This window comes from Oncorhynchus tshawytscha, linkage group LG04 (assembly GCF_018296145.1).
Source record: "Oncorhynchus tshawytscha isolate Ot180627B linkage group LG04, Otsh_v2.0, whole genome shotgun sequence".
Classification (NCBI taxonomy): domain Eukaryota; kingdom Metazoa; phylum Chordata; class Actinopteri; order Salmoniformes; family Salmonidae; genus Oncorhynchus; species Oncorhynchus tshawytscha.
The window spans coordinates 36,835,294-36,953,739 of NC_056432.1; the positions used below are offsets into that span (position 1 = coordinate 36,835,294).

The 118,446-nt window shown below is 41.6% G+C and overlaps 1 protein-coding gene across 1 annotated transcript; it reads right to left on the minus strand.

Annotated features, from left to right (window-relative positions):
* Positions 1 to 17,199: 17,199 nt before the first annotated feature.
* LOC112248649 (hexokinase-2-like) lies at positions 17,200 to 97,755 on the minus strand. The gene is made up of 18 exons (XM_024417853.2): positions 97,456 to 97,755; positions 81,851 to 82,013; positions 61,728 to 61,876; positions 60,343 to 60,462; positions 60,112 to 60,207; positions 55,797 to 55,896; positions 43,717 to 43,900; positions 32,037 to 32,198; positions 31,517 to 31,750; positions 29,177 to 29,481; positions 28,445 to 28,593; positions 28,235 to 28,354; positions 27,337 to 27,432; positions 27,000 to 27,099; positions 26,670 to 26,853; positions 22,126 to 22,281; positions 21,577 to 21,813; positions 17,200 to 19,802 (listed from the first exon to the last, which is right to left on the minus strand). Exons 1-18 carry the CDS (start codon positions 97,516 to 97,518, stop codon positions 19,658 to 19,660), a joined length of 2,763 nt encoding a protein of 920 aa, XP_024273621.2. The 5' UTR covers positions 97,519 to 97,755; the 3' UTR covers positions 17,200 to 19,657.
* Between the last annotated feature and the right edge of the window lie 20,691 nt (positions 97,756 to 118,446).

The window sequence follows — 118,446 nt, forward strand, 5'->3', positions numbered from 1 at the left end:
GGTCAAAAATGAGTTAAGTCATGCTTAATCATGTGGACAAGTATCCTGCCTTGTATTGTGTTTTGGAGAAAATGGGGGTCATGTTAGAAGTAACCGCATAAATGTACTGTGAAACCAAGGTAAATAAAAGTAATTTTTCTCAGTTCCACACTATGAGCAGTTGCTGCATTTTTGCTTGGTAGGGCAGTGTATCTTTCAAGGTCAATTTGCTCAAATGTTGTGTAGGCTTAAAGATGTTTAGTAGTATACTTTGTCAACTTCGTGTGAGCAATTGCAGTTTGAGACCTAGTTTCTTTGTCTGCTTTTGACTTTTTATGTACAAGTTGCTATGCCAAATAAAACAAATTGAACGTTAGATGTAATGTGATCGCTGCGGGAATTGAATCCATGGTGATGCATTGATGTTACCTGTGTTAAACTCGTACATACTGAGCAACACACCTCTGAAGTAATATTCCTTATCTATGGATACAGTTCTCAATGTAGGGAGGTCTTCAGAAATGTTAAATATATTCAGTGCAGGGAGGACAATATACAGGATATGCTGAAGGCTGCAGAACAAGCTGTTAAATGCGCCACAGGCTTACAGTTAGCTACCTGTAGGGACATTGCAATCCGCTGAGTGCTGTGTGGCTGAATTGTCTAACCCTTGGTTTTTAAAATGTTTGGAGGAACAGCATGGTATGACTTACCTTAACAGCATGGTATATGTGCAGTTGTTTATGCAGAGCTGGCTTTAATTGTACTTAGTGTATGCCAGCTGTGCTATGAATCATCTAAAACCACATGAACTAGAACCTAGTGGTTCCTCCTGTAAAAGTTGCGTCATACTGCAGCACACCTTGCGGGCTGCCGCAGAATTCTATGCCACGTTATTTAAATTGTCTGCCGTTGTTGCCATTAATGCTAGTTTGACCACCAGAGGGCATCTTTGAGAAGAATTTGATAGTCTTCAATATTGGCTATATCAGAATATGTACCTTTTTTTTTTTAGAAGAAGAACATAGTACGTGGGATTTATTTAAGAAATGTAGCTGAATTTGATTAATATTATGACGTTTCTATTCCAAGAAAAATAAAAAAACAAAACCCTCAGGGTTTTAATCAGGAAAATGTGACGGTCAGGAGTAGGCTACAGTACTAAGAACATAACATTTCCACACCCTAATTGCAATCTAACCAATACCCAAAAGGAGATTCAGTGAAACTAACAACCTCATTGATTTATCAAGACCAGTCCCAATGCTTATCTCAGAGCAGTGCGAAACAGTTCTGAAATAGTTGACCACAGCGGTAGGCAATTGTTTCAAATCCTATTGCTTCTAACTTAAATAAGACTTAGACCACTTTTAACAGCACATTACTCAGCACTAGTGACTCATGTCGCCTATGGTAGGCCTACAGTGTACAGCTGAAGTTGGAAGTTTACATACACCTTCGCCAAATACATTTAAACTCATTTTTTCACAATTCCTGACATTTAATCCTAGTAAAAATCAGCTGTCTTAGGTCAGTTAGGATCACCACTTTATTTTAAGAATGAAATGTCAGAATAATAGTAGAGAGAATGATTTAATTTCCTCTTTTACTTCTTTCATCACATTCCCAGTGGATCAGAATGTTTACATAAACCTGCCAAATACTAATTGAGTGTGGCTTTAAATTGTTTAACTTGGGTCAAATGTTTCAGGTAGCCTTCCACAAGCTTCCCACAATAAGTTGGGTGAATTTTGGCCCATTCCTCCTGAAGAGCTGGTGTAACAGCCAGGTTTGTAGGCCTCCTTGCTGGCACTCACTTTTTCAGTTCTGCCCACAAATGTTCTATAGGATTGAGGTCAGGGCTTTCATGGCCACTCCAATATCTTGACTTTGTTGTCCTTAAGCCATTTTGCCACAACTTTGGAAGTATGCTTGGGGGACATTGTCCATTTGGAAGACCCATTTGCAATCAAGCTTTAACTTCCTGACTGATGTCTTGAGATGTTGCTTCAATATATCCACAACATTTTTCTTCCTCATGATGCCATCTATTTTATGAAGTGCACCAGTCCCTCCTGCAGCAATGCACCCCCACAACATGATGCTGCCACTCCCATGCTTCAGTTGGGATGGTGTTTCTTCGTCTTGCAAGCCTCGCCCTTTATCCTCCAAACATAACGATGGACATTATGGCCAAACAGTTCTATTTTTGTTTCATCAGACCAGAGGACATTTCTCCAAAAAGTACAATCTTTGTCCCCATGTGCAGTTGCAAACCGTAGTCTGGCTTTTTTATGGCGGTTTTGGAGCAGTGGCTTCTTCCATGCTGAGCGGCCTTTCAAGTTATGTCGATATATGACTCGTTTTACTGTGGATATAGATACTTTGGTACCTGTTTCGTCCTGCATCTTCACAAGATCCGTTGCTGTTGTTCTGGGATTTATTTGCACTTTTCACACCAAAGTACGTTCATCTCTAGGAGACAGAACGCGTCTCCTTCCTGAGCGGTATGACGGCTGCATGGTCCCATGGTGTTTATAATTGCGTACTATTGTTTGTACAGATGAACGTGGTACCTTCAGGCATTTGGAAATTGCTCCCAAGGATGAGCCAGACCTGTGGAGGTCTACAATTTTTTTTTCTGAGGTCTTGGCAGATTTTCAAAAGATTTTCCCATGATGTCAAACAAAGTTTGAAGGTAGGCCTTGAAATACATCCACAGGTACACCTTCAATTGACTCAAATGATGTCAATTAGCCAATCAGAAGCTTCTAAAGCCATGACATTTTCTGGAATTTTCCAAGCTGTTTAAATGCACAGTGAACTTCTGACCCACTGGAAATCTGATAGTGAATTATAAGTGAAATAATCTGTCTGTAAACAATTGTTGGAAAAATGACTTGTCATGTACAAAGTAGATGTCTTAACCAACTTGCCAAAACTATAGTTTGTTAACAAGATATTTGTGGAGCGTATGTAAAAAATGTTTTTTTTGTGAATTTAGAGGATACTAAATTAATATCTAATGGGAATGTAAAGACCAGCTACACTACATGACAAAAAGTATGTGGACACCTGCTGGTTGAACATCATTCCAAAATCATGGGCAAGAATATGGAGTTGGTCTCTTCTGGGAAAGCTTTCCACTAGATGTTGGATCATTGCTGTGGGGACTTACTTCCATTCAGCCACAAGAGTTTTAGTGAGGTCGGGCACTGATGTTGGGCGATTAGGCATGGCTTGCAGTCGGCATTCCAATTCATCCCAAAGGTGTTCGATGGGGTTGAGGGCAGGGCTCTGTGCATGCCAGTCAAGTTCTTCCACACCGATCTCAACAAACCCTTTCTGTATGGACTTTGCTTTGTGCACGGGGGCATTGTCATGTTGAAACAGGAAAGGGCCTTCCCCAAACTGTTGCCACAAAGTTGGGAGTGCAGAATTGTCTAGAATGTCATTGTATGCTGTAGTGTTAAGATTTCTCGTCACTGGAACTAATAGGGGCCTAGCCCGAACTATGAAAAACCACCCTGGACCATTATTCCTCCTCCGCCAAATGTTACAGTTGGCACTATGTATTCGGGCAGGTAGCATTCTCTTGGCATCTCCCAAACCCAGATTTGTCCGTCAGACTGCCAGATGGTGAAGCGTGATTCATTACTCCAGAGACATTTTCAGCTTCCAGGAATTGTGTACAGATCCTTGCGAAATGAGGCTGTGAATTATCATGTTCTAACATGAGGTGATGGCGGCGAATGAATGGCACGACAATGGCCCTCAGGATCTTGTCACAGTATCTCTGGGGATTGAAATTGGGATTGATAAAATGCAATTGTGTTCGTTGTCCACTCACCCACACAACACCACACACAGTCTACCATCTGCCCGGTACAGTTGAAGCCAGGATTCATCCGTGAAGAGCACACTTCTCCAGCATGCAAGTGGCTATCGAAGGTGCGCATTTTCCCACTGAAGTCAGTTGCAACGCTGAAATGCAATCAGGTCAAGACCCTGGTGAGGACGAGGAGCACACAGATGCACTTCCCTGACACGGTTTCTGACAGTTCGTGCAGAAATTCTTCGGTTGTGCAAACCCACAGTTTCATCAGCTGTCCGGGTGGCTGGTCTGGGATGATTCCACTGGTGAAGAAGCCGGATGTTAAGTGTAATTTGTATAAACGTCGAAAAACATAATTCTGATTCTACTACATCTCAAGCAGCAGCGTAAAAACAAGCGGGGGGCGGATACCACTTGCCGTGCGGTAGCAGAGAGGACAGTCTATGACTTGGGTGACAAGTCATTGACAATTTTTTGGGCCTTCCGCTGACACCGTCTAATATATACATTTTCACAAAGTCTGCTCCCTCAGTTTGTATGATGGCAATTTGCATATACTCCAGAATGTTATGAAGAGTGATCAGATGAATTGCAAAGTCCCTCTTTGCCATGCAAATGAACTGAATCCCCCAAAAACATTTCCACTGCATTTCAGCCCTGCCACAAAAGGACCAACTGACATGTCAGTGATTCTCTCATTAACACAGGTGTGAGTGTTGATGAGGACAAGGCTGGAGATCACTCTGTCATGCTGATTGAGTTCCAATAACAGACTGGAAGCTTCAAAAGGAGGGTGGTGCTTTGAATCATTGTTCTTCCTCTGTCAAATATGGTTACCTGCAAGGAAACATGTGCGGTCATCATTGCTTTGCATAAAAAGGGCTTCACAGGCAAAGATATTGCTGCCAGTAAGACTGCACCTAAATCAACCATTTATCGGATCAAGAACTTCAAGGAGAGCGGTTCAATTGTTGTGAAGAAGGCTTCAGGGTGCCCAAGAAAGTCCAGCAAGCGCCAGGACCGTCTCCTAAAGTTGATTCAGCTGTGGGGATCAGGGCACCACCAGTACAGAACTTGCTCAGGATTGGCAGCAGGCAGGTGTGAGTGCATCTGCACCCACAGTGAGGCGAAGACTTTTGGAGGACGGCCTGGTGTCAAGAAGGGCAAAGAAGCCACTTCTCTCCAGGAAAAAACATCAGGGACAGACTGATATTCTGCAAAAGGTACAGGGATTGGACTGCTGACGGGGGTAAAGTCATTTTCTCTGATGAATCCCCTTTCCGATTGTTTAGGGCATCTGGAAAAAAGCTTGCCCGGAGAAGACAAGGAGAGCGCTACCATCAGTCCTGTGTCATGCCAACAGTAAAGCATCCTGAGACCATTCATGTGTGGGGTTGCTTCTCAGCCAAGGAGTGGGCTCACTCACAATTTTGCCTAAGAACACAGCCATGAATAAAGAATGGTACCAACACGTCCTCCGAGAGCAACTTCTCCCAACCATCCAGGAACAGTTTGGAGCACCTTGCCATAAGGCAAAAGTGATAAATAGGTGGCTCGGGGAACAAAACATCGATATTTTGGGTCCATGGCCAGGAAACTCTTAATTCTCAAGAGGCGGGTGGACAAACTGTAAACCCACTAATTCTGACAAACTCCAAGCATTGATTATGCAAGAATGGGCTGCCATCAGTCAGGATGTGGCCCAGAAGTTAATTGATAGCATGCCAGTGTGGATTGCATTAGTCTTGAAAAAAGAAGGGTCAACACTGCAAATATTGACTCTTTGCATTAACTTCATGTAATTATGCATTATGCATGCGCAACAGCTTGGAGCAGACATTTTCTCTCTCTCTCCTAATGAAGAAGCTACAGTCCGGTTGAAATATTATCGATTATATATTGTAAAAACAACCTGAGGATTGATTATAAAAAAATGTTTGACATGTTTCTACGAACTTTACGGATACCATTTGGAATTTTTGTCTGCCCGGTTGTGACCGCTCGAGCCGGTGGATTTCTGAACATAACGCGCCAACCAAATGGAGGTATTTTAGATATAAAAATAATCTTTATGGAACAAAAGGAACATTTATTGTGTAACTGGGAGTCTCGTGAGTGCAAACATCCGAAGATCATCAAAGGTAAGCGATTCATTTTATTGCTTTTCTCACTTTCGTGACCAATCTACTTGGCTGCTAGCTGTTTGTAATGTTTTGTCTGCTGAGAGAGATGTCCTTACATAAACACTTGGTATGCTTTCGTCAAAGCTTTTTTTTAAATCTGACACGCCAGGTGGATTAACAACAAGCTAAGCTGTGTTTGCTATATTGCACTTGTGATTTCATGAAAATGAAATCGGGATGGGTGCATCAAGAAGTTAAACAGGTCAACATACACAAAGCTGCAGGGCCAGACAGATTACCAGGACGTGTGCTCCGGGCATGTGCTGACCAACTGGCAGGTGTCTTCACTGACATTTTCAACATGTCCCTGGAGGAGTCTGTAATACCAACATGTTTCAAGCAGACCACTATAGTCCCTGTGCCCAAGAACACAAAGGCAACCAGCCTAAGTGGCTACAGACCCGTAGTACTCACACCCGTAGCCATGAAGTGCTTTGAAAGGTTGGTAATAGCTCACATCAACACCATTATCCCACAAACCCTAGACCCACTCCAATTTGCATACCACCCAAACAGATCCACAGATGATGCAATCTCTATTGCACTCCACACTGCCCTTTCCCACCTGGACAAAAGGAACACTTTTATATAAGAAGTCTATTCATTGACTACTCAAAGCTCATCACTAAGCTAAGGATCCTGGGACTAAATAGATACTATTTGGTGGTGAGGTGGTAGCATCACATCTGCCACGCAACACTGGAGTTCCACAGGGGTGGGTGCTCAGTCCCCTTCTGTACTCCCTGTTCACCCACAACTGCACGGCCAGGCACGAATCCAACACCATCATTAAGTTTGCAGCAGACACAACAGTGGTAGGCCTGATCACCGACAATGACGAGACAGCCTATAGGGAGGTCGTCAGTGACCTGGTCGGGTGGTGCCAGAATAACATCCTATCCCTCAATGTAACCAAGACTAAGTAGATGATTGTGGACTACAGGAAAAGGAGAACCGAACACTCCCCCCATTCTCATCGACGGAGCAGGTTGAGAGCTTCAAGTTCCTTGGTGTCCACATCAACAACAAACTAGAATGGTCCAAACACACCAAGACAGTCACAGAGGGCACGACAAAGCCTCAGGAAACTGAGGGGTACAGTTTCAGTACATCACTAAAGCAAAGCTGCTTGCCATCCAGGACCTCTACACCAGGCGTCAGAGGAAGGTGCTAAAAATTGTCAAAGACCCCAGCCACCCCAATCATAGAATGTTCTCTCTACTACCGCATGGCAAGCGCTACCGGAATGCCAAGTCTAGGACAAAAAGGCTTCTCAGTTTTTACCCCCATACCATAAGACTCCTGAACAGGTGATCAAATGGCTACCCAGACTATTTGCATTGTGTGCCCCCCCACCCCTCTTTTTACACTGCTGCTACTCTCTGTTTATCAAATATGCATAGTCACTTTAACTATACATTAATGTACATACTACCTCAATTGGGCCGACCAACCAGTGCTCCCACATATTGGCTATCCGGGCTATCTGCATTGTGTCCCGCCACCCACCAACCCCTCTTTTACGCTACTCTCTGTTCATCCTATATGCATAGTCACACTTTAACCATATCTACATATACATACCACCCCAATCAGCCTGACTAACCGGTGTCTGTATGTAGCCTTGTTACTTTTATGGCCTCGCTACTGTATATAGCTTGTCTTTTTACTGTCGTTTTATTTCTTTACCTACCCATTGTTCACCTAACACCTTTTTTGCACTATTGGTTAGAGCCTGTGGGTAAGCATTTCACTGTAAGGTCTACACCGGTTGTATTCGGCGCACGTGACAAACTCTGATTTGATTTGTGAAGATGCTGGAGGAAACAGGTATCCACAGTAAAAACGAGTCATATATCGACATAACATGAAAGGCCGCTCAGCAAGAAAGAAGCCACTGCTCCAAAACCGCCATAAAAAAAGCCAGACTACGGTTTGCAACTGCACACTGGGATAAGATCGTACTTTTTGGTGAAATGTCCTATGGTCTGATGAAACAAAAATAGAACTGTTTGGCCGTAATGACCATCGTTATGTTTGAAGGAAAAGGGGGAGGCTTGTAAGCCGAAGAACACCATCCCAACTGTGAAGCACGGGGGTGGCAGCATCATGTTGTGGGGGTGATTTATTGCAGGAGGGACTGGTGCACTTCACAAATCATGAGGGACAATTATGTGGATATATTGAAGCAACATCTCAAGACATCAGTCAGGAAGTTAAAGCTTGATTGCAAATGGGTCTTCCAAATGGACAATGACCCCAAGCATACTTCCAAAGTTGTGGCAAAGTGTCTTAAGGACAACAAAGTCCAGGTATTAGAGTGGCCATCAAAGCCCTGACCTCAATCCTATAGAACATTTGTGGGCAGAACTGACAAAGTGTGTGTGAGTAAGGAGGCTTACAAACCTGACTCAGTTACACCTGCTCCATCAGGAAGAATAGACCAAAATTCACCCCTTATTGTGGAAGGCTACCCGAAACAATTGACCAAAGTTAAACAATTATAAGGCAATGCTACCAAATACTAATTGAATGTATGTCAACTTCTGACCCACTGGGAATGTGATGAAATAAATAAAAGCTGAACTAAATCACTCTACTATTATTCTGACATTTCACATTCTTACAATAAAGTGGTGATCCTAACTGACCTAAAACAGAGAATTGTTACTAGGATTAAATGTCAGGAATTGTGAAAAACAGTTCAAATGTATTTGGCTAAGGTGTATATAAAACGTTTGACTTCAACTGTATGTCCTGGATGTCAGGAAGCTTGGCCCCAAGGATATACTGGGCCGTACGCACTACCCTCTGTAGCGCCTTACAGTCAGATGCCGAGCAGTTGCCATACCAGGTGGTGATGCAACCGGTCAGGATGCACTGTACGTGATAGACTGCAGTTGTTAATTTAATTGGGGTGTAAAAGGTCATGGACGCCAATAGGGATTCAAATGGATCCAAATTTCAAGACTGACATTAAAGTCAACACAAAAAATCATCACGGAACCAGTTGATACAATATCTTCATCCTGTATCCCTTACATCTCATATTTTTAAAGAATATTGTTCAACTGTTTGTACTTTCATTTACTGTAGATTTGGATAAAAATAGAGTAAAGCAAACACAATTGTAGTACTCTGGTCTCCCTCTGCAGTACACCTACACATGCTGCCAAACAAATAATACAAAAATAAATTGCAGTAGTCATTCCTCACCTTGTCCTCCATTGCAGTACATGGATGATAGCCTGGTTCCCTACAGAATACACTTGACAGAGGATTCACATGGTTTGATCATTTGAGCAAACCAAACTACTGGAAATCAGTCATTTTCAATGGATAGATTAGAGCAGCAGCAAAGACAATGGACTTGATGGATTAAGTCTCCTGTCAAGAACAAATGCCCCAATTACAATGATTGCACAAATCAAACCCGACTGATTAGATAATGACAGAAGAGCTTCTACTCATTGAATCTATTGTTTTGAGAGCCTCTTGGGGGTAGGGACATCTTCTCCTCAGCTACTTTAATAGGGTACACAGTTGTGGTGATGCATGGAATAACTGAGGCTACAATTGAGTGAATTCATTTATTCTATGCTTTTATAAATTGCTTACTGGAAATCAGTTTTGCCTAATTTTATATTTATTTATCCCTCTTAACACCTCTGTCAAAGCCTGTCCCCAGACCCTCCCAGAAAGTCCAGTCTGTCTGTTTAAAATCCTTTGCATTGGTTAAAATACCCCAGCCACTGCAACATACTGGGCACAGTATATCGCACTGTAATTATCCCTAATGGCTCCTAACTTGAACCGTTTACGAGAAAATTCATGTTAAGAGGGTCCTAATGTAGAGGTTGGGGACCCTAAATTGTTTAATGGTTTGTACTCTACTATTCCTGTATACAGTAATTACCTGTGAAGTACTTATAGGAGAAGGTGATTTGGCATATAGATGGATCCAGAGGGTGGTGTTTGACTGGCTTTTGCCCATGTCATGTGTGCCAAATTATTTGTCCAACTAATTTTGAATTTAAGAATAAGAAATAAAAGTAGTAAATGATGAAAGAGCGGCAGTAAAATAACAATAGCGGGGCTATCTATATACAGGGGGTACCGGTAGAGTCAATGTGCGGGGGCACCGGTTAGTCGAGGTAACTGAGGTAATATATACATGTGGGTAGAGTTATTAAAGCGACTTATGCATAAATAATAACAGAGTAGCAACAGCGTAAAAGGGGGGCAATGCAAATAGTCTGGGTAACCATTTGATTAGATATTCAGGAATCTTATGGCCTCTTGGACCAAGACTGGGCGCTCCGGTACCGCTTTCCATGCGGTAGCAGAAAGAACAGTCTGACTAGGGTGGCTGGAGTCTGACAATTTTTAGGGCCTTCCTCTGACACTACCTGGTAGAGGTCCTAGGTGGCAGGAAGCTTAGCCCCAGTCATGTACAGGGCCGTACGCACTACCCTCTGTAGTGCCTTGCGGTCGGAGGCCGAGCAGTTGCCATACCAGGCAGTGACGCAACCAGTCAGGATGCTCGATGGTGTAGCTGAGGAACCTTTTGAGAACCCATGCCAAAGTATAGCTGGTAATCAGTTTGCTTGACAGATTTGGATGGCTTTCTGCTGTAACAGCTGGAATAAAATAAGACTAAGATTTTTCAGATCACTAAAACGTTGAAATATTCACCTGTATAGTTATTCCTGTGTTTAAGAGACAGATGAGTGGTACACACAGAATTATCCAATAAGATTTATGCTTTTTGCCTTGTTGAATAAATTAAAATAGCTTCTTAGTATTGTTAAATATATATATATATTTTTTAAAGAGCTTTATCAGGGTGTATGTCTTTAACTACATTACATCTATTCTCTGCTTACAATGATACTAACTTGATCTACATTATGGAGAGACATCTTCGGTGAAAGATGAGTTTTTATAAATACTAAAAAAGGTCAATGGTAAGCAGCTTTTCTATAAAGGATTTAATAAGTTGCTACCGCAATCAGAAATATGCAAAAGCAGATCTGTACAAATGAACTCGTGTTGCCATAGGGCAGTCCATTAGCTGTACAATAAATGTTAGGTGTATACAGCAGTAAGCTATAACAGAAAATAATACATGTAAATATGCAGCAAAATATATTTCTGAATAATCTTCTCTAAAGACCGATGTAAAGGAGTAGGTGTCTTGATGACTCATGCAGAGTTTTAATGACGATACTATACAAAAATATAAATGCAACAATTAACTATTTTACTGAGTTCATAAGGAAATCAGTCAATTGAAAAGAATTAATTAGGCCTTAATCTATTGATTTCACACGACTGGGCACCAGACCTAGCCAATAATACATTTTTCCCCACGAAAGGGCTATATTAGACAGAAATACTCCTCAGTTTCATCAGCTGCCCAGGTGGCTGGACTACGATTCCACAGGTGAAGTTAGACGTGGTCTGCGGTTGTGAGGCCGTTTACATGTACTGCCAAATTCTGTAGAACGACATTGGAAGTTCCTTATGGTAGAGAAATGAACAATCAATTCTCTGGCAACAGCCCTGGTAGACATTCCTGCAGTCAGCGTGCCAATTGCACACTCCCTCAGAAGATAAGACATCTGTGGCTTATGTTGTGTGACAAATCTGCACATTTTAGAGTGGCCTTTTATTTTCCCCAGCACAAAGTAACCTGTGCAATAATCATGCTGTTTAATCCGCTTTTTGATATGCCACACCTGTTAGGTGAGTGTGGATTATCTAGACAAAGGAGAAATGCTCACTAACAGGGATGTGAATACATTCAACCCCCAAGCTCTACCCAACAGTGCAGTAATCAATATCAAAATATATACGAGACAAATGCTATAAACAGGGTCAGTGCCAATACCAAATGTACAATGGCAGATACTGGAGTGTGAGGTAGTTAGGACATTCGGAAAGCATTCAGACCCCTTCACTCTTTCCACATTTTGTTACCTCACAGCCTTATTCTAAAATTGACGAATTACAATTTTTTTTCCTCAATCTACACACAATACCCCATAATGATGAAACAAAAACAGGTTTTTCAAAATGTTGGGAAATGCATTAAAAATAAACATAACTTATGTAAATACGTATTCAATTGATTGGACATTTGGAAAGGCACACGCCTGTCTATATAAGGTCCCACAATAGACAATGCATGCCAGAGCAAAAACCAAGCCATGATGTCAAAGGAAACTCCCGACGAAGGATTGTGTCGAGGCACAGATCTGGTGAAGGGAACCAAAAAAGAATCTGCAGTATTGAAGTTCCCCAAGAACACAGTGGTCTTAAATGGAAGAAGTTTGGAACCACCAAGACTCTTCCTAGAGCTGTTCCTAAAGGACAACCATCTCTGCAGCACTCCACCAATCACACCTTTATGGTAGAGTGGCAAGACAGAAGCCCCGCATCAGTAAAAAAGCACATGACAACCCCTTTGGAGTTTGCCAAAAAGCACCTAAAGGAATCTGATTATGAGAAACAAGATGTTCTGGTCTGATGAAACAAATTTTGACTCTTTGGCCTGAATGCCAAGCGTTACGTCTGGAGGAAACCTGGTACCATCCCTACGGTGAAGCACTGTGGTGGCAGGATCATACTGTAGGGATGTTTTTCAGCGGCAGGGACTGCGAGACTAGTCAGGCTCGAGGGAAAGATGAACAGTGCAAAGTACAGAGTGATGCTTGATGAAAACCTGCTCCAGAGTGCTCAGACTGGGGCGAAGGTTCACCTTCCAACAGGACAACGACCCTAAACACACAGCTAAGACAACGTAGGAGTTGCTTTGTGACAAGTCTCAATGTCCTTGAGTGGCCCAGCCAGAGGCCGCATTTGAACCCGATTAAACATCTCTGTAGAGACCTGAAAATAGCTGTGCATCGACACTCCCCATCCAACTTGACAGAGCTTGATGGGATGGGAGGAAAAAACAACCTGTTTTGCCTTGTCATTACGGGGTACTGTGTGTAGATTGAGGGGGAATAAACTATTTAAATCCATTTTTATATAAGGCTGTAACGTAATAAAATGTAGAAAAAGTCAAGGGGTCTGAATAATATGTACCTGTAGGCGGGGATTAGGAGAAAGTGACTGGTTTCAGGATAAATAATAATAGTAAGCAGTACGGCAGCAACATAAGTGGTGGGTGGGTGTGTGTGTGGTGGTGAGTGTGCACGTAAGTGTTCATGTGAGTGCAAGAGTGTCAGTGTAGCCGTGATATGCTGATTCTTTAAACAGGGATGAAAAGTGACTGGTAGCAGGAATATATAAATACGAATGGTAATATTCTAGTGGTCATGTAAACAGGAGTAATATTGACCAGTAGCAGGATATATTGTTAGGTACTAATGGTAACGGCAAACAATGAACAGTAGAGTAGTAGTAGTAATAAATCAAATAAATAATTATTTTAGCAGTAGCGTAGGTAGTTGTAAGTCATGCCCAAAAAAACTAGCCAAGATGCAAGTTCTGTGCATCCGTGTCTTCACATTCTTCGAAGGAGCCAGATGCAGCCAGCAATAGCTGAATATGCTTGGCTGAAAGAAGAGCACAGATGTGATAGCTTTTTCATCTTAAAAGGTTTTCCTGCCAAAGGTTCAATGGGAATCTTTGTACAATTCATCCTGTAACAACGGTGTTTCAAACTGGGTGCATGTCACAAAAGATTTTATCGAAACATTTAGACAAGGACATACGTAGTCAAATCGTGAGCAGAAGGGAATTCATTCTCGTCAAGAATTAGATGAAACCATATTGTATAAGAAGACGGTTTGTAATATATGCACAAAACACAAACCTAGCCGAGGCTAAACAGCTCAAACCTACCAATGTTATATCATTATAAAACATGCTCTCTCTTGCAACTCACAAGCAATACATTTATTACAGTGCGACCCTCATTATATTTGAGTGTGGCCCTGAGGTTCTGTGCATATTGAGTGTGGCCATTGGTCTTCATTGAGTAAGTGACCATTAAAACATTCCCGGACTCCAGGGTAACAATCTACTCCACACAAATCTTCTAAAGATGTAATAATTAATGCCAGAGATCACAGTTGATTAGAAAACATATCATTCCAACCCCCAAAATGCCTGGTAGGGTAGTTCCTCTTAAATTAGGTATACTGCAAGTAGCTCATTTGTAAGAGGAAAACATGATTAAGTCCACTCTCAATATGGCACACAGTATAAAAGGTTGGTCATTTAACAATGTCAGGTTATACCACGATACTGCTTTGTATCGATTCCTTTCAGTTATCACTGAGTTTGGGACTCATACAGCCCTATCCATTGTCTACACTGTTTCCCAACACATCACAGTGAACTTGGGGATTGTATACCCTTCAGTCTTTTTTCCATTCTGTTGCAGAATGGAATCTATGGTATTGGTATACTGAATGGTAAACCTTTTGTTACGATGGTGTCTCATTTAACCCGGACCATCATACAATATTTACTATTCAGGATACCAATACCATAGATTCCATTCTGCAACAGAATAGAAAGGGTCGACCATTCATTCCGACTGTTGTCTCTTAAAAAGTTTGTTAAAAAGGTGAATTTGTAATGTTCTTTTAAGAATGTAATGTCCTAACAGTCAAGGACAATGCCAAGAGTATATTACTGCTCCAAATGGCATCTCTCCCACAATAGCATTACATTTGTATGCCCAAATTTTAAAACATACTCTACATGCCAGATGGTGCAAGCGCTCTTGAAAATTAAGTAGGCCTACCACTTTTAGGTGATAGCCTACCTACATTATATATACACAAAAGTATGTGGACACTCCTTCAAATTAGTGCATTCAGCCATTTCAGCCACACCAGTTGCTGACAGGTGTATCAAACCGAGCACACAGCCACGCAATCTCCATTTACAAACATTGGCAGTAGAATGGCCTTACTGAAGAGCTCAGTTACTTTCAACGTGGCACTGTCATCCAACAAGTCGGTTCTTCACATTTCTGTCCCGCTAGAGCTGTCCCAGTCAACTGTAAGTGTTGTTATTGTGAAGTGGAAACGTCTAGGAGTAACAACCACAACTGTGAACTGGTAGGCCAGACATGCTCAAAGAACATGACCGTGGAGTGCTGAAGCGCGTAAATAGTCTGTCCTCAGTTGCAACATTCACTACAGAGTTCCAACCTGCCTTCATCTTAAAATAAGATGAATCTGAGTTTGGCAGAAGCCAAGAGGACGCTACCTGCGTCCTCTTGCATAGTGCCAACTATAATGTTCGGTGGAAGAAAAGTAAGTGGCTAGGCCACTTAGTGCAAAAAGTATGTGTGAATTAGGGCCTAGAGAGCCACAGCTGTGGCAATACAAACAGTGGTAACTGCAGGACATACTGGCCCTGAACCGATCACGTATAACTAGAGAAAACCATGCACAAAAAAAACAATCCTTATACTTATCCTTGTATCTATAAAATGTCTCGCACAATTAGAGATTCATCCTCTAAACCAGTGGTTCCCAAACTTTTTGTAGTCCCGTACCCTTTCAAACATTTAACCTCCAGCTGCATACCCCCTCTAGCACCAGGGTCAGTGCACTCTCAAATGTTTTTTTTTTGCCATCATTGTAAGCCTGCCACACACACACTATACTATACACTCATTCTTATGTTTAATAAATGTAAGTTTATCACAACCCGGCTCGTTGGAAGGCAAGATACTCTGAGTGCAGCCCAATCCAGAAATCTGGCAGTGGCTTCTGATTAAATTCAATTTTCACTTCACAGAACCGCTTGCTGCAATTTCGATGAGGCTCTCTTGTTCAGATATCGGTAAGTGGACTGGAGGCAGGGCATGAAAGGGATAACGAATCCAGTTGTGTGTGTCGTCTGTTTTGGGAAAGTACCTGCTTAATTGCGCACCCAGCTCACTCAGGTGCTTCGCTATATCACATTTTACAATGTAAGCTAGAGTTCATTTGCACACAAAAAAATCATACAATGATGGAAAGACCCGTGGGTTGTCCTTGTTAATGCAGACAGAGAAGCTCCAACTTCTTAATCATAGCCTCAATTTTGAATATAGTTTAATATAGTTGCAGAGTCCTTGTAATCCTAGACTCAGATCATTCAGGCGAGAAAAAACAATCACCCAGACAGGCCAGTCGTGTGAGAAACTCGTCGTCAGACGTGAAAATGATGGTCAGTAAAAGAGAACTTTAAGCTAGTCTCTCAATTATTATTATTATTTGTTTTATAAAGTCAACACTTTACCCCTTGATAACCAGCACACTTCATTGCATAATGCAGAATACACACAAGAGTTCAGGGGCCTTGCTTTAACAAAGTTAACCATTTTCACAGTAGTATCCAAAACGTCTTTCAAGCTGTCAGGCATTCCCTTGGCAGCAAGAGCCTCGCGGTGGATGCTGCAGTATACCCAAGTGGCGTCAGGAGCAACTGCTTGCACGCGCGTTACAACTCCACTATGTCTCCCTGTCATGGCTTTTGCACCATCAGTACAGATACCAACACATCTTGACCACCAAAGCTGTCCAATACTTGAAAAATATCCCCTCATGTTGTGCTGGTTTTCCCTAATTGACACCCCATAAACATAACGGAGCTGTGCCAGGCCTGCCACGTCTGCAGATTCATCCAGCTGTAATACATATAATTCAATGGCTAGTATGAGAAGCAGTAATTGTTTTGTTTTATAACATCTCCTGCCATGTCACTGATGCATTGTGAAACAGTGCTGTTTGACGAAGTCATTACCTGTATAGTTTTTTTGGGCCTTTTATCCCAGCATTGTCCCAGCCATATCTGCGGCAGCAGAAAGAACTAAGTCCTCTACAATAGTATGGGGCTTGCCTGTCCTAAGACACTCGGTGGCTCACCATATAAGACACTTCTAGCCCCTTCTTATTCATGGTATCTGTTGCTTTTACTACTCGAAAGTCATCTTTATTCTCGCTCAAAACTCTCATGGCTTATTTTTGAAATTGTCATGTTTCGTTTTTAAATGCCTGCACAAGAATGGTTTCCCGCGAGAAACGGTTCATGTGACTGGATGTTAATTATTTGACTAGATGGTTTCATTTTATTTTTGGCTGAGGCTACTCAGGCGAGAAAATAAAAAAAATACTCACCCAAATGTATAGCCCCATTGGAAAATATAAATGTACTGTTTGAAAATGTGAAAAAAAAAGAAAAAAAAGTGAATCATTTTTATTTGGCGTACCCCTGACAGAATACCTGCTTGACACACTAGCAGAGAGGAGTCAATTCATACAAGCACATTTATTTCAAAGTTACCCTTTCTTACTTACCTTTGTCCTTTTTCAAAAGGAGGTGAGGAGGATGCGAGCAGTCGTTGAACCAATTGGAAATCTACCATGTGCACTTTCTCTATTCCTCTTTCCTCCGTTCCTCGCATCCTCTCTCGACTCCTTCTCAAAAAGTCAAAGGTCCCCTCAGGTCCATCTTCTCCTCCAATACAGTTGATAATATGGCAAGAAGATACTGTATAATGCTAGGAAAAGCAGAAAGAAATTTAGATTAGAGCCATGGACAATCATTATTTAATTTCTATTTCACCTGCAGACAAACCAGGACATACTCTAAAATAAGGTGTATTCCAATCGATTTGTCAGTGTTTCACAATTTAGCCTCACTTCTAGACTCCCACTTTTCATTAGTTAGACATTTTATGAAACACAACACATTTCTTAAATAAATGAATGTACCGTTCTAGTTCTAACAGAGTGTTCTAGGCATTAATGGACTTGGTACATATTCTGTTATGTTAATGGGTTGAAGTACTTTAGCTGTGCTTGACTGAGCTTGCCTGTTGCAGTGGACCCAATAGAAAAGTCCCAAAAGTCCCAACTTTATTCTACCTGGAGTGCCAGGCGGGTTGAGCAAATGCTCTAAAGTATTTGAAATATTTCAAATATCAGATTCTGAACCCAGGTGTGGTTTCATTCCTAGTACAGCAGTCACCATTCTGAAGACATGAGCTGTGTTCGAATACCCATACGAACATACTATATATTTAATGAGTATACACACACACACTACTAGTTCATTTTAGTATACTGTAAACAAACGGTATCCTTTCATTTGAGCGTACTAGTGCTTTGCCTGTCTACCTGAAGTTGATGCTGTTGCTATGCAACCTCTTGCTAGCATAGCAAATGACTAGCTAGACATTTTACGATTTTGGGTGTGTACGTAAATTCAATTTGTTGTCAGATTGTCCATTGTCTGTTTGTAAATTCTGAGCGTTTCGATCTCGGAGCATTCAAGGAGTAGGGTTGAGCCGAGCGTTCGGACCTCACAACGGCAATCAAGCACCCAAGCTAACTGGCTAACTACTTCCCGAACACAAATGAGACCACTTCACTGACCATTTTACTCATCCTAGCTGAGTTGGTTAGGCTGTTTTCATGTTATCTAGAGCATTGGTGACTCCAACTGTGCTGCTGGCAATAATTTAATTAGGCTTTTTTTTGCCGATGTTTACTGACACCGGCCATATTCAACGGGTGTTGAGCGTTCGTAAAATTAATCTGTTATTCTGTACTCTGGTACACTCAGAGGAGAGTGCTCTGAAATCAGAGTAGATAGCCAGAATTAACAATGACTATACTACTTAGCTAAGAATGATGTGAATAACCAAGTCAATAATGTTGGGTAGATAGCATATAGTTAATATACTGCCTGGCAAGTTCGATGTATTTGTAGCCAACTAATGTTAGGTAACTAGCTAACATACCGGTACTGCTGTAATGCTATGCGGTTTGTAAGGATAGCGTGGCTAACAAATTGTCAGCCAACATATAACTTATTTGAAAAGCCATGACTTTATTACATTGATCAACATTTTAACATTTGTCATCATTACTTAAAGCAATGAATTTGTATCTGCTCTCGTCCGTCTTTGGCTGCATATTTTCCACCATTCTCTTCAAATCTGAAAACGTTGTGAAGCCATTCACATTTTCTGAAGAATTGCATTATGGGACCCTAAAAGCAAGGAAATAGAGTTCACTGCTTGTATACTTTGTATTTTGGCGAATTTAGTACGACATCTGGGAACTTTTGGCATAATAACTCCATCCATACTATGACCAATAAGCATACTACATACTCAATTTGTCACAAAAAGTATGGTTAGTATGAGTAATCGAACACAGCTAAGGTCATCAATATCACATTTCACATAAGAAAACAGAATCTCTGCTTCTGTTAGGAAACAAACATATTCATAACAAAAATATTTAATTCTCTGCAAGTCCCTTTTCAATGTGGCCCACCGGCCAAGTACTTTCTATTACAAACACACACCAGAATCAAAAAACTGTAAAAAAACAACACAGGCTGTTGTGAACTTCACTACTTTTGATTAACAGATCCTTTTGATTAACAGATGCGATGAGGCACAGCAAATCTCTAAGTAAGAAGTCCGTTGTGCTCCTTTTCCAGTATCCCTTTGTCATCCTGTGCTGTCCCTGTTGTGACCCCGCCCATGATTGTGTCCCAAATGCCCCCCCCTATTCAGCACACTACTTTTGAGCATAGGGCACTGGTCAAAGGTAGTGCACTATTTAGGAAATAGGGTGCCAATTGGGACGTAACCCTTGTTCTCGGTGTCCCCAGAGCCCCTCGCTCAGCGCTGTCCGGCGTCTCGGATGCGACAGGCCACCGCCGTGATGAGAGCCGCCCCCTTTCCACTTCCATCCTCTGATTGGAGGAAAGTGACCTCGCACTGAGGCGCCAGGTCCCTGACCGTCTCATGCATGATGCTGGAGAAGCTGTGAAGAGGAGAGATAAGGAGAGAGATCAGAAGCAGGTTAGAATGTTCTTACTGAGAATAGACAATGTACCAGAATCTGCAGGGAATGAAGGGGAAGTGAGTTCATATGGCAAGGGACAAGAGAATGAGGGAAACTCATAGGCAGATGTACATGCAGGCACTGTAAAAAGGTGCTGTTAAAAAGGTATGAGGCTAGAATTATATATTTATATCATGTTACATCCTTATTCTTAAATTGATTAAATTGTATATATCAACATATACACACAATGACAAAGCAAAAACAGGTTATACATTTTTAGCAAAATGTTCAACTGAAATATCACATTTACATAAGTATTTAGACCCTTTTACTCAGTACTTTGTTGAATCACCTTTGACAGTGATTACAGCCTCGACTCTTCTTGGGTATGATGCTACAAGCTTGGCACACCTGTATTTGGGGAGTTTCTCCCATTCTTCTCTGAAGATCCTCTAAAGCTCTGTCAGGTTTGACGGGGAGCGTCGCTGCACAGCTATTTTCAGGTCTCTACAGAGATGTTTGATCGGGTTCAAGTCCGGGCTCTGGCTGGGCCACTCAAGGACATTGAGACTTGTCCCGAAGCCACTCCTACGTTGTCTTGGCTGTGTGCTTAGGGTCGTCGTCCTGTTGGAAGGTGAACCTTCGCTAAAAAGTTTGTGGTCCTGAACGCGTTATCAAGGATCTCTGTATTTTGCTCCATTCATCTTTCCCTCGATCCTGACTAGTCTCCCAGTCCCTGCCGCTGAAAAACATCCCCACAGCATGATGCTGCCACCCCCATGTTTCACCGTAGGGATGGTGCCAGGTTTCCTCCAGACGTGATGCTTGGCATTCAGGCCAAAGAGTTCAATCATGGTTTCATCAGACCAGAGAATCTTGTTTCTCATGGTCAGAGTCCTTTAGGTGCCTTTTGGCAAACTCCAAGGGGGCTGTCATGTGCCTTTTTACTGAAGAGTGGCTTCCATCTGGCCACTCTACCATAAAGGCCTGATTGGTAGAGTGCTGCAGAGATGGGAAAACCTTCCAGGACAACCATCTCCACAGAGGAACTACAGAGCTCTGTCAGAGTGACCATCGGGTTCTTGGTCAAATACCGGTTTTCGCTTTGTCATTATGGGGTATTGTGTGTAGATTGATGAGGTTATTTTGTATTTAAATCCATTTTAAAATAAGGCTGTAAAGTAACAAAATGTGGAAAAAGTCACAGGGTCCGAATATTTTCCGAATGCAGTGTGTGTGTGTGTATATCTCACACCAATTAAACTCAAATTCTTATCATTATTGAAAGGAGATTAGGTTTGTAAATGCATAAAGAAACCATGTGTAACATTTTAATGAACTAGATTGATGTTTGCATTTTACCTACGTAACCACGGAAACAGAGCCTCGAAGAAAAACTTATGTTAGAGTTTCTCACTGTTTATCCTTTTTGCACCCACAAATTTTATTCATAGATTCAGTAAGATAATAAAGGGAAAAGTAAGAGCAAAGTAAAGGCTATAAACTGAAACTACCAGCTGCCTACAGTTAAATGTGCAATTAACGTCTGCGCCCGTATTTAAAAAAGTGTACGAAAAACAGTGTTGATCTAGGAGTAGAGTACACCCAGTCCATATGTTTTTCATTGTCATCGAAAAGGCTAAATCCTAAATCAGCAATCGTACTCTGGGATGATTCATGAATGCAGCCCCCGGAGTATAGCTTTAACCGGACTCTCTTTTTGTGATAATACTATCTAATAACCACTCACTGTGGATGTAGTTTGTAGAGCGTTCCATCGACACCCACTGTGATTTTGAGCTCGGAGAGGTTGCGGTTCTGCCGGATCTTATCGACCACAGCGGCCAGGCCGGCACCACAGAGTTGGGCAGCGCGACGAGCCACCACGCTGCACACCTCCTTCACCAGGATACTGTCGTCACACGTAGAACTGGTCAGACCCAGGTGCTGCAGGATGGAGCGCACCTGCCTCAGGGCCAGACGGTCACTGACAAGGGGGGTGAGAGACAGGCAGGCACAGACAACAGTCAAATCATTTTTGTGAACATGAAGGGCACACAACATTGTTCTCCATCATACGCTCAACATTTTGGTGTCTAGGAAGGACATAGTATTGAAATCCAATAGCTTTGATACCCTGAAAAGGGGACGCACACGTTGCTCCCACCATGGCTGTTAACCTTTTTAGTGACACTTTTCCAAATTTTCCTTTGGCTCATCAGACATCAACACTAGATAGTGACTGAAAGCGTAATTCCCACAAACATTCCCAGACAAGCAAACTCTGACACCGACTCACCTCTCGATCTGGGAGAGGAACTTGGTTTCAAAGATACCTCTGGTCTTGAGCCTCTCAGAGAGTTTGCCTCGGAACAGAAGTCCCTTTGCAGTGAACTCCAGCAGTATGTTCCTCACGATCTCCCCAAGGTACATCCCACTGATCATCTTCTCATACCTGACAGAGAGACCGAGAGAGACTTGAATCCTGAGGCTTACTGCTACACAGTTTTGTTGACAGAATCCCACTGTGGAAAAACACACTTCAGGTTTTATGGATGAAAGCGTTATTGCACTGGAGCGTGTAGTTGTCCCAGCTAGGGTCGCAAAGCTACTGGTAAATTACAAAAAAATGACAGCAATTTTCTGCTATTTCGGGAATTAACATAATAAAGTATAAAATACCAACATATATTTTAACTATTTTGTTATATACACACACACACATTATCAGTCAAAAGTTTGGACACACCTAGCGGTTTTCTTTATTTTTGACTATTTTCTACATTGTGTGAAGACATCAAAACTATGAAATAACATGGAATCATGTAGTAACCAGAAAAGTGTGAAATCAAAAGATATACAAAGCTGTCATCAAGGCTACTTTGAAGAATCTAAAATAAACTCGCCCAAAAAAAAGAAACGTCCTCACTGTCAACTGCGTTTATTTTCATCAAACTTAACATGTGTAAATATTTGTATAAACATAAGATTCAACAACTGGGACAAACTGAACAAGTTCCACAGACATTATTCCATTTCTGTTAGTCACATGTGTCCCTGAACAAAAGGGGGGCAAAATCAAAAGTCAGTATCTGGTGTGGCCACGAGACACATTAAGTACTACAGTGCATCTCCTCCTCATGGACTATTTCTTGCTGTGAGATGTTACCCCACTCTTCCACCAAGGCACCTGCAAATGTCCGGACATTCCTGGGGGGAATGGCCCTAGCCCTCACCCTCCGATCCAACAGGTCCCAGGCGTGCTCAATGGGATTGAGATCCGGGCTCTTCGCTGGCCATGGCAGAACACTGACATTCCTGTCTTGCAGGAAATTACACAGAACGAGCAGTATGGCTGGTGGCATTGTCATGCTGGAGGGTCATGTCAGGATAGGCCTGCAAGAAGGGTACCACGAGGGAGGAGGATTTCTTCCCTGTAGCGCACAGCGTTGAGATTGCCTACAATGACAACAAGCTCAATCCGATGATGCTGTGACACACCACCCCAGACCATGATGGACCCTCCACCTACAAATCGATTCCGCTCCAGAGTACAGGCCTCGGTGTAACGCTCATTCCTTCGACGATAAACGCGAATCTGACCATCACCCCTGATGAGACAAAACCGCAACTCCTCAGTGAAGAGCACATTTAGCCAGTCCTGTCTCGTCCAGCGACGGAGGGTTTGTGCCCATAGGCAACATTGTTGCCGGTGATGTCTGGTGAGGACCTGCCTTACAACAGGCCTACAAGCCCTCAGTCCAGCCTCTCTGTCTATTGCGGACAGTCTGCGCACCGATGGAGGGATTGAACGTTCCTGTTGTATCTCGGGCAGTTGTTGTTGTCGTCCTGTACCTGTCCCGCAGGTGTGATGTTTGAATGTACCGATCCTGTGCATGTGTTGTTACACGTGGTCTGCCACTGCAAGGACGATCAGCTGTCCGCCCTGTCTCCCTGTAGCGCGGTCTTAGGCGTCTCACAGTACGGACATTGCAATGTATTGCCCTGGCCACATCTGCAGTCCTCATGCCTTCTTGCAACATGCCTAAGGCACATTCACACAGATGAGCAGAGACCCAGGGCATGTTTCTTTTGGTGTTTTTCCAGAGTCAGTAGAAAGGCCTCTTTAGTGTCCTAAGTTCTCATAACTGTGACCTTAATTGCCTACCGGCTGTAGCTGTTAGTGTCTTAATGACCATTCCACAGGTGAATGTTCATGAATTGTTTATGGTTCATTGAACAAGCATGGGAAACAATGTTTAAAACTTTACAATGAAGATCTGTGAAGTTATTTGGATTTTTACAAATTATCTTTGAAAGATAATCTCCTCTGTGGAGATGGGAGAACCTTCCAGAAGGACAACCATCTCTGCAGCACTCCACCAATCAGGCCTTTATGGTAGAGTGGCCAGACGGAAGCAACTCCTCAGTGAAAAGCAAATGACAGACCGCTTGGAGTTTGCCAAAAGGCCCTTAAAAGGACTCTGACCATGAGAAACATGATTCTCTGATCTGATGAAACCAAGATTGAACTCTTTGGCCTGAATGCCAAGCGTTATATCTGGAAGAAACCTGGCACCATCCCTACGGTGAAGCATGGTGGTAGCAGCACCATGCTGTGGGGATGTATTCCCATGGCAAGGACTGGGAGACTAGTCAGGATCGGGGGAAAGATGAACAGAGTAAAGTACAGAGAGATCCTTGATGAAAACCTACTCCAGAGCGCTAAGACTGGGGTGAAGGTTCACCTTCCAACAGGACAACGACCGTAAGCAAACAGCCAAGACAATTCAGGAGTGGCTTCGGGACAAGTCTCTGAATGTCCTTGAGTGGCCCAGCCAGAGCCCAGACTTGAACCCGATCTAACATCTCTGGAGAGACCTGAAAATAGCTGTGCAGTGCCCCATCCAACCTGACAGAGTTTGAGAGGATCTGCAGAGAATGGGAGAAACTCCACAAATACAGATGTGCCAAGCTTATAGCTTCATACCCAAGAAGATTTAAGGCTGTAATCACTGCCGAAGGTGCTTCAACAAAGTACTGAGTAAAGGGTCTGAATACTTATGTAAATGTGATAGTTCCGTTTTTTATTTTTAATAGATTTGCAAAAAATCTGAATACTTTCCGAACGCAAAAATGTATAACGCAACAATTTCAAAGATTTTACTGAGTTACAGTTCATATAAGGAAATCACTCAAATGAAATAAATTCAGTAGGCCCTAATCTATGGATTTCACAAGACTGGGAATACAGATACCTTTAAAAAAAGATAGTGGTGTGGATCAGAAAACCAGTCTGTATCTGGTGTGATCACCATTGCCTCATACAGAGCGACACATAACCTTCGCATAGTTCATCAGGATGTTGATTGTGGCCTGTGGAATGTTGTCTCACTCTTCAATAGCTGTGTGAAGTTGCTGGATATTGGCAGGAACTCGAGCACGCTGTACTACACTTCAATCCAGAGCATCCCAAACAAGCTCAATGGCAATGGGTAACATGTTTGGTGAGTATGCAGGCCATCGAAACAGACATTTTCAGCTTCCAGGAATTGTGTACAGATCCATGCGACACGGGGCCATGAATTATCATGCTGAAACATGAGGTGATGGCGACGGATGAATGGCACGACAATGGGCCTCAGGTTCATGTCACAGTCGCTGTGCATTCAAATTGTCAAAGGCAAAATGCCCGCAAGACGCAATACAAGTGGTCTGCGGTTCTGAGGCCAGTACTGCCAAATTCACTAAAACAACTTTGAAGTCTGCTTAAGGTAGAGAAATTAACATTACATTCTCTGGCAAGAGCTCTGGTGGACATTTCTGCAGTCAGCATGCCAATTGCACGCTCCTTCAAGACTGTTGTGTTGTGAAAAAACTGCACATTTTAGAGAGTCCTTGTACTGGTTCCGGTGCACCTTGTACTGGTCCCGGTGCACCTTGTACTGGTCCCGGTGCAAGGTACACCTGAGTAATGATCATGCCGTTTAAATCAGCTTCTTGACATGACACCTGGTCATGTGGATGGATTATCTTGGCAAAGGAGAAATGCTCACTAAAAGGGATGAAAATTTGAGAGAAATAAGCTTTGTGTGTGTATGGAATATTTCTGGGATCTTTAATTTCAACTCATGAAACATGGGACCAACACTTTACATGTTGCATTAATATTTTTTCAGTGTATTATTAATTTATTATCACAGTCTAGTCTTATATGTTCGAGAAAATAGCATAATAAATGAAAATCTAAAAACAATGTCTTTATTTTCTATTAACACCACAACTCTTCCAACCATTTACTTTTTTCACAACTGCCACCAGTTTAACTCCAAAACATTAACAAATACATTGACCTAGCAAAGTAAATAAATGAAGGATATTTCATGCTAAAACCCTCATATTAAACACCAATGGTATTCACTAAATTGGTTTATATGTAGAATCATTTTTTATAGCTTAGTCATTAGTATTATTATTTTTTTTTTTAAATAATCTAATTTAATATATTTCACATTGATAAAGCCACACAGAGGGCCAGAGATAATTACAGACACCTGTGATAATCTGAAGTACCCAAAATGGTCACTGGATGTTCTATGCTAGATTACACAAATTCTGGTAGTTTACTGGTCAATTTAGACAGTTTCCTTTAATATACCCTCCCTTTGCAAACCTAATCCCAGCCTCCAAAGACGCATAAATCAACTTGAACAAACAGTCCAATAAATCCACAGAAAGGAGATTTAATTTGTTTAATTGAGCCTCCGTAAATCAGCACCCCAACTAAAGGTGTACTCTTTCTTTTTCTTTCAACACCGTTGTAAACAAACAGTAATAGGCTACCTCTGTTTGCCAGGGTTGTTGGCACAGTCGTCGACGGCTCTGTCGAATTCTGTGCTGAAGTCGTCCAGCTCCCCGTGGTCCCCAAAGGCCCCCCACTCCATGTTAACACACATCCTCCCCTCGTCCCCCTCCACCAGCTCCACATTCTGCATTTCCTCCATGTAGCAGGCATTGGTGCCAGTACCTGGAGAGAGGGGAAATGTGTGTGTGTGTGTGTGTGAGAGAAAAAGAGAGCAACAGACACTCAAAGAAAAAGGAAGGCAGTTATTGATTTCTTACAGACTGTTCTTTGATCCAGAAGGAACATACAGTAGGCTATTGGAGACTCACCTACGATGAGGCCCACCTCACACAGTGGGTCTTCGTAGCCACAGGTCATCATGGTGCCCACAGTGTCATTCACCACAGCAACCACGTCCAGGTCAAACTCCTACAAAAACATCAACACATGGACTTATGGCTCACTAAAATGGAACCCTTTTTCATAACCAAAGGATTTCAGATTTGTATACTATAATATCAAAGTTACGGTTGGTGTACTTTCATGGTATCACATTCAATTTTAAATGAATTTGAGATCCTACAGGTACTGTAATGTGTAACAGCGTTTTGATTCTGGGCAGTATAGGATTGTGACTAAGCCCAGTGGGTGGGTGTGACCTCTAACCTCTCTGCGGTGGATAGCATCCTTAAGTAGAGACACAACATCCTCTCCCTCGCAGCCGGTAGCTTTGAAACCCTTGGTCCACTTTAGCAAGATACCCTGAGGAGGAGGAGGAAGAGGAATGGACATCACATTAGGAGGGCGGGGGATGGGCATCTTTACCTGGCCCTGAGCAGAGTGTTGGTTAGCCTATGTCAGGACGCATCATAATTCCTATAATAACTACAACCTAAAACTTCTTAACTGGGAATATTGAAGAACTGGGAATATTGAACCACCAGCTTTCATGTGTTCTGGGCAATGAATTTAAACTAGTTTTTTTTACATGACATATATTACACTTTTACTTTCTTCTGTGTTTTTACATTATTTAAACCAAATTGAGCATGTTTCATTATTTATTTGAGACTAAATAGACTTTATTAATGTATTATATTAAGTTAAAATAAAAAACAGTGGTCCTTGTTCATTCAGTATTGTTGTAATTATCATTATTACACACACACACACACACACACACATACATATATATATATATATATATATATATATATATATATATATATATAATATATATAAAATATGTAAAGGACGATTAAATCGGCATCAGCTTTTTTTTTTGGTCCTCCAATAAATCGGTATCAGAGTTGAAAAATCATAATTGGTCGACCTCTCCTACAGACGCCTATACAATGTGTGAATAGACCATGTGATGCACTTCGTCCACTCCTGTCAGCAATTGTCCTTCCAAGCCTTGCCATTTGAATGAACAGGTGCAGACAGAGCACCGACTGTTCTCAAGTGTTTTCAACGTTCTGTCTGTGAGAGGTTCAGCAGTGGTTCAAGCCATCCAAAAACAATGTTTAAAACGAGTTTTGCGTGTGTGTGTTTGCTTTGTTACCTGGTCCAGTTTATTCTGATGGCAGGGGAAGGAGAAGGTGAAGCCGAGGGGCAAGGAAGCTCCTTTCATACCCATGTACTCCAGGAAGTCAGCGATGCAGTGCACTATGTGGTCAAACAGCTGACAGAGAACAGACCGAGAGAGGTGTCAAATGACCAATGCAGTGGACTGGGACTGTGACAGACATTGAGACGGACATTTCCGGTTTACCTCCTCTCCAGTGCCCTGCATAGCCTCCTGGGGGATGGCGTAGATCTTGTTGTGCATCTCCACGCTGCGTCTCTTCCCGCCCCGCACGCGAACCAGCAGAACTCGGAAGTTGGTCCCACCAAGGTCAAGGGCCAAGAAGTCACCGTGCTCTGATAAGTTCAATGTGTCAGACAATAGGGAAGGTAGCTAAGCAAGAGCGATAACTTAACACTTACATTTTTGTTTATTTTTTACATTTAGCAGCTAGAGGGTTATGTGCCTTGTTTAATAACGGAAGTAGGTGTTCACATCCTGACAAACTTTGTCATCCAACAGGGAACCCGCTGATTGCTGGCTGACCACCCACCCAAACACACCCACCCACACATGCTAGGCACAGGTGGACTGTTCCTAAGTGAATTTGGTGTATTGATTTGGTAAATTCTTAACTACATGTAACAGCTTAAGGTTTCCTACTCCTCATGCTCCTGCTATAGTCCTTCCAAGGACATCTGTCTATTTTCCAGGATGTTCAATCAAGGGCTTTCTGAAATTCTAAATCTGAAGTATTTTCAAGGTCCATGGTGGGTACCCTTCAATTAACATCTTATGGCTCCATCTCCTCCCAGTCACACACATTCCTCCCATCTCCCTCCCCTCTGACCTTCTAATCCAATGTTTTTTGAGAATGAGCCGAGAGGACACGAGGAACTGCAATTGAGATTCTTCCGCAGATACCACCCCTTCTTATACCTGTTCCGTCGGGGGTGGAGCGGACGTAGGTGGGCAGCATCTTGACGGTGGCCTGGTCATGACTCTCCTTGGCCAGGCCCCTATTAATCTCCTCTCCCATCCTCCTCTTCACCTCCAGCAGCTGCTCCCGGCTCAGACGCAGGGCGTCCAGAACACGCTGCCGCTCAGCATGTTGGGTAGCCAGCCGGTAGGCCACCGCCGTCACCATGGCCGCCCCCTTCCCGCTGCCGTCCTCTGAGCGCAGGAAACGCACGTCGCAGTCCGGCACCAGACGCCGTACCATCTTGTGGAGCCGCCGCGCAAACCTGGGCGAGGAGCGGCACAACTTTACTTTTAAGCGTATTAAAATGTTAAAAAGGTTTAATTAGCTATTAGTAAACTGTTGGTAAATTAATTACAATTTGTTCATGTTTCTTATTAGTGAATACATGTGTATAAACCATTCCTTACTTAGTCTTGTAAATTTAATTGAGATTTAAGGTTAATTTCCATTGTAATTCCCGTCATCCGGTGTAATTTATACAGAACAAAAAATATAAAAACGCAACATGCAACAATTTCAAAGACTTTACTGGTGTTACAGTTCATATTAGAAAATCAGTCAGTCAATTGAAATCAATTCATTAGGTCCTAATATATGGATTCCACATGACTGGTAATACAGATATGCAGCTGTTGGCCACAGATAACTTTATCAAAAAAGAAGGGCTACACAATAGGCCTCAGGATTTCACCACTGCATTTCTGAGCATTCAAATAGCCAACGATAAAATGCAATTGTGTTCGCTGTCTGTATCTTATGCCGGCACATACCATAACCCCTCACCACCATGGGGCACTCTGTTCACAACGTTGACATCAGCAAACTGCTCGCGCACACGACGCCGGTTGAACATAGTGCAACATTTTCCTAAAATTATGTTGGAGGTGGCTTATGGTAGAGAAATACATTCATGGGGTCTTCAAACGGGCGGCGGTTCGTGTGCAAAGTATATGATTACTGTGAGAGTAGTTTCTAAATGTACCAAAGTATTCTCTCGTTCTCTCTCGTAACAAGCCACAATATTGTGTCAGTCTGCTAGGGACCTGTTTCTAATGTATTAAGTGTGTATATTTATCCTGTGTTATTATTTAGTTAGCTAGTAAACAAATAATTAAACCAATTTGTGTAGTACTGAATCATAAGGATGGGGTTTTGCAGATGCATGAGGTTACGAGTGTTCAGAATGATGATATTATGATTAATGAGTTCAATGTTTATGGATATAATATATATATAACCTTTAGAGTTTAATTCGGGAGATGGTTAAAGTTAAATAAACAAATAAAAATATACCGCTCATGATGCCCCAATTCCTAATGAGTGAATTGTTGCATGATTCATTTAAAAATCGGTAACAATTAAACATCTTTTGTTGATTAGATAAATAACAGTCAGATTAATGAAAGTAAAGTCACAATAATAGTTTATTATAGGATTCCTATACTTCACAGCGAGTCATGGCTCTGGTGTGAAACTCAGAGTTGTGGGTTGAGTGTCAAATTGAGCCTGAATACATTTGAATGAAATGGGATATTGTGCAATTGCATTTAATTTTTGATGTGGTGAAAGGACTGGAGTAGTAGTGTATTTTTAGCCTTGCACTGCTTGAGATCTACAATGTCCACAAGGGATAGAGGATATGAGGGAAATGGTAGCACTTGATTTGAAGGTCTTATTTTACATAGCGTAGAATCTTAAATTTGACCAGTTTCTCACAGCAGGAAAATAACCCTGCAGATACAGGAAATCTGAATTAGTGTGTGAATTATAATTAATAAACATTTTTGTTGGGATGGATAAATTTTTGTAAGGGCAAATCAAGTCAAGTGGAAATTACAAAGCCTTTTTAAACAAATACACTAAAAGTATGCTGCAGGAAATTTCCTGAAACAGAGTGATCAAATTCAAATCCAACATCTGTAGAGCAGGATGAACTGTAAGTCAACCAATTCATGACTGGCATTTGAGATGAGGGTCAGTTCCACTGTAATTACACTGTGCAGTCTAGTTTAGTTCATTCTAATGCCTTAGAAGTAAGAGCACTTCTTCTATACTTCAGTGAGTAGTAACACTGTGTGGTGTTTCACAGAGAAGATGTAGATTACCTGAGTATCTAGTAAAATACGTTGAGTGCCATTTCAAGTACAACACTTCATCGGTTCTATCCTGAATTGGCGGGAGCCACAATGACAATGTCATTGATCCCCACTCTGTTAGAGATAACCCCAGAGTACAGCATCTCAAAGCTCACACACACACACACTTGGGCTAAAACACACAAAGACTGCTCCACTCACTGTGGGTGGTTCTTGTAGACAGAGCCGTCCACTCCTATGGTTGTCCTCAGCCTCTCTGCAGCCTTGTTGTCTCTGATCTGTCTCAAAACAGAGACTAGCGTGGCAGCACACAGGTGGGCGGCCCGTGTCGACACCACCTGACACACCCTCTGAGTGGCCACGCAGTCCTCCCCAGAGGGGTCCAGGCCCAGCCCCCTCAGCACCTTCTCCGCACTCACCAGACCCTCCTGGTCTCTGTCAGAAAAAGAGCACCACCTCAGTTACATACTGGCTTAAAAAGTATAACATTAGGTTTGGTACTTGCTCATCATTATCATCATCACACTCATTATCATCATATTCATCATCAGCAGCATCATATTTATGATCATCATTAGCAGCAGCATCAAATTCATGATCATCAACCAAGTTATATCAAGATACAAGACAGAGTCAATGAAAGAGCCATGCCATCTATTATTTTATACCTTGATTAAATAGGCCCACAGTCTCACACATATTGTACACTCATACTACTGACTTGTCGTTTTCGATGGCAGAGACAAAGCTGGTCTGGAAGTGTCCTGTGGTGAGGAGGTCAGGAGTGGTGTGACCCTTGAACGCCAGGTCCTCCTTGGCCATCTTTACCAGGATCAGACGCACCAGCTCCCCCATGTACATCCCACTGATCATCTTCTCAAACCTACACACGCACGCACAGTCACGCAAATCCTGTCATGATTACACGGTTGGTACAGGCGAGCACAACAGAAGTTGAGCTCGAATGATTGCTCTTTGTCTCATGGAAATAGTTTGTGTTTATATAGTCAGCTTACTAGTTGGTTGTTCAATCTGGTTTCTACCGATGCAATTCATACGGAAAATAGCCCAAGCTGCTTGCTATAGCTTGCTAGTCTGTCTGGCCAGAAAAGTTGTTTGGTAGTAAATTTGGCCTGACTTGGTGTGTCAACTTCAGCTGTCACTTTCACTAGCTAGCCATGCAGACAACCAGCTAACTAGCTGCCAAAATGGAGATCAGAGTAATGTTGTTTATCTGTTAGGCGTAGGTTATGGTTTGTCATGTTTGCTAGGTACAGATATTCACTGTTATCCTCAAATTTGACACCATAGCTGTCGTGTTAGGGTATAAGCCCGCACAGTGGAGCTCATATGATATAGATTTGCAGTGATATTTGTTTGCAGAGCCAGCTAACAAGTTGCTTGTTTTGTACTGTTTCTACAGATGCTATTCATTTGGAAACTGTCCCAGCTTTGTAACTAATTTAATCTGTAAACAGTTCTACCACATTCTTTGATTTCTTACCATCTATGAAAAGTAATCTGACCATGGGTCTTGACGTGTGAGTACCCTATATAGCCTTTATGGTTGTAATCTAACCCCGCTGATCATCCATGAACATACTAAGTGTGTATGCTTAGTGGGACCATCATTTGTTTTTCAACAGGACAATGACCCAACTCCTCCAGGCTGTGTAAGGGCTATTTGACCAAGAAGGAGAGTGATGGAGTGCTGCAGCAGATGACCTGGCCTTCACAATCACCCAATCTCAACCCAATTGAGAGGGTTTGGGATGAGTTGGACCGCAGAGTGAAGGAAAAGCAGCCAACAAGTGCTCAGCATATGTGGGAACTCCTTCAAGATGGTTGGAAAAGCATTCCAGTTGAAGCTGGTTGAGAGAATTGCAAAGCTGTTATCAAGGCAAAGGATGGTTACTTTGAAGAATCTCAAATATATTTTGATTTGTTTAACACTTTTTTTTAGTTACTACATGATTCCATAATGTGTTATTTCATATTGTTGATGACTTAACTATTATTCTACAATGTATAAAATAGTCCAAATAAAGACAATCCCTTGAATGAGTAGGTGCCCAAACTTTTGACTGGTACTGTATGCACACCATGAACTGGGAAAATCTGGACACTAAGGTCTTCATGAAATCATTTTGATTGACTGAAAGCGCTGTATGACATCATGATGATACTGTTTACTGTGAGATGGGAATGGGAGGCGTGTAACTGTACCACATAAAATATTATGGAAACCCCTAACAGTTGATTATCAGGAAGAAAGTATGTGTATAGTTGAGGAAAAAAAGAGAGGAAGGGAGAGCAAGACAAGTGTGAGAGGGACAGAAAAAGATATTCCTGACCACAATAGTATCCTATTTGTTGCTGCCCCTCTCCTTCCTCCCTCCACCCATTACTCTAGGCTCATGACAGGAGTGAGGGAAGTGATTGGGAGAGACATGGCTCAGCACCAGGCAGGGAGGAGGAGTTGGAGATGATTGGAGGGATAGAGCGAGGTTAAAGAGGGGAAGAGGAGTGTGAAGAGGGGAATGGAAGGAGAGGGGAAGAGGAGTGTGAAGAGGAGAATGGAGGGCGAGGGGAAGAGGAGAATGGAGGGCGAGGGGAAGAGGAGTGTGAAGATGGATAGGGAGTCAAAGTCAGGACTATTATCAAAATACTGCAAGAGAATTTCCCCAAACTACTTCACCCATGGCAAGCCCTCTGAGTGGATGAAGCTATGATACAACTTGACAGTAGACTACTGTGGAAGCAGCATAGGCCCCCCCAAAAAAACAGTAAGTGGGGGGTAAAATATTGTGTCGCTGACTCCTTGACTGGCTACTGCCTAGCTTTCAGTGTGTACATAGGTCGGGGGGGGGGGTCAAGCAATTGAACCTGGCTTAGCCTGCAGAGTTGTCATGGAGCGCATGAGGAGCTCTCTCGTCACAACACTATGTCTATGCTGATGACAACTTTTCAGCCATACCTCTGGTGAGATATCTTCTTGATGTCGACATACTTTTGTGGCACAGCAAGGCCCAATAGAAAGAATTGACCCAAGGCCATAATGAAGGCAAGCTCCATACAGGTCAGAGTTTAAAATGGTCTGCAGATAATCTTAAAGCGTGCTACTGTAGGGACAAACGAGATGTGTACTTTCTATGTCCTAACAGCTCAGGGAATGACACCCTAAAACCAGTATCAAAACACGGGCAGAATGTACTCATGCGATCCAGAGCTGGTCCTGGATTACAATTTAAAAAATGGTCCGGGTTTATAAGGAATTCCATGTAGTATAAGAACTCCACCTCCCAGCTGCCCACTGCACTGAGGCTAGGAAACACTGTCATCACTGATAAATCTACGATAATCGAGAATTTCAATAAGCATTTTTTTTTTACGGCTGGCTATCCCTACCCTGGTCAACAGCCCTGCGCACCCCCATTTCTCCTTCACCCAAATCCAGATAGCTGACGTTCTAAAAGAGCTACAAAATCTGTACGCCTTCAAATCAGCTGGGCTAGACAATATGGACCCTCTCTTTCTAAAATTAGCTGCCACAATTGTTGCAACCCCTATTGCAACCCCTACTAGCCTGTTCAGCCTCTTTCGTATCGTCTGAGATCCCTAAAGATTGGAAAGCTGCCGCGGTCATCCCCTTCTTCAAAGGGGGAGACACTCTAGACCAAATAAATCAATAAAATATATCAATAAAAGACAATACTGTGCAGCCATCTTTATCGATCTGGCCAAGGCTTTCGACTGTCAATCACCGCATTCTTATCGGCAGACTCAACAGCCTTGGTTTCTCAAACGACTGCCTCGCCTGGTTCACCAACTACTTCTCAGATAGAGTGCAGTGTGTCAAATCGGAGGGCCTGTTGTCCGGACCTCTGGCAGTCTATGGGTGTGCCACATGGTTCAATTCTTGGGCTGACTATTTTCTCTGTATACATCAATGACGTCGCTCTTGCTGCTGGTGATTCTCTGATCCACCTCTCCGCAGACGACACCATTCTGTATACTTCTGGCTAGAGGGAGACCAATTATGATTTTTCATGATTTTTCGATACCGATTATTGAGGACCAAAAAAAAGCCGATGCCGATTAAATCGGCCAGTTTTTATATACATTTGTAATAATGACAATTACAACAATACTGAATGAACAATAAACCCTTTTCCTTTAACTTAATATAATACATAAATAAAATCTATTTAGTCTCAAATAAATAATGAAACATGCTCAATTTGGTTTAAATAGTTGCAAAAACACAGTGTTGGAGAAGAAAAGTAAAAGTGCAATATGTGCCATGTAAAAAAGCAACGTTCTAAGTTCCTTGCTCAGAACACATGAAAGCTGGTGGTTCAATATTCCCAGTTAAGAAGTTTTAGGTTGTAGTTATTATAGGAATTATGACACGTCGACTATTTAGCTCTAAACCATTTGTATTTCATATACCTTTGACTATTGGATATTCTAATAGGCACTATAGTATTGCCAGCCTAATCTCAGGAGTTCAAATCAAGCATTGCTAAGAGCTAGCCCAACCAACTACCTCTTTCCCTACTGTATTTATTTAGCTCCTTTGCACCCCATTATTTTCATTTCTACTTTGCACATTCTTCCACTGCAAATCTACCATTCCAGTGTTTTACTTGCTATATTGTATTTACTTTGCCACCATGGCCTTTTTTTTGCCTTTACCTCCCTTCTCATCTCATTAGCTCACATCGCATATAGACTTGTTTCTCCTGTATTATTGACTGTATGTTTGTTTTACTCCATGTGTAACTGTCGTTGTATGTGTCGAACTGCTTTGCTTTATCTTGGCCAGGTCGCAATTGTAAATGAGAACTTGTTCTCAACTTGCCTACCTGGTTAAATGGTGAAATAAATAAATAAAATAAAAGCTGCTGGCAAACGCAGTAAAGTTTGAATGCTTACGAGCCTGCTGCTGCCTACCACCGCTCAGTCAGACTGCTCTATGAAATTTCAAATCATAGACTTAATTTATAATATAATAAACGCAGAAATACGAGCCTTAGATCATTAATGTGGTCGAATCCGGAAACTATCACCTCAAACAAAACGTTTATTCTTTCAGTGAAATACGGAACCGTTCCGTATTTTATCGAAGGGGTGGCAACCAAGTCTACATATTGCTGTTACATTGCACAACCTTCAATGTTATGTCATAAATATGTCAAATTCTGGTAAATTACTTCGCAAAGACCCAGGCGGCCCAAACTGTTGCACATACTCTGACTCTGCATGCAATGAATGCAAGAGAACTGACAATTTCCCTAGTTAATATTGACTGCTAACATTAATTTATTTTAACTAAATATGCAGGTTAAAAAATATACTTCTGTGTATTGATTTTAAGAATGGCATTGATGTTGATGGTTGGGTACATTCGTGCAACGATTGCGCTTTTGTTAAATAATCCCCTGTTTGGCGAAGTAGGTTGTGATTCGATGATAAACCGGCACAGCACAGATTATATGCAACGCAGGACAAGCTAATTAAACTAGCAATATCATCAACCATGTGTAGTTAACGAATTACGTGATGATTGATTTTTCCCCCTATACGTTTAATGCTAGCTAGCAACTTACCGTGGCTCCTTGCTGCAGGTGGCCAGCCTGCCACGCAGTTTCCTCGTGGAATGCAATGTAAATCGGCCATAATTGGTGTCCAAAAATGCCGATTGGTGTGAAAACTTGAAATCTGCCCCAATTAAAATCGGCCATGCCGATTAATCGGTCGACCTCCACAGGTTTGTGTTAACAAACCTCCAGACGAGCTTCAATGCCATACAACACTCCTTCCGTGGCCTCCAACTGCTCTTCAATGCATGCAAAACTAAATGCATGCTCTTCAACTGATCGCTGCCCGCCCATCTACTACTCTGGACGGTTCTGACTTAGAATATGTGGACAACTACAAATACCTAGGTGTCTGGTTAGACTGTAAACTCTCTTTCCAGACTCAAATTAAACATCTCCAATCCAAAATAAAATCTAGAATCTGCTTCTTATTTCGCAACAAAGCCTCCTTCACTCATGCTGCCAAACGTACCCTCGTAAAACTGACTATCCTATCGATCCTGGACTTCGGCGATGTCATTTACAAAATAGCCTCCAACACTCTACTCAGCAAATTGCATGTAGTCTATCACAGTGCCATCCGTTTTGTCACCAAAGCCCCATATACTACCCACCACTGCGACCTGTATGCTCTTGTTGGCTGGCTTCATTCCCTTGCTTCATATTAATTGCCAAACCCACTCGCTCCAGGTCATCTATAAGTCTTTGCTAGGTAAAGCCCCACCTTAGCTCACTGGTCACCATAGCAGCACCCACCCGTAGCACACACTCCAGCAAGTATATTTCACTGGTCATTCCCAAAGCCAACTCCTCCATTGGCCACCTTCCCTTCCAGTTCTCTGCTGCCAATTACTTTTTTTTTTTAATCACTGAAGCTGGAGTCATATCTTCCTCTAACTTTAAGCATCAGCTGTCAGAGCAGCTTACCGATCATTGCACCTGTAAACAGCCATCCAAATACCTCATCACCATATTGTTATTTTTTTTGTTGCTCCTTTGCACCCCAGTATCTCTACTTGCACATTCATATTCTGCACATCTATCACTCCAGTGTGAAATAGCTCAATTGTAATTATTTCACCACTATGGCCTATTTATTGCCTTTACCTCCCTAATCTTACTACATTTGCACACACTGTATATATATATTTTTTTCTATTGTGTTATTGACTGTACATTTGTTTATCCCATGTGTAACTGATGTTTGTGTCGCGCTGCTTTGCTTCATCTTGGCCAGGTCGCAGTTGTAAAGAAGAACTTGTTCTCCAATGGCCTACCTGGTTAAATAAAAGGGTGAAATAAAAAAATAAAACATCAACCAGTTCAGGAGCTACTAGAATGTTGGATGGACAGGCAGGAAAATGGTGGAAGTATGTGTTGAGGGATGCTCAAAATTGCTATTATTAATGCTTACATTGTGTGGGGGCCCTGCAAAGACCCCTTCCCAGAAACCGCAGGCACCTGTCCCTGAAGGCATTCAAAATGCAAATTGCACATTGGCTTTGTGATGGATACAGTGGCAGGAAGCGAAGAGCCAAGAGTGTGGCACCAGGGGGTGTGGACCGATTTGTAACTCATAATTTGAAAGCAGGACAAAATTATGAGAGGGCACAGGAAAGGGTGTGTGGTGTGCATCCGGAGTGGATGCAGGGCAAAGAGTGGGAGAGTGGGTTTTGAAATCATTTCTAAATAGTGTCCTCCGGTCAACTTTTTGATACCAGGGTCCAAAGAGTTAACCTGTTGTTTGGGCTAGGGGGCAGCATTTTCACGTTTGGATGAAAAGCGTTCCCAGAGTAAACTGCCTGCTACTCAGTCCCAGTTGCTAATATATGCATATTATTAGTAGATTTGGATAGAAAACACTCTGAAGTTTCTAAAACTGTTTAAATGATGTCTGAGTATAACAGAACTCATATGGCAGGTGAAAACCATGAGAGAAAGATTGCCCACTTCCTGGTTGGATTTGAGGTTGGTCGTTTTTCAGCTCATTCCCTATTGAAGATACAGTGGGATATTGGTCACGTTGCACTTCCTAAGGCTTCCACTAGATGTCAACAGTCTTTAGAACCTTGTTTGATGCTTCTACTGTAAAGGATGGGGGAATGAGTCAGAGGTCTGGCAGAGATCCACGAGCTCGTGATGCGCGTTCATGCGAAAGTTACCTCGTGTTCATGTGAATGTTACCTCGCATTCCATTGCTTTTCTACAGACAAAGGAATTCTCCAGTTGGAACATTATTGAAGATTTAAGATAAAAACAACCTAAAGATCAAATCAAATTTTATTTGTCACATACACATGGTTAGCAGATGTTAATGCGAGTGTACGAAATGCTTGTGCTTCTAGTTCCGACAATGCAGTAATAACCAACGAGTAATCTAACTAACAATTCCAAAACTACTGTCTTATACACAGTGTAAGGGGATAAAGAATATGTACATAAGGATATATGAATGAGTGATGGTACAGAGCAGCATAGGCAAGATACAGTAGATGGTATCGAGTACAGTATATACATATGAGATGAGTATGTAAACAAAGTGGCATAGTTAAAGTGATACATGTATTACATAAGGATGCAGTCGATGATATAGAGTACAGTATATGCATATGAGATGAATAATGTAGGGTAAGTAACATTATAAGGTAGCATTGTTTAAAGTGGCTAGTGATATATTTACATAATTTCCCATCAATTCCCATTATTAAAGTGGCTGGAGTTGAGTCAGTGTCATTGTCAGTGTGTTGGCAGCAGCCACTCAATGTTAGTGGTGGCTGTTTAACAGTCTGATGGCCTTGAGATAGAAGCTGTTTTTCAGTCTCTCGGTCCCAGCTTTGATGCACATGTACTGACCTCGCCTTCTGGATGATAGCGGGTGAACAGGCAGTGGCTCGGGTGGTTGATGTCCTTGATGATCTTTATGGCCTTCCTGTAACATCGGGTGGTGTAGGTGTCCTGGAGGGCAGGTAGTTTGCCCCCGGTGATGCGTTGTGCAGACCTCACTACCCTCTGGAGAGCCTTACAGTTGAGGGCGGAGCAGTTGCCGTACCAGGCGGTGATACAGCCCGCCAGGATGCTCTCGATTGTGCATCTGTAGAAGTTGTGAGTGCTTTTGGTGACAAGCCGAATTTCTTCAGCCTCCTGAGGTTGAAGAGGCGCTGCTGCGCCTTCTTTACGATGCTGTCTGTGTGAGTGGACCAATTCAGTTTGTCTGTGATGTGTATGCCGAGGAACTTAAAACTTGCTACCCTCTCCACTACTGTTCCATCGATGTGAATAGGGGGGTGTTCCCTCTGCTGTTTCCTGAAGTCCACAATCATCTCCTTTGTTTTGACGTTGAGTGTGAGGTTATTTTCCTGACACCACACTCCGAGGGCCCTCACCTCCTCCCTGTAGGTCGTCTCGTCGTTGTTGGTAATCAAGCCTACCACTGTTGTGTCGTCCGCAAACTTGATGATTGAGTTGGAGGCGTGCGTGGCCACGCAGTCGTGGGTGAACAGGGAGTACAGGAGAGGGCTCAGAACGCACCCTTGTGGGGCCCCAGTGTTGAGGATCAGCGGGGAGGAGATGTTGTTGCCTACCCTCACCACCTGGGGCGGCCCGTCAGGAAGTCCAGTACCCAGTTGCACAGGGCGGGGTCGAGACCCAGGGTCTCGAGCTTGATGACGAGCTTGGAGGGTACTATGGTGTTGAATGCCGAGCTGTAGTCGATGAACAGCATTCTCACATAGGTATTCCTCTTGTCCAGATGGGTTAGGGCAGTGTGCAGTGTGGTTGAGATTGCATCGTCTGTGGACCTATTTGGGCGGCAAGCAAATTGGAGTGGGTCTAGGGTGTCAGGTAGGGTGGAGGTGATATGGTCCTTGACTAGTCTCTCAAAGCACTTCATGATGACGGAAGTGAGTGCTACGGGGCGGTAGTCGTTTAGCTCAGTTACCTTAGCTTTCTTGGAAACAGGAACAATGGTGGCCCTCTTGAAGCATGTGGGAACAGCAGACTGGTATAGGGATTGATTGAATATGTCCGTAAACACACCGGCCAGCTGGTCTGCGCATGCTCTGAGGGCGCGGCTGGGGATGCCGTCTGGGCCTGCAGCCTTGCGAGGGTTAACACGTTTAAATGTCTTACTCACCTCGGCTGCAGTGAAGGAGAGACCGCATGTTTTCGTTGCAGGCCGTGTCAGTGGCACTGTATTGTCCTCAAAGCGGGCCAAAAAGTTATTTAGTCTGCCTGGGAGCAAGACATCCTGGTCCGTGACTGGGCTGGATTTCTTCCTGTAGTCCGTGATTGACTGTAGACCTGCCACATGCCTCTTGTGTCTGAGCCGTTGAATTGAGATTCTACTTTGTCTCTGTACTGACGCTTAGCTTGTTTGATAGCCTTGCGGAGGGAATAGCTGCACTGTTTGTATTCGGTCATGTTACCAGACACCTTGCCCTGATTAAAAGCAGTGGTTCGCACTTTCAGTTTCACGCGAATGCTGCCATCAATCCACGGTTTCTGGTTAGGGAATGTTTTAATCGTTGCTATGGGAACGACATCTTCAACGCACGTTCTAATGAACTCGCACACCGAATCAGCGTATTCGTCAATATTGTTATCTGACGCAATACGAAACATATCCCAGTCCACGTGATGGAAGCAGTCTTGGACGGACAGCTTGGTCGGACCAGCGTTGGACAGACCTCAGCGTGGGAGCTTCTTGTTTAGTTTCTGTCTGTAGGCAGGGATCAACAAAATGGAGTCGTGGTCAGCTTTTCCGAAAGGGGGGCGGGGCAGGGCCTTATATGCGTCGCGGAAGTTAGAGTAACAATGATCCAAGGTCTTTCCACCCCTGGTTGCGCAATCGATATGCTGATAAAATTTAGGGAGTCTTGTTTTCAGATTAGCCTTGTTAAAATCCCCAGCTACAATGAATGCAGCCTCCGGATAAATAGTTTCCAGTTTGCAAAGAGTTAAATAAAGTTCGTTCAGAGCCATCGATGTGTCTGCTTGGGGGGATATATACGGCTGTGATTATAATCGAAGAGAATTCTCTTGGTAGATAATGCGGTCTACATTTGATTGTGAGGAATTCTAAATCAGGTGAACAGAAGGATTTGAGTTCCTGTATGTTTCTTTCATCACACCATGTCTCGTTAGCCATAAGGCATACGCCCCCGCCCCTCTTCTTACCAGAAAGATGTTTGTTTCTGTTGGCGCGATGCGTGGAGAAACCCGTTGGCTGCACCGCCTCGGATAGCGTCTCTCCAGTGAGCCATGTTTCCGTGAAGCAAAGAACGTTACAGTCTCTGATGTCCCTCTGGAATGCTACCCTTGCTCGGATTTCATCAACCTTGTTGTCAAGAGACTGGACATTGGCAAGAAGAATGCTAGGGAGTGGTGCACGGTGTGCCCGTCTCCGGAGTCTGACCAGAAGACCGCCTCGTTTCCCTCTTTTTCAGAGTCGTTTTTTTGGGTCGCTGCATGGGATCCACTCCGTTGTCCTGTTTGTAAGGCAGAACACAGGATCCGCGTCGCGAAAAACATATTCTTGGTCGTACTGATGGTGAGTTGACGCTGATCTTATATTCAGTAGTTCTTCTCGACTGTATGTAATGAAACCTAAGATGACCTGGGGTACTAATGTAAGAAATAACATGTAAAAAAAACAAAAAACTGCATAGTTTCCTAGGAACGCGAAGCGAGGCGGCCATCTCTGTCGGCGCCGGAAGTAAGATTGATTCTATACATCGTTTGACATGTTTCTATGAACTGTAATATGACTTTTTGTCTGAACATTTGCCTGGACCTGCCCGTGCGTCGTGAGTTTAGATTGTGTACTGAACGAGCAAATTAAATGGAGTTGTTTGGACATAAAATGGACTTTATGGAACAAATCAAACATTTATTGTGGAACTGGGATTCCTGGGAGTGCATTCTGATGAAGATCAAAAGGTATGTGAATATTTATAACGCTATTTTTGACTTCTGTTGACTTAAACATGGAGGATATCTTTTTGGGTTGTGTTGTTCTCTGAGCGCCGTACTCAGATTATTGCATGGTTTGCCTTTTCCGTAAAGTTTTTTTGAAATCTGACACAGCGGTTGCATGAAGGAGAAGTATATCTTTAATTCTGTGAAAAACACTTGTATCGTTTATCAATGTTTATTTTGAGTATTTCTGTAAATTGATGTGGCTCTGTGCAAATTCATGGGATGTTTGAGGCAAAGCCTCTAAACAGAGGTTTTTGGATATAAATATGAACTTGAGCGAACACAACATACATGTATTGCGTAACATGTTGTCCCAGGAGTGTCATCTGATGAAGAATATCAAAGGTTAGTGATGCATTTTTATCTCTATTTCTGCTTTTGCGACTCCTGTCTTTGGTTGGAAAAATCGCTGTATGCTTTCTGTGACTAGTTGCTGACCTAACATGATATGTTCTGCTTTTGCCGAAAAGCTTTTTTGAAATCGGACACTGTGGTTGGATTAACGAGAATGTTCTCTTTAAAATGGTGTCTAATACTTGTATGTTTGAGAAATTTGAATTATGATATTTCTGATGATTGAATTTGGCGCCCTGCAATTTCATTGACTGTTGGCGAGGGGTTCCGCTAGTGGAACGGAACACAGTTCCTAGACAGGTTAATTAACAAGGTGAAAATTACAGTTTCCACAACAAGCCAGATCTACATGGCAGCTGGTGGTTGATATCTTTTCCAGGTGGCCTTGGGCAATAGACAAAGAAGACTAGCGTAATAGACAGTATAGTAGAAGTAGAGAGTGGGCCATGCGTCTGCCCTCTCACTCACAGCTGTTTGCCGGGGTTGAGGGAGCCGGCGTCGATCTCCCGGTCGAAGTCTGTACGGAGGTCATCCAGAGCGCCGTCGTCACCAAATGCCCCCCACTCCATGTTGACACACATCCTCCCCTCGTCCCCCTCCACCAGCTCCAGGTGACGCATCTCCTCCATGTAGCAGGCGTTAGTGCCGGTACCTAAGGGGGCAGCGACAGACAAAAAGGTCATACTGTTGGCAACAGGGACATAAGGACTGACTAATCTGATGACAAAGAAAATCAACCTCTGGAGCAGATATGTGGAAATTGACTCATCAACAATCACGCTTCAGGGGGACAAAATGGCGCCGTAGAGAGAACACTGTGTTTCAGCGAGCTCTCGTGGCATTCGTAAATTTATATTCTTACATTAATCTCCTAGCTTGAAAAAGTGGTAGAATTGGCTAAATAAGTTACCATATAATGAGTCTTGACGACTATTTCGCAAAAATCTCCGACAACATGCCCAATAGAACTACTAAGAAGTCGACCAAAACCACCACCCCTGTGGATGTGCATGAGGAGCTAGCTAACGTTAGCGAAGCTAACACCATTGCGGATCCAGGCACAATGGACCTGATGATTCAAAAGATGACTGATAACATTACTAAAGTGATCGATGCTAAGATAAGAACGGTCTTGGAAGCAATAGCAGGCCATTCAGCTGAAATACAGAGCGTTGTGAAACGTGTTGTTGAGGCGGAAGGGAGAATTGCTGCAGTGGAAACTTCAACTACATCTATGGACGCTAAGATAAAAGCACTTGAGAAACAGGTGCGCGAAATGGCGGAGCACATTGACGACTTGGATAATCGAGGACGCAGATGCAATATTCGTGTTGTGGGACTCCCGGAAAATTCTGAAGGGACACGTTCAGTAAAATTCTTTGAGGAATGGATCCCTGGCTACCTACAAATGGACACTAAGGCTGGTCGTGTGAAGCTGGACAGAGCCCATCGCTCTCAAGCACCGATACCCGGTCCCAATCAGCGCCCACGGCCGGTGGTTATAAAGTTCCACAACTTCACCGACAAGCAGCGCGTCATGGATGCGGCTAGAAACATCGGCTCTGATGGTAGTCAACATAAAGGTCCAAAGGTCTCATTCTTCAATAATTATTCCACAGCGGTTGTACGAAGACGCAAAGCGTTTGATGAGGCGAAGGCTCGACTCAGGAGAATGAAGATGGACTACGCACTGTTGTACCCGGCCACATTGAAGATAATGGTCAACGGATCACCTAAAAAGCTCTACACACCTGAAGAGGCTGCTGCGTTTATTGACTCTCTCGGGTAAATAACTTTAAGCTGCACCTCCACAGCATTGAATAACTTTGTTTATTTTTGGTTGAATCTGATCATGAAACAGTGGTGTGAGTCCTCACGTACTCCGGCTCAGTAATATTCGTATCTTTATTATTTTTCTTGCTAAAGTAATAGCCGCTATAGCTCAGGCTGAGATATGTGTGAATCCATATTGGTGCCCAGGCTTGGTTTTAGGTGGAAGAGCCTCAATCTTCTTCTATTGATTTTCTTTTCCATATATATAAAGGATGAGGCTATTGAGCGGCAATGCGGACTTAAGAGTCTACATTGGAGAGTTGAAATCCCCTGCATGTTAGCTAGTGGGAAAACCCCCTTTTGGATTTTTACATGTTTAATTTTTGGGTTTAGTATAGTTCGAGTTCAGGGTTCATATTTTTTGTTTATGCTCAGTGAGATAGAGGAGAGTTCAACACATGGAAAAAGGTACCACCCCACTTTTACAGTAGGATCCAGTCTGGATATTGAATGGTCAAGATACAATGGCAGATAACAGACTGCGTGTATGTACGTGGAACATTAGAGGGAGCCATAACCCCATTAAAAGGAAGAAAGTACTGTTATGAAAAAAGAAAATATTGATATTGCCCTGTTGCAAGAAACTCATTTGGATGATAAGGAGCACCTGAAATTACAACAAGGAGGGTTTGGTCAAGTGTTTTTCTCATCATTTACATCCAGAAGTAGAGGTGTAGCAATTCTGGTGAAAAAGAACTTACCACTTAAGGTCTTGAATTGTGTGAAAGATAAATTTGGTCACTTTGTTATAATTAAATGGTACTTTACAAGGGCAGAACATTTCCATAATGAATATTTACTTCCCCCCCTGCTCACCCCCCTGATTTCCTCACTAAGGCATTTCTAGACTTTTCAGAATTAAACTCAGACACTGCAGTGGTTGGAGGAGATTTTAACTGCTTGTTGAACCCCCTTATTGATAAGTTTCCCAGCGGTATAGCTTCACTCTCTCCTCAAGCTAAGTCACTTAAAGCTATTTGTGATGATCTGAGGTATGCGGATGTCTGGAGAGCTTTCCATCCCTCCAACAGAGAGTTCACTTTTTTCTCTGCACCTCATGGATGTCAGACTAGAATAGATTTTTTTTTTATGCCCAAGATGTCTTTGCAGTCTGTTTTATCCGCTAGGATAGGAAGCATAGTCATATCTGATCATGCTGAGGTGATCCTGGACATAAAACTCAACGGGGCATTCAATCGGTCAAGACATTGGAGGTTGAACACAACCATTCTTAAAGACCATACATTCACATCATATTTTATAACAGAGTTTAAAACATTTTTCTCTAACTCTCAATCAACAGATAACCCCTCGCTCCTTTGGGAGACCTGTAAAGCGTATGCCAGGGGTCTGATTATGTCGTACACAGCTACTAAGAGACGGAAAAAGCGGGAAAAGCAAAAAATGTTAGAGGGTGAATTAGGAACTAAAGAGAAGGACTACATTAAAACGCCCACTCCTGCCCTATTAAAGGAAATATCAGTCATTAGATCAACGTTAGACTCTCTCCTAACACAGGACGCTGAAAAGAAAATGAGATTTGTCAGGCAAAAGCTATATGAACATGGCGATAAGCCAGGAAAGTACTTGGCATACCTATCTAAAAAGAGGGCTGACTCTCAGTCAATTGCTACTATTACTGATTCTGATGGTAATCATTTATATGAAAATAAATTGATAAGTGACTCATTTAAGAAATTTTATACAAACCTTTATGCCTCAGAACTGCCAAAGGATGCACCCAAATTAATGGAGAACTTCTTTTGTAAGATTGAGCTCCCTACTATCTCCGAAGAGCAGAGGTCCCTCCTTAATGCCCCTATTACCAAGGAAGAGATAATGTTCGCAATTAAGAATCTGCAAAATGGTAAGGCCCCAGGACCAGACGGGTTTTGTAGTGAGTTCTATAAAGAGTTCCATGGCCTGATCCTTGAGCCATTGCGTGATATGTTTAACCACTCATTTTCAAATGACCAACTCCCTCAAACGCTGAGAGAAGCCAACATTTCACTTATTCTCAAAAAGGGAAAATGTCCAGAGTCTTGTTACTCATACAGACCAATTTCCCTTCTGAATGTGGATAGAAAATTGCTTTCTAAAATTCTAGCCACAAGATTAGAGGACTCACTGCCACTAATTGTGAAAGGAGACCAAACTGGCTTCATTAGGGGCCGTAAGTCATGCAACAACGTCAGGCGGCTTCTTAATGTAATTCAAGCCTACCAACAAAGTGCTGTGGATGGTCTTGTGCTCTCCCTAGATGCTGAGAAAGCATTTGATCGTGTGGAGTGGTCTTACCTATTATTTGCTCTAAATAAATTTGGTCTGGGGGACAACTTTATAAAATGGGTGAAAGTTTTATATGATGATCCTCAGGCTGCTGTCCTTACTAATGGGCTACGGTCAAATAGCTTCTCTATACACAGAGGTACCAGACAGGGCTGTCCTTTATCCCCCCTCCTCTTTGCACTCGTTATGGAACCACTAGCCGAGGCCATCAGGGTAACGCCTGCTATACAGGGGCTGCTCATTGGTGATGTTCACCATAAAATAAGCTTGTATGCTGATGATGTCCTGATATTCATCTCTAGTCCCGAGACTTCAATTACATCTCTTATTAATATTATTGAATTATTCAGCGAATTCTCAGGCTACAAGATTAACCTTACTAAGTCAGAGGCTATGCCACTTGGTAGCCTACACTCTGTACCTAATACTTCTCCCCCTTCCCTTTTAAATGGTCTCCCTCAGGTTTCATGTATCTGGGTATATTTGTAACTCCTAAATTCCAGCTAATGTACAAAGCCAATTTTGTTCCCTTGTTTGATACAATAAGACAGGATCTGGATCGCTGGAACTCTCTCCCGATTTCTTGGTTGGGTAGAATATCCCTCTTGAAAATGAACATTTTACCTAGACTACTTTACCCAATCCAAATGATCCCAGTATTACTCTCCAATAAGGTAATAAAGGATGTAAATGGATGGCTAAGTTCCTTTATATGGAGTAAACGCAAGCCAAGACTTAAGATGGCAATATTGCAGCTGCCAAGTTCTATGGGCGGCTTGGACCTGCCCAATATCAGGTTCTATCAATGGTGTGCCCACCTTTGTTATATTTCTGACTGGATCACAAATGATGACTCCTCTATTTGGTTAGACATTGAGACTTCTCTTTCAAAATACCCCTTACAGGATCTTTTATTTTTCAGAAGTTTCAAGTCTGTAGAAGACCACTGCAATAATCCCGTTACACTTAACACACTCAAAGTATGGAGGTCAGTTCAACGCTTCCTGGGAAGGTCCAAACTAACCTCTGCTCTTACCCCAATTCTTAACAACCCAGATTTCAGTCCAGGATTGCTGGATGCTGGCTTTAACTTATGGCTTAATAAGGGCATACGCAGGCTAAATGACTTATTTGCTGATAAGATTTTGTCATTTGAGCAGATGGTTGAGAAATATCGACTCCCAAAGCAGGACTTTTTCCGCTTCCTACAAGTAAGACATTATATTCTGAAGAGCACCACCTTAATTGGTAACCCTGATGTGTCTGTCATTGAAAGAATGCTTTTTTTCCCACAAATGAAAATGTCTGTAAGTCTGTTTTATGATACTTTAAGGTCCTTTTCTGCTGTCAACACACGGAGGGTGAAACAAGTGTGGGAGAAAGAATTGTCTGTTACTATTGACGAAGAGATGTGGGAGGACATTTGGAGATATGCAAAAACAATATCTATATGTAACCGTACTAGAGCAATCCAATTAAGAATAATACACAGATTGCATATATCCCCAAATCGCAGACATGCTTTTAGCCCCACTTCCTCTTCCCCTCAGTGTCTTAAATGCAAAACTGATACAGGCACCCTAACACATTGTTTATGGTCATGTACCAAAATACAAAGATACTGGTCTGGTGTTCTGCAAGAAATTGAAAAGATCCTAGGGGTTGATCTAGAATTGGACCCAGTTTCTTTACTGTTAGGTCTCCCTAGTAGGCATGTTACTTCTGTCGGTAAAAGGAGGCTTTACAACATCCTTACCTTCGCAGCGAGGAAAAACATCCTTTTACAGTGGATTAGTGATAAGGTTCCTTCTATTAAAGATTGGCATAAGATACTATTTGAATGGGTGCCTCTGGAATATCTGACATGTACATTGCATTCTAAAACAGACCAGTTCTACAAAGTATGGGAACCTTATCTAAATTACCTAGAACCTGAGGTATCAGCTATTATGCTGCAAGGATTCTCTTAGAATGGCGGGGATCTATGTATTTCAGAACTACACTGTACGTTCCATGTGTGGAACCTAACCTCTTGGTTTAAACTGAGCTTTTTTGTTTAATTTCTGTTTGTAAGTTTGTTTAAAATGTATGTATTGAGAGACGCAATGATGGTGATGGGGTGAGAGAAGCACAGAGCGGGAAGAGGAAAATGGTGTACGTATGTATGGGTGTGTATATGTGTGTGTGTGCGTGCGTGTATGTATGTGTGTGTATATGCATGGGTATATGTATGTATGTATGTATGTATGTATGTATGTATGTATGTATGTATGTATGTATGTATGTATGTATGTATGTATGTATGTATGTATGTATGTATGTATGTATGTATGTGTATATAAATGCACGTAGATATGTGTAAGTGGGTGCTGTTTTTCTTGTTTTTGTTCTGTGTGCTTTGTCTCTGTTGTTGTATTTCTTAATATGGGTGAAAATTGTGAAATTCCAATAAAAATACTGTTACAAAACAATCACGCTTCAAAATCTAATTCAGGTTTAGACTTGTACAGAGGTTTCAATGCTAAGCCTGTCTTACACCAAAAGCACAATTGAATATGTCGCAATAAACCCACAGTAGGTGTATTATTTACATACTGATTATACTCCCCTCCATATGTATTTGAACAGTGGACATTTTGTTTCATAAAGTACCGAATGTCAGCTTTTATGTGAGGGTATTTTCATACATAAACAATATAAATGCAACATGTTGGTTTCATGAGATTAAATAAAAGATCCCAGAAATGTTCTATACACACAAAAATGTTCTATACACACAAAAAACTTCTCTCAAATTCTGTGGACAAATTTGGTTACATCCTTGTCAGTGAGCATTTCTCCTTTGCCAAGATAATCCATCCACCTGACAGGTGAGGCATATGAAGAAGCTGATTAACTTCTTGCATCGAGCCATCCCGGATCCGGGATCGTGAATACAGCCTCAAGCTCATTACCATAACGCAACGTTAACTATTCATGAAAATCGCAAATGAAATGAAATTAATATGCTAGCTCTTAAGCTTAGCCTTTTGTTAACAACACTGTCATCTCAGATTTTCAAAATATGCTTCTCAACCATAGCAAAACAAGCATTTGTGTAACAGTATTGATAGCTAGCGTAGCATTTAGCGTTAGCATCAGCAGGCAACATTTTCACAAAAAACAGAAAATCATTCAAATAAAATAATTTACCTTTGAAGAACTTCAGATGTTTTCAATGAGGAGACTCTCAGTTAGATAGCAAATGCTCAGTTTTTCCTGAAAGATTATTTGAAAGAGAAATCGCTCCGTTTGGTGCGTCAAGGTTTGGCTACCAAAAAAAAAACGAAAAATCAGTCCTCAAAACGCCAAACTTTTTTCCAAATTAACTCCATAATATCGACTGAAACATGGTAAACATTGTTCAGAATCAATCCTCAAGGTGTTTTTCACATATCTCTTCATCATATATCGTTCGTTGAAAGCCTCTCTCCTCTCAATCACTGGATGACTGCGTGCAGCTTGTAGATTACGCACCAATTTAGACAAAGGACACCGGGCGGACCCCTGGTAAATGTAGTCTCTTATGGCCAATCTTCCAATGATATGCCTACAAATACGTCACAATGCTGCAGACACCTTGGAGAAACGATAGAAAGGGCAGGCTCATTCCCGGCGCATTCACAGCCATATAAGGAAACAAAGGAAAACAGAGCCTCAAATTCTGCCCATTTCCTGGTTGAAGTTTCATCTTGGTTTCGACTGTAGCATGAGTTCTGTGGCACTCACAGATAATATCTTTGCAGTTTTGGAAACGTTAGAGTGTTTTCTTTCCAAAGCTGCCAATTATATGCATAGTCGAGCATCTTTTCGTGACAAAATATTGCGCATAAAACGGGCACGTTTTTTCATCCATAAATTAAAAGAGCGCCCCCTATATCCAAGAAGTTAAACAGCATAATCATTAAAGCCGCACCTTGTGCTTGGGACAATGAAAGGCCACTCTAAAATGTGTATTTTTGCCACGCAACACAATGCCACAGATGTTTTGAGGGCGCGTGCAATTGGCATGCTGACTGCAGGAATTTCCATCAGAGCCAGAGATAATGTTAATTTCTCTACCAGAAGCTGTGTAAAACATTTTAGAGAATTTGGCAGTATATACAACCGGCCTCAACCACAGACCACGTGTATGTGGTGGGCGAGCGGTTTGCGGATGTCATCGTTGTGTTGGTGGTGGGGTCATGGTATGGGCAGGGTTAAGCTATGGACAATGAACAAAATTGCATTTTAATCGATGACAATTATAATGCACAGATATACAGTGACAAGTTCACTGTTTACTGCTTTACTGTTTAGACATGAAAGCACTTTATCTAATCCCCCATGTGAAGAAGTCACTTTAGTGTATTAATGTAGTCAAAAGTTTAATATTTGGTCCCATATTCCTAGCATGCAATGACAACATCAAGCTTATGAGACTACAAACTCATTGGATGCTTTTGCTGTTTGTTTTGGTTGTGTTTCAGATGTTTTGTCCAATAGGAAAGTCAATAATGAATTGTGTCATTTTGGAGTCACTTTTATTGTAAGAATAGAATATGTTTCTGAACACTTCTACATTCATATGGATGCTATCATGATCATACCCCCCCCAAAATGCTAACCTCCCCTGTTATGTATAATGGTAAGAGGTTAGCATGTTTTATTGCAGCCTCTCGCCCTCCTTACTCATCATTATTCATGATTTTCCTAATCATGGCAGTATCAGGATTAATTTAGACGTGTTCAGAAACATCGTATCTACTCATTTAGAAAGTCAGACAATTACTTCAGTCGCCATTCAGTTACTATTGGGAAAACCCCAAAACACAACAAAAACAAACTGCAAATGCTTCCAACGAGTTTGAAGAGTCACAAGCTTTATGTAGTAGAGGTCGACCGATTAATTAGGGCCGATTCATAACAATCTAAATCGGTATTTTTGGACGCCGATTTTGCAGATTTAAATTGTTTTATTTTTAATTTTTAAACACCTTTATTTAACTAGGCAAGTCAGTTAACTTCTTAAGGTATAGGGGGCAGCATTTTCACTTTTGGTATAGGGGGCAGCATTTTCACTTTTGGATAAATAGCGTGCCCAATTTCAACTTCCTGCTACTCATGGCAAGAATAAGACATGCATATTATTAGTAGATTTGGATAGAAAACACTCTGTAGTTTCTAAAACTGTTTGAATCATGTCTGTGAGTATAACAGAACCTATGTAGCAGGCAAAACCCCGAGGACTGACCGTTCAGAATTCTTTTTTTGTTTGAGGTCTCTGTCTGTTCACTGAGTTCTAATTGGCAAACGATATTTCTTAGGAACTTGTTTTCAGTTCCTACTGCTTACACTGGATGTCACCAGTCTTTGGAATTTGGTTGAGGTTATTCATTTGTGCAATGAACAAGTAGGGCCAACTAGGAACTGCGTAACACAGAGTTGCGCAAGACTTGAAAAGTAGCTTGGTTTGTTGTCTTCCTGTATTGAACACAGACCAGTCTTCAATTTGATCGATTATTAACGTTTAAAAATACCTCAAGTTGTATTACAAAAGTAGTTTGAAATATTTTGGCAAAGTTTATAGGCAACTTTTGAAATATTTTGTAGTGACATTGTGCATTTTGGAAGCTGTTTTCTTCTGGATCAAACGCGACAAATAAAATTACATTTTGGATATATATGGACGGAATTAATTGAACAAAAGGACCAAGTTTGTCAAACGTAAGGCATGTTTTATATTTTATTTCTGCAATTTGTGTAGCCCCTGCAGCGTTGAAATATTCAACCCTCTTTGTTTGCTGTTGTGCCATCATCAGATAATAGCTTCTTATGCTTTCGCCGAAAAGCTTTTTAAAATCTGACATGTTGGCTGGATTCACAACGAGTGTAGCTTTAATTGAGTATCTTACATGTGTGATTTAATGAATGTTTGATTTTTTATCATTATTTGAATTTGCCGCGCTGCATTTTCCCTGTTTTTTTTCTCCAAATGGGACACAAGCGTCCCCTACACCATAAGACGTTAAGAACACATTCTTATTTTCAATGATGGCATAGGAACGATGGGTTAACTGCCTTGTTCAGGGGCAGAACGACAGAGTTTTACCTTGTCAGCTGAGGGATTCAATCTTGCAACCTTACGGTTAACTAGTCCAACGCTCCAACCACCAGCCTCACAAGGAGCCTGCCTGTTACACTAATGCAGTAAGAAGCCAAGGTAAGTTGCTAGCTAGCATTAAACTTATCTTATAAAAACAATCAATCATAATCACTAGTTTTAACTATACATGGTTGATGATGTCCTGCGTTGCATATAATCGATGCGGTGCGCATTCGCGAAAAAGGACTGTTGTTGCGCCAACGTGTACCTAACCATAAACATCAATGCCTTTCTTAAAATCAATACACAGAAGTATATATTTTTAAACCTGCATATTTAGCTGAAAGAAATCCAGGTTAGCAGGCAATATTAACCAGGTGAAATTGTGTCACTTCTCTTGCGTTCATTGCACGCAGAGTCGGGGTATATGCAACAGTTTGGGCCGGCTGGCTCATTGCGAACTAATTTGCCAACATTTTAAGTAATTATGACATAACATTGAAGGTTGTGCAATGTAACAGGAATATGTAGACGTATGGATGCCACCCGTTAGATAAAATACAGAACAGTTCCGTATTTCACTGAAAGAATAAAACGTTTTGTTTGAGATGATCGTTTCCGGATTCGACCATATTAATGACCAAAGGCTCGTATTTCTGTGTGTTGATTTTTGATAGAGCAGTCTGACTGAGAGGTGGTAGGCGCCAGCAGGCTCGTAAGAATTCATTCAAACAGCACTTTCGTGCGTTTTGCCAGCAGCTCTTCGCAATGCTTCAAGCATTGTGCTGTTTATGACTTCAAGCCTATCAACTCCCGAGATTAGGCTGGTGTAACCGATGTGAAATAGCTAGCTAGTTAACGGGGTGCACGCTAATAGCGTTTCAAACGTCACTCGCTCTGAGACTTGGAGTAGTTGTTCCCCTTGCTCTGCATGGGTAACGCTGCTTCGAGGGTGGCTGTTGTTGATGTGTTCCTGGTTCGAGCCCAGGTAGGGGCGAGGAGAGGGATGGAAGCTATAGTGTTACACTGGCAATACTAAAGTGCCTATAAGAACATCCAATCGTCAAAGGTATATGAAATACAAATGGTAAAGAGAGAAATAGTCCTATAATTACTATAATAACTACAACCTAAAACTTCTTACCTGGGAATATTGAAGACTCATGTTAAAAGGAACCACCAGCTTTCATATGTTCTCATGTTCTGAGCAAGGAACTTAAACGTTAGCTTTCTTACATGGCACATAATGCACTTTTACTTTCTTCTCCAACACTTTGTTTTTGCATTATTTAAACCAAATTGAACATGTTTCATTATTTATTTGAGGCTAAATTGATTTTGATGTATTATATTAAGTTAAAATAAGTGTTCATTCAGTATTGTTGTAATTGTCATTATTACAAATACATTTAAATAAATGTTAAATAAAAAAAATAAAAAAATAAAAATGTTTTATTTAAATTGGTATGGTTAGGGTTAGGTATCAGGGTTAGGATCTGCTTTTTTGGTCCTCCAATAATCTGTATCGGCGTTGAAAAATCATAATCGGTCGACCTCTTATGTAGTCATTTCGTGCATTAATACTGTAAAAGTGAATTTGTCCAAATACTTCACATGGAGGCGACTGATATAAATAATATAATAGCCATTTCGCAGAAGCGACTTACAGTCATGCGTGCATACATTCTTCACGCATTTGGGTGGAGGGGGGGGGGGTCCCAGGAATCAAAACCACTATCCTGGCATTGCAAGAGTCATGTGCTACAAACAGCTACAGAGGACTTTCATTTCTAAACAGTAAAACATATGTATGAAAATACCCTCAAATAAAAGGGTTTACATCCCTGTTAGTGAGCATTTCTCCTTTGCCAAGATAATCCATCCACATTATGTACTGTTGCCTCATGAAATATTTGATCTGAAATCCAAAATTCTGAAATATAGAGCCCCCCCTCCAAAGTGCTTCACTATCCAAATACATATGGAGGAGAGTGCATGTATGGACTGTATTCACACAATGAAGGCCTCTCAGCAAATACATTTTCATAATCATCAAAACATTGTGAAAGTGAGCACCAAGAGATCCTATAATAATTATGTGTTCTGTATGTAATTCTATGGTGAGGAAATAGGGAGCCAGAACATTGGAAGTCAGTCCTATTGATTGTGTATGGATTGCATTCATGATGGAGTGCTCAGTACCTCGCTCAAAACACTTAGATTGAGAGCATTGTGTTGGATTACACAAAATCACAGAAACTCCAACTAATCCCCATATAGGTTAGGATGGAGAGGGACTCACCGACAATGAGGCCTATTTCACAGTGATGGTCGTCGTATCCACAGGTCATCATTGTGCCCACAGTGTCGTTGATTACAGCCACAATGTCAATGTCAAAGTCCTTAGGAAAGATAGATAGATACATGCCGTAATTAACAAGTGACTCCCTTGGCCAGCATGCCGTGACTGAAACCATTACGCATGATGCAACTCCTATGAGAAACAAGTCAAGATGCAGGGTGTGATCAGGGCCCGTATTCAGAAAGAGTCTCAGAGTAGTAGTGCTGCTCTAGGATCAGGCCCCTTCTGTCCATGTAATCTTATTCATTATGACCTAAAAGGCTAAACTGATCCTAAAAAAATCAGCAGTCCTACCCCGATGTTAAAACCTCTTAAGCCGACCCCCTACTTTTTCGAACATTCTGTTAAAAATCGCGCAACATTTTGGCGTCCTGCTACTCATGCCAGGAATATAGTATATGCATATGATTAGTATGTGTGTATAGAAAACACTCTAACGTTTCTAAAACTGGTTAAATCACGGCTGTGACTATAACAGAACGTCTGTTTCATCGAAAAGCGCAGGAAAATCTGATCACTGGAGATGGAAAAAAATATCCATGCGCCACTTCAACCCATTGTTAAAGGTGAACCGTATTAAATGAGGCCGAGGTTGCAGTACCTACAGCTTCCACAGGATGTATAGAGTCTTCTCATTTGATTCTGATTTGATTCTTGGTAGATCCGACCAAAGGGAACCGATTCCCTCCGACCACCAACTTGATGCATTGGCTCAGTGTTTTTCCGGACATTTTTTCCAGACGACCAGCTATCGAATTTACATCGCCTCCTGATGATTTTTATAGCTTATTAACGTGTAGTAATACCTAAAGTTGCATTAGAAAGGTATTTCGAAGTGTTTTGTGAAAGTTTATCGTCGACTTTAACTTTTAAAAATGACGTTACGTTATGAAACGCTATTTTTTTCCGTTTATCACACAGTTTTCATAGATCGATATCTAGGCTATATATGGACCGATTTAATCGAAAAAAAGACCCAGTATTGATTATGGGACATCAAGGAGTGCCAACAAAGAAGATGGTCAAAGGTAATGAATGTTTTATATTTTATTGTGCGGTTTGTGTAGCGCCGACTATGCTAATTATTTTGTTTACATCCCCTACGGGTCTTTTGGGGTGTTACATGCTATCAGATAATAGCTTCTCATGCTTTCGCCGAAAAGCATTTTAAAAATCTGACTTGGTGCCTGGATTCACAACGAGTGTAGCTTTAATTCAATACCAAGCATGTGTATTTTAATGAACGTTTGCATTTTAACTAATACTATTAGCGTTTAGCGTAGCGCATTTGCATTTCCAGAGCTCTAGTTGGGACGTCTGCGTCTCAAGTAGGATGAAGAGGTTAAAGCAGCCAATATAATCTGTTTTATATTTTGGGGGGGCTTCCTATTCTCCTTTTCACCTCATTTAACACTTGATTTAGTTAACAAAAAAGCATCTCTCAAGAGTTTCACTTCATACATTAAAACCTCTTAAGCCCACCCGACACGCAGACGTCTCATCTAGCCATCAGCAAATGCGCTACGCCAAATGCTAATAGCACTCGTTAAAACTCAAACGTTCATTAAAACACACATGCAGGGTACTGAATTAAAGCTACACTCGTTGTGAATCTAGCCAACAAGTCAGATTATTAAAATGCTTTTCGGCGAAAGCATGAGAAGCTATTATCTGATAGCATGCAACACCCCGAAATACCTGAAGGCGACGTAAACAAAAGAATTAGGGTAGCCGGCGCTACACAAATAGCAGAAATAAAATATAAAACATTCATTACCTTTGACAAGCTTCTTTGTTGGCACTCCTATATGTCCCATAAACATCACTATTGGGTCTTTTTTTCGATTAAATCGGTCCATATATACCCAAAATATCCATCTATGGAAACTGTGTGATTCAGAAAAAAAATGTTTCAAAACGCAACGTCATTTTTTAAAATTAAAAAAGTCGACGATAAACTTTCACAAAACACTTCGAAATACTTTTGTAATCCAACTTTAGGTATTAGTAAACGTTAATCATCTATCAAATTGATCACGGGGCGATGTGTATTCAATAGCTCCACGTCTTCAAATCATGTTCGGAAATCTCTCTTCCAAAACTTCCTGTCGGAGACCGGAAGGAATGGGCTCTCTCTAACTCGTTTGACCAAGAAACAACATGCAGGCAATTGACAAGACTGGCGACATCGTGTGGAAGCTGTAGGACTTGCAATCTCAGCCCCATTTAATTTGGTGTCCCTTAGACAATACATGCAAGTGGCGCATTGATATTTTTTCCAGTTTTCAGTGATCAGTTTTTCTTGCGCTTTTCGATGAAACACACGCTCTGTTATAGTCACAGCCGTGATTTAACCAGTTTTAGAAACGTGAGAGTGTTTTCTAGCCACACATACTAATCATATGCATATACTATATTCCTGGCATGAGTAGCAGGACGCTGAAATGTTGCGCGATTTTTAACAGAATGTTAGAAAAAGTAGGGGGTAGGCTTAACAGGTTTTAATGAAGAAAAGTTACAAGTGCAACAGAATAGGTCCTGACCCTGTCCAGCAACTCTCTAATCCCAACAACACCATAGCCCTTGCAGAGCAGGGGAAACTAGCCTCTGCCCTGAATTGACACTGAAATCTAAATGAAAACGGTGGCACAACATGTTGTCAAAGCAACACAATGTGAACGTCTGGGTTGCATTTGAGAGTGAGCAGCTAGCTAGTTCAGCCCAGAGGTCTCTGACAGAGCTGGTCCTTCTGCTACATGCTGGGAAAGCAGCTGTGTTTCAGCAAATATCGCTTAAGAAATCAACTTGTGTTAGTTTCGAAATCCATGGCTGACAGTACACAATATAATGATGACCTATTCAAATATAATTTGGTGCTTTCCTTGGAAGGACGAAAACACAGTAATTCCATTGTAGATCAGGGCAGCAGTCAGGACAAGAGCAAAGCACAAGAACACTCCAATCCTATTTTCCCCGCCAAGCATAGTGTAGACTAAGCAAGGGGCGGCAGGGTAGCCTAGTGGTTTAGAGCGTTGGACTAGTAACCGGAAGGTTGCAAGTTGAAACCCCCGAGCTGACAAGGTACAAATCTGTCGTTCTGCCCCTGAACAGGCAGTTAACCCACTGTTCCTAGGCCATCATTGAAAATAATAATTTGTTCTTAACTGACTTGCCTAGTTAAATAAAGGTAAAATAAAAAAAATAAAACATGTGGATGGTGCATGCCCTGCATTCAGCAAGTGACTGGTTCATCATCAGACAAACAACAAATAAACAGAAGTGTATACTGAATAGCTTGGCTGACAAATAGCACACTCTGCATCTCTTAGGGCCTCAAACAGCTCTCTATACACTCCAGGTGCATTCCCATAATTTTTCAGGAAAATGTACATTTCCAAAATGTTACTGTAAATGTACACCCCCCACACAATTTTCTTACAGTATTGAGTGTTTACCAAGGATACTTGAGACCAGCCCATTTAATGCCCCTTCATGTATGACTAAGCAGACTGGCTCTGAACAACAGCTTTTGTCACACATTCAGACTTTTGTACACAAGGAAAAAAAGAAAAGATATACACATCCAAAGAAAACATTGTAAAGGAATGTGTTGTGTAACTCCTGTATTGTATGCTCCCACTGTGGTTTATTGTGAGGCACACAAAACAGATTACATCAATAAAGCAAAGAAGTGGGCTACAACTACTTGTTTTGAATACACCCTCAGGAGAACTACTGTAAAGCTCAATATGAAGAGTTAAACTTAATGGTCGCATACAAAAATGGGTAAAAACATTTATGGATTTTCTTTGTGAAAACAGCAAGCATGGGAACAGACAAACTCACATTCTGTGTGTAATGTGGTTCCCCTGCCTGTTGTTATTAAATATAAATATATAATTGTTTTTAAATCACACAGAAGAACCTTGGGTTATTTGCCATTTATAAAAAATAATTTGTGTGGGTGCATCTCTTATTGGGACCGGTTTTAGGCACCAATGAATAACTTCTAAACCCCCAAGTGGGTTGAGTACAATGGCATCTTTCTAAACTTGAATAAACACTGTTTCAGTTAGCCATAATAGTGCTGGTCTGACGACTTCATGCAACACTTTCCGCTTAACCTTAGTGGGTCAAATGATTTGTGTAGCACACAATATCTAGAAAGCTCCTAGAAGTCCAGAAATGATTTGATCTGCTACTGCAATGGCTACTCAGTGCATAACCTTGGCCTATGAACTTTCAACTGACTCACCCCTCTCTTTTTGATGGCTTTCCTCAGAAGGCTGACCACGTCTCTCCCTTCCACCCCGTGTGACTTGAAGCCCTTGGTCCATGACACCAGAATACTCTGCATGTAGACGCACACAAACGGCCACACACACAGGCAATGAAAACTTCTGGAGCATTCTGAAAAATCAGTGACTTTTTTCCCTTTAACTTTCCAATGCGGTCTTCAAAAATGGTCATCCTTCTTATTACTCACCTCATCCAGTTTGGTTTGCTGGCAGGGGAAGGAGAAGGTAAAGCCCAGAGGAAGCTTCTGATTCTTTATTCCCAGCTTTTCCAGGAAGTTAGCTAGACACTCAGCAATGTGGTCGAAGAGCTTAGGGAGAAACAGAGGGGTGTTCTGTTTTAACATAAAGCAGCAAACTGGTCAATGTGCTAGAAAACCCTTCAGCTCATTGATTAGTTATTTTTCCAAACCCATTTATTTTGTATAATATCAAAATGATAATGTTACGGTAAAATATTACAAATATTACTTTATAGCCCTTACCAACCACAACCGTTATTGAACACCCCTGAGATAAATCTGACAACCTTAAGAGCATCAAAACAGGCACGAAACAGGAGAAAACGGTTTGAAACGGAGGAGGTCGTGCTTGTTGAATATCAAAACATTTGTTTTATTTTCAGTTCTCTCAATTCTGTGCCTACTGAACACAACCCTGCATGCATACATCCCTAGTAGTGGTGAGCGATTAGTGCTTTTTGAGGTCGGTTCAGTTTTGGTTCGATTATTTAAAAATGATCATGATATTGATGATTTTTTTGTGTGTAAAACATGAAATGCACTATGCATTATGTGGGTAACACAGAATTAAACAAGTAATAAAAAGTCCCATGATGGTAGTGACTGCCCATTACTGCTTATCACAACTATTATTCACATTATTTGAATAACATATGCCGTTGTGTTTATTACATTTGTTTTATTTGATGATATTTAATTCCAAGTCAACTCATCTCTATAGAGCTGCTGTCTATGCTCTGACAAAAATCACTATTTTAGTAGTTCTTCAAAAGTAAATTAAGGCCTACTTTAATGAATGCTGAATACCAACTATCAATTGTCTTAGATCATGTATTTTCTGGTAGAGAAGATGTCTGGTAAACAAGTTTATTTCATTCCATTTATCAGTTTTGTCAATTTATTGTCTTTTGTTTGAAACACTCCAGTCAATGTTGAATGAGGACCCTCGCATTCTCAACCAGCTTCACCTGGAATTATTTTCCAACAGTCTTGAAGGAGTTTGCACATATACTGAGCGCTTATTGTTGCTTTTCCTTCACTCTGCAGTCCAACTCATCCCAAACCATCTCAATTGGGTCATGTCTTAAAATAATGATAGACTTGCATTTCTTTTTGCTTCTTTGAACTGTTCTTGCCATAATATAGACTTAGACTTTTACCAAATAGGGCTATCTTTTGTATAAAAATGAATGAGGAGAGGTGTCCAAGCTTTTGACTGGTACTGTAGTTGATTTTATTTAAAACATGGAATGGAAAAAATCCGTTAACAATGTTGGCCAATCTATTATTTTTTTTGGTCAGGGACATGGTCCACTCCACTCCCCCCCACTCACCTCTGAGCCACTGCCCCTCATCAGCTCTTCAGGAATAGCATAGATCTGGTTCTCCATCTCTACCTTCTGCTTCCCATTGTCAGACACTTTCACCAGCAGGACCCGGAAGTTGGTCCCACCCAGATCTAGAGCCAGGAAGTCTCCCTTTTCTGGTGGATAAAAAAAAAACACTGAAGGTTGGCCCCTAAAACATGTCTTTTTCACAACTTGCTGTAAAAGCGATACAAAAAAAATGCAAACTCACACCACACACACTACAGTGTTAATTGCAATAGAGATGGTAAAGAATACAAATATATGCTATCAAAGATTTAAGTGGGAATGTGGTGTTTGTCTTGTTAAATATACTACAAGTTCTCCAAATTGCCTGTACCACAAATAGCCCTAATGGTATTTTTAATGAAATAGGGCTCTTTTATAAAAAGCGTGTGTGTTTCTAACACAGTCTATCAAAGCTACATAGCTGCAAACAGATATGACCGCAAGCAGCAAGAATGTGATTGAAGCCAAGTCTCTCGAGCCAGACTTACACAATTTTAGAAATAATGGCTTTCTGACACCGCCGCTTTTTCTGCTTATTGCCCTACCATAAACATCCCCTTAACAACAACAGAGGAACTAGTAGCTAGCAAGATGGATATAGGAGGTTGTTCTTAATGACTGCATTTAATTACTATTTTGTGAAGAGTAGTTTTAACACTAGTAGTATTTGAAACCAACCAGTGCCAAGGTTATCTAGCATTTACAGTTTTGTATAATTTTCAATACTTAGAACAAAGTAGGTGGGGTGAAGATGAACCCTGCGAACCCTGCTCTCTTGCCTCCGCTCCAGCCCCTGGTTGCCCACCAGCCTGACAAGCCAGAGAGGCAGGCTGCTTGAGATGACACTGTCTGGAGCCCGATCAAAGTTCCCCTGCATGTCCCCTGTCTAAAAGCATGCCATCCTCAGATAGGTTTACAAACAGCAGGGAAGGGAATACAGTGAAATGATAAGGAATGTCTACAGAAAGGTTTATGAAAACAATCTGTGTTCAACAAGTAGTTGCACAGGTGGTTTAGCAAAAAACACTTAACACCTGTAAAAAAAAAAAAAGTGACCCCCTCAGTTCTAGGTACAGTAGGTGTTATAACAGTACCCGACTCAGAGACTCCTGCAGTGGTACAAACAAAAAAACAAACAAGGCTGCAATGGCTGCTGGCGTTTCTCTCCATCTCCCTCCCTCTCAACAATACTAGCGAAATACGAGTCCCAAGAGCCCTCACCAGACATCGGCTTTGAAATGTAATGTCTGTTCTATTCATTCTAATTCTATGGTACCAAAATAGCCAAATATCTTTGACTACACAATTGAAGGTTTAAGTAACCCTAGTCTCTGGCTCTTCCCTCTCCCCCAAGGTAGCAAGCATGTGTTTGGGGCACAGTTGGATGTGTCTGGCACTATGGCTCCGTGTCTGGTGGAGCTGAAGCCTAAGCTGGCCTCATCTGGGACCAGCTGCATCACAACACAGTCAGGTAAACTAATCCCTCTCTCCAGGGGTGAAAGTAAAGCGGTCCGGTACGGCAAAATAAATAGTGGAGTACACCGTACCAGTAAAACATGAGCCCGTTACAATAATTAAAACAAAACGTCAAGAAAACTCTAGGCTACTATACCATTGTGTATCATTATCGCATGTCAGAGGCATTAACAACCTCTTGAAGCTAGGGGGCACTCTTTTTGTTTGGAAAAATAACATTCCCAAAGTAAACGGCCTATTTCTCAGGACCAGATGCTAGAATATGCATATAATTGACAGCTTAGGATAGAAAACACTCTAAAGTTTCCAAAACTGTAAAAATACTGTCTGAGTATAACAGAACTGATATTTTGAAACCCCTGTGTTCCTATGCATCCCTATTGCCCATTGAAAGGGATATCAACCAGATTCCTTTTTCTATGACTTCCCTAAGGTGTCATCAGCCTTTAGACATAGTTTCAGGCTTTCATTTTGAAGAATGAGCGAAGAACAACCACATTGCGTAAGTGGACAGGTGGGGGCTCTCAGTGATTTGTGCGCAAAAGAGAGAGGCGGCCATTGTTACTCCCGGTCCTAGTTAAAAGCAAACTGTCCCGGTTGATATATTATCGAATAGATATTTGAAAAACACCTTGAGGATTGATTATAAAAAAACATTTGACATGTTTGTGTACATTATGGATATAATTTGGAATTTTTGTCTGCGTTGTCGTGACCGCTCTTTCCGGTGGATTCCTGGGCATAACACACCAAACTAACGGAGGTATTTGGATATAAAAATATCTTTATGGAACAAAAGGAACATATGTTGTCTAACTGGGAGTCTCGTGAGTGAAAACATCCGAAGATCAAAGGTAAATGATTCATTTGATTGCTTTTCTGATTTTTGTGACCAAGTTACCTGATGCTAGGTGTACTTATTGTTTTGCTGTCGATAAACTTACAAACGCTTGTATTGCTTTTGCTGTAAAGCATAATTTCAAAATCTGAGACGACAGGGTGATTAACAAAAGGCTAAGCTGTGTTTCGCTATATTTCACTTGTGATTTCATGAATATGAATATTTTCTAGTAATATTATTTGACTGTTGCGCTATGCTATTCAGCGTTGCTGATGACAAATATACCAGATCCGGGATGGGTGGTTCTAAGAGGTTATTAAAAAGTGAAATGACAAATCTTTACGACTAGGCCCAGAGAGATCCTATTCAAGTAATAGGAATTCTATATGTAACTATATGATTTAGGCAGATAAAATGTTTAGGCACGGATATAGGAGGTCCCAGAATAAATTAATTCTACTTACGTTAGTCAAGTGTATCAAAGAGGAAAATTACAGATAGGGTGACAGTTACTTCATGTTTCACGGAAGGTGATCATTTTTTTTGCCTTTATTTAAAATGGATAAGTCATTGAGATCACTTTCTCTTCTACAACAATCTGACCAAAAAGGAGCAATGAATCAAATGACAAAGCAGACCAGTCACGTTGCAAACAGAATACACCATTAGCTACTCCTTAGGTTCAATATGTACATACTACTACACCCATTTGGTGTGGTCATATCTAACCCCAGACCCCCTCCCTGACTGTCTCCCATGCTCGCTCTGCTGGTGTTTTCTAGGGGTGAAGGCATAATGCCCAACACTGCAGGAACCCACAGAGGGGACGTCTCATGATGCGGTGCAGTAAGCGTGTCAGCTCGACACCAACACCCTGGAGGTGAGGGTTTCAGTAATAACTGGCTGTGTCATGTTATAACCTCTGGGTAATAACTGTCTGTTGTAAGTGGTGTATGCTCCTCAGACTGGATGAGAGTTTAGGAACAATATGGGCCAGTACATGCTGTTCTAGTTACCTGGTTATGTCATGCTATAACCTCTGCTCCCCAGACTGGCTGTGGAACAGTGTGTTATGCTAAATATCAGTGTTTTCCACAATTGCATAGAGTAGCCGGCCTCTGGTACATTAAAATGCCTTGATTTCATCCGAAATTCACAGCGAAATGATTGAATAATGAAGTAAGATGGCGCAGACAGAAATGGCAGCTCTGCTTCTAGCTCCTAAGCAACTATACAGTATTTTGCTTTTATGTGTCATTTCTTACATTATTAGCACAGAACGTTTGCGTTATTACATACAGCCAGAAATACATTTTGGATATCAGAGCAGCAGTAACTCACCAGCATTAAGAATCTCAAACATATATTTAGATTTGTTTAACACTTTGGCAACTACATGATTCCATGTGCTATTTCATTGCTTTGATGTCTTCACTATTATTCTACAATGTAGAAAATAGTTTTAAAAAATCATTTAAAAAAAACCTTTGAATGAGTATGTGTTCTAAAAAATCTTGACCAGTAGTGAGTGAGATAAACTCAGCAAAAAAACAAACGTTCCTTTTCAGGACCCTGTCTTTCAAAGATCATTCGTAAAAATCCAAATAGCTTCACAGACCTTCATTGTAAAGGGTTTAAACACTGTTTCCCATGCGTGTTCAATGAACCATTCATGAACATGCCCCTGTGTAACGGTCATTAAGACACTAACAGCTTACAGACTAGAGGTTGACTGATTATGATTTTTCAACGCCGATACCAATTATTGGAGGACCAAAAAAAAGCCGGTACTGATTAAATCAGCCGATTTAGATATATCTAGACATCTAATGACAATTACAACAATACTGAATGAACACTGATTTTAACACAGTTCGCAACAAGCCAGGCAACCCAAACTGCTGCATGTACCCTGACTCTGCATAAACTGAATGCAAGAAAATTGACAATTTCAGGCACCGCATTGATTATATGCAACGCAGGACAAGCTAGTTAAACTGGTAATATCGTCAACCATGTATAGAAAACATAACCACTAGTTAAGATTGATTGTTTTTTATAAGATACGTTTAATGCTAGCTAGCAACTTACCATGGCTCCTTGCTGTCTGCACTCGCGTAACAGGTGGTCAAGCCTGCCACGCAGTCTCCTCGTGGATTGCAATATAAATTGGCCATTCCGATTAATCGGTCAACCTCTACTACTTACGGTAGGCAATTAAGGTCACAGTTTGAAAATTTAGGACACTAAAGAGGCCTTTCTACGGACTCTGAAAAACACCAAAAGAAAGATGCCCAGGGTCCCTGCTCATCTGCGTGAACGTGCTTAGGCATGCTGCAAGGAGGCATGAGGACTGCAGATGTGGCCAGGGCAATACATTGTAATGTCCGTACTGTGAGACGCCTAAGAAGGCGCTACAGGGAGACAGGACGGACAGCTGATCGTCCTCGCAGTGGCCGACCACGTGTAACACCTGTACAGGATGGCAACAACAACTGCCCAAGTTACACCAGGAACGCACGATCCCTCCATCAGTGCTCTGACTGTCCGCAACAGGCTGAGAGGCTGGACTGAGGGCTTGTAGGTCTGTTGTAAGGCAGGTCCTCACCAGACATCACCGGCAACAATGTTGCCTATGGGCACAAACCCTCCGTCACCGGACCAGACAGGACTGGCAAAAAGTGCTCTTCACTGAGGAGTTGCAGTTTTGTCTCACCAGGGATGATGGTCGGATTCGCATTTATCGTCGAAGGAATGAGCGTTACACCGAGGCCTTTACTTTAAGCACAAGCATTTCACTTGCAATAACATCTGCTAACCATGTGTATGTGACCAATAAAATGTCATCTTTTTTTTGTCTCCAAATCTGTTTTTGTTTGTCATTATTGCGTAGTGTGTCGATTGATTAAATAGTTGCTTTTTTCTCATCAATTTTAACATAAAGATGTAACGTAACAAAATGTGGAAAAACTCAGAGTTCTGAATACTTTCCGAACGCACTGTAGCCTAGTTAATATGAAGTGGAAAAAGTAACCTGCTGATTAGCCGGCAGCCAGCGCTAATGGAAGACACTGGGGTATGAGGAAAACACTGGAGTATGAGGATGATGTTGTGGGGGTGTTATAGTATGCAAAAGCAGTGTTTAAATCAGAACGATTTATTTCAAAATGACAGATCCAGTCTGAAAACTGTCCCATCTACATGTCCTTTTATGTTTTACAGAACAACCAGTTATCCAGAATCATGCTACTGAGGCTGAACAATAATTCTTCCACTGCACCAGGGGACAGATTGAGAATGAAAACAGACCACTTACTATACAGTGGCAGCAGAAGCCCCTGGAGGAGCAATGGCGATGCCCATCACCATGGCACCCAGCACAGCATGCAAATTGTAATCTCTTCCCCTCTCCATCTCTACTGCTGTAGGATGCAGAGAAGATGAAGGCAGCTTTCAAGAAGTTATTGTCACGTGCACAAGTACAGTGAAATGCCTTTCTTGCCAACTCTTTCCCAACAACGCAGTAATCAATAACAGTAGTACTACACCGCTGTGACAACTCATCTACATCCATGGTAATGTGGATGACAACAGACCCAAGTCAGCCGGCCCCCATTCACACCCAAGTTGTGCCACAAATGCACTCAACTGAATGGTTCTACAAAGTCAACAAGGGTGAGATGCTACAGATCTCCAATGGCATACGTTGACTAAGGATCAAAATGTTATTCTTACATCCAGGTAACATCTTGCAAATGTGACATCTTGCCAATCTCTACAGTACATATTCCTAACTCAATTTCACAAGTCAGAAAATGTGGGCGCTTACTGGGTTGAGGCTGCACTACTTTCCTGCCTGGGTTGTGAAGATTAGGCACCAAACCAGAGTGTGATGCTGAATATGAATATGGCGGTTGTGGGGGTGTATTATTGTGCAAAGGAAGTTTTTAACCTCTAGGGTAGGGGGCAGTATTTTCACCTCCGGATGAAAAGCGTGCCCAAAGTAAACCGCCTGTTACTCAGGCCCAGAAGCTAGGATATGCATATAATTAGTAGATTTGGATAGAAAACACTCTAAAGTTTCCAAAACTGTTCAAATAATGTCTGAGTAAACCTGAGAAAAATCCATCCAGGAAGTGGAATTATTTTCATGTGGCTGTTTTTCAACTCAATGCCTATAGAGAATCCAATGGGTTATAAATTAGATTGCAGTTCCTATGGCTTCCACTAGATGTCAACAGACTTTAGACATTCCAAGATGGCGTAGCAGTCAAGACGTCTTTGTCTTGTCGTGTCCCTTGTATATATCGTTTTACATATTTTTCGTCGCATATCCTTTAAAATATTTAGCTAAACCTCATCTAAATACTCTCCTGCAACCCGCCTCACCCAATGTGGCGTGGATCTGCTTTTTTCCCCCTAAAGTATTTATATTTACTTCGGATCTGGAATCCCTCAACTGAAGCTAGCCAGCTAACTACCAGATATTAATCAGCAAACCATTGCCAGCGGCCATCCGCTAACCTTCAGCTCGGAAAGCTCTCGCCAGTTCGAACAACGTGACGCTAACCAGAGTATAACGGACCTGTTATTTTTATCCCCGGATTCCTACCTTAACCTGTTGCGACTCTAGGGGCAGTATTTTCATTTTTGGAGAAAAAAAAACGTTCCCGTTTTAAAACGGGATATTTTGTCAGGACAACATGCTAGAATATGCATATAATTGACAGCTTTGGATAGAAAACACTAACGTTTCCAAAACTGTAAATTGTCTGAGTATAACAGAACTGATGTTGCAGGCGAAAGCCTGAGAAAAATCCAATCCGGAAGTGCCCCATATTTTGAAAGCGCTGCGTGCCAATGAGTCCCCATTGAGCTGTGAATGTGCTACAGCATTGTGACGTAGTTTTACGCATTTATGTTGAAGAATACCCGTAGGGGGCTACATTGCGCAAGTGGTCACATGATGCCCCCGGAGAAAATCTCACGTAAAGAGGTAGCCATTATTCCAATCGCTTCTACTGAGAAACCAATTGTTCCGGTGGATATATTATCGAATAGATATTCTAAACAACGTTTGCCATGTTTCTGTCGATATTATGGAGCTAATTTGGAATATTTTTCGGCGTTGTCGTGACCGCAATTTCCGGTCGATTCCTCAGCCAAACGTGAAGAACAAACGGAGCTATTTCGCCTACAAAAATAATATTTTGGGGAAAAATGAACTATCTACCTGGGAGTCTCGTGAGTGAAAACATCCGAAGTTCAAAGGTAAACGATTTAATTTGATTGCTTTTCTGATTTTCGTGACAAGGTTGCCTGCTGCTAGCAAGGCATAATGCTATGCTAGGCTATCGATAAACTTACACAAATGCTTGTCTAGCTTTGGCTGTAAAGCATATTTTGAAAATCTGAGATGACGGGGTGATTAACAAAAGGCTAAGCTGTGTTCCAATATATTTCACTTGTGTTTTTCATGAATAGGAAGATTTTCTAGGAAGATTTCCGTTGCGTTATGCTAATTAGTTTCAGATGATGGCAACGGTCCCGTTCACGGGATGGGGTGTCACTAGAGGTTAAACTGAACATTTTCATCTTGATCTTCATAACTAGCTAACTGTAATCCCGGATGACTACTCCTGGCTAGCGTTTCCATCCCAGAGCAAGCACCAGTTTAGCTTGAAACTAACCCGGCCAGGGCTCCAGTGTTACCACCGAAGCATACTCCTGGGCTACAATATCGGCCTGCTAGCTACCTAGAGCCACTTGGAACCCTACTAATTCCACGACTGGTCTATCGACGTCCCTGCACGAAGAGGCAAAAACAGACCCTGCCCGGTCTGCTAACTGCTAGCTCTTGCTAACTGCTTGCTTGCTAACCCAGTCTGCTAGCTTGCCCTGGTCTACTAACTGCTAGCCCATGCTAACTGCTTGCTTGCTAACCCGGCCTGCTAACTGCTAGCTTGCCCTGGTCTACTAGCTGCTAGCTTGTTTAGCTCCGGCCTACTAACTGTTAGCTTGTTAGCCTGCTAACTGTCTGAATCGCCGTGTCCCCAGCCAGCCCAACCACTCACTGGACCCATATGTTCACTTGGCTACGCATGCCTCCCTCTAATATCAATATGCCTTGTCCATTACTGTCCTGGTTAGTGATTACTGTCTTATTTCACTGTAGAGCCTCTAGACCTGCTCAATATGCCTTAACCAACCATGTTGTTCCACCTCCTACATATGTGATGACATCACCTGGTTTAAACATCTCTAGAGACTGTATCTCGCTCTTCATTACTCAATGCCTAGGTTTACCTCTAATGTACTCACATCCTACCTTACCTTTGTCTTTACACTATGCCTTGAATCTATGCTATCGTGCCCAGAAACCTGCTCATTTTACTCTCTGTTCTGAACGTGCTAGACGGCCAGTTTGTATAGTCTTTAGCAGTACCCTTATCCTACTTCTCCTCTGTTCCTCTGGTGATGTGGAGGTTAATCCAGGTCCTGCAGTGCCTAGCTCCACTCCCACCCCCCAGGTGCTCTCATTTGTTGACTTCCGTAAACGTAAAAAAGCCTTGGTTTCATGCATGTTAACTTCTTGCGTCGAGTAATCCCGTATCCGGGAGCGTAATCATAGCCTCAAGCTCATTACCATAACGCAACGTTAACTATTCATGAAAAACGCAAATGAAATGAAAGAAATATATTCACTCACAAGCTTAGCCTTTTGTTAACAACACTGTCATCTCAGATTTTCAAAATATGTTTTTCAACCATAGCTACACAAGCATTTGTGTAAGAGTATTGATAGCTAGCATAGCATTAAGCCTAGCATTCAGCAGGCAACATTTTCACAAAAACAAGAAAAGCATTCAAATAAAATAATTTACCTTTGAAGAACTTCGGATGTTTTCAATGAGGAGACTCTCAGTTAGATAGCAAATGTTCAGTTTTTCCAAAAAGATTATTTGTGTAGGAGAAATCGCTCCGTTTTGTTCATCACGTTTGGCTAAGAAAAAAACCTGAAAATTCAGTCATTACAACGCCGAACCTTTTTCCAAATTAACTCCATAATATAGAAAGAAACATGGCAAATGTTGTTTCGAATCAATCCTCAAGGTGTTTTTCACATATCTATTTGATGATAAATCATTCGTGGCAGTTTGGTTTCTCCTCTGAAGCAAATGGAAAAATACACGCAGCTGGAGATTACGCAATAATTTTGACGGAGGACACCAAGCGAGCACCTGGTAAATGTAGTCTCTTATGGTCAATCTTCCAATGATATGCCTACAAATACGTCACAATGCTGCAGACACCTTGGGGAAACGACAGAAAGTGTAAGCTCATTCCTGGCGCATTCACAGCCATATAAGGAGACATTGGAACACAGCGCCTTCAAAATCTGGGGCATTTCCTGTTTGAAATTTCATCTTGGTTTTGCCTGTAGCATCAGTTCTGTGGCACTCACAGATAATATCTTTGCAGTTTTGGAAACGTCAGAGTGTTTTCTTTCCAAAGCTGTCAATTATATGCATAGTCGAGCATATTTTCGTGACAAAATATCTTGTTTAAAACGGGGAAAAAAATGTATCCAAAAATGAAGAGCGCCCCCTATATCGAAGAAGTTAACATTAGAAGCCTACTCCCCAAGTCTGTTTTACTCACTGCTTTAGCACACTACCAACCCAGATGTCTTAGCCGTGTCTGAATCCTGGCTTAGGAAAACCACCAAAAACCCTGAAATCTCCATTGCTAACTATAACGTTTTCCGCCAAGATAGAACTGCCAAAGGGGGTGGTGTTGCAATTTACTGCAAAGATAGAAAGTACATCCTGTGGCGTTCTGCATTAGCATCGAATAGCCCCCGTGATATGCAACTTTTCAGGGAAGTAAGGAACAAATATACACAGGCAGTTAAAGCTACGGCAAGCTTTTTCAAACAGAAATTTGCATCCTGTAGTACAAACTCAAAGAAGTTCTGGACACTGTAAAGTCCATGGAGAATAAGAGCACCTCCTCCCAGCTGTCCACTGCTCTGAGGCTAGGAAACATTGTCACCACCGATAACTCCGCTATAATTGAGAATTGCAATAAGCATTTCTCTACGGCTGACCATGCTTTCCACATCGCTACCCCTACCCCGGTCAATTGCCCGGCACCCTCCACAGCAACCCGCCAAAGCCCCCACCATTTCTCCTTTACCCAAATCCAGATAACCGATGTTCTGAAAGAGCTGCAAAATCTGGACCCCTACAAATCAGCCGGGCTAGACAATCTGGACCCTCTCTTTCTAAACTTATCTGACGAAATTGTTGCAACCCCTATTACTAGCCTGTTCAACCTCTCTTTCGTATTGTCTGAGATTCCCAAAGATTGGAAGGCTGCCGCGGTCATCCCCCTCTTCAAAGGGGGTGACACTCTAGACCCAAACTGCTACAGACCTATATCTATCCTACCCTGTCTTTCTAAGGTCTTCGAAAGCCAAGTTAACAAACAGATTACTGACCATTTCGAATCCCACCATACCTTCTCCGCTATGCAATCTGGTTTCAGAGCTGGTCATGGGTGCACCTCAGCCACGCTCAAGGTTCTAAACGACATCATAACCGCCATCGATAAGAGACATTACTGTGCAGCCGTATTCACCGACCTGGCCAAGGCTTTCGACTCTGTCTATCACAACATTCTTGTTGGCAGACTCGACAGCCTTGGTTTCGCAAATGATTGCCTCGCCTGGTTTACCAACTACTTCTCTGATAGAGTTCAGTGTGTCAAATTGGAGGGCCTGTTGTCTGGACCTCTGACAGTCTATGGGTGTGCCACAGGGTTCAATTCTCGGGCCGACTCTCTTTTCTGTATACATCAATGATGTTGCTCTTGCTGCTGGTGATTCTCTGATCCACCTCTACGCAGATGACACCATTCTGTATACTTCTGGCCCCTTCTTGGACACTGTGTTAACTAACCTCCAGACGAGCTTCAAATGCCATACAATTCTCCTTCCGTGGCCTCCAACTGCTCTTAAACGCAAGTAAAACAAAATGCATGCTTTTCAATCGATCGCTGCCCGCACCTGCTCGCCCGTCCAGCATCACTACTCTGGACGGCTCTGACGGCTCTGACTTAGAATACATGGACAACTACAAATACCCGGGTGTCTGGTTAGACTGTAAACTCTCCTTCCAGACTCACATTAAGAATCTCCAATCCAAAATTAAATCTAGAATTGGCTTCCTATATCGCAACAAAGCATCCTTCACTCATGCTGCCAAACATAACCTTGTAAAACTGACCATCCTACCGATCCTCGACTTCGGTGATATCATCTATAAAATAGCCTCCAACACTCTACTCAACAAACTGGATGCAGTCTATCACAGTGCCACCCGTTTTGTCACCAAAGCCCCATACACTACCCACCATTGCGACCTGTACGCTCTCGTTGGCTGGCCCTCGCTTCATATTCGTCGCCAAACCCACTGGCTACAGGTTATCTACAAGTCTCTGCTAGGTAAAGTCCCGCCTTATCTCAGCTCACTGGTCACCATAGCAGCACCCACTCGTAGCACGCGCTCCAGCAGGTATATCTCACTGGTCACCCCCAAAGCCAATTCCTCCTTTGGTTGTCTTTCCTTCCAGTTCTCTGCTGCCCATGACTGGAACGAATTGCAAAAATCTCTGAAGCTGGAGACTCACATCTCCCTCACCATTCCAGTGTTTAATTGCTATATTGTAATTACTTCGCCACCATGGCCTATTTATTTCCTTAACTTACCTCATTTGCACTCACTGTATATAAGACTTTTTTTGTTCTCTTTTGTTCTACTGTATTATTGACTGTGTTTTGTTTATTCCATGTGCAACTCTGTGTTGTTGTATGTGTCAAATTGCTATGCTACATCTTGTACAGGTCGCAGTTGCAAATGAGAACTTGTTCTCAACTAGCCTTCCTGGTTAAATAAAGGTGAAATAAAATAAATAAAAAATAAATGGTTTCAGGCTTTTATTTTAAAAACGACGAGTAAACAGCCATTTTGGTCAGAGGAACTTTGCAGAACTGATTTGGCGTGCTCCGTTTGTTATTTTTCCTTTCTATTGAAAACGGCATTGTCCGGTTGCAATATTGATGATAAAAGACAAGCAACCTGAGGATGAATTATAAACATCGTTTGACATGTTTCGACAAACTTTATCGGTACTTTTAGTATGTATTCTTCTGCCTGTTGTGACAGCCTTGGAGCCATTGGATTACTGAACAAAACGCGCCAACAAAACAGAGTTTTTGGGACATAGAGCGACTTTATTGAACAAAACAAACATTTACTGTGTAACTGGGAGTCTTGTGAGTGCAACCATATGAAGATCAAAGGTAAGTGATTAATTTTTTCAATATTTTTGACTTTAGTGACTCCTCTACTTGGCTGATAAATGTTTGTATGCTTTTGTACACGGGCTGCTGTCCTCAGAAAATCGCATGGTATGCTTTCACCGTAAAGCCTTCTTGAAATTTGACACAGCAGCTGGATTAACAAGAAGTTAATCTTTAAACCGATGTATAACATTTGCATATTTTATGAATGCTTATTATGTGTATTCCTGTATTTTGAATTTGGCGCTCTGCAATTTTACCGGATGTTGGCCAGGTGGGACGCTATGCTACTAGTTATGCTACTGAGGTTGAATAAATTGTTCCACTGCACCAGGCGACAAAGGATGAAAACAGAAACACCTTCACTCAATTTCACCAAAAAATGTATGGATTTTTGTACATGCGCTCGGTTCTCTTTACATTACTAAATGTTGAATTTGATCAGGGGTGTCACTCAACTCATGGAGGGTCATGCGCCTGCTGGTTTTGGTTAGTACCTTTCAATTTGTGTCCAATTAAAGGCATACTTCGGGATTTTGGATACAATTTTTGTGTCTGGGAAGATGGAAGTTAGAAGTATTTTCTTGAGCCAATGCTAACTGGAAGTCTATGCTAACTGGGTATCTGAGCCAAATCTAACTGGGTATCTGCTAGCATGCTACAGTTGAATGCATGGGTGATTGGTTTATGGAAACAGGGCATTCAAGCAGAAACATGAATAACTACAATGAAGGGAAATGTTTAGCCTGTAGTAGAGCTAGCTAACTGGCTAATTTATAACTAAAACATACATTACCAAGGGCTAGTAAGCAAGATAAAGCTATTAATAGCTTGCTGGACAAATATGGGCTTAACAATGCTAGGTAGCTAGCTAGCATAAGTTGCTAGCTACCAGAATGCAACCTGTAAAACATTGCAGTCATCTAATATGACCCTTTTAGTATAGGTTAGTTAACATTTTGAAATGGTATGTTGATTTATGTGCCCTAATTATAACAAGGAGATGTTCCTCACCTCATCCAGAGCAGACTGACAGTCTTTCTTCCCTGCCAAGCCTAGCTAGCCATCTGCGTCCGCATTTGGTCCACCTGTTTACGAGGGGAATCTTTTCCATGAGCACAATTCCCGCCCGCATTTTAAACCCCACCTACCCAAACTCAATTTGTTGGGAGAATTGTCTGTGAGATCCCCCTCCCCCCATTTCTAAAAGTCCGGGAAGAGTTAACATCCTACCCAGATCTTGTGGCGTTACCCAAGGTCTGGCTCCTCTAGACTAACTGGGGCGGGGGCGGAATCACGGGTGAGACTAAAATGAATTTCATTACAGCCACTGATAGGACTGACCATGACACAGTAGACCCCTTGCCACCACATTCCTCTTTGAAAAGTGTTTGGTCTTTTCACCTATTGCCAATAACATACCCATGGCCTTTAAATGTACTACAGATTTCTCTGAATTTCTCCCCTGTGGGAGCTAGGTGAATTGCAACAGCACAAGGCTGCAATCATAACAAAATCTCCTCCTCATCCCACTTCCCCATAACATAGTGGAGACTTGCATTTTAAGCCTTTTACTTTCAGTTTTGGTCCACCAGCTTTAAAAACAGTTTAGATGGTACAATGACTCCCTACACTATTCAGTGCTTGTATTCTTCAACAAACTGACATTGAGCGAACAGTGTAGAGTTTTAGCAACCAGGAAGTGACAAAGCCATTTCTACATTGACCGCTTACCCCAGGTTTCCACTAGACAACACAGTCAAAGTCAAAACAGAACAGCTTTCCCATTTTGACAACAGAAGCCTGCAGGAGAAATCAATAGGCAAATATCGTAGCCAATCACAACACTGGCTGTTAAGTATTACTGTGAAACACTCATTCCATCATCATTCCCCCTGCCTCTCCAAAACATTTCTAGAAAATAAATAAAATGCCTTTCGTGAACCAACACTCGCACTTGATGTTATCCCCCCTTACTAGCTCTGACTTTGCTGATAACTACTTTGAGGGAAAATGTATCTTAAGATGAATGCACAAACTGTACATCGCTTAGGATAAGAGCGTATACTAAATTACTGAAATGTACTGCAGCTATATTATACATTCTGAAATTACAATGCAAAAAAAATGTATGTTTAATCCTGTGTGTCATCTTTAACATTTTCATGAGATAGTGGTGAATCTTCCAATGGACTGACATTCCTCTTTAATGCTTAACAACCAGACAAACTAAATGTTAATTATCACACGCAGAGGTTTTATTCAACTCAATAAACAAGTATAAAATCTATATGTTTTGAATCCTGTCACATTCGTTAAGTGACTAGCCTAACATTTCAATGCCCTTTTAATTTGAATGTCATTTTCAAACTGAGGAATACTTGATCAAAAGGTCAGTCTCAACTTAAGGAACATTTCTTTAGATAGAAAATAAAACCATGACTTGAGAACAAAGACAGTGGGGCAGAGAGAGAGAGAGAGTTGAGCGCAAGAGAGAGAGAGAGAGATAAGTGGTTCAGTTGGATAGACACTTACCTGCTAGGTTGGGGTTTAACGTGCCAATAATGACCCGAGTCAACAGGCTAGGCAAATAGGTTTGGCCTGGTCACCTCTTCAGTCACGAATGATAAATCACCTTCCCCAGTCTCAGAGTGTTTTTGGATATACCACCTGCCCCGGTCACAAATCACTAACACCGGTCTAATTCACATTACAATGTTCATGCAGCATAGCCCTACCGGTAGAGTGCATGCCCAATTCACAGTTTCCTTCTTAGTGGTACACTAGTGTTGATGGATATTGTAACAGAGCTCAGATGTTATATGTGCCATCCTTCACCAGCATACTCTCATTAGCTAAAATTGATCATTGAATGTAAATTATATTTTTGTTAAGTATTTTTGTCTGTAATGTCTTTTTACTTATGAGTCAGACTCCAAGAAGACTAGATGCCATGATGGCGTCAGCTAATCGGCATCCTAATAAAACATCTAAAAGGGGTTAATCAATCAGAAAACTCCGACATCCTATTCATCTCAGCAAATTACAGAACTGTCCCTAGTTGAAATCTTTAAGTACACTTCAAGCCACTAATCGTGTCCTAAACAAGTACAACGGCCACTGTGAAAAGAAACAAATACGTTCACAATCCGCACCCATTCAACCTATCCTAGATTTACAAAGTCATTACTTCCAAACAAAAACACTTCCCGGGGGTTCCCATAGGCTTACGTTGTATTATATTTGGTCGTGCTGGTTGCAAAATTCCTATTTTTGATGCAGCAGTTGTTTGCTGAAATGCTAACGCTCATTGATATAGGCTGGTAGCAAAGCTAGCCAAAGTGCCATTTTACTGGATGAAGTGTTTATTTGTTTTGGTATAATGCAGTTGATTTGCAACAATAAACATATTAAGCAGGACATTCATGAGACTTTCAATCCAATTATAATCCAAAATGTGTTTGAAATACATTTACATGTTGCTTATGAGTGTAAGATTTTTTTTGCTGCTGGTCTGTAGACGGGTTGGTTGTTTAACAACAAAACCGGCGTGTGCACAACAGACAGGGTTGGCTTAGATTGTTGACACATGTAAACTATATTTCGTATCTAATATTTATTGAAAACAAATACGTTTGCACAATGAGCACTTGTCTCTCAAACCGTTACAGTTATTGGTTAGCTAGCTAGTGAATTTGAACCATATTAGCATAAACGTGACATCCAGTCAAAACAAGACATGGTATCAAGAAAACAAATCTAGCTGAAACGAGCCACCTACAACAAAAACAAGTTGCCGCCATCTGGCCATCCAGAATCCCAATAACACACTGCCTTCTGCCCCGTTGAAGTGTGTGCATTTTTTTCATGACTTTGTCAGCTAACCAGTCTATGAGAACTCCCCTGTGTTTCCCCATGGTATGGTAATTGTAAATATGGGTTGTGCCATTTCCTTGAATAATCCAATTACAGTGCATTACAAGTCCAAGGCTTGAAGGCCAGGTCTTTTGACACCAATGGAACTTCCTAGTTAAATACAGGCTAAATAAAAACACTTCAGATTGGGCCAGAGCTAGCTAGATATAAAGAGCCTTTGGAAAGTATTTAGATCCATTGACTTTTCCCTCTTTATAGCTTTTATCTAAAATGGATTGCCTGCATTGACATTTTTTTTTAAAGATCCTCAGCAATCTATACATAATACCCCATAATGACAAAGTGAAAACAGATGAGACATTTAAGCAAATGTATAAAAAAGAAAACAGAAATAAAATAATTACATAAGTATTCAGACCCTATGCCATGAAACTCAAAATTGAGCTCAGGTGCATCCTGTTACCACTGATCATCCTCGAGATGTTTCTACAACTTGGGAGTCCACCTGTGGTAAATTCAATTGATTGGACATGATTTGGAAAGGCACCACCTGTCTATATAAAAGGTCCCGTAGTTTACAGTGCATGTCAGACCAAAAACCAAGCCATGAAGTCAAAGGAATTGTCCGTACAGCTCCGAGAGAGGATTGTGTTGAGGCACAGATTTGGGGAAGAGCACCAAAACATTTCTGCAGCATTGAAGGTCGCCAAGAACACAGTGGCCTCCATTCTTAAATGGAAGAAGTTTGGAACCACCAATATTCTTTCTAGAGCTGGCCGCCATGCCAAACTTGGCCTCGGTCAGGGAGGTGACCAAGAACCCAATGGTCACCGACAGAGCTCCTCTGTGGAGATGGGAGAACCTTCCAGAAGGACAACAATTTCTGCAGCACTCCATCAATCACGCCTTATGGTAGACTGGCCAGACGGAAGCCAGTCCTCAGTACGACAGTCTGCTTGGAATTTGCAGAGAGGCACCCAAAGACTCACAGACCATGAGAAACAAGATTCTCTGGTCTGAAGAAACCAAGACCGAACGCTTGGGCCTAAATGGCAAGCATCACATCTGGAGGAAACATGGCATCATCCCTACGGTGAAGCATGGAGGTGTCAGCATGATGCCGTGGGGATGTTTTTCAGAGGCAGGGACTGTCAGGGACTGGGAGAATAGTCAGGAGATGGAAAGATGAACAGAGAGATCCTTGATGAAACCCTGCTCCAGAGCACCTAGGACTTCAGACTGGGGAGAAAGTTCACCTAACAGGACACCGACCCTAAGCACACAGCCAAGACAACGTCTGAGCCCGGACTTGAACCCGATCGAACATCTCTGGAGAGACTTGAAAACAACTGTGCAGCAACACTCCCCATCCAACCCATCCAAGCTTGAGAGGACAATACTATACTTTTGGAGAATCTCCCCAAAACGCAGGTGTGCCAAGCTTGTAGCGTCATACCCAAGAAGACACGATGCTGTAATTGCTGCCAAAGGTGCTTCAACAAAGTACTGAGGTAAGGATCTGAATACTTACGTAAATGTGATTTCATTTCTTATTTTTTAACAAATTAGCAAAAACAAATCTAAAAAACAATTTTTCTTCATCATTATGGTGTATGGTGTGGAGACAGATGAAGAATTTTTTTTATATATTTTGGAATACGGCTGTAACATAACAAAATGTGGGAAAAAGTCAAGGGGGTCTGAATACTTTTGAAGATAATGTATATCTGTGTTGTATGCATCGAACTGCTTTGCTTTATCTTGGCCAGGTCGCAGTTGCAAATGAGAACTTGTTCTCAACAAGCATACCTGCTTAAATAAAGGTGAAATAAAAAAATATACATACAGTTGAAGTCGGAAGTTTACATACACTTAGGTTGGAGTCATTAAAACTCATTTTTCAACCACTCCACAAATTTCTCGTTAACAGAAATTCAAGAACACCATCCCAACCTGAAGCACGGGGGTGACAGCATCATGTTGTGGGGGTGTTTTGCTGCAGGAGGGACTGGTGCACTTCACAAAATAGATTGCATCATGAGGAAGAAAAATTATGTGGATATATTGAAGCAACATCTCAAGACATCAGTCAGGAAGTTAAAGCTTGGTCACACATGGGTCTTCCAAATGGACAATGACCAAGCATACTTCCAAAGTTGTGGCAAAATGGCTTAAGGACAACAAAGTCCAGGTATTGGAATGGCCTCAATCCTATAGAATATTTGTGGGCAGAACTGAAAAAGCATGTGCGAGCAAGGAGGCCTACAAACCTGACTTTGTTACATCAGCTCTGTCAGGAGGAATGGGCCAAAATTCACCCAATTTATTGTGGGAAGCTTGTGGAAGGCTACCTGAAACGTTTGACCCAAGATAAACAATTTAAAGGCAATGCTACAAAATACTAATTGAGGGTATGTAATCTTCTGACCCACTGGGAATTAAATTAAAGAAATAAAAGCTGAGGGTATGTAAACTTCTGACCCACTGGGAATGAAATGAAATAAAAGCTGAAATAAATCACTATTATTCTGACATTTCACATTCTTAAAAAAAAGTGGTGATACTGACCTAAAGATAGGGAATTTTTACTAGGCTTAAATGTCAGGAATTGTGAGAAACTGAGTTTAAAAGTATTTGGCTAAGGTGTATGTACAGTTGAAGTCGGGAGTTTACATACACCTTAATCCTAGTAAAAATTCCCTGTCTTAGGTCAGTTAGGATCACTTTATTTAAAGAATGTGAAATGTCAGAATAATAGGAGAGAGAATTATTTATTTCAGCTTTTATTTCTTTCATCACGTTCCCAGTGAGTCAGAAGTTCAAATACACTCAATACCAATTGAGTGTGGTCCATAATTATTGGCACCCTTGATAAATATGAGCAAAAAAAGAAAAAAGAAAATAAGACTAAAATAAATTATACTAATACTGAGCTACATTGTACGTGCCAAAAAAAATAAAAAAAATAGGGAAATTAGATTATACTAATGCAATTGCTCAGAGAAAGAGATTATTTAACAAGTAATACAACAAATCTCAGAGGGGTCAAAATTAATGTTAAGCCCATTTTCAAAACTCTAGCACCTTCCCTTGCGAGGATAACGAGAGCCTTTTTCTAAAATATTTTATGAGATTGGAGAACACGTTGGGAGGGATCGCCATACAGAATCTTTCCAGATCCTTGATATCCTTGATCTGCACTTATGGACTCCCCTCTTCAATTCAAACCACAGGTTTTGAAATCTGAATACTGAGAAGCCCATTGCAAAAGTTTGATTTTGTGGTCAATTAACCATTTCTTTGTGCTTGGGGTTGTCTTGCTGGAAGATCAACTTGCGGCCGCCATGTGTCCCAATGCAGTTTTTCAAAATCCAGCCAGTGCTTTGGTCAGATGACATGAAAATAGAGCTCTTAGGCAACGCACACCAGTGGTGGGTTTGGCATCTTTATTTACAACTCAATCTAAATAAATAAAAATTTGTCAACAGCTGTCAGTCAAGCCCCCTCCCCCGATGCTCTCACCTGTCCCATCAGGGGTGGAACGCACAAACGTGGGCAGCATCTTGACAGCGGCCGTGGGGCTGGAGTCACGGCCCAGACCCTTGTCCATCTCCCGTCGGAATCTCACCGACACGTCCATCAGGTTCTCGTCTGATAACCGCAGGTGGTACAGGTATTTATCCACCTTGAGAAAAAGAGAGTAAGCTAGAGTAAGCTATCAACTGGAGGTGCTACAAGTATTTATCCAACTGACCTTAGGAAAGGGAGCGAGCGAGAGAGGAAGATGGATGAGTAAGCCTTGTTTGATGCAGAAAGGGTCATAGGGTAGGAGCAGATCTCCTGATTCTGTAGCATGAGGCAGCTTGATGTACCAGTGCACTCCTTGGACAGCAAGCTAGGATAAATATGAACCAATATTCCCTATTGATTACGAACTACGTCTGACTTCTATTCTGACATGAGTATCCAATGCTCATGAGGGTTGCCATGAAGCGACATCAGTAGCTTTGCAAAGGAACCATCATCTGTTTGTTTAGGCCTAGATATTTTCTTACGTGGTTATAAGCTTGTGTCTCCATTTTGTTGCTTTACCACTGAAGTTGGCCTAATGTTAATGTTGTGTTCAATTACTGTGAGTGTGTGTCAGGATTTCCATTAGCTGATTAAACTGTTTCTGGACAAAATAACCAGGACAAAAAAAAAGTCCCATTGCAAAATAATGCTTTTCATTCATTGCAGGAAATACATTTGACTGTCATGCTTTTATTTCACAAGGTAGGCCATCCATCGTTAAATATCTTACCTGGTTAAATAAAAGGTGAAATAAAATAATAAAAGCATGACGGTCAAATGTATTTCCTGCAATGAATGAAAAGCATTATTTTGCAATGTTTTTTTTCCCTCCTGGTTATTTTGTCCAGAAACAGTTCTCAAGTTCTCATTTACAACTGTGACCTGGCCAAGATAATGCAAAGCAGTGCGACAAAAACAACACCAGAGTTACACATGGGATAAACAAACATACAGTCAATAACAATAGAAAATCTGTATACAGTGTTTGCAAATGAAGTAAGGAGGTGAGGCAATAAATAGGTCATAGTTGGGAAGTAATTAAAACTTAGCAATTAACACTGGAGTGATAGATGTGCAAGTAGAAATACTACTGTGCAAAATAGCGGAAAAACAACAAACAAATATGGGGATGAGATTAGGTAGTTTGTTGGATGGGCTATTTACAGATGTGTTGTATACAGCTGCAGTGATCGTTAAGCTGCTCTGACAGCCGTGCTTGAAGTTAGTGAGAGGGATACAAGTCTCCAACTTGTATCAGTGATTTTTGCAATTTGTTCCAGTCAATGGCAGCAGAGAATAGGTTAATTTGCATAATTCAGAATTAAATTACCACGCGTGTATTTGTTAGTCTTCACGTATCTATATCCAACAAAACTATCACACGCGCAGAGCACCAATCTTGAGCGTCATATCTCCTGCAACTCCTTAGCTGGTTGCTAAGCCCATTCACTGTCCAACAATTCTAAATGCAATTTCGTGTTTAAAAATCTTAGTGCATGATTAAAAATATATAATTTTATTTCTCAACTGGTAATTGAAGCGTGCCCCCCCATTCACCATTCGTGGAACAGTTTCATTTCAATAATACAATTGTAGTTTCTCAAAATCATTGTTACGCGGTTAAACAAAAATCTGAATTAAAATTATAACAATCTAAAAAGTTAAATTCAACTGTTTAGAGCACCAGCTTCTGCCAAATGGACACATTGATACACTGATTTATTGGTGGCTTAAGAAATGAGCGCATGGAACTCATAGCCTATAGACAAATGAAGCAGGCCTATCACCTCTATTGTCAATGAAGTAAAAATACATCAAGCTGACAAACAAAAACGATACTAGAAAATGAAAATTCAATCGCAGTCATCACTACTCAGCCAGCCAATAGCGTCGCCACACACCTCTCCCCTTCATGTCAACATTTTCAAATTATACCCAAGACGCATTATGCTTTTCACTGACAGCCGCAGCTGAAAACCGCTAGGCCCATTGCCACTCCAGCTGCCCGAATAGGCATAGGCCTTTGAGCTTCTGATTTGAAACAATCCACAATCCTTTTTTTTAAGAAGATAATGATCCTCAATTCTTCTTTGACTAAGTCATGCTTTTTGGTGAATTATCTTGAATGATTTCATTCTGTATTAACAGGAGTAATTATATAATTTTGGCTAATGTATTTCAAATGTACTTCCCTAGCCTATTGAACCTGCTGCCTTGCCATTTCTCTCCTGTTCTATTGGTTTTCATATCAACTTTCTTTCCTTGACCAGAAGCCAAAAGCACAATCCTAGTCATATTAGCGACCCATCCTAGTGGTTGCATCTTTAGATTCACCCTTTAAGTTTCTAACAGAGAATTGAATCTGTCACATATATTTCCCGCAAATTACATTTTGGCAAATGTTTCGAAAATGATTTATTTTTGGCTGCTTCATTACAGGAGTTGCATGCTCTGTTCAGATGAATTACCATAATCTAAAATGTGATTCCTGTCATTCTGAGCACAGTGGGTGGATGCCCTAATGGGTTACACACCCAATGCATAAGGGTCTGGTAATTTTATCAAATGGCCGGTAAATTAAAATCTTCCCGGTCACGTTGTTCGGCGCCACATTTTCTCAACGGAAACCCTGGTGTGTGTGTGTGTGCATGTGTAGCTATGGTACGGCGCCAGTAGGGACAGTGGCATTACATCTTATCATACTACAATCTCCCCTGGCTGAAATGCCAACAGTCATGTGGTAATGCCCGCTTTGTCATGATAATAGTAATGGTTCCGAATCTGAACAGAGTGATTGTTTCCACAGTCTGGGTGACATTACAGACAAGCAGTCAACAGAGAGACAACACAATGGAAAATCATTATTATCTATCTTATTTGTTTGGCATGTCGTCTACAATAGTCCTTGACCCATTTCACTGTCAAAGCCAAATCTGACTACCTCTGTAGGCCTCAACTCAAACCTCCGATAAAATGTTATTGTACTTGGAAGTCACATTTCCCCAGGGGTAACTAACCCCACCCCCTGCATTACTGGTTGGCTCCAACTCCAGGAACTGAATGGCTCTGCTAGGCAGCAGCCATAAGTACTGTACAAGCAGCTGATTTCACACATGGCCCAACCACACTACTCTAAATACCAGGAACCTCACTGACTTGCAAAACGTGTCCGGCAGCAAGGAGCATGTGACTGGAGGAAGGGGGAACACGAGACGAGTGAAAAGGTCTAGCAAACCACAAAGCAAACATTATGGCTTTATTGTATTTGTCTCAATGGCTAGACCTAGCTGATCTACAGTAAAAGCCTCCAAACTGCAACATATCAATGATATCAGCATGTATAGGCTAAGTGGTAGACTGTTGTCTTGCACAATCATGTGGCCCCGGCGCCACAAAGTAAGACAAGACCCTGGTACAGTGGCCGAGTTCCGAATGGCACTGTATGTATGTATGTAACACACACAACGTTTGACCAGAAGGCTCTAGTCAAAAGTAGTGCACGACATAGGGAATAGGGTGGCATTTGGGACACATCCGCTTAAGTCACCTTGGCCTGAAGGTCCTGGCTAGCAAAACGACTGTGATTAATAAATATCTGATACAGACAGGACACAACGTTCCAGCAGCAACCTGGGACAGACTGACCGTACAACATTCAATCTGAAACTGGAGATGGACTTAGAAAGCAGAACCTCATCGGAAAGGGAGGGGTAGAGGAAGAAGGGGGAGAGTAGCGAGGGAAGAATGGTCGAGACATTATGACACTCCCATAGCCACGAGAAGATGTTTTGAGTTAATGGAAGGCTTTAAATTTTACGTTATTAAGGCCTACATGACACATTCTCAGTACATTTTTAATACTACACAAATTACAGAAAACTACTCTGACACTGTCAAACATAATAAAAACTACAATAAAAGACCACTTATAGAATATTAGGAGTAGAGATAACACATACAAGACCAAAAGTACGTGGACACCTGCTCGTCGAACATCTCATTCCAAAATCATGGGCATTAATAGAGTTCCCCCCTCCCCCCTCTTTCTGCTATAACAGCCTCCACTCTGCTGGGAAGGCTTTCCACTAGATGTTGGAACATTACTGCGGGGACTTGCTTCCATTCAAATACAAGCGCATTAGTGAGGTTGGGCACTGATGTTAGGCATGGTGTTCGGCATTCCAATTCATCCCAAAGGTGTTTGATGGTGTTGAGGTCAGGGCTCTGTGCAGGCCAGTCAAGTTCTTCTACATCGATCTCGACAAGCCATTTTTGTTTGGACGTCGCTTTGTGCACGGGGGCATTGTCATGCTGAAACAGGAAAGCACATTATTGTTGAGAATGTTATTGTATACTGTAGCGTTAAGATTTCCCTTCACTGGGACTAAGGTGCCTAGCTAGAACCATGAAAAACAGCCCCAGACCATTATTCCTCCTACACCAAACTTTACAGTTGACACTACTAATTTGGGCAGGTTGCGTTCTCCTGGCATCTGCCAAACCGGTCTAGCCATTCCGTTCGACTGAAGAGTGTTTCATCACGCCAAATAACACGTTCCACTGCTCCAGAGGCCAAGGGCGGCGAGCTTTACGTCACTCGAGCCGACGCTTGGCATTGCGCATGGTGATCTTAGGCTTGTGTGCGACTGCTCGGCCATAAAAATCAATTTCATGAAGCTCCCAACGAACAGTTATTGTGCTGACATTGCTTCCAGAGGCAGTTTGGAACTCAGTAATGAGTGTTCCAACTGAGGAGAGACACATTTTCAAAGCTACAGCACTCTTTGGTCCCGTTCTGTGCGCTTCTGTGGCCTACCACTTTGTGGCTGAGCCGTTGTTGCTCGTAGACATTTCGTTTTCACAATAACAGCACTTACCATTAATAACCTCTTGGGGCTAGGGGGCAGAATTTTCACTTTTGGATAAATAGCGTGCCCAATTTCAACTTCCTGCTACTCATGCCAAGAATATAAGATATGCATATTATTCATAGATTTGGATAGAAAGCACTCTGAAGTTTCTAAAACTGTTTGAATCATGTCTGTGAGTATAACATAACTTATGTAGCAGGCAAAACCCTGAGGACTAACTGATCAGAATTTTTTTTTTTGGAACCTGTTTTCAGTTCCTACCACTTCCACTGGATGTCACCAGTCTTTGGAATTTGGTTGAGGTAATTCCTTTGTGCAATGAAGTAGTAGGCCAACTCGGAACTGGGTACACTTTTGTGAGTTGCGCAAGACGTGAAATGTGGTGCTGGTTTGTTTTCTTTCCTGTATTGAACACAGATTGCCCTGTCTACAATTTGATCGATTATTAACGTTTAAAAATACCTAAAGTTGTATTACAAAAGTAGTTTGAAATATTTTGGCAAAGTTTATAGGCAACTTTTGAAATATTTTGTAGTGACGTTGCGTTTTTTGTAAGCTGCTTTTTTTCTGGATCAAACGCGCTTTATAAATTTACATTTTGGATATATATGGACGGAATTAATCGAACAAAAGGACCAATTGTGATGTTTATGGGACATATTGGAGTGCCAACAAAAGAAGCTCGTCAAAGGGAATGCATGTTTTATATTTTATTTCAGCGTTTTGTGTAGCGCCTGCAGGGTTTAAATATACTAACTCCTTTGTTTACTGCTGGTGCAGATGGTGCAGGCTATCAGATAATAGCTTCTTGTGCTTTCGAAAAGCATTTTAAAAATCTGACATTTTGGCTGGATTCACAACAAGTGTAGCTTTAATTGAGTATCTTACATGTGTGATTTAACCGGGGCAGCTCTAGCAGGGTAGAAATTTGACAAACTCACTTGATTGAAAGGTGGCATCCTATGACGGTGCCACGTTGAAAGTCACTGAGCGCTTCAGTAAGGCCATTCTACTGTCGATTTTATACACGATTTCTACTGTCGATTTTATACACCTGTCAGCAACAGGTATGGCTGAAATAGCTGAAACCACTCATTTCAAATGGTGTCCACATTAATTTACACTACAGTTCAAAAGATTAGGGTCACTTAGAAATGTTCTTGTTGTTGAAAGAAAAGCACGTTTTTTTGTCCATTAAAATATCAAATTGATCAGAAATGCAGTGTAGACATTGTTAATGTTGTAAATGACTATTGTAGTTGGAAACGGCAGATTTTTTAAATGGAATATCTACATAGGCGTACAGAGGCCCATTATCAGCAACCATCACTCCTGTGTTCCAAAGGCATGTTGTACTAGTTAATCCAAGTTTATTATTTTAAAAAGGCTAATTGATCAACAGAAAACCCTTTTGCAATTATGTTAGCACAGCTGAAAACTGTTGTACTGATTAAAGAAGCAATAAAACTGGCCTATAGACTTCTATAGACACTTAACCAGCATGGCTACCACAGCATTTTGCAGCAATACGCCATCCCATCTGGTTTGCGCTTAGCGGGACTATCGTTTGTGAATCAACAGGACAATGACCCAAAATACATCCAGGCTGTGTAAGGGCTATTTGACCAAGAAGAGTGATGGAGTGCTGCATCAGATGACCTGGCCTCCACAATCACCCGACCGCAACCCAATTGAGATGGTTTGGGATGAGTTGGTCCACAGAGTGAAGGAAAAGCAGCCAATAAGCGCTCAGCATATGTGGGAACTCCTTCAAGACTGTTGGAGAAGCATTCCAGGTGAAGCTGGTTGAGAGAATGCAAGAGTGTGCAAAGCTTAAGGCAAAGGGTGGCTACTTTGAAGAAACTAAAATATATTTTGATTTGTTTAACACTTTTTTGGTTACTACATGATTCCGTGTGCTATTTCATAGTTCTGATGTCTTTACTATTATTCTACAATGTAAAAAATAGTAAAACCCTTGAATGAGTAGGTGTCCAAACTTTTGACTGGTACTGTGTGTGTGTGTGTGTGTGTGTGTATAAATAATAAGCTACTAAATCAACTTTCCAGCGGCACTGACTAAACCGATGAAGATAGCATGAATATGCGTACCCTTAGCTTCTCACCATACCCGGTGATCGTCTCCAAGACAGGCCTGAGCTACTAAAATAGTGCTGTTCATCAGTTGCGAGAAGAAAAAAATTGTTGTTTCTATTGACTGAGATTAAATTTCTCTTTTCAGCAGTAGGCATTTGCTTTGCAAACACATTTCCTAAGATAGTATTTTTAAATTTGTGAAAGGCACTTTAGTCCCTCCAGGATTTTTGTGATATTGGTGGGCAAAAGTTTTGATTTTGCTGCGCCAATCCTCACATTTTGCATAGCAATATGCAAGAATTTTGTGCAATTTGTAGCAGAAATGATTTGCATGGCAATATGCAAGAATTTTGTGCAATTTGTAGCGGAAATGCGCTGACGAGGGAAACATTTTGTAGACGTGTGGCTTAATTGAACCATATAATGTGGAAAATGTGCACTGATTGGTTGAAATTGCGAGTCCTCTTTTTGTACTGGGGTGATGGGTCAGTATCATGAGATATTGTTTATTTTATATTAGATATTAATTATTTTACTGTTTTATGCAGAAATAATGCAGTGATTGTCAAATCTGCAAGCACTTGCATAATATGCAGGGAATTGTTGATTTTGCAAAAACAAAATGTGATCAGCAAATCCTGTAGGGGCTAAAATGTTGCTATTCACTGACACCGCAAAGAGAAATTAAATTCAGGACTGGCAGCCATTTTGAGCAAACCCATGAGTTTACCAGTCAAATTTCCAAGGTGAGAGGTTCCAAAATCCTTCTATGGATTATATTCTTATGACCACAACACAAGTTGTTTGCTATTTGGTTTGAGTGCTGCCCAAATTCAGTCAGAGTTCAGACAGGAGTAATTGTATAATTTGGGCAAAATTATTTCAATTTATCAGTGGGCGCTGCAGCACCTTCAGATCCCCAACTTCCCGCTGCTATGGAAAGGAATCAATTTTGTCAGGGCATAAGGTTAAAGCAGACTAGCCTAGAAAGGATCAGAAGGGTGAAAAGCCCAAATGTAGCAGCCATTGACAGAGCAGGCAGATCAAAAAGGATAAATATGTGACATTTATTGACCTAATGTAAAATGTTTTAAGTCTGATGCTAGTAGTATAGACTGTGGCCACACCTTACAGACTTTACAAGTCAAACTCACAGCTGGTGAGTTTGTCTGGACTGGTGCAATACCAACAACGAGAGAGCCGACAGGGAGGAGACGAGAGCCCTGACAGAGTGGTGGCAGGGAAATAACCTCTCCCTCAACGTTAACAAAACATAGGAGCTGATCGTGGACTTCAGGAGACAGCAGAGAGAGCACACCCCATCCACATCGATGGGCCCACGGTGGAGAAAGTGAAAAGCTTCAAGTTCCTCTGCGTACACATCACTGACAATCTGAAATGGTCCACCCACACAGACAGTGTGGTGAAGAAGACTCAACAGTGAGGTCAGTACAGGTGCATTATGGTGGGATCTCAAGGCCATCAGACTAAAATAACCATCACTAGCCGGCCTCCACCTTGTACCCAGCCCTGAACTTAGCCACTGTCACTAGCTGGCTATTGTACATTGTAGAGGTCGACCGATTATGATTTTTCAACGCCGATACCGATTATTGGAGGACCAAAAAAACCGAACCCGATTAAATCGGCCAATTTAAAAATATATATTGTAATAATGACAATTACAACAATACTGAATTAACACTTATTTTAACTTAATATAATACATCAATTTAGCCTCAAGTAAATAATGAAACATGTTCAATTTGGTTTAAATAATGCAAAAACAAAGTGTTGGAGAAGAAAGTAAAAGTGCAATATGTGCTATGTAAGAAAGCTAACGTTTCAGTTCCTTGCTCAGAACATGAGAACATATGAAAGCTGGTGGTTCCTTTTAACATGAGTCTTCAATATTCCCAGGTAAGAAGTTTTAGGTTGTAGTTATTATAGGAATTATTGGACTATTCCTCTCTATACCATTTGTATTTCATATACCTTTGACTATTGGATGTTCTTAAAGGCACTTTAGTATTGCCAGTGTAACAGTATAGCTTCCATCCCTCTCCTCGCTCCTCCCTGGGCTCGAACCAGCAACACAACGACAACAGCCATCATCGAAGCAGCGTTACCCATGCAGAGCAAGGGGAACAACTACTAGAAGCCTCAGAGCGAGTGACGTTTGAAACGCTATTAGAGCGCGCTAACTAGCTAGCCTTTTCACTTTGGGTACACCAGCGGGAGTTGATAGGCTTGAAGTCATAAACAGCGCAATGCTTGATGCACAACGAAGAGCTGCTGGCAAAACGCACAAAAGTGCTGTTTGAATTAATGTTTACGCGCCTGCTTCTGCCTACCACCGCTCAGTCAGATACTTGTATGCTTTGTCAGATTATATGCAACACAGGACACGCTAGATAATATCTAGTAATAGCATCAACCATGTGTAGTTAACTAGTGATTATGATTCATTATTTTTTATAAAGATAAGTTTAATGCTAGCTAGAAACTTTCCTTGGCTTACTGCATTCGCGTAACAGGCCGTCTCTGTTCAATCTAACCCTGGAATGTAATGAAATTCCAAAGATCTGGAAATCAGCATTTGTCCTACCACTTTTAAAAGGGGGAGATCCAACTCATTTAAATAATTATAGGCCAATCTCAAAGCTGTCACCCCTGGTGAAAATACTTGAAACCCTTGTAAGTGAACAACTAAAAGAGTTTTTATTTACTATTTTATCAATGTACCAATCAGGCTTCAGGAAGAAGCATAGCACAATTACCGCAGCAGCCATGAAGGTTTTAAATGATATCACTGAAGCCATTGACAAAAAACAGCACTGCGTCTCACTTTTTATTGAGCTTTTAAGGTTTTTGATACAGTTGATCATGCTAAGGCAGAGATTGTCAAGTGTAGGTCTTTCGGAGCATGCAGTTGCATGGTTTGCTAACTATCTGTCTGATAGACCTCAGTGCACTCAATTTGACGGGCTTATGTCTGTTAAATTGTCTGTCTTGAATGGTGTGCCCCAAGGCGCTGTACTTGGTCCTCTCATTCACTATTTATATAAATGATTTAGACAAAAATGTCCAAAATGCACAACTTCATTTTTATGCTGATGATACTGTTATTTACTGTTGTGCCTCGTCTCTTACAAAAGCTTTCCAGAACATGCAAACTGCTTTTTATACTGTTCAACATGCCTTGTGTCAATTAAGGCTTATCCTCAATACCGACAAAACTAAACTAATGGTGTTTTCTAATGCAAGAAATAGACCTCTGAACCTTTCACCTATTACTACCTGTCAGGGCAAGGAGATTGAGGTTGTAACCTCAAATATCTTGGAATTTTAATTGATGACGGCCTCTTTTAAATTGCATATTCAACAACTTGCAAAAACATTGAAGCTGAAATTGGAATTTTATTTTAGGAATAAGGCCTGTTTTTCTTTTGAAGCCAGAAGGAGGCTAGTATCAGCTACATTTATGCCTTTACTAGACTATGGGGATATTTTATATATGAATGCTTCCGCTTAGTGTTTGAGATCAATTGACACGACCATGGCACTGAGAATTATTTTAAACTGCAAAACCCTTTGTATACCAGGGTTGGCTGGCCTTCTCTAGTCACTCGTAGGCTCAGTCACTGGTATACTTTTATTTACAAAGCCATTTTGGGTTTACTACCTTTTTATTTGCACATTTTTATTATTCAGAAATGTGGTGGGTACTCTCTTCGTTCCAAATGTCCGAACTGAATTTGGTAAAAGGGCTTTTATGTACTATGCGCCATCGTCTTGGACCACCTTACAAAATACTTTTAAACTGGAAAAACTTGTCCCGATTGGTGTTTTTAAGTCACTGATGAAAGATTGAGGCTGATTCCCTGACCTGTCAATGTTTTTAATTTGCTGTTTTATACTCTTGTGAATTCAATGGTTTTTACTAGATTACTTGTAGTTTTTCATGTTGTCTGTCTGTAATTTTTTTGTAATGACTATCTTGGCCAGGGCGCTCTTGAAAAAGAGATTTTAATCTAAATGAGCCCTTCCTGGTTTAAAAAAAAAAGTCTCCTTGTGGAGTGCAACGAGAGAGAGGCAGGTCGTTATTGCGTTGGACTAGTTAACTGTAAGGTTGCAAGATTGGATCCCCCGAGCCGACAAGGTGAAAATCTGTCATTCTGCCCCTGAACAAGGCAGTTAACCCACCGTTCCTAGGTCATCATTGAAAATAAGAATGTGTTCTTAACTGACTTGCCTAGTTAAATAAAGGTATAAAAAAAATTAAAATAAAAATTTAAAACGGCAAATCGGTGGCCAAAAATACTGATTTCTGATTGTTATGAAAACTTGAAATCGGCCATTCCGATTAAATCGGTTAAACTCTACTCTAGTACATTGACATGGAACGCTGGTCACTAATAACGTTTACATACTGTTTTACACATTTCTTCTTAACCTTTATTTAACCAGGAAGGGCTAATTGAGATTTGAAATCTCTTTTTCAAGAGCATCCCAGCCAAGTCAATACTCAATTACAGACAGACGTGAAAATCTACAGGCAATCTAATAGTATACTGTATTCTAGTCAAGGCCATCTATTAATCTATTGCTGTACATATATGATTCTATCCACTTATTCTTCAGATATACTATATATTCTATCCACATATCCACATTCGGTGCATGTCTATACATCACATACATACACATAGTTGAAGACAAAAGTTCACATAAACTATTTTTAATGACTCCAACCTAAGTGTTTCAACCACTCCACAAATGTCTTGTTAATTAACAAACTATAGTTTTGGCAAGTCGGTTAGGACATCTACTTTGTGCATGACAAGTCATTTTTCCAACAATTGTTTACAGACATATTATTTCACTGTTTCACAATTCCAGTAGGTCAGAAGTTTACATACACTTAGTTGACTGTAGAGGTCGACCGATTAATCGGAATGGCCGATTAATTAGGGCCGATTTCAAGTTTTCATAATCGGAAATCGGTATTATTGGATGCCGATTTATTTATTTACAACTATTTCTACGAGGCAAGTCAGTTATGAACACATTCTTATTATCAATGACGGCCTAGGAACGGTGGGTTAACTGCCTTGTTCAGGGGCAGAACGACAGATTTTTATCTTGTCAGCTCAGGGATTCAATCTTGCAACCTTACGGTTAACTAGTCCAATGCTTTAACCACCAGCCTCACGAGGAGCCTGCCTGTTACGCGAATGCAGTAAGAAGCCAAGGTATGTTGCTATGCTAGCTAGCATTAAACTTATAAAAAACAATCACTAGTTATAACTACACATGGTTGATGATATTACTAGTTTATCTAGCGTGTCCTGCGTTGCATTTAATCGATGCGGTGCGCATTCGCGAAAAAGGACTGTCGTTGCTCCAACGTGTACCTAACCATAAACTTCAATGCCTTTCTTAAAATCAATACACAGAAGTATATATTTTTAAACCTGCATATTTAGCTAAAAGAAATCCAGGTTAGCAGGCAATATTAACCAGGTGAAATTGTGTCACTTTCTTGCGTTCATTGCACGCACAGTCAGGGTATATGCAACAGTTTGGGCAGGCTGGCTCACTGCGAAATAATTTGCCAAACTTTTACGTAATTATGACACAACATTGAAGGTTGTGCAATGCAACAGCAATATTTAGACTTTGGGATGCCATCTGTTAGATAAAATACAGCACGGTTCCGTATTTCACTGAAAGAATAAACGTTTTGTTTTCGAGGTGATAGTTTCAGGATTCGACCATATTAATGATCTAAGGCTCGTATTTCTGTGTGTTATTATGTTATAATTAAGTAAATGATTTGATAGAGCAGTCTGACAGATGGTAGGCACCAGCAGGCTCGTAAGCATTCATTCAAACAGCACTTTCGTGTGTTTTGCCAGCAGCTCTTAGCTATGCTTCAAGCATTGAGCTGTTTATGACTTGAAGCCTATCAACTCCCGAGATTAGGCTGGTGTAACCGATTTGAAATGGCTAGCTAGTTAGCGGGGTGCACGCTAATAGCGTTTCAAACGTCACTTGCTCTGACACTTGGAGTAGTTGTTCCCCTTGCTCTGCATGGGTAACGCTGCTTCGAGGGTGGCTGTTGTAGATGTGTTCCTGGTTTGAGCCCAGGTAGCGGCGAGGATAGGGATGGAAGCTATAATGTTACACTGGCAATACTAAAGTGCCTATAAGAACATCCAATAGTCAAAGGTATATGGAATACAAATCGTATAGAGAATTTGTCATATAATTCCTATAATAACTACAACCTAAAATTTCTTACCTGGGAATATTGAAGACTCCTGTTAAAAGGCACCACCAGCTTTCATATGTTCTCATGTTCTGAGCAAGGAACTTAAACGTTAGTTTTTTTACATGGCACATATTGCACTTTTACTTTCTTCTCCAACACTTTGTTTTTGCATTATTTAAACCAAATTGAACATGTTTCATTTTATTTGAGGCTAAACTGATTTTATTGATGTACTAAATTCAAATAAGGGTTCATTCAGTATTGTTGTAAATGTCATTATTACAAATCAAATTTTTAAATAAATAAATTAAACACTAAAAAAAAACACACAAAAAATTGCCCGACTAATCGGTATTGGTGTTTTTTTGGTCCTCAATACTCGGAATCGGCGTTGAAAAAACAATTGGTCGACCTCAAGTTTAAATGTATTTGGCTAAGGTGTATGTAAACTTCCCTTCCTTCAACTCTATTTATACTCCAGACTACAACATTGCTCATCCTAATATTCCTATATTTTTTAATTCCATTCTTTACTTTTAAAATGTATTGTTAGATATTACTGCACTGTTGGAGCTAGGAACATAAGCATTTTGCTACACCCTCAAAAACATCTGCTAAACACGTGTATGCGACCCATATTAGATTTCACACAAAATAGCCCTGTCCTGCTACAAGCAACACAAAGCTCTCATAGATGCTGCCCTTGCCACATATGCAGCACAGCTAAGAGGGTGTGTGTGTGTGGGGGGGGTAGTGAACCTAAACCTAAGGTGAGTGAGATGGAGAAGGGTGAACAAAAGATAAGTTACCAACCTGGTCTCAAAGCATTTTGTAATATTCTGTACGTAAACCCAAGACATTACTTTTAGGCAAAGGGGGGTACCTAGTCAGTTATACAACTGAATGCCTTCATCTGAAATGAGTCTCCCGCTTTTAACCCAACGCCTCTGAATCAGAGAAGTGCGGGGGGAGGCCTGCCTTAATCGACATCCACGTCGTTGACGCAGTGGGTTAACTGCCTTGCTCGGGGACAAAACGACACATTTTACCTTGTCAGTTCGAGGATTCGATCCAGCAATTAGTATATGTTACGTTTCATATGGTATGTATTAATTTGTGGATGTCCATCACCCATTTTGTATATGTTATTAATTACAATGTGTGTGTACATGTATAATATACATATATATATATATACATACATACATACATACATACATACATACATACATACATACATACATACATACATACATATTAACAAAACTTACAATATGTTTATGAATTTGGAAACCATAAATGTTTGGAATTCTAGCTAACTGACTAACGTTAACCAAGCTAGGGGTTAGGGTTAAGTTTAGGAGTTAGGTTAAAGGGTTAGGACTAGAAGAAGGGTTCACTAAAAGGGTTATGGTTAGCTAACATGCTAAGTAGTTGCAAAGGATCTAAAAAGTAGTAAGTAGTTGAAAAGTTGTTAATTAGCTCAAATGCAAAAGTTGTCCGTGATTAGTTTCTTACTCGCACTCTGACCGACCAACCAACCTACTTAATAAGTAACAATCTGTCTTATTTAACCATACCAAATGTAACATATACTAATCTTTTCTGGATTTACGTTTACCATGTTACGTCTAGTCTATGAGACCAGGCTGGACCTACGTAGAAGCACTTCATGATAGGCTCATTTTCACAACCATTTATCCTACTACTGATGTAAAGATAAGTGTGCATGCATCCTGTCTAATTATGTTGATAGTCCTGTTTAGGTCAGTGATGTAGACAGTCTTACGTTTCAGGTTCAGCCAATCTAAACCGATATGCCAACCGTCTATTTCTCAAAACATTGCTAGGTCAGTGCTGTTATTTCTTGGAATCCCTGCCCATCCATGGACAGGGCCGACGGCTCTCGCTCTGGCATTGCATTGAAATGCGGAAACAAGAAGATGCGCAATTATTGCATTTTAAACATGTCAGTAAAAGTGAATAATACTTGGGCATATCTTGTCAGTGTCTTCAACTTTAATTTAGTTCGTTTGGATAGACATTGTGGGGCATTTGACGGAAAAGAAAACTAATTAACTACCACTCCTTAGAGGAAATTCGACACAATGGAAACTAGCTAGACGCTCCACTGACGCAATGCCAATATGATCCGAGTCATCACACGACACGTGTGGCGTACTTCAAGTAACCTAGCCTCTTCTTTCGAGTGCTAGCTAACCGGTCAACGGCCAATATCACTTTGAAAATATGTCCCTTTATAACATAAAAAGAGCAAAGACATGTAGCTATGTTTTCGATGCACTTACTTGTTGAACTTTGTCATGGTGGAGCTCCGTGAAGTAGTAAGCCAGAAGATGAGAGGCTATCATCGTCGTTGTAAATCTCCTTCTCTATCTCTTAGTTAGTTAGCTAGCTATGTCAATGTAATTATTTCCTATATGGCTTGTTCGTTAAAGTTGTCGGCAACTAATCATAACGTCGAACAAAATCGTATCTGGCCTTCGTAATGACAACTTTATAGAGATGAAGGCTGCAGAAGTCACATCGATAACTTCCACCTACTTCGAACAAGTAATTCTTAATATTCTTCGCGTCATTGCTGGCGATTGGCCACGAGGAAGGTGGGGCTTATCTTCTTGTCTAACGATAAGCAAATTATCATAATGATGAATACTATAATTAAAGACAAGATGCCCTTACATATTTGATCTCTCAGATCAACTTTTAACTTTTTTTTATATATATAAAATGAGTATATCTTATTCATAGAGATACATCTATAATCGTATTTATATAAAACAGGAGTGAGTTTGGTTTGTAATACAGATTAAACTGATTTCAGGGAGCAGTTCCATCTATTGACATGATGTTCCTGTGATGACTGACAATTCACATTTCTTACATTCATGAACTGCCAGAAGAAGGAAAACATCTCATCACAGGAAGAAAAACTGTATGGGGGAAGAATACAATTTAAGGCAGGAAATTGACAGGGAGGAGAGAATTATTTCAACAACAATGTAGCAATATATCCAATTTAGCACATGTGGTAGCCCATTCAGGTGTGTGTGTTTGATGTATTATATGCACCAAGTCAAGGTCAGTCATTTTCTGCAACAAGTAACAACTGAACTCATACTGACAAGATCTCAGGACCCTGGTTCACATCTGCACGTTCCATGATGCTGAATGACTAGGCATTACAGTGATCTGAGGATTCTTCTCTATTAGAACAATAGTAGGCTACTGTCTCAGAGGATGAGGGTTGGGGTCAGTTATATTTCAATTCAGAAAGTTTTTTGTGATCTTGATATTTCAGCATGGACTACAGATATAACCTTCAGATAATGGTGTGACTCAGACAGTGCTACTCATAGAATCTCTGAGTTGGATACAATAAAACAGATCACAAGGTCAGAACATTGGGATCTAACTCCAAACTGCTGCTGCATAGCAGCTATTGTCCAGAAGAAATGCCACACCAACAGCCACTATTGTCACACCAGAGCAACTCAAACCTACTGGCTGAAGTATGCCTATCTCTTTGTCAGTACCTACGCAGTGGTCAGGCCGTGTACTGGTCATTCTGCCAATTCTCATCCTCATTGTATCTCTCCATCCATCTATTGTATTCCTCTCCATCCATCTGAAACTTTCCCTCCTATGACTACTTGTCGCAACCCTATGGGAGTGCACTAGGGAATAGAGTACCATGTCAGAAGCAGCCCTTGTGAATACTGCGTTCCTTCCAAACACACACAGTGCCACATTATATCACGATTAAATTAACATAAACAAAGCCATTGCAAAAGGCCGTCGGTACTGATTACAGCCCTCACACTTTTCATATTGGACACAATTCAAACAAACACTTTCAATAAAATGTGCCTTTTATATGAGTGTAGAAAAGGTCAGTAAATATTATGATGTTTCTAGATATTTCAAGGTTTGTATATCAATTGACTCTATTGCTCTTTCCCTTCTACTAATAAAGCATTGCTCATGCAACTCAGAAATACCAGCAACTGGTTTGGCATGTTTTGAGCACACAGATGTACACGTAAACATGAATGCAAATAGACATTGTCATGATGCCTTAGGTCATGCATTCGACCAATGCTATACGATATGATCATATTCCAAACGCATGTTCATGTGGCAGAGGGAAATATCTGATCTAGCTCTGATCAGACTAAGGGGTGACTGGGAGTTTTAGGGCCCGTATTTAGGGTCTCAGAGTAGGAGTGCTGATCTAGGATGAGGTCCCCTCTGTCAAAGCAATTTGATTCATTATGATCTAAAAGGTAAAACTGATTTAAGATCAGCACTCTTACTCTGAGAAGCTATATTAATACCGGCCCAGGTTCAGCTTTTGGATATAGCCTAACCCTCTCCTCTGTATTCTGGTTGTGTTCCCTGTCTTCTGCTTGGACAGGACAGAATAAAAGGAGCGGCAAGATAAACTAGGTAATCCATGATGCAGGTATTAAAGGATTAGCTATTTATAACTCAAAGTTTAAAGCCAAGTGTAGTTGGCCAGAGTGTGAAATGTTTAGGACACTAAGCTATCATGTAGAGATAATGTTGAATAACATTTTTATACCATATATTTATAGTGTTATACATAAACGGTCTCCTATTCCTCAGTCATGATGTGACTTTTACGGTGATAAACTCATATCAGGTTCAGACCGGCTCCTCCTGGCAAAGCCCCCCAAAATGGGTTATGTCAATAATTTAACGTTCAGCGATCCACTCACTTTTCTCCCATTTGTATTTTAGTCTACGAGAGAGATTACGAATGATGATAGAGCCTAAATGTCCAAGAAACAAATTAAATGTAATGTATGTGCTTCATTGCAAAACACACATATTTCATGCTGTTTTAACACAAACATGATTTTTTTTGTGGACCTGAGTTAAGATGTAGATAAAGGATATATAAATGCAGCCAGAGAAAAAACATGACATACGGTATACTCTAGTCCAGGACATATTTTAAGTATGCACTCTTTTTCTGATGTGATAACTGTAGCTTCTATTTCCCCAAAAATATATTACAGCACTCATGACCTCTAGTGGCTAACATTATTAGTACAGTTTTCAGCCAAGCTCAATTGCTCTTGCTCATTGGTTCCCAAACTGTTTATAGTCCCGTACCCCTTCAAACATTCAACCTCCAGCTGCGTACCGCCTCTAGCATCTACGATACATTTATTAAACATAAGAATGAGTGTGAGTTTTTGCCACAACCCGACTCGTGGGAAGTGACAAAGAGCTCTTATAGGACCAGGGCACAAACAATAATATAATAATAATCAATAATTCTGCTCTTTATTTCACCATCTTACATATAAAACCTTATTTGTTCATTGACAATTGTGAATATCTCACCACAAGTTAATGAGAACGGTGTGCTTTGAAAGGATGCACATAACTCTGCAATGTTGGGTTGTATTGGAGAGAGTTTCAGTCTTAAATCATTTTCCACACAGTCTGTGCCTGTATTTAGTTTTCATTCTAGTGAGGGCTGAGAATCCACTCTCACATAGGTACGTGGTTGCAAAGGGTATCAGTGTCTTAACAGCACGATTTACCAAGGCAGGATATGCTGAGCGCAGCCCAATCCAGAAATTTGGCAGTGGCTTCTGATTAAATTCAATTTTCACAGAACCACTTGTTGCAATTTCAATGAGGCTGTCTTGTTCAGATATCAGTAAGTGGACTGGAGGCAGGGCATGAAAGGGATAACGAATCCAGTTGTTTGTGTCATCTGTTTGGGAAAGTACCTGCATAATTGTGCACCCAACTCACTCAGGTGCTTCTCTATATCACATTTGACATTGTCCGTAAGCTTGAGTTCATTTGCGCACACAAAAAATCATAAAATGATGGAAAGACCTGTGTGTTGTCCTTGTTAATGCAGACAGAGAAGAGCTTCAACTTCTTAATCATAGCCTCAATTTTGTCCCGCACATTGAATATAGTTGTGGAGAGTCCCTGGAATCCTAGATTCAGATCATTCAGGCGAGAAAAAACATCACCCAGATAGGCCAGTCGTGTGAGAAACTCATCATCATGCGAGTGGTCAGACAAGTGAAAATTAGGGTCAGTAAAGAAAACTTTAAGCTCGTCTCTCAATTAACAAAAAAGTGTCAATACTTTGCCCCTTGATAAACTGCGCACTGTGTGTTGTAAAAGTGTTACATGGTCGCTGCCCAAATCTTTGCATAGTGCAGAAAATACATGAGAGTTCAGGTGCCTTACTTTAACAAAGTTAACCATTTTCACTGTAGTATCCAAAACGTCTTTCAAGCTGTCAGGCATTCCCTTGGCAGCAAGAGCCTCTCGGTGGATGCTGCAGTGTACCCAAGTGGCGTCAGGAGCAACTGCTTACACGCACGTTACCACTCCACTATGTCTCCCTGTCATGGCTTTTGCACCAGATACCAACACATCTTGACCACCAAAGTCCATTTGGTATCACAAAGCTGTCCAGTACGTTAAAAATATCCTCTCATGTTGTCCTGGTTTCCCAGTGGTTTGCAGAAGAGGATGTCTTCCTTAATTCACCCCCATAAACTTAACAGACATATACCTAGAGCTGTGCCAGGTATGACTCATCTGGCAGCAGGAAGAATTATGTCCTCCACAATAGTATGGGGCTTGCCTGTCCTAGCCACTTGGTAGCTCACCATATAAGACGCTTCTAGCCCCTTCTTATTCATTGTATTTGTTGCTTTTACAAGTCTTACTACACAGAAGTCGTCTTAATTCTTAATTCCCTTATTTTTCAAATTGTCATGCTTTGTTTCTAAATGTCTCCGCAAGAGTGAAGGTTTTGTGAGCTAGTACTTTTTCACATATAACACACTGTGGCTGAGGAAAGGCACTCTCCCAATATAAGCAAACACCAAATCAATGTAGTTCTCATCATATTTGCTCCTCTTCGATGGACCAACATCCCTGTCTGTTGTTCGGGGCTTTCCCGGGTAAGGGGGCAGTAGCTCTTCGGCTGCATCAGATTCACAACTGTCAGTGTCCATGCTATCTGGGCTAACAACAAAATAGAATTACTGATGCTAGCATTGGATGTACTCGTGGAAGCAGAACAACTTGTTTCGTCGACAGGTGTAGTACTGTAGTAGACAGGTGTAGTACTGCTGGTAGTGGCAGTTCTACCAGTAGAGCTGGTATGTGTCTCTATGGATGCGGGCCTTACATTTTTTAAACCATTTATCAATTTCCGAGCAAACGGAATGAGCAGCAGCTCCATTTGGCTACATACTGACTGTTAGTGGAATTCCCGCGAGAGAGTAATGGTTAATGTGATTGGATGTTAATTATTTGACTAGGCTACCTGTATTTGACATTGTGTTGTTATTTCGCTGACCACTAGATGGTTTAATTTGATTTTTGGCAGTGAAACAAGGCTACTCAGGCAAGAAAAAAACCTCATCCAAATGTATAGCCCCATTTATTTTCAGTAATGGAAAAGGTACCCAATTATCATACTTGAGTAAAAGTAAAGATACCTTCATAGAATATGACTCAAGTAAAAGTGAGTCACCCAGAAAAATACTACTTGAGTAAAAGTCAAAAAGTATTTGGTTTTAAATATACTTAAATATCAAAAGTAAAAGTATAAATAATTTCAAATTGCTTATAATTAGCACATCAGACAGATATTTTACAGATAGCCAGGGGCACACTACAACACACAGACATCATTTACAAACAAAGCATTTGTGTTTAGTCAGTCCTCCAGATCAGAGGCATTAGGGATGACCAGGGATGTTCTCTTGATAAGTGAGTCAATTAAACCATTTTCCTGTCCTGCTAAACATTGAAAATGTACTTTTGGATGTCAGGGAAAATGTATGGAGTAAAAAGTAGAATTTTTTTCTTTAGGAATGTAGTGGAGTAAAATTAAAAGTTGTCAACAATATAAATAGTAAAGTAAAGTACAGATACCTAAACAAAAACTACTGAAGTAGTACTTTAAAGTATTTTTACTGAAGTATTTTACACCACTGTTTATTTTAAGTGCCTCATTCTATTGTAAATCGGATGTGTTATCTACTGTAACATTGTAACATATCAGATATGACCACACGTAAAATACATCACTATGAAAAGCTTGGAAGAGAGTGCTGGTGTAATAAGGGTCCCCGAACGTGAATTGATGGGTGACATGAAAAAGGTGTGTCCTTGCTCCCAATTATCTCTAACGTAGCTAAATTCAGATGAGGAAACAAAGGACTTTATGTTCACACAGAGAACTGGAAGGTTATTGTGAAGACGAATGGTAAACACCAAGGAACAAATGAGAGTGAGTGTAGCTGCAGGCTCAATATCAACACAAAAACTCTACCTGTGGGCTAGCGGATTAAACTCCACTCCATGGTGATGGAACTTAACCAACGGCGTAGAGCCGAAACCAGGCTTTGTGGAATCTAGCACCGACTATATTGATTCACACTACATCAAATCAAATCAAATGTATTTATATAGCCCGTCGAACATTAGCTGATATCTCAAAGTGCTGTACAGAAACCCAGCCTAAAACCCCAAACAGCAAGCAATGCAGGTATAGAAGCACAGTGGCTAGGAAAAACTCCCTAGAAAGGCCAAAACCTAGGAAGAAACCTAGAGAGGAACCAGGCTATGAGGGGTGGCCAGTCCTCTTCTGGCTGTGCCGGGTGGAGATTATAACAGAACATGGCCAAGATGTTCAAATGTTCATAAATGACCAGCGTGGTCAAATAATAATAATCACAGTAGCTGTCGAGGGTGCAGCAAGTCAGCACCTCAGGAGTAAATGTCAGTTGGCTTTTCATAGCCGATCATTAAGAGTATCTCTACCGCTCCTGCTGTCTCTAAAGAGTTAAAAACAGCATGTCTGGGACAGGTAGAAAGTCCGGTGAACAGGTCAGGATTCCATAGCCGCAGGCAGAACAGTTGAAACTGGAGCAGCAACACGGCCAGGTGGACTGGGGACAGCAAGGAGTCCTCATGCCAGGTAGTCCTGAGGCATGGTCCTAGGGCTCAGGTCCTCCAAGAGAGAGAAAGAAAGAGAGAATTAGTGAGAGCATACTTAAATTCACACAGGACACCGCATAAGACAGGAGAAGTACTCCAGATATAACAAACTGACCCTAGCCCCCTGACACATAAACTACTGCAGCATAAATACTGTAGGCTGAGACAGGAGGGGTCAGGAGACACTGTGGCCCCATCCGATGATAGCCCCGGACAGGACCAAACAGGAAGGATATAACCCCACCCACTTTGCCAAAGCACAGCCACTAGAGAGATATCTTCAACCACCAACTTACCATCCTGAGACAAGGCCGAGTATAGCCCACAAAGATCTCCGCCACGGCACAACCAAAGGTGGGGCGCCAACCCAGACAGGAAGATCACATCAGTGACTCAATCCACTCAAGTGACGCACCCCTCCTAGGGACGGCATGAAAGAGCACCAGTAAGCCAGTGACTCAGCCCCTGTAATAGGGTTTGAGGCAGAGAATCCAGGTGGAAAGAGGGGAACCGGCCAGGCAGAGACAGCAAGGGCGGTTCGTTGCTCCAGAGCCTTTCCGTTCACCTTCACACTCCTGGGCCAGACTACACTCAATCATATGACCCACTGAAGAGATGAGTCTTCAGTAAAGACTTAAAGATTGAGACCGAGTCTGCGTCTCTCACATGGGTAGGCAGACCATTCCATAAAAATGGAGCTCTATATGAGAAAGCCCTGCCTCCAGCTGTTTGCTTAGAAATTCTAGGGACAATTAGGAGGCCTGCATCTTGTGACTGTAGCGTACGTGTAGGTATGTACGGCAGGACCAAATCAGAGAGATAGGTAGAAGCAAGCCCATGTAATGCTTTGTAGGTTAGCAGTAAAACCTTGAAATCAATTTAAAGAGGAGTCCATAATTTGCTTTCTAATAATCATGATATTTTCCTCAAAGAAGTTTATTGAATTTATTACTGCTGAAGTGAAAGCCATCCTCACTTGGGGAATGCTGCTTTTTAGTTAGCTTTGCGACAGTATCAAAAATAAATTTTGGATTGTTCTTATTTCCCTCAATTAAGTTGGAAAAATAGGATGATCGAGCAGCAGTGAGGGCTCTTCGATACTGCACGGTACTGTCTTTCCAAGCTAGACTTCCAGTTTGGTGTGGCGCCATTTCCGTTCCAATTTTCTGGAAGCTTGCTTAAGAGCTTGGGTATTTTCTGTATACCAGGGAGCTAGTTTCTTATGAGAAATGTTTTTAGTTTTTAGGGGTGCAACTGCATCTAGGGTATTGCGCAAGGTTAAATTGAGTTCCTCAGTTAGGTGGTTAACTGATTTTTGTCCTCTGACGTCCTTGGGTAGGCAGATGGAGTCTGGAAGGGCATCAAGGAATCTTTGTGTTGTCTGTGAATTTATAGCACGACTTTTGATGCTCCTTGGTTGGGGTCTGAGCAGATTATTTGTAGCAATTGCAAACGTAATAAAATGGTGGTCCGATAGTCCTGGATTTTGAGAAAAAACATTAAGATCCACAACATTTATTCCATGGGACAAAACTAGGTCCACAGTATGACTCTGTGACAGTGAGTAGGTCCAGAGACATGTTGGACAAAACCCACTGAGTCGATGATGGCTCCGAAAGCCTTTTGGAGTGGGTCTGTGGACTTTTTCATGTGAATATTAAAGTCACCAAAAATGTGAATATTATCTGCTAGGTCCGATAGGAATTCAGGGATTTCAATGAGGAACGCTATATGGCCCAGGAAGCCTGTAAACAGGAGCTATAAAAAGTGATTGAGTAAGGCTGCATAGATTTCATGACTAGAAGCTCAAAAGACGAAAATGTCATTTATTTTTTGTAAATTGAAATTTGCTATCGTAAATGTTAGCAACACCTCCGCCTTTGCGGGATGCACGGGGGATATGGTCACTAGTGTAACCAGGAGGTGAGGCCTCATTTAACACAGTAAATTCATCAGGCTTAAGCCATGTTTCAGTCAGGTCAATCACATCAATATTATGATCAGTGATTAGTTCATTGACTATAACTGCCTTTGAAGTAAGGGATCTAACATTAAGTAGCCCTATTTTGAGCTGTGAGGTATCACGATCTCTTTCAATAATGGCAGGAATGGAGGAGGTCTTTATCCTAGTGAGATTGCTAAGGCGAACACTGCCATGTTTAGTTTTGCCCAACCTAGGTCGAGGCACAGACACGGTCTCAATGGGGATAGATGAGCTGACTACACTGACTGTGCTAGTGGCAGACTCCACTATAAGCTGGCAGGCTAGCTAACAGCCTGCTGCCTGGCCTGTACCCTATTTCATTGTGGAGCTAGAGGAGTTAGAGCCCTGTCTATGTTGGTAGATAAGATGAGAGCACCCCTCCAGCTAGGATGGAGTCTGTCACTCCTCAGCAGGCCAGGCTTGGTCCTGTTTGTGGGTGAGTCCCAGAAAGAGGGCCAATTATCTACAAATTCTATCTTTTGGGAGGGGCAGAAAACAGTTTTCAACCAGCGATTGAGTTGTGAGACTGCTGTAGAGCTCATCACTCCCCCTAGCAGCTTCTATCTTCAGGCCATCAGACTGTTAAACAGCCACTACTAACATTGAGTGGCTGCTGCCAACACACTGACTCAACTCCAGCCACTTTAATAATGGGAATTGATGGGAATTGATGTAAAATATATCACTAGCCACTTTAAACAATGCTACTTAATATAATGTTTACATACCCTACATTATTTATCTCATATGTATACGTATATACTGTACTCTATATCATCTACTGCATCTTTATGTAATACATGTATCACTAGCCACTTTAAACTATGCCACTTTGTTTACATACTCATCTCATATGTATATACTGTACTCGATACCATCTACTGCATCTTGCCTATGCCGCTCTGTACCATCACTCATTCATATATCTTTATGTACATATTCTTTATCCCTTTACACTTGTGTGTATAAGGTAGTAGTTTTGGAATTGTTAGCTAGATTACTCGTTGGTTATTACTGCATTGTCGGAACTAGAAGCACAAGCATTTCGCTACACTCGCATTAACATCTGCTAACCATGTGTATGTGACAAATAAAATTTGATTTGATTTGATTTGGGAGGGGGAGAGAGACAATTACTCGATGCCGACATCTTTCTAGCTGATTTACACGCTGAAGCTATGTTGCGCTTGGTGACCTCTAACTGTTTCAACCTAACATTGTTGGTGCCGACTGTGGATAACAATATCTCTATACTCTACACTCGCCAGTTTTAGCTTTAGCCAGCACCATCTTCAGATTAGCCTTAACATTGGTAGCCCTGCCCCTGGTAAACAGTGTATGATCGCTGGATGATTAGTTTTAAGTCTAATACTGCGGGTAATGAAGTCGCCAATGACTAGGGTTGTCAATTTGTCAGAGCTAATGGTGGGAAGCTTCGGTGTCTCAGACCCTGTAACGGGAGGAGTAGAGACAAGAGAAGGCTCAGCCTCAGACTCCCTGCTTAATGGGGAAAACCGGTTGAAAGTTTCTGTCAGCTGAATGAGCGACACCGATCAATACTTAAAAGTACAATTATTAAACGCCCACCTTGTCCTCTGTAGTTGCATGCCTTTCTTTGTTTGCGGAATTCCAAACTTTTAAAATAAATTAAATACCACCACTGACTGTTTCCTCTAGATTTAATGGGCATTTGCGCTGAGTTGCCATCTTTGAGGAACAGCAATAAGCAACCAGTTGGAGGGTGTATTTAAATGAAATAAGTGGTTACTATTTTATAACTTGCCACTACAAACTTAATGGATGGAAATAGAAATGGCAGAGAGAGCTGTTCCGCTAATTCCGACCTTCACAGAAAGTTATGTTATGCCTACTAATCTTTAACAGTCTTAATCAGTCCTTCATCTGTCCTCTTGACATGCCTGTATGTCAACAGTAGGTTGCTAATTATGTGATAATAGTCAATTCACCAATGACAACAAAGCATGTTGAATGAATAGTAGCCTAGTAGTCAGACCTAACTTGATGAATTAGGTCAGGGATGGAGATCTGAAACAAGCTCATATACAGTGCATTTAGAAAGTATTCAGACCCCTTGACTTTTTCCACATTTTGTTATGGTACAGCCTTATTTTAAAATTGATTCAAATGTTTTCCCACCCTCATCAATCTAAACACAATAACCCATAATGACAAAGCAAAAACAGGTTTTTAGACATTTTTGCTCATTTATATATATATTTTTTTAAATATCACATTCACATAAGTATTCAGAACCTTTACTCAGTACTTTGTTGAAGCACCTTTGGCAGCAATTACAGCCTCGACTCTACTTGGGAATGACGCTACAAGCTTGGCACACCTGTATTTGCAGAGTTTCTCCCATTCTTCTCTGCAGATCCTCTTAAGCTCTGTCAGGTCGAATGGGGAGCGTCGCTTGTTGGAGAATAATCAGAATTAGTTGGTAACATAGGTAAGATATTTTATATTCATCATATGTTTGTAAGTCACTTCTCATCAGAATGTTTATTTTTGTAATACTGTGGCGGGGTTGCAGTATCTGGTCTTTATCAAGACTAAGTTACTTGGGCCGGAGAGAGGGGAGAGGTCAAGCGTGTATCTCTTGGCTCCACAATGTCTGTGTGCCAGTCAATGTGTCTCTGTGATCTTGTCAAGATAGGATGGATTTGATATATGGCTGTTGATGGAGGATTTGCTGGGTTCTGAGTTTGAGAAAAGAGCATAGTTTAGGAGACAAAGCTGAACGATAAATTATGCCTAATGCTGTCTGGCTATGTGTGTCTTTGCTATAAAGGATCTCAGTTGCAATGTGTAAGGGACTCTCAGAGAATTCATTGATAGACACTGAATTCTCTGAGAGTCACAGGGTTGTGATGGAGCTCATATAATTAAAGATGGACTTTGTGATAACTAACTCTGACTTGTGTGTGGTTTGCTCTCATGATTTGGTAAATACAGAAAATTTCCACGACACGCTGCACAACTATTTTCAGGTCTCTCCAGAGTTGTTTGATTGGGTTCAAGTCCGGGCTCTGGCTGGGCCACTCACGGACATTCAGAGACTTGTCCTGAAGCCACTCCTGCATTGTCTTGGCTGTATGCTTAGGGTCGTTGTCCTTCTGGAAGGTTCTCCCATCTCCACAACTCCACAGAGGAGCTCTGGAGCTCTGTCAGAATAACCATTGAGTTCTTGGTCACCTCCCTGACTAAAGCCCTTCTCCCTCGATTCCTCATTTTGGCCGGGTGGCCAGCTCTAGGAAGAGTCTTGGATTTTCCAAACTTCTTCCATTTGAGAATGATGGAGGCCACTGTGTTCTTAAATCAAATTTTACTTGTCACATGGGCTGAATACTTCAGGTTTATTAGACCTTACAGTGAAATGCTTACTTACAAGCCCTTAAACCAACAATGCTTTAAGATGTTTTAAGAAAAAAAGTGTTGAGTAAAAAATAGATACAAATTGAAAATAAAAGTAACAAATAATTAAACAGCAGCAGTAAAATAACAATAGCAGGCTATATACAGGGGGTATCAATACAGAGAAATGTGAGGTTAGTTGAAGTAATTGAGGTAATATGTACATGTTGGTAAAGTTAAAGTGTCTATGCATAGATAATTAACAGAGTGTAGCAGCAGCGTAAAATAGGGGTCTGGGTAGCCCTTTGATTAGCTGTTCAGGAGCTTGGCAGTAGAAGCTGTTTAGAAGCCTTGATAGTTTTTGGTGATGTTTTTGGACACCAAGGAACTTGAAGCTCTCAACCTGCTCCACTACAGCCCCTTCGATGAGAATGGGGGTGTTCTCGGTCCTTTATTATCCTGTAGTCCACAATCATCTTCTTTGTCTTGTTCACGTTGAGGGAAAGGTTGTTGTCCTGGCACCACACGGCCAGGTCTCTGACCTCCTCCCTGTAGGCTGTCTTATCATTGTCGGTGATCAGGCCTACCACTGTTGTGTCATCGGCTAACTTGATGATGGTGTTGGAGTCGTGCCTGGCCATGCAGCCATGAGTGAACAGGGAGCACAGGAGGGAACTGAGCACGCACCCCTGAGGGGCCTCTGTGTTGAGGATCACCACGGTGGATGTGTTGTTACCACCTGGGGGCGGCCCGTCAGAAAGTCCAGGATCCAGTTGCAGAGGCAGGTGTTTAGTCCCAGGGTCCTTACCTTAGTGATGAGCTTTGAGGGCACTATGGTGTTGAACGCTGAGCTTTAGTCAATGAATAGCATTCTCACATTGGTGTTCCTTTTGTCCAGGTGGGAAAGGGCAGTGTTGAGTGTCATATAGATTGCATCATCTGTGGATCTGTTGGGGCGGTATGCAAATTGGAGTGGGTCTTGGGTTTCTGGGATAATGGTGTTGATGTGAGCCATGATCAGCCTTTCAAAGCACTTCACGACTACCGACGTGAGTGCTACGGTTCGGTGGTCATTCAGGCAGGTTACCTTAGGGTTCTTGGGCACAGGGACTATGGTGGTCTGCTTGAAACATGCTGATATTACAGATTCAGTCAGGGAGAGGTTGAAAATGTCAGTGAAGACACTTGCAAGTTGGTCAGCGCATGCTCGGAGTACGCGTCCTGGGAATCCGTCTGGCCCAGCGGCATTGTGAATGTTGACCTGTTTAAAGGTCTTACTCACATCGGCTATGGAGAGTGTGATCACACAGTCATCCGGAACATCTGATGCTATCATGCATGTTTCAGTGTTACTTGCCTCGAAGTGAGCATAGAAGTAATTTAGCTCGTCTGGTAGGCTCGTGTCACTGGGCAGCTCGTGCTTCCCTTTGTAGTCTGTAATAGTATGTAAGCCCTGCCAAATCCGACGAGCTTCAGAGCCGGTGTAGTATGATTCAATTTTAGTCCTGTATTGACGCTTTGCCTGTTTCATGGTTTGTCGGAAGGCAGGTGGGATTTCTTATAAGTTCCTTGAAAACGACAGCTCTACCCTTTAGCTCAGTGTGAATGTAGCCTGTAATCCATGGCTTCTGGTTGGGGTATGTACGTATGATATACTGTGGGGACGATGTCATCGATGCAATTATTGTTGAAGCCAGTGACTGATGTGGTGTACTCCTCAATGTCTTTGGAAGAATCCTGGAACATATTCCGGTCTGTGCAAGCAAAACAGTCCTGTAGCTGCTTCATCTGACCACTTTCTTAGGAAAAGGGGGATACCTAGTCAGTTGTACAACTGAATGCCTTCAACTGAAATGTGTCTTGCGCATTTAACCCAACCCCTCTGAAACAGAGAGATGGGTTCTTATTGACCGAGTCACTGGTGCTTCCTGCTTTAGTTTTTGCTTATAAGCAGGAATCAGGAAGATAGAATTATAGTCAGATTTGCCAAATGGCAAACTACACACACTCTGTGTGTGTAGTAAAGGTGGTCTAGAGTTTTTTTTCTCCTCTGGTTGCACATGTAACATGCTGGTAGAAATTAGGTAAAACGGATTTAAGTTTCCCTGTATTAAAGTCCTCGGCCACTAGGAGCGCCTCCTCTGGATGAGCGTTTTCCTGTTTGCTAAAGGCCGCATACAGTTCATTGAGTGCGGTCTTAGTGTCAGCATCGGTTTGTGGTGATAAATAGTCAGCTACGAAGAATATAGATGAAAACTCTCTTGGTAAATAGTGTGGTCCCGATATCTCCGTCTCTTTCTCCTGTGAATGGCGGCTCGTCTTTTTTTAAATTTTTTAAATTTTTTTTTATTTCACTTTTATTTAACGTGGTAGGCTAGTTGAGAACAAGTTATCATTTACAACTGCGACCTGGCCAAGATAAAGCATAGCAGTGTGAACAGACAACACAGAGTTACACATGGAGTAAACAATAAACAAGTCAATTATACAGTAGAAAAAAAGAAAAAAGGAAAAAAAAGAGTCTATACACATTGTGTGCAAAAGGCATGAGGAGGTAGGCGAATAATTACAATTTAGCAGATTAACACTGGAGTAATAAATGATCAGATGATCATGTGCAGGTAGAGATACTGGTGTGCAAAAGAGCAGAAAAGTAAATAAATAAAAACAGAATGGGGATGAGGTAGGTAAATTCGGTGGGCTATTTACTGATGGACTATGTACAGCTGCAGCGATCGGTTAGCTGCTCAGATAGCAGATGTTTAAAGTTGAAAAAGTCTCCAACTTCAACAATTTTTGCAATTCGTTCCAGTCACAGGCAGCAGAGAACTGGAAGGAAAGGCCGCCAAATGAGGTGTTGGCTTTAGGGATGGTCAGTGAGACACACCTGCTGGAGCGCGTGCTACGGGTGGGTGTTGCCATTGTGACCAGTGAACTGAGATAAGGCGGAGCTTTACCTAACATAGACTTGTAGATGACCTGGAGCCAGTGGGTCTGACGACGAATATGTAGCGAGGGCCAGCCGACTAGAGCATACAGGTCGCAGTGGTGGGTGGTATAAGGTGCTTTAGTAACAAAGCGGATGGCACTGTGATAAACTGCATCCAGTTTGCTGAGTAGAGTATTGGAAGCTATTTTGTAGATGACATCGCCAAAGTCGGATCGGAAGGATAGTCAGTTTTACTCGGGTAAGTTTGGTGGCGTGAGTGAAGGAAGCCTTGTTGCGAAATAGAAAGCCGATTCTAGATTTGATTTTGGATTGGAGATGTTTGCTATGTGTCACGATCGTCGTATGAAGCGGACCAAAATGCAGCGTGGTATGTGTTCATGATGATTTTTTAATAAAAGAAAGCACTGAACACTGAATACAAACTATACAAAACAATAAACGAAATAACGACCGTGAAGCTATATCGAGAACTGTGCTGACACAAGCAACTAACATAGACAATCACCCACAAACAAACAGTGAAACCCAGGCTACCTAAGTATGATTTTCAATCAGAGACAACTAATGACACCTGCCTCTGATTGAGAACCATACTAGGCCGAAACATAGAAATCCCAAAATCATAGAAAAACAAACAGAATGCCCACCCCAACTCACGCCCTGACCATACTAAATAATGACAAAACAACAGAAATAAAGGTCAGAACGCGACAGTACCCCCCCACCTAAAGGTGCAGACTCCAGCCGCAAAACCTTAACCTATAGGGGAGGGTCTGGGTGGGCGTCTGTCCGCGGTGGCGGCTCTGGCGAGGGACGTGGACCCCACTTCACCACAGTCTTTCTCCACCTCATTGTCCGCCTCCGTGGCCTCCTAAACAAGGCGACCCTGCTAAAATCAAATCAAATCGCCCTGAGGTGCGTGTCCCCGGCCCGGTACCAACCAGGCTGGCCCCACTGGACTGAGGGGCAGCTCGGGACTGAGGAGCAGCTCGGAACTGAGGGGCAGCTCGGGCGGCGCTGGGCAGACGGACAGCTCAGGCGGCGCTGGGCAGACTGGAGACTCCGGCTGCGCTGGAGAGGAGGAAGGCTCTGGCAGCGCTGGACAGAGAAGCTCTGGTGCCTCTGGACTGAGGAGCTCTGGTGCCTCTGGACTGAGGAGCTCTGGCGCCTCTGGACTGAGGAGCTCTGGCGCCTCTGGACTGAGGAGCTCTGGCGCCTCTGGACTGAGGAGCTCTGGCGCCTCTGGACTGAGGAGCTCTGGCGCCTCTGGACTGAGGGGCGGAAGCTCTGGTAGTGCTGGACAGGCGGGAGCACCTGTATTGATGGAACGGAGAGACAGCCTGGTGCGGGGTGCCGGCACTGTTGGTACCGGGCCGGGGACACGCACCTCAGGGTGAATGCCTTGCATACTACGCCAAATCAACTGCTCTCTCTCTTCACACTCCCCCAATTATATTAACACCTCCTCGAGTGTCTCCTCATCTCCCATCCGTTCACTCTCCTCCATTCTGTCCAATAACTCCTCGACCCTCTCAGACTCAGCCCTCAGCCTCGTCGACAGCTCCGATAACATCCATGGCTCCTTACGGTAAACAGGGGGAGTTGGCTCAGGTCTGGCTCCTGACTCTGCCACACTCCCCCTTCTGCACCCCCAAGATATTTTTGGGGATGCCTCTCGGGCTTCCAGCCGCTCTGCCGTGTCAGCTCCTCATAATGCCGCCTCTCTGCTTTCGCTGCCTCCAGCTCGGCTTTGAAGGCGGCAATATTCCCCTGGCTCTGCCCAGGGTCCCTTCCCGTCTAGGATCTCCTCCCAAGTCCACTTCTCCAAATAGTGCTGCCTCTCCCATTGCTGCTGCTGTTGCTCCTGCTGCTGCTGCTTCTCCTGCTGGCTGCTGCTTCTGTTTACCACGCCGCTTGAACGTCGTATGAAGCGGACCAAAATGCAGCGTGGTATGTGTTCATGATGATTTTTTAATAAAAGAAAGCACTGAACACTGAATACAAACTATACAAAACAATAAACAACATAACGACCGTGAAGCTATATCAAGAACTGTGCTGACACAAGCAACTAACATAGACAATCACCCACAAACAAACAGTGAAACCCAGGCTACCTAAGTATGATTCTCAATCAGAGACAACTAATGACACCTGAATCTGATTGAGAACCATACTTGGCCGAAACATAGAAATCCCAAAATCATAGAAAAACAAACATAGACTGCCCACCCCAACTCACGCCCTGACCATGCTAAATAATGACAAAACAACAGAAATAAAGGTCAGAACGTGACACTATGAGTCTGGAAGGAGAGTTTACAGTCTAGCCAGACACCTAGGTACTTATAGATGTCCACATATTCTAGGTCGGAACCATCCAGGGTGGTGATGCTAGTCGGGCGTGCGTCTGAACTAAAACCTTCCTGTCCGACTCTTTAAAGAAAAAGTATTCCTCCACTACGGGGTGAGTAAATGCTGTCCTGATATTTAGAAGCTCTTTTCAGTCATAAAGCACGGTGGTAGAAACATTATGTACAAAATAAGTTACAAATAACTGCAGGAATCAATTGTGGGACCTTATATAGACGGGTGTGTGCCTTTCCAAATCATGTACAGTCAATTGGATTTAGCACAGGTGGACTCTAATCAAGTTGTAGAAACATCTTGTCACGCCCTGGTCTAAGTATTTTCTGTTTTTCTTCATGTATTGGGTCAGGCCAGGGTGTGGCATGGGGTTTTTGTATTGTGGTGTCGAAAGCGTTCCACATGGATGCTGACCCATGTTAACCCCAATGCTTCCCAAAGTTGTGTCAAAATGGCTGGATATCCTTTGGGTGGTGGACCATTCTTGATGCACACAGGAAACTGTTGAAAGCGTTATTTTAAAACAGCAGCTTTGCCGTTCTTGATACAAACCAGTGCGCCCGGCACCTACTACCATACCCTGTTCAAAGTCACTTACATTTTTTGTCTTGCCCATTCACCCTCTGAATGGCAGACACAATCCATGTCTCAAGGCTTAAGAATCCTTCTTTAACCTGTCTCCTCCCCATCATCTACACTGATTGAAGTGGATTTAACAAGTGACATTAATAAGGGATTATAGCTTTCACCTGTATTCACCTTGTCAGTCTGTTTCACGGAAAGAGAAGTTTTCAGACTCATACTCTGTTTTATATACTCAGTCTATCTATAGCTTGTGATATTCTCTCAGGCCTAGACTGTACTAGCAGGCAGCACCGCACAACCCGTTTTCTCTCTATGTTCAACTCTTACTCTATGAGGTCCGGAGCTGGTTTTCTTTTCTACCTGATCATTTATTTCATACGCCTGGTGTCTCAGGTCTAAACCAGTCCCTGATTAAAGGGGAACAATGAAAAAATGCAGTGGGTCAGGCATTGAGGTCCAGAGTTGAGTTTGAAGGCTACAGATGTTCCAGCCCAACTGAGTGGAATGGCTGAGAGACTAAGCCTGTTTGTCAACAAACACCTCACAGGTAGGTTTACAACAGCTGTGTGCATACCAAATGTTTCAAGTTGAATTAGTCGTATGTACAGGATACACATGGTATACCCCGTCCAACGTAATGCTTACTTGCAGGTTCCTTCTCAACAATTCTACAACAATAAGAAATAATAAAAGATAACAATATGAACATAAAGTAAATGGCTCAGTAGAATAAAATAAACAATTTAGTATAAGTATAATACAGGAAGACACAATTTATAGTACAATATTCACACGTATCACAGAAAGGGGTGAATGATAGCGGGCAAGTGTTTAAATTGCGCACTATTAGCAATTTAAATGGCACCCTATTCCTGTGTACTATAAAGGGATTGCACTGCCATTTGGGACTCAGCCATGAAGTTTGCTTGCTGTACACTAAGGTCATTACTGAACAAGATGTTTCATGTGCTGAAATAAAAGATCCCAGAAATGTTCCATGTGCACAAAAAGCTTATTTCTCTCAAATTTTGTGCACTCATTTGTTTACATTCCTGTTAATAAGCATTGCTCCTTTGCCAAAATAATCCATCCACCTGACAGGTATGGCATACCAAGAAGCTGATTAAACAGCATGATAATCAGACAGGTGCACCTTGTGCTTGGAACAATTAAGGCCACAAAAATGTTGTCACACAACACAATGCCAAAGATGTCTCAAGTTTTGATATTTCACCTTTATTTAACCAGGTAGGCCAGTTGAGAACAAGTTCTCATTTACAACTGCGACCTGGCCAAGATAAAGCAAAGCAGTGTGACAAAAACAACAACACAGAGTTACACAATTGGCATGCTGACTGCAGGAATGTCCACCAGAGCTGTTGCCAGAGAATTGAATGTTCATTTCTCTACCAGAATTTGGCAGTATGTCCAACCAGCCTCACAACCGCAGACCATGTGCATGGCGTCATGTGGACAAGTGGTTTGCTGACGTCAACGTTGTGAACAGAGTGCCCCATGCTGGCGGTGGGGTTATGGTATGGGTAGGCATAAGCTACGGACAACGAACACAATTGCATTTTATCAATGGCAATTTCAATGCACAGAGATAACGTGACGGGATCCTGAGGACCATTGTCGTGCCATTCATCCGCCTACAAAACTGCATGTTTCAACATGATAATGCACGGCCCCATGTCGCAAGCATCTGCACACAATTCCTGGAAGCTGAAAATATCCCAGTTCTTCAATGGCCTGCATACTCACCAGACATGTCACCCATTGAGCATGTTTGGGATGGATCGACGTGTTCGACAGCGTGTTCCAGTTCCCGCCAATATCCAGTAACTTCGCACAGCCCTTGAAGAGGAGTGGAACAACATTCCATAGGCCACATTCAACAGTCTGAACAACTCTATGTGAAGGAGATGTGTCACGCTGCATGAGGCAAATGGTGGTCACACCAGAAACTGACTGGTTTTCTGATCCACACCCTACCTTTTTTTAAGGTATCTGTGACCAACAGATGCATATCTGTATTCCCAGTCATGTGAAATCCATAGATTAGGGCCAAGAGAAGTTATTTCAATTGACTGATTTCCTTATTTGAACCGCAACATGCAAAAACTGTTGCATGTTGCGTTTGATCATTTTCGCACAAACAAAAGTGGCGTCTCAACATAGAGTTGAGAGTTAGAATAGTAGAATAGCCATGGTGCAATTTTCAAAATGTGTTTATGCTTTAGCAGTTTTTCTCTTATGTCAGTCAGTGATAGTCACTCAATTGGCCATGTCAGCAAAAAAAACATGTAGATTGGTATATTAGTCTAGCAGCCAGCTATCTAAACTTGTGGTAATCATGGTCGAATAACCGCCCGGCCATTGATTTTGTTAGTCAGTCTGACTTCGATATCATATTAAAAACTGAAAACATTCTTTCCACCCTATGGCAAAATGTGTAGTATTGCACGAAATGACCTGTAAAACAGCAACATTTTCTCTACACCCCATTGAAAAATGTGTAGGATTGCATGAAATAATAATACTAATTAATTAAATTATCACCTAACAAAGTAAACAATACACATGCACTTCTAAATGTAATTTGACTGACTAATATAGTCATATTTGATTATTGACCGCCACCCCTACATACATATAGCTTCTGCCTCTAAATGCCAGGCCTATAGCTTCTGCCTCTAAATGCCAGGCCTATAGCTTCTGCCTCTAAATGCCAGGCCTATAGCTTCTGCCTCTAAATGCCAGGCCTATAGCTTCTGCCTCTAAATGCCAGGCCTATAGCTTGCCAGGCCTATAGCTTCTGCCTCTAAATGCCAGGCCTATAGCTTCTGCCTCTAAATGCCAGGCCTATAGCTTCTGCCTCTAAATGCCAGGCCTATAGCTTCTGCCTCTAAATGCCATGCCTATAGCTTCTGCCTCTAAATGCCAGGCCTATAGCTTCTGCCTCTAAATGCCAGGCCTATAGCTTCTGCCTCT

Bases quoted from the DNA above. Each gene is read 5' to 3' on its own strand.
- LOC112248649 (XM_024417853.2), bottom strand. From the start codon at position 97,518: ATGATAGCCTCTCATCTTCTGGCTTACTACTTCACGGAGCTCCACCAT. The intron at 55,897-60,111 runs GTGAGTCAGTTG...ATCTTTCCTAAG, and splicing joins AAGCCATCAAAAAGAGAGGG to GACTTTGACATTGACATTGT. The intron at 26,854-26,999 runs GTGAGTCTCCAA...CCCTCTCTCCAG, and splicing joins TGAGGTGGGCCTCATCGTAG to GTACTGGCACCAATGCCTGC.